General features: G+C 38.0%; 10 protein-coding genes, 1 long non-coding RNA gene and 2 pseudogenes across 21 annotated transcripts; 4 read left to right on the top strand and 9 right to left on the bottom strand.

Moving 5' to 3' along the window:
- Window positions 1–2,227: 2,227 nt before the first annotated feature.
- Window positions 2,228–2,399, bottom strand: LOC121988022 (annotated as a pseudogene).
- Window positions 2,400–3,385: 986 nt separating this feature from the next.
- LOC121987865 (calcium uniporter protein 2, mitochondrial-like) lies at window positions 3,386–4,833 on the top strand. Its single transcript, XM_042541579.1, has 2 exons — window positions 3,386–3,900; window positions 4,104–4,833. The coding sequence occupies exons 1-2, from the start codon at window positions 3,442–3,444 to the stop codon at window positions 4,521–4,523; spliced, it is 879 nt and encodes a 292-aa protein (XP_042397513.1). The 5' UTR covers window positions 3,386–3,441; the 3' UTR covers window positions 4,524–4,833.
- Window positions 4,834–11,388: 6,555 nt separating this feature from the next.
- Window positions 11,389–15,097, bottom strand: LOC121985963 (4-hydroxy-3-methylbut-2-enyl diphosphate reductase, chloroplastic-like). Its single transcript, XM_042539708.1, has 10 exons — window positions 14,793–15,097; window positions 14,513–14,709; window positions 13,917–14,096; window positions 13,688–13,819; window positions 13,530–13,604; window positions 13,353–13,458; window positions 13,183–13,277; window positions 11,967–12,152; window positions 11,780–11,866; window positions 11,389–11,646 (listed from the first exon to the last, which is right to left on the bottom strand). The coding sequence occupies exons 1-10, from the start codon at window positions 15,025–15,027 to the stop codon at window positions 11,581–11,583; spliced, it is 1,359 nt and encodes a 452-aa protein (XP_042395642.1). The 5' UTR covers window positions 15,028–15,097; the 3' UTR covers window positions 11,389–11,580.
- A 16,942-nt stretch (window positions 15,098–32,039) lies between these two features.
- LOC121985964 (serine/threonine receptor-like kinase NFP) lies at window positions 32,040–34,470 on the bottom strand. The gene has a single exon (XM_042539709.1). It carries the CDS (start codon window positions 34,217–34,219, stop codon window positions 32,351–32,353), a length of 1,869 nt encoding a protein of 622 aa, XP_042395643.1. The 5' UTR covers window positions 34,220–34,470; the 3' UTR covers window positions 32,040–32,350.
- An 11,812-nt stretch (window positions 34,471–46,282) lies between these two features.
- Window positions 46,283–46,960, bottom strand: LOC121985965. The gene is made up of 2 exons (XR_006113303.1): window positions 46,900–46,960; window positions 46,283–46,809 (listed from the first exon to the last, which is right to left on the bottom strand). It is a non-coding gene; the product is annotated as an uncharacterized LOC121985965 (long non-coding RNA).
- Window positions 46,961–48,572: 1,612 nt separating this feature from the next.
- Window positions 48,573–56,933, top strand: LOC121985967 (protein TIC 62, chloroplastic-like). 10 transcript variants are annotated; one of them, XR_006113309.1, is made up of 5 exons: window positions 48,573–48,832; window positions 51,939–52,889; window positions 53,639–53,936; window positions 54,088–54,126; window positions 56,150–56,933. XR_006113309.1 is itself a non-coding variant. In XM_042539712.1 (3 exons), exons 1-3 carry the CDS (start codon window positions 48,776–48,778, stop codon window positions 53,718–53,720), a joined length of 270 nt encoding a protein of 89 aa, XP_042395646.1. In that variant the 5' UTR covers window positions 48,573–48,775; the 3' UTR covers window positions 53,721–56,933. The 10 variants fall into 10 exon arrangements, 2 of the variants coding, with proteins under 2 accessions (XP_042395646.1, XP_042395645.1); XR_006113308.1 differs by adding an exon at window positions 49,176–49,425 and having other exon boundaries at window positions 53,639–56,933; XR_006113307.1 differs by having other exon boundaries at window positions 53,639–54,126; window positions 54,273–56,933.
- A 4,107-nt stretch (window positions 56,934–61,040) lies between these two features.
- On the bottom strand, window positions 61,041–61,843 carry LOC121985966 (STS14 protein-like). Its single transcript, XM_042539710.1, has one exon. It carries the CDS (start codon window positions 61,782–61,784, stop codon window positions 61,200–61,202), a length of 585 nt encoding a protein of 194 aa, XP_042395644.1. The 5' UTR covers window positions 61,785–61,843; the 3' UTR covers window positions 61,041–61,199.
- A 3,351-nt stretch (window positions 61,844–65,194) lies between these two features.
- On the bottom strand, window positions 65,195–68,121 carry LOC121985968 (BTB/POZ domain-containing protein At5g66560-like). Its single transcript, XM_042539714.1, has 4 exons — window positions 67,605–68,121; window positions 67,439–67,511; window positions 65,976–67,355; window positions 65,195–65,900 (listed from the first exon to the last, which is right to left on the bottom strand). The coding sequence occupies exons 1-4, from the start codon at window positions 67,685–67,687 to the stop codon at window positions 65,352–65,354; spliced, it is 2,085 nt and encodes a 694-aa protein (XP_042395648.1). The 5' UTR covers window positions 67,688–68,121; the 3' UTR covers window positions 65,195–65,351.
- Window positions 68,122–73,702: 5,581 nt separating this feature from the next.
- On the bottom strand, window positions 73,703–74,314 carry LOC121987866. Its single transcript, XM_042541580.1, has one exon. It carries the CDS (start codon window positions 74,302–74,304, stop codon window positions 73,756–73,758), a length of 549 nt encoding a protein of 182 aa, XP_042397514.1. The 5' UTR covers window positions 74,305–74,314; the 3' UTR covers window positions 73,703–73,755.
- Window positions 74,315–78,716: 4,402 nt separating this feature from the next.
- On the bottom strand, window positions 78,717–81,952 carry LOC121985969 (myosin-binding protein 7-like). The gene is made up of 3 exons (XM_042539715.1): window positions 80,580–81,952; window positions 79,210–79,247; window positions 78,717–79,118 (listed from the first exon to the last, which is right to left on the bottom strand). Exons 1-3 carry the CDS (start codon window positions 81,795–81,797, stop codon window positions 79,004–79,006), a joined length of 1,371 nt encoding a protein of 456 aa, XP_042395649.1. The 5' UTR covers window positions 81,798–81,952; the 3' UTR covers window positions 78,717–79,003.
- A 32,278-nt stretch (window positions 81,953–114,230) lies between these two features.
- Window positions 114,231–117,121, top strand: LOC121987042 (annotated as a pseudogene).
- A 5,874-nt stretch (window positions 117,122–122,995) lies between these two features.
- Window positions 122,996–125,667, bottom strand: LOC121985970 (protein SINE1-like). 2 transcript variants are annotated; one of them, XM_042539716.1, is made up of 3 exons: window positions 125,501–125,667; window positions 123,770–125,098; window positions 122,996–123,636 (listed from the first exon to the last, which is right to left on the bottom strand). In XM_042539716.1, exons 2-3 carry the CDS (start codon window positions 125,093–125,095, stop codon window positions 123,103–123,105), a joined length of 1,860 nt encoding a protein of 619 aa, XP_042395650.1. In that variant the 5' UTR covers window positions 125,096–125,098; window positions 125,501–125,667; the 3' UTR covers window positions 122,996–123,102. The 2 variants fall into 2 exon arrangements, with proteins under 2 accessions (XP_042395650.1, XP_042395651.1); XM_042539717.1 differs by lacking the exon at window positions 125,501–125,667 and having other exon boundaries at window positions 123,770–125,287.
- Window positions 125,668–133,014: 7,347 nt separating this feature from the next.
- On the top strand, window positions 133,015–134,018 carry LOC121987043 (late embryogenesis abundant protein D-34-like). The gene is made up of 3 exons (XM_042540952.1): window positions 133,015–133,353; window positions 133,453–133,776; window positions 133,857–134,018. Exons 1-3 carry the CDS (start codon window positions 133,015–133,017, stop codon window positions 134,016–134,018), a joined length of 825 nt encoding a protein of 274 aa, XP_042396886.1.
- The last annotated feature ends 10,161 nt before the right edge of the window (window positions 134,019–144,179 follow it).

Below are 144,179 nucleotides of genomic sequence, written 5' to 3' on the forward strand. Positions count from 1 at the left end.
AGATCCTCTTTTAATGTTGCATTTAGTGTTGATTGGTTCGGTCGACCGTTCCACGGTTCGGTCGACCGATCTGGCCTTTTTCTATTTCCTTCTGATCGATGCTGATGAACTGTCTTGTGCTGAGTCACTCCGGTTCGGTCAACCGATCCTCCAATTCGGTCGACCGATCATGGCTTATCAGACTCGGTCTGTTCTGGTATGATCTAAACACTGCTTTGATCTCTTCTTGTTCGGTCGACCGATTCTCCGGTTCTGTCGATCGACCCAGCCAAACCTGCAAAACAGTGTTAGACACTAAACCTGCAAAACAGATGTTAGCACAACAATATAATAATGCATGAGTAATATAGGACAGTAGAATTGTCTTGATCTCAACTTGGAAACCTTTCCGGCTTCTTCAGTTGGATCAGCAACCTTAGGTTGTTCCCTTCAGGAACCCGACCTCACTGTCGCTCCTCCAGTTGTTACCTCAACTTACCTGCCAAACATGGTCCTCTAGACATGTTTGGACTTTGCCTGCTCAGTGTCTGATCACCTGATCCACTAAGACCTTTCCTGCAATATTATATTAGCCAACAGCAATAATAGTAATAAATAATATAATGGTAAACTTAATCCTAGATTTACCGAGATCCACTGATTCGTTCGACCGCGTGCAGTCGACCGGAAACCATCCGATCAACCTTGCTTGGAGTTCACTCATCCAAGATTTCTCGTTACCTAAGGTTATCTCCCCTTAGAATTTTCTCCACCTGGCTTCACTCACCAAGACTCAATATTCGGTACTCAGGGATCAGGTCTTCCAAACCTATCCACCTGCCTTTCACGATATATCGAGATTTCCCTTGCCTCAGTATTCGGCTACCTGGGGATCAGGTCCTCCAGACCTATCAACCTGGCTTTCACGATGTATCGAGATTTCTCTTGCCTAGCCTCCAACTAGGACTTCCCTTGCCTAGCCTACAACTAGGACTCCCTAGATCAAGCTTCATACTTAAGCATAATTAAACATATTTGTCTAACATTAAAACCTTGGAGGTCGATTGCACCAACATTACGTGCCTTCAAAGCTTCCATGATGTAAGAGAATGTCGGGTGTCAGGGTTTGTTGGGTGAGAGAGGATGTACGATGACCTCCTATTAGTGGAAGGAAGGTTCCATTCGCGGGTGATAGTAGACCACTGGAATATTCTCTAATACATGACAGTTATTCTTTGACAGGAGGTTACGATTCCCTGATATTGTTTATCGCTTAGCGCTTTCTGCTCCACCCGGGTTTAGCTATGGACAGTTCGGGATGACCTCTCGGGGTGTACCACCTGACTTGAGTTTGGATAAGGGGGACGAGCTGTGGCGAGGGACCCATTTTTCACGCTTTGATTGATAAAGGACTGCCCAGGAGTTGTTTTAGTGGAAGTACCCGACCTGCTCACATAGCCAAAGCTGAGGAAGTGCAATCAGTCGAGGGTAGGTTAGGAACTAATCCAAGACGCCTCTTATGTCTCAAATCTGGGGGCATACTATGTTTGTGCCCGACCTAAAATTATGCGACTGATGACATTAGATAATCTAGCTCCCTCTTTTTCCTAATTAATTATTGACAGTCATATCCACTTAACTTTTAATTACTATGTCTTCTTAACTTTTAACTACATGATGTTATTAGGTCCTACCTCTGTATACTATCAATTTTACTTATATTAGATTAGCACCTCTCCAACTAGAGAATTCGTTAGGCTCATTTTATTTTATATAATTTATTTCTATTTATTAATAAGTATATTTTAATTATAATTTATTTCTATTTATTAATAAGTATATTTTAATTAAAGTCGAAAGAACGAAGAAAAAGGGTATAATTATAATTTTAAGGCTACTCATTTGTTTCTCTTGCCGGACGTACCTGGACAACACCAGTGAGATACTTCTTTTATAATTCTACCATTTTAAAAATGTGAAGAAAATAAAAAAAAAATTGAATGGTAAGAAATAATTGTTATAAAGAAGGTGGTGCATTCCATAGTTATTTAAGATTCTAGAATGATTTTTTAGAATTATATATAAACTAGTTTGGTATTAGACGTAAAAATTACATTTTTTTTAAGGTAAGCTTTATGATTATTCGGGGCTTTAATATGATTTTTAATAATTACTGGCCATAGCTCACACTTTGTGTATGTAATATAATTTATAAATCTACTTAATTTAGTATACTAATCAATAAATTGGAGGGTAAGTTACGCTAATAGTACAACGCAAGAATAAAATTTGAGAACCCTAGCAACAAACTACTATAATATAATCTCCCTTCTAAAAATTAATTTAATTTTTTATATCAGATATTAAACTGATAAAGGTAAATACAACACTTGATCTTAATAAAAAAATTGAGAAATTAAAAATATGCTTTCTAATATCGTTGCCCAAGATATTTATAGAAACTTCTTCATTTGTGGTGTTATCAATCCTAAGATGTAAGACTAAATATAATCATTGCAGTACATTTTTTTATAAAAAATAATAATAAATAATTAGAAAAAAATTACTAATAAAATTTAAAATTATTTGTAAGACTGACTAAAATTTAATTAGGTGTTGAAATAAAAATACTAACATATATTTTTAAAAGCGGTCACATATGATTATATAATATATTAAAATATTTAATGCGGCTCTAATATTATATACTTTAAACGAATTTATAGGACATAATATTAATTTAAAGTTTGATAAATATTTAATGTCCAAAAATGATTAAACGCTTATAACACTTCCATAAACATAGGAATATGATATTTGACTCTTTAGTAAAGTTCTATTTTAGCACTTCGTTAACTTCTAACCAAAATTTAATTAACTGTTAAAACATATTATATGTTTCTAAAAAAATCATATGGTTTTTCCTTTATTCTTTTACATTCAACTGATACCAAAATAACTATATAATTTTTGGAAAAAAATATATCAAAAGTCATAAATAATCGTGCACCGTATTTGTTTTAATATTGTTTTCACACTTTTTTTATTTATTTTTCTTTACTTTTAAATAGGGAATCTTAGTGTAGTGTATTAACTTGTTAAGGCAATAATTAATTTTAAAGGCTTTTTTAATAAAATAATTATTCTAAATTATAATAAAATGTTAATAAATTGATTGCGCTAATAAAAGGAAGTAAATTACAGGATACTTATAAACCGTCCATCAAATAATAGAGGGAGGGTGAGAATGACTTCTTTTTTTTTTTCCATATATTGATGACTCGATAAAATATGCGCAATTAATTTCCGTCTGAAATTTTTATCTAAATAAAAAGGAATTCTAATTTCTTTCTCATCGGCTGCCACGGCTATAAATTAAATGGTTCGTCTGCCGAATCTCAACCGGGTACCGAAGCCCGAGAAGAGAAGCAGCAGAGCCTCCACAAAGTTAGAAGGTTAACCATGGCGTTCCGCATAGCCCTCGCCCGCCGCCTCCTTAACCTTTCCAAGACTGTCTCCTCCTTCTCCTCTTCCCTCGCCCCGCCTCCCACCTCCTCCTCGGCCGCCGCCGTGCCCAAATTAGGCCTTCTCCACCAATCCCACGCGCGGTTCCCCTTCGCCGTCACCGGCGACTTGCCCCATCGTGTCGGAGATCGGATCCGTTTGGAGTATCTATCCCTGCCGGATGAGGAACAGAGGGTGACGGTGTCGCAGGCGAGGAAGGTGCTGAGGGCGGCTCAGATGGAGGCGGTTCGGGAGAAGCTGAAGGGGCTCGGCCGGAGCTGTATCTCCTACGCGGAGTTCGTCCAGATCTGCGGAAACGTCCCCGGGATCGAGACATCGACGGGTCTCGCGAAGGCACTGGATGAGTCCGGCGCTGTCGTCGTCTTCGGCGATGTTGTCTTCCTCCGCCCCGAAATGGTAAGATTCGACGAGATTTCTCCCAAATCAGAATCTATTTCGACTCCAAATAATTCGACAAGAAACTGAAACTGCATTTGCCAACAATTTCGTCGTCAACTACAGACGAATCCCTCAGAAAAGAAGTTACATCTACTCCAGTCCAAAATAAGAATAAGAATAAGAATAATAAACTATAATTTCGATCTTCTTCTTCTGGGCAGGTAGCGAAGGCAATCGAGAGGATGATTCCGTCTCCAGCACAAGATGAGAGCGAGACGGAGGAGCTGAGGGCGATGGAGGCGAAGAAAGCGTGGATCGAGAAGGCAGCGGCGGCGGCGGTGCGGAGGGAGATGTGGGCGGGGCTGGGGTTCATCGCGCTGCAGACGGCGGGCTTCATGCGCCTGACCTTTTGGGAGCTGTCGTGGGACGTGATGGAGCCGATCTGCTTCTACGTGACGTCGGCCTACTTTATGCTGGGCTACGCCTTCTTCCTCCGCACTTCGCGGGACCCCTCCTTCGAGGGCTTCTTCCAGACCCGGTTCGATGCCAAGCAAGCCGGCCTCCTGAAGGCCCATGGCTTCGACGTCGACCGGTTCCACCGGCTCAGGAAAAGGAGACGAGCTATGGCGATCGATGCCTGATCGAGGCTAATTCTCCTCCATCGATCGGCCTTTCTCTCATTGGTGCCATTAGAGTAGAGGACACACCACCTCCTTCGTGGAGGCTGTAAATTAAGTTTTTCGTTTCTTTTATTGCAGTAATGAATAATTACTGAACATATTGAGAGAGAATTGTTCGTGATCGCCGTGATCGCGAAAGCAGAGCTAAAGAAGGGACGTGAATTGAAGTGCATCTTGCTCTGCTGAGCGAGAGCCTATCGTATGTGACTCGGCCCACGTGCTAGAACGGCCGAATTATTCTTCAAGCCCTAAAATATAACTTTATTTTACATGGATACTTTTCAATAAAATAAATAATAGTGGAATTCCATAAAAGTAGCTAAAGTATAAGAGTAAGATGATATTTTATGACTAAAATCATAACAACTATGCATTTTTATGACCGGAGATCATTAGTCACATAATTTTTAGTCGGTCACAGATAGAACAGGTCTTCAGAGCTAAGACATAAGATGGATCTTAGACTACTATTGACCTACCCTTGATTGATCAGACTTTCCCAACTCAGGCTGTGTAGACAGGCTTAGTATTTTTACTAAGACAACTCTTGGCCGGTTCTTTAGCGATCAAGGTGCGAAAGATGAGCCTCTCGTCACAGTCTCAGATAAAACTCGATTGGTTCTCCATAGCTCATCATCTTTGTAACGACTCGGCCCATTTGGCGGCCCAGGATTTATAAACTCTAGTACTTAAGTCTGGAGGTCTAGAGTTCAAATCCTGGGAAAGACAAAAATACATTGCTAGGGGTGGAAAGTCCTAGTGAGTAACGGCACGGCCAAAGGGTCGTCGGTCGATGACATGAGAGGTCACCAAATGGGCCACCACAAGGACTGCTCAAGAGGCCAAAGGGTCGGGTCGGGTCGTTACACTCTTCATCAAGGCTCAAGCCTGGTGATACACCTAAGCGGTCATCCCAATCTGAAAAGCACTAAACGACAATAATGTCAGGAAATCATAACATCATGTGAGAGAATAATTGTCTCTGAGAGAATAATTGTCATACGTCAGGGAATATTTCAGTGGTCTGCAGTCATCTGTGAATGAAACCTTCCCTCCACCAATAGAAGGCTATTGTACATCCTCTCTCACCTGACATGTCCTGACATCCAACATTCTTTGACAATAGGCAGGTTCTGAAGGCATGCAACGTCATATAAAAAGGGAGGTCTTCTTCCTTAGCCAGGTACACACACATATGCACTCGTCTTCAACAATTTTTTTTCCCATCGTACACTGTTCTTTTGGAGAAAAATGACTTAACTTGAGCGTTGGAGGGCCTGCGCGGGGGATTTTTCCATGGTTTCTGGTCTCTAACGCTCCGGGTGCTTGTCTGAGTATGTGCAGAGTTCATGTACTACCAGTCCTCGTATTATAGATCAGTTCCACGTGGGGGTTTGCTTTTTGGACGTGTATACATTGGGTGCGTCAAAATCGCCTCTCCGTCAATACCAACATTATTTTTATCGATCTTCATTTGACTCAAATTCTGGACAAGATCATCTAACACCAATTTTTCGTTCTAACTTAGTTCAGTGCATTTCTCTTTCTTGTTCGGTTGCTCCAATTTCTATATCCTCGTTCATATTTTCCAGATGAATTGAAGTGGGTCATAAATTTTAAAACCCTTACTGAGTTTATGATAGAATCACACTACGTACGTTCATACATGTGGAATTCTATTCCATGCGTATCGACCATTAGCCAGATGAGTACTGCATTAATGAATAACGTAACTTTATGCACGTTGAAGACATAAAGGAAAGCATGATTTCGAAAAGTCTCATTAGCAATATTAATACGAGAGTGAAAGAGGAAATGGCCATATATGATCTTTGGTTCTAAGTGGATGGATGATCTGCTGACTCTCAATTATGGTGGCAGATGAGGAGGACAAGGCTCGGGCGAGGTTCGATTTGCATTGGTCGTAGGTGACACATTCCTTATCGTACCCCCAGAAAAAGTGCAAATCACATCCAACAATTCTTCCATGAACATCAACAGGGATAAATCATAAATCAATTTGCACAATTATAACCGCACAAAATGGCTCCACTAGCTTCTCAAGTTTCGAAACACGACGCTAATTAAGGATTAAGGAATCAGTTCCAGAATAGATGCTGATACATTATTTTACCAGGATCACGCTTTACCATCTCTGCATGAAAGAACACGAAACAATTGTCAGAGATTGGCATGAGAACTAATGACCTGTTCTGTCTTCAGAACGACAAATGACAAATGACAAATGACAAATGACAAATGACAAATGACAAATGAAAACACATCAATTTGGTAATAATAATAACAATAAAAATAGCATTTCGATGGTCCTCTGGCTTCCTAGAACTTATTCTCTGCATCTGACTTGGATCACGAGAAGGTAGTGCTACTTGCTCTCGGCCATCACGTATGTCGAAATGATTTTATCCGAATAAATTCTTGGAGTGGTTGTGAGAATTCGAACACGGAAATAATATAAATATATATCGTACCACAAAATGAAGGCCACAAATAAAGTGTAGCAGATAAAGGGGAATTCGAGTATTTCTTTTTGTTTGTTTTTTCTCGTGGCAGAAGTAGAATGAGCACATTAATTAACGTAGAAGTCAAAGCCGTACTTATTGTCTCCATTTTGGACAGATGTTGAATCAATAACATAAAAAACGTTGATTATCACGCCTATCTGACACATTTGAGGACTTTGGTTTGAACGCGAGCTCAGACAATTTTGTTTACATTCGATTTATTATATTTTGTTTCATACAAGAAATCTCTTAGTGGTGGATTTTGAAAGGAGCACGATTCCAATACTTTCCACGTTCTTGGATTAGATGATGAGCAGACGATGATCTTGCAGGACATGTTTCCCAATACAATCGAACGATCACTTTGATACGAAGCTCAAATGTAAGTTCTGGCGAAGGATGACTAACAAATTCTACTTCGATTTAATAGAACTCTCAAAATAGTTTACTTCACGATTTTTTTTTCTTTCCTTTAGCCCAAATTACATATTCATGAACAGGAATATGGTTATTTCGGAGGAAGTTATGAATTCAAAAGGTAAAGACAACTATTATGGCAGAGGTTTGTGATTCTCAAAACATAAAACCCACATAATATAAAATTCTTATGTGCATACTACTTCCAAATAGTGAAATCAACATGATTAAAATGAAGGTGAGGTTACTTCCAAATACTGAATGTAATAGTTAAAGTCAACATGATTAAAATGAAGGTGAGATGACGGTTAGAGCATATGCAGCTAAACAAGTCACCCTCGTCTCGGCTTAGCTTCTCATCCCTTAGCACTAAGGCGTTCAGCATATGACCGGTTGACTCAATAATCGATCGAATTTAAAGGGCTTAGTGTTTCGCTCAGTGCCAAGATACATATAATACAGTCGAACGGACCTAGATTTGGTAAGGTATATAAGATCTAGTTTCCCACTTCTATAGTATATCTCATTATATAGCTGGTCGGTATAAGAGTCGGTCGGACTCCCGATACATAAGTCTCTTAGTCTATGGTTGGTTTGTCATAAAATCGATCGTGTTTATTGGGCTCAACATCCCCACCTTTTATATATACAAGGTAAATATAGAAAGTAATTCTTACTACAAACCCGATTAAATATAGAGTCAGCCTCGGTCCTTCGACTCATGAGGCTCAGGGCGAGAAAATAAAATGAGATTCAAAATAAATTTTTAATAATATACAATTCATCTATACGATTTCTTCTAGTATTTCTATTTGTAAAATTGTCTATAATATTATCAGTTTCAAAATTTTTCAAAATGTCTTCTCAATACATAAAATTGTCAATTCATTTAATTTTTCTTACGACATTGACGATTTTATATATGTTTTCAATAATTTAAAAAAACTCTTTTCAGCCGATGCTACCGTAACAAGCATAGTCAACAAGATTCTCTAAGTAATTACAATATTTGGATAACAATTTATACTTTGAACAAATTCAAGAATATCAATGGTAGACATTACTACATTTGGTAAAGTCATTTGTAATATTTTTTAATTCGGTAAATAAATCATTTAACTTAACATCTGATGAGTTGTTATGAGTTATAATAGATTTTAGATTGACACAACATTTTCATAATTCATCATCGTCCAAAGTTCTTAACATTTTTGAATCAAATAAAAAACTAAATATATTTTCAAAAGTTTTCATTTGCTCAAATCTATATTTTAAAGAAGCAATCGTCATGTCCACATAACAATAACAAAATAATCAATTTTAAAGGACTCTGATAGTGAAACTTCATCGTCTTCTCTTTCATTAAATTATTTTTTCCTAAAAATATGACGCTTTGTTGTAAATATTGGCTCTATGTTCATATATGATGCAAGCCTTTTAGTAATAGTCAAACTTTCAACAAAACCATCATGCCTATACTTTTCAAAAAATAAGATTATACCTTTCAATAGTTTCATGGCAGCCCCAAATCCCTAATTTTTTTATTTGTTTACCACTTTGCAAATTGCAACCTAAAAGGATAAAAGGAAAAGGCAATATCAAAAGATTCTGAAATATGAATTTGGACGTAATTACCCAAGGCCCCAACTACATATCTATAATACATAATACTAAAAAAAAAATTTGGCCCTTCCAAATTCTAGGCCCAGGGCCATCGTCCAATATGACCCTCCTCCTGGGACGAACCCTGCATAGAGTCAGTCGGACCTCCAGATCCTAGGTTAGCATTTCAGGGACAAATTTCATAACATAAGGTTGATCAATCCAAAGTGTCGATCGGATATTTCAGGACTTGGCTCCCCACTCCTCAAAGAAGGGCATTAAATGTACCATCGGTCAGTTAAAGATTAGATCGGGCAACCTCCAGGGGACAACATTGGTAGAGAGTCGTAACAATCAATCAGAAAATAACAACTACTTGTTAGAGAATATTTTGCTACTATAACACATGTGTAATGAAACTTTCCTCGAAAGGTGGCTATGCACCTTCTATCTCTTGACACCTTCTGATAGTATATTCTCTTAACCGTCTCATTGATGACGAAGGTTATAAAAAGCAATTCATACATCTGTAACGGAATCTTCCTCGGAGGATGACCGCACATCTTCCCGGCTATACATCTATTATCCAACATATTTTGACACCGAATATTCCTTGCCGCCTTATTATAACGGACATTATGAAAGGCAGCATAAAAGCGAGTGGTTCTCTCCGTTGACGATGTACGCAATACATTTTTTACAGACTTTATATCATGCTCTTGTATCTACTGTTCATCTTCTCCACTTTTCACTCAGACACTATACTGACTTGAGCGTCGAAGTGCCTATGTCGAAGTGTCGGCCAGGGATCCCTCAGTTCTCACTCGAACATTTCGTTGGCTCTTTTGGGTGTGTGCAGAAAGGAGTATAGGGTTTCATCCTTCTTTCCAGCTTAAAGTCTTCTTCCAGTCAACAACAAAGTCATCTACCTAACGAACCATCTCCACCGCCTTCAGACATTGTGGCAAAAGACGAATACGCTCGCCCCCAGCACCCCCGCCAACCTGTCCCAAGATCAACACGGAGGAGGTAAATCAACTTAGTAGAATTCATTCTATTCATCGTCATTTCCTTTAGAATGCTTATATTATATCTTTGACACAGGGCTACGGTGCACCAGAAAGGCATCATATTGTTATTCAGGTATCTGCGGTTTAATCTCAATTATGACACAGTTATTTGGATTTTTCTTCTAAATAGAATATGTAATAATAGGATGTTAGGATTCTGAACTATCTATCGTGAGCACTTTCTGCTTCATCCTTGTGATCGGTGGAAAATTTATATGGGATATAGCCAATTACCCCAAATTTGATATTACCTGATTCAATATTTTTTATATTATATCCTTAAATTATCTATAAACATTGAGATTAAATCAAATGGAAATTAATCAGTCATTTTATTTCCTTGTCCTATCATATGACTAATTGAGAAGTCACGAATGAGATTTCTGTGAATAAATTCTTTTTCTTTATAAAAAAAAATTCCTTTAGTTGCACAATAAATAATGTTACTAGGCAGGAGATTTTAAGTTTTCATTTTGTGATTTTTTTTTTTAATTACGAGATGTATTTATATCATATTGAATGCCAAATTATTTTATAATGAAAGTGATAAAATTAAATTTCTTTCAAGAGTATCCTTATGGAGTCTTAACACAATGATCAAATTGCTGTCAAGTGATCTTGAGATCACAGAACCTGATATCATCTAACCCTTCCTCAGGATCCTGTACTCACGCAGGCTTCGTGCCTCTAAATTTAATTTGCGGAGGCATGAAATCTCCACATTTTTTCCATTATAGCATTTGCTTTGCCAATCTCACCATTTATAAAGACCACTAAGGAGAACACTGCATATGAATATATTTGGCTTTGAGCCTTTACAAACCATTTCAAAACAAACATTAAAAGCTCTATCAAACATTACTCCTTTGCACCAGCAAACAATCAGAAATCCCATCAGTTACTATCTTGCCGATCCATTTTTGCTCATATTAATTAGAAGGTCCAGAGCCCTATCAGAAATCTGAGCACTGAATGATCAATTATAAGAGAATATAAACAATTCAATTGAGAGAGAAAAAAAAAACTGAAGTGCCCATCCATAACTTCAGAGCTGATTCCATATCTCCAAGTTTACAGTAACCATCGACATTGTCCGTTAAGTAATGCTGTCAACAAGGACATCACTAGTTCTTCATCTTTTGAAAGATCTTATCTTCAGTTATTATCCTTGAATTAAAAAAAATAAAAAAATGATGTAAACCACCAACCATGTGTTGAAGCCCTAGCTAGGATTTCATTCCAAATTTCAGGCATGTTAGATGAAATAGAATCATAAATTGTGGATTACAATATTTCCGGTATATACTGGAAGAACAAAGCCAGATACGTATTGTTGTTGCTGGGACTGTACAAGTAGGCGCTTCATCTCAAAACGTACTCCTCCAGTCCAGATCCCCTCTAAAATTATGCTACTTGCAATGATTCTTGACGTTTAATCGCAAAAACCTTCTTCAATGCTTGCTCCACAACCTGCATTATAAGCCACATGAATATAACAAACTACCAGAAACAAATATACAATGGTGTAAGATTCAGAAGCAGGAATTCTCCATGTAACTAACTTGTCAACAGTTAACTCATAAATAGATCCAATATTAATTACCTTATCAGGAGTAGAAGCACCTGAAGTGACACCAATTGTAATTGGTCCAGAAGGTAGCCAATTCTCTTTCTCAAGAAGCTCTCCATGCTGCTTGTAAAAACAGATAAAATGATAATTGCCACTATGAAATTTCATAATGAAAAGTCACATAAACCGATTAAAAAAGATTTTTTCTTGAGTAACTTACATTTAGCTTATAGGTGATCTTGTTTCCTGGGCCAATTCTTTGTTCATTGTCAATCCAATAAGAAGGAATACCCCTGAGCTCAGCAATCTCTTGGAGATGTGAAGTATTACTAGAGTTCCATCCACCAACAACTAAGATGAGATCAAGTTTCTCTTCCACCAACTTGAACATAGCATCCTGCCTTTCCTGAAAGAGCGCAAGAGAAGGGTAAGGACAAAATAACATCAGTCATCCAATAGAATACAATGAATTATATATATATATATCCTTTCCCTATAAAAAAAATTCCACCAACATCAATCCCAAATCAGATAAAAAATGTTGAGGGTTTCATTAGGGCCTAGACAAACAGAATAAAAACTCGTTTCCTATTTTCCTTTTTTTTTTGTGCAGACTAGGTTGACAAGTGATATAGCTTTCTATAAAGCTTATTATAGGAAGAAGACCTCAAATAGTTGGGACAAATACGGCTTGATGATGATGACGACTACAAAAACAATTCCTTATATACACAAAATGTGGTTTGTGAAAAGCTCAAGAGTGATGCAGGCGGAGAAATGGGGAAGTCAAAAAAAGAATAATTTACTATGCAACAGAAAAAAAAATTCAACCTTAATAATTGATAATAAATCTGGATAAATAAAAAACTTGTAACAGAATATACAACCAAGAACTAATTAGTATGGCTAAATTGTAACCAACCATGATAGCTCAACACCTTAAAAGAACAATCTAAAAGGACATAAAACATGGAACATTTTCGAGTAAAAATTAACTACAGAGCTCTTGTCATTCTATTTCATTGAACTTGTCCACCAAGTATAGGAGTTCCACAGAAAAAAAATGGTTTTCTAGCTATTATACTCACAGGGCATGAAAGTCACGCGCCTATCTGAACAATTGTTTATACTTGATGGCAAGCAATTAACTCTAGCCACCCAGATTATTGCAAAAAACTTATATAAATTCTTCAGTTACCTTGGAAGAAATTAACCAATTATATTCAGGACAATTTGAAAAAAAAAAAAATTGACTTTCATAGTAAAATTTTAATAGGAAAGAGTGAAGTGAAATGGATGTAAACTAGACATCAAGGAGAGAAAACATACTGCTAGTTTGACTGTTTGTATTAAAGTTTTCAATCACAATAATAACAGGGGAAAAGGAATGCAAAATGCAAATAGTAAAAAAGAAAGGAAACTATCAGTAAATTCACCTGGGTGGCATCACAAATGGTGTTGAAGCTGACAAAGTGATCATTGATGTTCTCAACCCCATATCTTCGCATCATGGTCTTCTCAGCCAATTTACCTGAAATCTAGTGTTATATTTGGTTGTAAACTATAGATGGAAAGATGCAGGAAGTATCAGGGGCAATGAACTTACCTATTTCCTCTGTTTCGCCCTTGAGCATTGTGGTTTGATTTGCAATGCCTACTTTAGCTAAGTCGACATCTGGATCAAACCCAACAGAAACGGCATATTTGAATTTCTGTATCACATGAATGCACGGTTAATACCTTTCTTCTGTGCAGATAATATGAAATAAAACAGTCAATATACCTCAAGAAATGCTTCTTTTGTGGAGCTAGACCCATCCAATTGCCCACCGAGAATGTAGTCGCACACATACATTGCCTGTTTTTTGCAATTGTTATATCCAATGTTTGGTTTCAGAATATAATTCATAACCAAATGGTATTGGGTCAACAATCTAGTACCTCAGTCATGTTCTTCACAACAATATATCTTCCTGCAAACGAGGCTGTGGCAATAGTCTCCTCATGTGAATATTTACCGTGAATGATTGAAGTATAATCACCCTTCTTATGTTTCTCAACAGTGTTCCAGACCTTCGAGGACGGCATAACATTAATTATGATGAAGATATGAGAGGAGAAATACACCTACAAGACCCTCTGATATAAAAAAAAAAAAAAAAAAAAATACCTTTGAAACCCATGGACAAGTAGTATCAACTATCTGAACCTGCTTTTCGCTCAAGGTAAACATCTCATCTACAGCGGCTCCAAATGCTGGCAAAATTACAACATCACCCTTGTCAACAACGTCGAATTGTTTCTTCCCCTCCTCAACAGGAATGTTTTTCACGTCCATCTCTTCCAATCTCTGTAGCATTAAAACAATATAATCAATCTCAATATATTGAATATTTCATACTAGTAGGAACAAATGGTAATCACCAAATATTGTTATGTAGAAAAATAGCCGTTCTCTGTCAAAATTATATTGCACGAATAACATCCTGAAATGAATCAAATTTCTATTTACAACTAGATTTAAATTAGGTCATGATGAAAATTATACTGGGATGAAAACCAACCTAGTTTATTTGAGTATACAAGTATAGCTGGATGCTTCAAATTAGAGAACCTTCTATAAGAATCCACAAACCGATTTCATAGTTTATTACTTATATTTCTTGCATGAACAAGAAATTACGAAGTTAAACGAATAGAAAGTCTAACAATAAAACATTATATTTTTAAACAGGACACAATTAGTAGCTAGGATCCATCCCAAACCTTGTTGACCGTCGGGTTATGGATGATTTCGTTGGTAATCCAGATGTTCTCTTCAGGAAATTGTTTCCTCGCCTCGTAAGCGATCTGGACCGCTCTCTCAACTCCCCAGCAGAACCCATAGGACTCCGCGAGCTTCACAGTCACGTCGCCCCAAGTGTACACGTAGTTGTTATCTTTCAGCGTCTTGATCACATCACCTGAAATCCCACAACCCCAACCAAGTTTAAGAAACCCCCCAATTCTCACAGCGACCAAAACGACCAAAACTCCCTCCACTTACTCGTGTACTCCTGATTCATGAGCTCGAGGGTCTCCTTCTTGTGCCCGAACCCACGGCGGTTGTAGTTATCGCTGCGAGTAAGATTATGGCGGAAGGCCTTCTTGTCGAAGTCCGGTTCGAGCCCGGCGCCACCGCTGCAACGGACGGTGAGCGTGGGCTTCGATAAGGGGGCAGATCGGACGCGGGAGTGTGCGAGGCTGGGGGAGAAGCGAGCGAGCTGCATCGAGATCGCCATCGAGGGAGGAGAAGGCGACGAGAGGAAGCCGGTGCGGTGCTTCGGGTAACAACAAGGGGAATCCCACGGCAGTGGTCTATTTATCCACTCGCCTGCCAACCTCCAAATTTTCTCTGCATTTTCCATAAAAAAAAAAAAACTTTTTTCTCTGGCTACCGGTTTTCGATCGGATCCGTTTCGTCGAACAGCGCTGCGCGTGGTACATTCGAGAGTGAGAGTTAACGGACTGTCGGATCTTAGCCCGATCCGATTTCTCCGCCCGTTTGAAAAGAGGAGGAGGGCAGCGGGTTTTCAACGCCGTTGACAAGAGCTTGGGCGCATTACAAATTTTTAAATGCACAAAATTTTTATTTTTGTATTTTATTTGGGTAGCGTGTTTGGAATGATTTTTATGATTGATTCCACGATTGACCCGGCGTCTAAAATTAAGAACGGGGTAATTTGATTCGATCTAATTTTAAAACATTAATCACGAGTTTCTCTTGTAACGAAAATGCCAAATAATTGAATTTTGACGCAGTACCCATGGAACACGTTTGTTCAGCAGGTTTCCGCTAAAATGAGCAGAGATTGATTTGTCAAATTATATATAAATTATTTTTATTATTATTATTATTATTATTGCTTTTCTCTTTTCTTTTGGTCTATTCTTGGAAGCTAACTTTTTATGAAAAACGTCGACTTTTTCTTATTGCTTTTACTAAAATTATATATATGGAAACAAGTTTGCGTTCTCCTCGCTCGATTGATCGAGTTCCATCTTTCGTTTCGTTACTTTCCACGTTTGTTTATGTATTTAGCTTCCAGATTTTCCATTTAGGAAATCTGTTTGTGTTCTTATCAATAATGTCGAGTTCTTCAGAGATTTTTGTCGTTGTTGTTCAGGAATTCTTCAAATTTTCTTTGTCGCCTTCGTCTTCCATTTCTTGAAGCATATGCAAATGGGAAACACTTGGCTTCCAAATCTCCGTCTTCTACGTCAAATTTGCTAGCTGCAAATTAAAGGAGCAGTACACCTTCAATTCTGCCATTGATATATCAGTAAAGATTTCTTATGTGGCGAGCCACGTAAGGTAAGTTATGCCAGTCTGTGTTATCTTTGGGTCATGGGGTAATTTCATTGGTTATGCTACATAAATTACTAGAATGAACATGATAATTAGATTCAGCAACCTTTTCTCTCCCTCTTTCTCTTATTTTCAGATTTAAGAACCTTTGAAGACATGTAGCATCTTTCTTTCCTCCCTTACGTTAACATCTCATCCATGTACAGCATACAGCAGCCAATCCACTCAGTTGCTGCTTGAACAAAACACTTACATATTTATATTCATTGGAGCAAACAATTACAGTGTTGAAAGTTGAATGGACAAGTTTTATTAATGATAACGTGTCATATATAAATATTGATGCGGTGATAAGGAGGGACCTATCTGGTACGAGTCAATTGTCACGGTGTAAGTCAAAGTTAAGACGGTCAATACCACATCTTAAGTAAGGCTCGGCTGTACCCGAGCGAGAAACGGTTCATCAGCCGATCGGAGGGATCATTGTCCAATCAGCCAACTGAGTAAACTAATGGCTGGTCAACTCGGTCGACAAGAGAGCAAGCTGAGCAGACCAGGAGCCCAAGCCGAGCGGACCACCCGTCCGGCTCGAGGTATGGTATTGGCATTGTACACATAATGAACCGATAAAATAATAAAGGAGAAGAAGACAGATAATTAATAACGGAAAGAGAAAATAAAAGAGAACACTTCATCTGTCATTAAATGAGAAGAAGTCAAGACAAAGATATTTTCTATCGGTTATTAATATCATTAAAATAGGGGAAGATGGAAGGTCGCTAAGAAACGTATAGAGTATGTTAGGTATAAAGAAAGACAAGATTCACCTCTGTCCTTAGTACTCTCACTTTTTTTCTCCTGCTTCTAACTTGAGCGTCGGAAGGTCAACATCAGAGATCCCTTTCCTGATTTGGTTTTGTTTTGCAGATAGGAGCGAGGCCTTTATCCAGTCAACGAGACTGTCATATCCCCGTCTTTCTAGCTTTACGACTTCGGACAGGATCAAATATTATTATAAATGTAAAATAGAAAAACATCTAGGAAACAAATAAATAAATTAAGTAAATATTTTCTATTATACCCTCTCAAGATAGTGTCCTAGAGTTGACACTAATCTTATTATAAAAAGAAAATAGCTAAGGTCGAGAAAGTGACTTGGTGAGTGCATCAATCAACTGATTATCAATAAGAATCTGAGAAACTCACAGTTTGGATGACTACACCAGATCACGAACAAAGTGATAATCAATAATCAGATGCTTCATTCAATAATAAAAAATAGGATTAGCCGAAAGATAGGTGACACCTAAATTACTGGTGAAGAGCATGACAAGTGTGACAACCAGAAGAAATTAAACAATTCTGTCAGAAGTGACTTAATATATTGAAGCTTCGATGCACATAGGCAATGACACGATATTCGGCCTTAGTTGAAGAGCAGGTAATCATGCGATGCTTGATAGATTTCCAGGAAACCATATTAGCACCCTAAAAATAACAAGCACACACTTGTAGAACACCGATCATCCAGATCTCCAAAGAAACCATGAAGAGTAAGAGGTGTATCCGCAAGAAGATAAATGTCAAGATCTCTAGTACCATCGAGATATCGAAGCAGACATATCACAGCTCCCAAGTGCGTCTCTGGAGGGACATGCATAAACTGTGAGAGAAGATGTTGCAAACCCCCCCAACCCCCCCCCCCCAACTATCTGTCAGAACTTTAGTCGCATCAAAAGATGGAGACCCATCATGCAAAGTGGAGACTGACTTGGAGTCAAGCATGTTGTGTTTGGAGAGATCAAGGTTAGTGACATACTTTTGCTGGGACAAAAGAAGACCATTTGAGATTAGACGAATCTCAATCTCATAGAAGAAGGAAAGAGCTCTTAGATCCTTAGTCATAAATTTTGAATTAAGTTTACAGACTATGACGTCAATAAAAGAAGCATCACTATCTATAATGATTAAATCATTAACATATATAAAGAAATAGATAACAGTATTATCTTGACGATAAACAAATAAAGAGGTGTCAGCTCAAGAGGTGATAAAATCAAGAGAGATCAAAAAGACGTGAAACTCCAAATGCTAGGCGCGCGAAGCTTGCTTCGCATATTACCATAAAAGGGCAATATTGCCATATTTTCTAATATCTAATAAACTTAAAAATGATCGGCATTATTTTTTTAAAAAACTATGAAAATAAAAAAGGCTCATTTGTTTCTCCTAAAAGAAATACCCATGAACCACCTGTCCTATTTTAGACTCCCGCTTTCTATTTTACATTCCTGCCTATTATAAAGTTAATATACCTCACGATCGATTTTCCCTCTATCTTGTGCAATCATCGCTCTACCCTTAAGCTGCAATCTATTATGGTTTCTGGAGATAAATTCTCTGCCTATTATGTTTTAAATAAATTTGGTGTTTAGATATTTGTGTGCGAAGGGAGTCTTGGCACAATGATAAAGTTATTACCATATTCGAATCCTAGAAATAATCTCTTGCAAAAAAAAAAGATAAAATTACATATAATGGATTATCTCCCGGGACCCTGTATGAAGGGAACTTTGTACATCGGACTTCCTTTTTTTTTTTTAGATATTTGTGTGAACCTGTCGTAAATTTATGGGTTATTTGCTACAAATTGATCGTAGATCTTTCTGAGTTTTGGATTTTATTAAGTGTTCCAAAGTTCAAGTTTGTTTCTTTCAGTGTTATGTTAAAAATTTGTGTCAACCTCGTTCTTGTTGTTAAAATATTAGCGATCCGATCCATAACTTTACCACATCAGAAATCAGCTATTAATTAGTGTCTTCTTTCTCTTTACATTCGTCCATTTGTTTATTTATTCTTTATCTATCTTTACCATCTTCTTCACTATTGTAATTTTGTATTATTATTCTCAGATATATATACAAAATAACAAACAAACAAAAATTCAAAAGTTGATTCAGAATATAGACGTCAAGATGAAGATGAATCACAAGACACAACGTCACATTCACCGTCGGAAACACAATAATGTATTGGAATCACAACAAGAAGAGTTCAACGAGGAAGGTTGGAAATATGTTTTCTAGATATATATATATATATTCTTAAATATTATATATTTTTAATATTATTAAAGCACCAAATTAAAAACATATTTTGAATATATTTACCAGGCGACAATGAGGTGCTGCGCGTCTTCTATGGTATTGTAAATATAGATTAACAATGATATAAAATGCAGTTATTGTTAAATATTGGTTGTAGTTTTTCTTTTCATTTATTTTGTAGTTTGGAATGTGTGAATTAGCAATTTAAGTTTTGTTTTTTCATTCAATTTAAATTTTGTTTGTTAGAATTTGTTGGATGAGACTGTGCAGCGTCGCCTACAAGACATGCCTAAGGGAACACAAGCAATGAAAGTGCACGAGGATGCATTTAGGTTATATTTTCTTTAAAATTTCATATCATTTTTGTTAAAGCTACAATAAAGTGTATATGTGTTAATTATAAGTTGTATGTAGTGATGTTTTCGGACCTGAGTATTCTAGTCGAGTTCGATGTCTAGGAGTAGATGCACTGCCTAGTCAAGTCTTCCCTGATTAATGTAGAAAAATTCAAAGAAATAGAAGAACTAATGAAGAAAGATACGGAGATTTATGAATCATAGTGGCGGGCAGAAATGGAGGCACAAAAAGCACAACTTTAGATAAAAATGGAGCAAATGAGACAAATGCAAGATCAATTCTAAGGTTTGGCACATGTTATACAAAGTATGATACCTGGAATTGTTGGAGGGTCTAGTGGACTTAAATTGTTACCAACACAAGTATTTTCATATTGTATTATATCAAATGAACAAGTCAATTACTTTTACAAGTGTATGATGTTAATTTTGATTTTTTTTTTTTTTTTTTTTTGTTAGGGATGACATCTAGAATGACAAATATCATGCATCAGCACATGAATACCGCATCAAATTCAAAGTAAAATGATCGTAGAACTTCTTCATCCAGAAGAATCAGATGGTAATTAGATAAAATTTTAAAGGGGAAACATATTTTAGTTTGAGCCATCTTTTGTAATTATTAGCATTTTTTTTTTCTGTTTAGAATTTCATGTTTCTTTAAGCTTAGATATTGATTTTGTGGATTATAAAGTGGAGTTTTTTTAGTTTGAGCCGCTTCAATAATGAAGCAACAACAACGCTTAAACCCCGCTTCAAAAGAGAACAAATAATACATGAAAACAATATATGCGTTCAGGGAAACCACTCATACATCTTTATTTTGAAGCGGTTGATAACCGCTGCAATGGTAAAGCAACAATGTAAACCGCTTGCTACGAGGACATTTCCAATCGGTTAAAAACCGCTGCTAGAGTCAAACAACATGAGCGGTTAATAAAACGCTCCAACTACTTACATTTTGATGCGATTTATAACCGTTTCAAAAAGAATTATTTGGACCGGTTATTGTTTTGTTTCAACATCGGTGGGTAATACGATATAGTAGAGCGGTAGAAATTGAACCGTAAATAAAACCGATTCTAATATCTTGGAAGCGGGCAGAAAATGCTTCTAAAGATTAAATCAACCTGTTCTAAAACCCTTATTTTTTATTATAGCGTAAATAAGAAGAATGAAAATATGATGAAAAAAATAAGAAGATAAAAATTGATATGAAAAAAAAAATTGAACAAATCTATTAAGGATATTTTTATCTAAAACTTAATTCTCATTCTTATTTCCATCAAAACCTAAGAGAGTGAAAGTGAGTTTTATCAAAATCTAAATTTTTTGGTTTCATTCTAAAATTTAATTTCATTCTCATCAACCAAATACAAAAGTTGTGAATGAATCCATTCCCTCATTCTCAAACCCTTAAACCAAATGTCACCCCAGTGCGAATAATAGATAATCCAGAATAATCAACAATAATAATGCTATCGTTCCTTAAGTAAGACTCATGCAACGAAAAAGTAGTCAGATTAATAGAGCCAGCCCTAGGGTAGTCAAGGTGGGGCTGGGGCACGGGGCCCCACCTCCAACGAGGCTCACTTTTTTTTTTGTAATTTTAAAATATTTTTGATGAAGTAAATATAATAAAACATGTTCATTAAAAAAAATTAAATTAAAACGGTGGAGTCCATTTATATATATATATATATATATATATATATATATATATATATTAAAAAGTAAATGCTAACAAAATCAATGTCCGAGTTTAAAAAAAATAAATTAAAAATGATTTTAATATAAATTCTAAAACATTATGATTTTTTTTTTTTTATGAAAGTGTCCAATAAAAAAGAAAAATATGTATAGAGTAGTCGAGCATACCTTTTGTTCCTCCTTCACCGATCTCTTTCTATTTCTATCTCCCTAAATCTTAAAATCCCTAAACATAAATTTGATTTATATGTTCTGTTAATGAAATTAGTTTTATAGCATTGATTTTATTATTTGTTATATGAATATAAATAACCTTTTATTTTTTTCATCATATCCTTCAAAATCTAGGGTTGGGCCTGAGATCAGTAGTGATATGATGAGAGACGTTAGAGTTAACCACTCATTCCCGAGGATCAGATGAATGTGTAAAATGAACAATAGTGTGAACAAATGGTGCATTGTACACAAGACGCAGAGCATGCGGTGGAGCCAACGGAAGCAAGGCTAGCATCGAGATAGTCATATGATCGAACTAGCAAACAGAGTAACCTGTGACATCATAGATCTAGCAACGCCCAAGATAGTGTTTGGGATCGAACATGGCTTGCTACATAGGCAGGTACACAAGCAACATCGAGGCAAGCGGACGTGAATGATAAGACATCGTCGAAACTTGCCATGCTTGCAGCTGCGCAAAAGTTGAATTAGAAGTCTACTAGTGATCACCACGAGAGTTTGAATACTAGTTATGTGAATTTCCTGTTAGAGCCACAAGAGTAGTCACTGACGCCAAAGATAGAGATAGTGCCAAGATTTTTAACTAGGCCTCATAGCTGAGGAGTCACTCAAAGAACTCGTTAAAGGTAACAAGAATGTTACAAACTTACAGGGCATGTGAGATATTATAGTAGTCTTGGCTAAGACCATTCAGGACACGAATGGAGAACTCATTAAAGTCAACTTTGACATTCATAAACGCAAGTATAATCAGTGATAGATCTGTTATCTTGGTGAGGGCTAGAAAGGTTTTGACGATAAGTCATAATCATGCACGTGAAGGAGTAGCGCAAGTTCTCTCCAGTGTTTGTCACACGTCTCTAGATGAAGTGGATGTAGAAATAAACTGCGCAAGAGTATGTAACATCTATTCAACAATAGCGTTGAAGAGAAGTTGATCCTAATAGAACCAGAGAATATGATCAGGATTCGCCTAAGAGAGTGTGGTGCCTGTAAGCGTTATCTGCCCAGAGGGGTTGGGACGTGAGCCATTAGCAAATCCCAATAAGTCATACTCGAATAGAAAAAACGTGAACTACAAGCACCAGATAAAATGATTGGAGGTGGTGAGTTTCAACGGTAACTGAGTATTGATGTTGAAAACTACAAGACCGAAAGGTGAATCAGGAGCATTCGTGGGAGGCAGCTAGTGTGTGATATTGTTAGCGGACAACCATTGTGGGTGGCAGCTACAGTGGGCGTGGCCAGGATTTGTGGAGAAGAAAGAGAAAAAAAGATTTTGTTATTAAACTTAGTGCTTTCATACTATGTTGAAAGTTAATACACAAACTTTATTAATAATAATGTACCATATATAAATACTGATGTGGATATGGGTTGAGGGGTAGAGAAGAAATTAGGGGGAAGAAAGAGGGTATTTTAGTCTTTTCGCTGGTTAGGGCTTGAGGAGAGAAAAGGAACAACCTCTTCTCCTCCCCTTCTCCCCCTCGTGCTCAACTCCTCGCTGAAGCCTGCCCACCTTTCTTCCTCCTCCTCCTCGCAACGCCGCCGTTGGAGAGACCGTCCCCCTTCCTCCTCCTCGCAACGTCGCCGCCGGAGAGACCAGCCCCTTCCTCTTCCTCCTCCTAGCGACTCCGCCGCCGGACAGACCAGCCCCTTCCTCTTCCTCCTCCTAGCGACTCCGCCGCCGGACAGACCTCGCGACGCCGTCATCAGTGCTCGCCACTGCTCCTCTTCTCCTCCTCCTTGCAACGCCGCTCTTCTACTTCTCCTCTCCTCGTCGGAGCTGCCTCCAAGCCACCCTTCTCCTCTCCCATGGTCACCTACAGCATTTCACAGCATGAGTCACCCTCTCCCGCCGAGGTGGAGGGTGTCTCCTCCGTTCATCGCTGTCTCCGATGTCGTCTGCCTATAGTTGCTTACGGTCGACCTTCATCGTGGTGGTCAGTTCCTAATCCACCTCGTGGTGTGCATCTAAAATTGAGCGGACATTCGATATACACTATCATGCACGCCCAATCTCGATCTGGTGTCTGATCTGCTACTGTCGTATGAATCTGATGTGGATCGGGTCTTCGAGCCCGTGTTGTCGTTATATTCTGTCATTACTTGTATGATATTTTTATCCCGGCCTGCGTGCCGATATTTGTATCCCAGCCCGTGTGCCGCTAGTACCACCCGACCTGCGTGCCGGTGTTTTATCCCGACCTGCAGTTCATCTTCCGGTTCCGTGCCACGTCCGGCTCCGCGTCGTCAGATCTAGCTCCTCGTCTGACACAGTCATCCACTCTTACAGGTCCCGACCACTTGAGCAGCGTCCCATCCGAGGGCGCCCCCTGAGCCAGAGTACGTTTTCTGTACTCGTCCCTCATTTATTTCATTATTGTATTATTAACCTATTATTTAGATATTCGTTGAATCCGCCTCGAGCCTCGGGGTACCAGGGACCGGGGGGATCCGGTCGCTGGCTGTAGGTAGCGTTGACCAGAGGACTTTTGAAGACTTGGTCAACATAGAAGTCATCTCAGCACACCCCCCTTCGGGACGTCGCGATTCGATCGGTCAATATTCCATCCACTTCGCCCGACGATCCGTCTGACTCAACTTCCGGACGGGATCAAATACCATTAATGTATAAAATTTTAAAAATACCTAAAATATTAGGAAACAAATAATAAATAAACTAAATAAATATTCAGTTATTGCCTCATCAGCTAAACTGCTCCAGTTGATTGAATAATTATTATCTAGTCGATTAAATCTATCTAATTAATGATATCATTTTCACTTGGCTTATGTCTAATAAATTTATGCCAAGTTTCATAATTGACTCAAGTTGCAAACTATGAATTCGGACAATAAATCCCAAAGTCAAAAGCTTTAGACTAAGCTATTAGATGATTTACCCTTATCTAATTAAATACATTATATCCGATGATACTAACAGAAAATAAAAGACCAGCATTACAAATCATTCTCGTACCTCTCATAGTTTTCATATCTAGCTCGTGGTCTTCAGCTTCACTGATGTTAATTCTTGCCCTTGAGTTCACCTTAATTATGTCAGGTCTCCAAACTATATTATGCACCAAGTTCTTCGAACTTGCTCCGTACCATATTCTGATCCTTCATGTTTATAAGTTCACTTTGTTTGGAACACCCTAGAATACATCTCACATCAGGCCATTAGACCTCTAGTCACTAAGTTTTAAAGTTTGCTCCAAGTCATGTGATCCTTTTAGCCTTTCAAGTCCACCTCACACAAGGCCTCCGAGCCATCACTATCACATCCACAACTATTCAACGCTTCTCACCTTAGAATGCCCTCCCTACTCCTTTTAGGTCTACATTTTCTTTTTACATATATCAGATATCAGATCTTATAATCAAATTAATCCTAAATAGATAGTCTTGTCCCATATTCTCCCCACCAAATAAATTTAGAAAACGCATCAATTCCATGATGTGTGGCACCCATGCTCAATGAAAATTGCTGAGGCGCTTGCAAACACACCACACCCTGGGGACCTTCAAAGGTCCAATACTAATTTTAGGGCTCCGAGTCATTAAACACACAATTCAACTCAATTATGTAAAAATCGCTAAGCTCTTCCAACTACATATGCATTATCTAAATTATTGTACACTTAATGCAAATATTAATAAATTTAATTGAATCACATATCAAAGGCTTCTAACAATATAATCTAATCCAATCAGTTGTAAGCATCATTTCTCCAATAATTCTCTTATATAGATTAGTAAAGGAGATCCATCAAAGAATTTACCAATCATTCATGCATAATAATGGAGCTTCAATAGTTAAAAAGAGTTAAAGGGTGCAAAGTATGGGAGAAATCCCTACTATTAGTTGAGCCCAAGGGTGCAAACTTCATGTCTTTTATTGGCGAGAAAAATAAGTCATTGTCATCCTAACATTTTATGAAAGATCCACTCGTATTTTTCACAGGATCTCTAGATTTTAGATAGATGTTGTGATAATACTTTCGTTGTAATCTGTTTAATATATTGTACCGTCATTCTTTCTTATGTTTATTTCTATATATATATAAAATACTATAAAATTAGATCTATAGTATGAATCTACCGGCAATTTACCAAAAGGCGTACTACAGTTAATGTATTTATCAAAAAGCGCATCACGGTTTTGTATTTACCAAAAGACGCAGGTAAGTGATGTATATTACCGAATATAACCCTACCGCCAACCAACACCTCTGATCAGTCATCATTTCCCAGACATCTGAACCACATTTTTAAAAAACTTAGATATTAAAAAAAAAACGATCATTAGGATACCTCCCTCCTTCGTGACATGCGAGTGCAGCTCGGTCTTGTGAAACCCTAGTTTAGTGTTCGTGAGCCATCAGTTCGAGTTTTTCTCAAGCGCCATCTAGCTAGCATTTCAGTTTAATTAAAAACCAGGAGTGTTCGTGAGCCATCAGTGAAGGATTCTAGGGTTTACATTACATTAATCAGCTAGTATCATAATGGCGCAAAGACGTCGATCGGGTGAATCATCATCCTCTCCACATCAATTAGCTGTAAAGGTTATCATTTTACAAACTCTGTGATATTGAGAAGCTGAACTAGTATGATTTAAATTTTTTTATTTTTATAAAGTATAGGGTTCAGTTGATGTTGGACAGAAACTGCATTGGAACAGTGTCCTCGGTCACTTTAAAAGTTTTTTTCAACCATCCACGAAGAAAGGAACGCATGGAGGCGGTGTTATTTTACATGACCGACACATAGTGCTGATCAAACAGTCACCCTTTCGTATTTTTTTGGACATAGAAGATATGCAGCACATCCGTGGGATTTTGGTAAATATATTTGAAAATTGGGATTCAAGTAGTCAAACCTTTAGATTCTCAGGTACAATTTATAAATTTGTATTTTAATTACAAAGTAGTTGTATGGTAAAATTTAAGCTTTTGCTAAACGTGGGGCTGATACGATGCCGTATCAGGCCCAACGTGGGCCTGATACGGCATCTTATCAGGCCCAACGTGGGCCTGATACGATGGAGTATCAGTTCTTGATATGACATTGTATCATGTCCACGGTGTTCCTAATACTTTTGTATGTGTTGGTAGAAGTCTAATAATAATTTAACTTGGTCAGGTGTTCCGGTTTGCTTCACAAGAGGAGACGTTTCATTGCTGCTCGGTATTGCAGACCGAGGAGCTTCAATTCCGATTGATTCAGCTAAAGCATCCAGTGACCTTTTTCTAACTTACTTCTCAAACAAAAAAGAAGCTACTAGATCAAGAATTGAGGAGTTGCTTAAATTTTATGGCAATCGCGTTGAAGGCGAAGATGATGTTTTATTATTTTGCAAATTCTATATTTTGTATATATTTGTTTGTGTCTTATTTTCTTCTAGTACATATAAGGTCCCGTTAAGTCTTATAGATATAGTAGATGATTTTGAGAATCTTGATAGATTCAACTGGGTTGAAGCAATCCATGAATTTATGGCTCCACACTTACCTAAGATTGGGAACATATTTTCATCAACTGAGACAAAACATGCTAACACCAACCTCCCTTACCTAAAGGGATTTGCTGGTCTTTTGGCAGTAAGTGTTTAATTTGTGTGAAAATTTTTAATATTTTGCGAACAATTATAAAATAGTTAACCCTTGTCATGGTGAATCAGGCATGGTTTTTGGAGCATGTTCCAATCCAAAAACCATACAAAATAAAAGGAGCCAGAATAAATAAGTGGAGGAATATTCCTTCACATATTAGTAAGGTGAGAGAAATGATTAACCAAGTTTCATCTGAAGAGGTAAATTTAGAATACTCTGACTATAGTTTGGTTAAAAAGTATGGTTTTAACATGTGGTTTAATATTCTTACAGGTTGTGATTGACCTAATCCCTAACCAAGATGAAAGATCATTGGTTGAGAACCTTGCTGGCGTTGATGATAGTCCACATGCAATGGAGGCATCACAAATTGAAGTGAGTGTAGGAGGAAGGCAGATTAATAAGGATTGTTGTAATTGCATTATTCAAGCAAACATAAATAAAGAGCTAACAATGGAGAAAATGCAATTGAAGGAGAGGGTGAAAGAGCTACTTAAAATAGTTGAAAAAAAAAGCATGGAATCTCAATATAGCGAGCCTGTAGACGATCCTCAAATTGAACCTGTAGGTGTTACAACAAGAAGTAGGAGAGGACGTGACAGAAGTCGCTATGATTACAGGGATACTCCAATTGATAGTCCATTGTGGCTCAAAACTTTACCTAAGAGGCAGCGTAGAAATATACATATAAGTGAGCTTGCGGAAAAAGTTACAAGTATAGGAGAAGGAAAAAAATTTGTCAAAGAATATGTTGTTGTGGGCAAGGGGAAAGGAAAAATAGGTTTGGATGAAATGGAAGAAGAAATTAATATTGTACAAATGATGGAAGACAAATCTGATGAAGAGGCAGACAAGGATGTAGAAATGTTTGCCAAATATGACAAAATGAGGAAACAAGCAATTGCTGTAAGACGATATATGCAAATTTCTTTGCAATTTGTTAGATATAATGGATTATCTAATTGCCTTTTTTGTTTGTATGCATAGTATGTGAAGAAGCAATTTAAGTCTTCCAAGAAAAAAAAACAAGACGAAGAGGTGGCGTACTTGTTAAAAGCCTTGGAGGAAATAAAGTATGTAAATTAAATAGTTGAATAGTAAAGTATAATATATGCTTATCTGATTACATATTTGGGCTAAGGTTATCAAAAAGAAATTTGTAAAAATAATCTGTGATTTGTTTACTTTGTAGATTTACAAATGATATAGTTTGGGAGGAACCACCCTTTTGTTTAAATTTGTATTCCCTTTTATCTGGTGTGAATGGAGAAATGTTGACAAGAGGGGATGTAATCGACACGTATTGTAAAATTTTATTTAGGGGGGCATTCCCGTCTGGAAGCACATACAACAAGTCAATATATTGTTCAACATTCTTCACAATAAGGAATTGATTTGATTATAGTAAAAAATAGAATTCTTTTTATTAGTTGGTTATGTATGTATGACTTTGCATATTTGTAGTCATTAATGAAATCGTCAAGTAAGTTTGCCTTCCAACATATGATAAAGACGGATAGACAAGATGAAGAGGTAAGGTATATATTTATACCTTTGTGCAGTGATAATGCACACTTCCACTTGCTGGTGGTGGACATCAAATCAATGACGTTCAATCAGTACAATTCTCTTGCAAGTGGAAGTAAATACAAATATGAATTTGAAGCAGCGGTGAGCATCTAATAATAATGTGTAGGTTTGTATTTTAATATAAATGGTAGTTGATGGAAAATGGAAATTTCCTCTTCAATTTTCAGGTATCAGATTTTAAATTATATAGTCGTGAGCACGTTGTTGTTATTCATCCAAACTTGGAAATGCATTATCCGTTTGATAGATGGGTCTCTCGCACAATTGAATGTCCACAACAACAAGCAAGGTAAATCGAGCACAACGTGTGAATATAAATAATTGATAAAAAAATATTGACAATTAAAATGCTGTTGTTCTTTACAGCGTTGACTGTGGCTTCTTTGTGATGCAATACATTCGATGTCTCCTATATGATATGAAGATGGACTTCAAACAAGGAGACATGAAAAAGATTAGAATTGATGTAATTGTAGCAATTTTGAGGGATAAATATTTTCAATCATTGGATTAAATATCCAGTCTTGTAAGGCAAAAACTTGTATAGAATGTAAATGCACTTATTACGTAGTGTAGGACTTTTAATATCTTTGTATGTAGTATTTGTTGTATAATACGGTGGTATGTAGTGTATGAGAAGATTAGAAACTGTCACTGGAATATTAATAATATTGCATAGTGATTAGTCAAATATAAATCACAATATACAAAATGCAATGCTGGTGCTTAACAGTGGAAAGAGACAATGTATATAAGTTGTAATGCACACCATTTCTATCTTCTCAAAACTGAAAACATGGTAACGGTTGGGATTGTTTAAAAAATCAAATAGGCTCGGACCAACAGTCGGTTTCAAGAGCACGTCACTAGGTTCCGTGCAACTCCCACGGAGCAATACCTTATTAGAAATGGGGTATAAATACGTTTTGACACCAGATATACCATCTTCCCAGTTAGAACTTCACAGGGAACATGATTTCAGGTAGAACCAAGTAGGGGAGGGCCATCAGTGGGTTTTGGTCAAAACCCACTGATGGACCTTGACACCTCTGATTGGACCCATTTCAACTCTAGTGGTATTCTGGAGTTGCAAGGACTCAGAAGATGGTGGCAAATCATTATATATATATATATATATATATATATATATATATATATATATATATATATATATATATATATATATATATATATATATATATATATATATATATATATATATATATATATATATATATATATATATATATATATATATATATATGGGAAAAAACAATATAGCCCGCTTTCCGTATTAGGCCCAACGTGGGCCTGATATGAGTATCAATTAATAAAGCATTATTCTTTCTCCCCCTAATATAAACTCCAAGCATGCTAACAGGGGCCTGATCAAAATAATAAAATAACATCAATTTTAAACGTCACTTTCCATACGGTAGAAAAGAAAAGCTGTGCATACCAAGGCCACTTCTAATCCTGTATAAATTATGTTTTACACCATATATACCATATCCCCACCAAGACCTTCACAGGGGAATTGATTTCAATGATATCCAAGTATGGGAGGGGCATCAGTGGGTTTTGGTCAAAATCCACTGATGGACCTAGACACCTCGGATTGGACCGATTTTAGTTCTAGTGGTATTCTGGAGTTTCACGGACTCCATATCTGGTGGCAAATCATTATTTAAATTTCTAAAGGTGCTGGGAGAAAATTAAAATACAATCAGCCTCCGTTGTGCCTGATATGCTTCTAAAGGTGCTGGGAGAAAATTATGTTTGACACCATAAATACCATCTTCCCACCAAGACCTTCACAGGGGACTTGATTTCATGAAAATCCAAGTAGGGGAGGGCCATCAGTGGGCTTTGGTCAAAACCCACTGATGGACCTAGACACATCAGATTGGACCCATTTCAGCTCTAGTGGTATTCTGGAGTTGCAAGGACTCAGAATCTGGTGGCAAATAATTATTTAAATATTTATAGGTGCTGGGAAAAATTTAAAATACAATCAGCCTCCGTTGGGCCTGATATGCTTGGATATCAGGCCCAACGTGGGCTTGATATGAGTGCATATCAGGCCCAACGTGGGCCTGATATCCAAGCATATCAGGCCCAACGTGGCCTTGGTATGGTATCCTTTCTTATAAATTTATACTATCTCCCCTTTTCTATAAACTCAAAATGTGCTACCATGCTCCTTATGAAAAAATAAATGGCAACTGGCACGGAGTCATACTTCGTAATCCATGGTATATAAATTATGTTTGACACCATAAATACCATCTCCCCACCAAGACCTTCACAGGGGACTTGATTTCGTGAAAATCCAAGTAGGGGAGGACCATCAATGGGTTTTGGTCAAAACCCACTGATGGACCAGACACATCGGATTGGACCCATTTCAGCTCTAGTGGTATTCTGGAGTTGCAAGGATTCAGAATCTGGTGGCAAATAATTATTTAAATATTTATAGGTGCTGGGAAAAATTTAAAATACAATCAGCCTCCGTTGGGCCTGATATGAGTGCATATCAGGCCCAAAGTGGCCTTGGCACTGTTCCGTGCCAACTGGCACGAAGCCATACTTCGTAATCCATGGTGTATAAATTATGTTTGACACCATAAATACCATCTCCCCACCAAGACCTTCACAGGGGACTTGATTTCATGAAAATCCAAGTAGGGGAGGGCCATCAGTGGGTCCATGATCGACCTAGACACCTCTGATACACATCGGATTGGACTCATTTCAGCTCTAGTGGTATTCTGGAGTTACAAGAACTCAGAATCTGGTGGCAAATAATTATTTAAATATTTATATGTGCTGGGAAAAATTTAAAATACAATCAGCCTCCGTTGGGTCTGATATGCTTGGATATCAGGCTCACGTTGGGCCTGATATCCAAGCATATCAGGCCCAAAGTGGCCTTGGCACTGTTCCGTGCCAACTGGCACGGAGCCATACTTCGTAATCCATGGTGTATAAATTATGTTTGACACCATAAATACCATCTCCCCACCAAGACCTTCACAAGGGACTTGATTTCATGAAAATCCAAGTAGGGGAGGGCCATCAGTGGGCTTTGGTCAAAACCCACTGATGGACCTAGACACATCGGGTTGGACCCATTTCAGCTCTAGTGGTATTCTGGAGTTGCAAGGACTCAGAATCTGGTGGGAAAAATTTTAAAATACAATCAGCCGCCGTTGGGCCTGATATGCTTGGATATCAGGCCCAACGTGGGCCTGATACCTAAGCATATCAGGCCCAAAGTGACCTTGGTATGGTATCCTTTCTTATAAATTTATACTATCTCCCCTTTTCTATAAACTCAAAATGTACTACCATGCTCCTTATGAAAAAATAAATGGCAACTGACACGGAGCCATATTTCATAATCAATTGTGTATAAATTATGTCCCCGATAATAATAAAGAACAGATCCTAACCTTAAAAATTCAATCTTTCCCTGATAATTTTTCAAAAAACCATGCGATCTTTATCATATGCCACCCACATGGACCAGGAAAGCCCTTTTTTCTATATTGACCACGAAAAATATGAAACTTTGACTAATTCCTGGTCTATCCAAATTACACGTTGACCAAATCTGCTGCCTCGAAATCAAGAAATCAACGCGCCACAACGTCCGTAATGGCCATCGTCTCCTCCGAGCTGGCCGCCCACGCCCTGTCGAAAGCGTCGCTGCACGACTGCGCCAGCACCGTCAGCCCGAACACAATCTCACTGATCCTTGACCTCTCCGCCGGATCCTCCCGTGTGCACGCCCTCGCCATGCCCGCTACCGTCACCGCGCCATCTGCTGGATACAGCCCCTTCAACTTCGGATCCATCCACCTCCTCAGCCTCTCCCCCTTCTCCTCCACCCCCAGCACCGCCCTCATCTCCCTCCACATCGTTCCCCCCGCCTCCCTTTCCTCCACGCAGTCCCTCCTCCCCGACAGCAACTCCATCAGCAGCACTCCGAAGTCGAACACGTCCGCTGACGGCCGCAGCCCCACTGTCGCCGGCTTCGCCTTGGAGAAGTTAGATATCTTAGCCTTGTAGTGCGCGTCCAGCATCACATTGCTGGATTTGATGCCGCCGTGGACGATGCTCGGCCTCGTGTGCTCGTGCAAGTACTGGAGGCCGCTGGCCACGTCCAGCGCGATGTTGAGCCTCTGCCTCCACGACAGGCAGCTGACGGAGTCCGAGGAGGAGGCCTTCGCGAAGAGCCACTTGTCCAACGATCCGTTCTCCGCGAACTCATACACCAAGAAGCAGACCCCATCTTCGTGAACGGCGAATCCGGCCATCTTGATTAGATTCGTGTGGTTGACCATTTGGAAAATGTTTAACTCCTCTGCTACGTCGATGCCTTTCGCTCTCTTGATCGCGTAGACTTCGCCGTTGAGAGTGGCTTGGTAAACGGAGCCCTCGATCCAGTAAGCCGAGCTGAGATTCATTGTGGCTTCCATGATGGATTTGAAGTCGAACATGGCCGGCTTCTCGATGAACTGCGAGACGCCAGCCAAAACCTTGTTTCCCTTCGCTCTGGGGCTCAAAGCTTGGTTCTTGCTGGGAGCTAACTTCCTAGGCGACAGAAGCTCCCTGACGCCTTCCAAGTTTGACGTGGTTCGTGCTACGATTTTATTGGGAGAAACCTTGCAGCAAGCGAGCACGAGTAAGGTACAAATCACCACCGCCGAAGCAGCACTGATCATGCTTGATAAAATGATGTCTTTCTTATGAAATTTTCCCCGGCGACCCCCGTCGGAGCTGCTGGTGGCGTTGTAGAATAGCACTGCGAGGCGCGGCTTTTCTGCCACCGGAACTAGAATTGGCTTATAGACGGCGGCGCTGAAATCTCTGTTGTTGTTGGCAGCTCTTATCTCCTCTGCTGAAGAATTCAGCTCCTTGCTCAGCTTCGAAAGGTCGTCCCCGGCGGCCCACGTATAAGTCATGAGATAGTTGATGCCTCGCTCCGCCATGGCCTCATCGTGGCACTTGCAGAACAGCGGCACCAGCACGGCCTGCCCTGGCTTCAGCTCGTTCGGTTTTGCCCCTGGGTTCAAGGCCTCCACGGTCAGGTAATCCGTGAGGTTTTCGAACTGGCGGGTGGAGACCAAGTAGAAGTTGTCGCCGGATGCGATCCAGTACGTGACGTTCGCGAACGACCGGTTACCGGTGCATCCGCAGTTGATTGGGATGGCGATGAGCTGGCCGGGGAGGAAAGTGATGGACTCGGACGGCAGACCGTTGGCTTCCTGTATGATCTGGCTGCTGGTGCCGAAGAGGTCGGAGATGTGGGCGAGATCGGTGTAGCCAGGCTGCGTCCGGTACAGCACGAAGGTAGCGCAGGGAGGTACCGGCGAGGTATCCGACGAGCAAGAAAATAGCGTAGTGTTGGTGCTGTTGGCCTGCGCGGCGGTCCGGTGGGTGAAAACGTCGGGAATTAGGATCAAAAGCAGAGCGGGGAGGAACAGGGGAGAGAGCTCCATTGAAGCAGAGACCGATGCTTTGTTTTCTGAGATGAGATTAATGAGCTGAAGAGATCAATCGAGTAGTCGTTGTAAAGGTAATAAGCTCCATTCCATTTTGTTAATATGGAGCTTTCTTTCAAATGTTTTCTTTTAAAAACAAAAAATAAAAAATAAAATTTTGTCCTGATGCTTCTTTACGAGATGCTCTTTGTCTCGCTTGTTATATCACTAAAGCTTGTTTGATGCTCTTCCATCGCTGACTTGGTAAAATTAAGTGGATTAGGATTGCTAGAACAGATGGGAATAATTTAAGTGTGGGAGAGGCAGCTTTGTTCATTGTTTCAGTTTCTTTCGTGCTTTCGTAAGGGGAATAGCTCCATAATTATTGAATAAGCAATTGGCAGAAGTTAGAATTTTTTTTTGTTTTAAAGAAAATGGTTGTCACTTGTCACCTCTAACACGGCTTAGTAGTATATTGATGCTGCGGCAAAATGAGGAGAAAAATTAGATGGAGACAGAAAACTGAAAAGCCACTAAAATCCAGCAATTCCTGAGAGAAGGATTTGGAAACCATTCAAATGGAGGATAGATTATTTTATTTTATTAATAAGATAAGCATCATTAAGATACAAGCTTGATGCTAAATGGACCAAGCCTTTCGTTCTTTGATCCTTCTCCCCGGTCACCCCGGCATTGTGAAGCCAATGAGGTGATAAAGAATTTAGGAGGAAAAAAAAGGAAGCAGTGAGTATAATAAGTGTTTCTGTCGGGAAGCTGAAAAGACGGACCTGTCGAAATGACGTGTCTAGAAAGTTGACTACATCCTATGATCCGGCTGAAGAGTTGTCTCCTGTGTTAACCGAGTCGTTAGAAATCTTTCGGTCAACCGTACCTGCAGCCAGCGACCAGGTTGCCCCGGTCTCTGGAACCTCGGTGCTCGAGGCAGATTCCACGAATACATAAGCAGTCGAATAAATAGTGGCACAATGAAGTAAGTAACGAGTACGAGAACGTACCCTGGCCCCGGGGGGGCGCCCTCAGATGGATGGATAAACTGATCGAGATACTGACCGAGTCGTCGCGACCCTGAATAGTAGGTGAATGTCCGCCTGGTGAGTAGCTAGCTCCAGTGGCTCGGAGTTGGACGCGATATGGATCCATAGGATGATGCACTGTCCGACTACAACCTCGGCTCGCAGGCCGGAATGCAACAACGACACGAAGACCGAACACTCTACCGGCTCGCAGACCGGGATACAACAACGACACGAAGGCCGCGCCCTCTCTCGGCTCGCAGGCCGGAATATAAGCATAATACGATACCTGAGCCCTCGGACGGTGGCTGCACGTAGGGAGACTACGACGTCCGATCGGGACGGCTGTGGTAGTTGCTGGAGGTGTCGTCGACGGCTGGAGGTGGCATCAGACTCTGGAGTCGGTGGAGGCGGCGACCACAGTCGCTGTCGGCGACAATGATAGCCCCTGGAGTTGGCTGCGATGGGGGTGGGGGTGGCCTTAAGAGGCTGCGGCAGTGCTTGTCGGGGGCGGCGGCGCGTGCTGGTGGCAACGGCGCTCGCTGGTAGCAGCGGTGCGCGCTGCCGGCAGCGGCGCATGCTGATGGCGGCCGCGGGAATCGGCAGCTGTAGTCGTCGGAGGCGGAAGCAGTGCCTGTCGCCGTCCACCGGGTCTGTCGGGCAGTGCCGTGAGGAGAAAGAAGAACGAGGGTTGCGGTCGGAGTCGCAAGGAGGAGAGGAAAGCAGTGGTAGCCGCCGCCGACGAGGAGCGAGAAGGGGAGAAACTGCTGCTCAGGTTGGCGGCGGCTGCCACCACGAACCCTGCCACCCTCTCAAAGTGAACAGTGTTCTCCTTTAAAACCAAGACCTAATTAGTCTCAAATGTCCAAAATACCCTCCTCTTTCCTCAAAATCTCTCCTCTGCCCCTTAGAGAGTGTTTGGCTGAGCTTATAAGTTCTCGAAAACAACTTATAAGCTGTTTTGGAGCTTATAAGCTCTTCAAATTTGTTTGATAATTTTTTTTTCAAACAGCTTATAAGCTGTCAAAATAAGCTGTTTTGGAGTTTATAAGCTATTTTTAAAAAAGTATGGAAGACCCTACTTTTTTTAAAAAAGATCTTATTTTAATAATTTGTTTCTCTAAAATATCCTTATATAATTTCATAAATTTCCATCTAATCCTCCATAAATTTTTATAACACTAATATCTTTTTATCTCCGTCGACTTTTCTTCCAACGTTGTGTCATCTTCTCCGTCAACGCCTCTTTCTATTTTTCTCTCCCCCGGTGCATAAATTCACCCAAAACCCTCTATTAATAAAAATCTCAAAACCCTCTATTAATAGTATTATACCCTTTTTGATAATTTTATTAATAAAAAGATCTTATAATACCAAACACATCAATATCTTTAAGTTGATTGTAATAAGTTCACCCAAACACTTTAACAACTTATTTTTAAAATAAGACCTAACAACTTATAAGCTCCTAAAACAACTTATAAGTTGTATAAGTTTATAAGTTGTTTTTAATAAGTTTAGCCAAATACCCTCTTAATCACATCCGCATCAATAAGTTTAGCTTTTGTGTTTGGATGTTGGTGGGTGTTTGTTTAGGTTTGTGCTGGATGGAGTTCTAACAGTTTAAATAAGCACAGATATTGTGAGATTAGTTAGTTAATTCTGAGTTTAATAAAATTGATCCTAGTTACCCAACAATGTTTTCAGTTAATTCAATGGATTTCCATGGAAATAATCAATAATGATCATATCTGAAAGTCGAAGAGACGGAAAGTTGGGGATGTGACGCTACGCTGATCTCTTGTGGACTCCGTTCGAACCTGCAACACAGTCTAAATCTATGTCGAGCCAGGGAAGGGGTCCCGATATTGGCCCCCGACGCTAAGTCAGTCACCGACGATGAAGAATAAAGTAGAGCAACAAGAAGACTGTAGCACAAACAGTGAATATCGCATACCTCTGTCGATGCTTGGACCCCTCTTTATATAGAGCGCCTGTAACATGCTTCCCAAGGCGATCACACTTCTCAAAGTTTTTCCTGAAAAGACTTATCAATAAAGTGGTCATGACACAGTACCTTAACAGGTCGAACATATCTCTGAAGCGACAGTGGAAGCTTCCACCATACGATCTTTTGGTTGTCCATACCTGGTGTCAGCGGCACCGACTCCCCAAAGGATGTTGATGGATATCAAAAAGAGAGTGTGCTGCTAGGCCGAGCGGGTTAGCCGCTCGACCGAATTCCGCGGCTCTGGTGCCTCGTCCGGTCGGCCAAAACCTCGGTATTCCTCCATGTGTGTCTGCTCGACCGAAGGTCCACTTTGTCACTACTGAGACCTGCTACCAGGCCGAGCGGGGTAGCCACTCGGCCGAGTTTGAACTCTGCGTATATCAAGTTTTGCTGTCTGGCAGAGCGGAGTAGCCGCTCGCCTCGGCTTCTGCACATCGTCTCCCTTGAACGTCGGTTGTTTGACTTCTCTTCGTAGCGAAGTCGACAGCGGGTCGGAGCCCTCTCACCGGTCGGGGCATGCTTCGCCCGACCGACCGATGCCATTTATACATTGACCGCTTGACTTTGACCTCCTTTGACCTCCACCGTAATAGCGGGATATGACCCCGCATTATCACCGCATCAAATAACAATGAAATGAAGCAATGGAAGTAAATATGCTCATCCCAGTAGAGATCAAAAAGGAATATCTACCAACCTTCATTGAGAAAAAGTCAAGTTGAGAGTTCTCCTTTTGGTAATCCATGGATCCCTAAGCAAATCTATTTACAAACTATATCCTAAGCAATACAGTTTTAGGAGGGAAAGATATCGTAATTCTTTAATATCATCATAGTTTGTCAAATTTATTGATGGCTCAAGAAAAAATTAGATACGCTTTACAAATAATAGAAGATTACAAGCAAAAGAGCATCGTTCATTAAGGTGCACTAACTCTCTAGAGAAAGAAACATATGTTGTTAAGTATACAAGTGATGGAAGACCTAATATAGGAGATATAACAAATTAAATGACTAATAGTAAACGATTTAAGAGAGGAGTTAAGTTATTTTTGCAGGGTAAAAATCAAAAGGGCGTTAAATAGTCAGATTGACATCTCTTTTTTATAAAGAAAATATGAGAACACTATTAGACGTTGGCAATGCTTGGATCATTGGTGATGTTTGGTTGTCCCAGTGACCATGCCCATTTACGTTTTCTGGATTTATCCGATGTTAATAGAAGGGCGATACTGGGCTATATATAGGCCAGCCCTTTATTTTAATTAATCTATATAAATTTAATTAAGTATTGTTTTTTAATAAAATAAATAAACTAATCGGATACTAAGTGAATGTGCTGAATTAAAATCAGATTGGATTGAACAATACCACCGAGTAAGTATGGAGATAAGAAGTATGTTGGTCTAAATCGAAATTGATTTGGACTTATTTGGTGATTAAACTAAGTTTAATTGAGTTAAATTAGTTAAATCTCTTTAGAATATTTAAAAAAATCTATTCTCATTTTTTAATTCCATTCCACGTGGACAATCTTACTCCCACCGTTCCATTATATTGTTGCTAGCAAATATCACTATTTTTCCGTTTTAGATCTTCCAAATCATTCATGCAATAGATCCGGGTCATGATTCAAGATTTTTTTTTATCTAACCCATAAGAATCAATAGAAAAAGATAAATCTCCTATAATACACCAGATCCAGCTACATACAAATCTCCATGTACTAACTACTTCTTCTTTTTTTTTTTTATGTTTTTTTTCCAATCATAGCTTAGTTTTTTTTTTGTTTTTTTGGTTTTTTTGGCTTTCACAACATCACTGTTTTCTTTGTTTCTCTTATAACAATTCTAGTCCTTCCTCTTCAACTAGAAGAGTCATATTTATTATATTTTTTATTATCAAGAAAGCTGGTAAATGGTGGTAAAAAATAAATATATTCATCCCTAACATCCCTATCAATCCATTTTAGGATTAACATGAAGGAGATAATTACGGACGGCTACTAACATTTGGAATAATGACTAATACATAAAGGAGGTATTTATCTCAACTTTGTCGAGATTCGAACCCCAAACCTCATAGTGACAACATTTCATGTGCTAGCTACTAGACCGTCTCGAAAGGACATCATGAAAACTAGTCAAGATCAATAGAAAAGAAGATAAAACTTTTATTTTTCTTTCTTTTCATCTCTATAGTTGAGCCAAAATTGATTAACCATCACTTGTTTATTGATTTTGATAGTTATTTTTTTACTAGTTGTAACTTGAACTATTTCAAAATAAAACATCAATATATTACAACATCATAAAACATCAATCCGTTACAAACAAAAAAAAAAGACATAGGCAACATTTCAATTTCTAGGACTCTATAATGCAATATTAATTTAGCGAAAATATTTTTTTTTTTTAAATTTCTTTAATTTCCTCTCTTTATTATGACCATTAATCTTCCTCTATTTACAGTGAAGGAGATTTGTAAAAATAAATAAATATGTGAATATTATGTTTATGTGAGATGAGATAAAACATTATGAGACTTTATCAATTAACTATATTAAAGTATTAAGATATAAAATTTATTATATTAACTTCAAACTCAAACTTTAATTCTTACATGGACCAACCATCTTAATAAAATTACCAATCACTTATTTGAATTGAATATGTAAATTATATAAGAACACCCCAAATTAAATATTTCTTCTAAATATTTATAATCTTCGTATCTATATTGATCCGGTGGTAAGGACGGGGGACCCTCATGGGCGGAGGGTCAAAGGCACGTGAAGTTCAACCCCAAGTTCGCGCCGAACAGAAGCATGCTGAGCCGAACGGAAGCATGCCGGGCCGGCTGAGCCGAACGGAAGCATGCTGAGCCGAACGGAAGCATGCTGAGCCGAACGGCCGAACGGAAGCATGCCGAGCCGAACGGAAGCATGCCGAGCCGAACGGAAGCATGCCGAGCCGAACGGAAGCATGCAGGGCCGAATGGAAGCTTGTTGAGCCGAACGAAAGCATGCCGGGCCGAACGGAAGCATGCTGAGCCGAATGGAAGCATGCCGGGCCGAACGGAAGCATGCCGAGCCGAACGGAAGCATGCCGAGCCGAACGGAAGCATGCCGGGCCGAATGGAAGCTTGCTGAGCCGAACGGAAGCATGCCGAGCCGAACGGAAGCATGCCGAGCCGAATGGAAGCTTGCTGAGCCGAACGGAAGCATGCTGAGCAGTTTGCCCGCTCGGCCAGGATGTCAGGCTATGAGAGCCAAGCACGCGACGACCCTGAACCTTCCCGGATGGGCGAACACCTACGCCAGATGAAAGGCGAATGTTCTGGCTGAGCGGCTTGATGGTTGATCCGGGAAGAGGAAGTCAAAAGACATGGGACAGTAGGGACGTCATCTTAGTAACTCCTGTTGCTGACAATAGGCATGTTCGAGGACTAGGCCATACTCCGTATCGTACGACAAAGGATTCGGCTGTCCCATCAAAGAGACGCTCAGACTGTAACAGTATGGCGTTAGACATGCTCTTCTGAAAAGCCCATGCTGCGGTATGGTATAGGACACGTGTGCACCTCGGTTTGTATGCACCAAGCTCCCGTAGCCCTATATAAGGGTCCTCACACTTCGCCGGAGGTACGCCTTCTCTGATATTGGGAGCCACTTCTTTGCTGTCCGCTTGCCTGACTTGAGCGTCGGAGGGTCGCCGCGGGGAACCCCTTCCCGGCCCGACTTCTGTGCAGGTTCGTCGGAGCTTTGGAGGCCTACGCCATCGATTAGGAGAGCGACACGTTCCCAGCGTCCTTTGGTTCGGCGATTCGGACAGGATCAATTTGGCGCCGTCTGTGGGAACGCACCTGCATCCGAGCGGAAGCAATGGACGAGGCTGGACGACCGCCCACGGTGATGCTCTCCACGAAGGAACTCGACGCTCTAATCAAGGCAAGAGCAGCTAAGCTCGTGGAGCAACAGAGAGAGAATGCGCAAGCCGAGCGGCTAAAGCAACAAACAACGTTAGCATCAGGTGGCCGAGCGGATGCCTCCCCTGAGACAATGATCCAACCGGCATTCAAGGGGGAGCACCGCCGAGCGGATGAAGATGGATTGGGACTTGGATCAACCATGAAGCGCAAAGCATCTCCAGCCGTACCGAGCTGGATGAGAGGTGCGCTGATGCAATTTTATATATGTTTTGGTCGCCTATGTTCTTGTAATGCAGGAAGCAGAAATGAATTAAGGATGGCAAGTGTGTGGGCCGAGCGGCTGTATTGAAGTTAGCCTAAAAAGGCCGTCGAGCTCCGACGTTAAATATCGAGAGACGAGCCGGCGTCTATAAACTGCCGAGCGGAAGACCGACGAGCTCGGCGTTAAATATCGAGAGGCGGGCGATAAAAACCGAGCGGAAGACCGCCGAGCTCGGCGTTAAATATCGAGACGAGCCGGCGTCTATAAGCGTCCGGCAGGAAGACCGTCGAGCTCCGACGTTAAATATCGAGAGACGAGCCGGCGTCTATAAACTGCCGAGCGGAAGACCGTCGAGCTCCGACGTTAAATATCGAGAGACGAGCCGGCGTCTATAAACTGCCGAGCGGAAGACCGTCGAGCTCCGACGATAAATATCGAGACGAGCCGGCGTCTATAAACGCCGAGCGGAAGACCGCCGAGCTCCGACGTTAAATATCGAGACGAGCCGGGTAAACGGCCGAGCGGAAGACCGTCGAGCTCCGGCGTTAAATATCGAGACGAGCCGGCGTCTATAAACGTCCGGCGGAAGACCGTCGAGCTCCGGCGTTAAATATCGAGAGACGAGCGGCGTCTATAAGGGCGAGAGACGAGCCGAGCTCGACGTTAAATATCGAGAGACGAGCCGACGCCTATAAATTGCCGAAGCGGAAGACCGTCGAGCTCGGCCGTTAAAATCGAGACGAGCCGGCGTCTATAAACCGCCGAAGCGGAAGACCGCCGAGCTCCGGCGTTAAAAATCGAGAGACGAGGCGATCGCTCAAAGCGGAAGACCGCCGAGCTCCGGCGTTAAATATCTAGAGACGAGCCGGCGTCTATAAACCGCCGGCGGAAGACCGCCGAGCTCCGGCGTTAAAAATCGAGAGCGAGCCGGCGTCATAAACCGCCGAGCGGAAGACCGCCGAGCTCCGGCGTTAAAATCGAGACGAGCCGGCGTCTATAAACCGCCGGCGGAAGACCGCCGAGCTCCGGCGTTAAATATCGAGACGAGCCGGCGTCTATAAACCGCCGCGAGGAAGACCGCCGAGCTCCGACGTTAAAATCGAGAGACGAGCTATAAGCCGAAGCGGAAGACCGTCGAGCTCCGGACGTTAAATATCGAGACGAGCCGGCGTCTATAAACGTCCAAGCGGAAGACCGCCGAGCTCCGGCGTTAAATATCGAGACGAGCCGGCGTCTATAAAAGGCCGAGCGGAAGACCGTCGAGCTTCGGCGTTAAATATCGAGAGACGAGCCGGCCTCTATATCGCCGAGCGGAAGACCGTCGAGCTCCGGCGTTAAATATCGAGACGAGCCGGCGTCTATAAAGCTGCAGCGGAATACCGCCGAGCTCCGGCGTTAAAAATCGAGAGACCGGCGTCTATAAACCGCCGAGCGGAAGACCGCCGAGCTCCGACGTTAAAAATCGAGAGACGAGCGGCGTCTATAAACCCTGCAGACCGCCGAGCTCGGCGTTAAATATCTAGAGACGAGCCGGCGTCTATAAACCGCTGAGCGGAAGACCGCCGAGCTCGGCGTTAAAATCGAGACGAGCGGCGTCATAAACCGCCGAAGCGGAAGACCGCCGAGCTCCGGCGTTAAAATCGAGACGAGCCGGCGTCTATAAATCGCCGGCGGAAGACCGCCGAGCTCCGGCGTTAAATATCGAGACGAGCGGCGTCTATAAATCGCCGAGCGGACGTCGAGCTCCGACGTTAAATATCGAGACGAGCGGCGTCTATAAACCGCTGAGCGGAAGACCGTCGAGCTCCGGCGTTAAATATCGAGACGAGCCGGCGTCTATAAGCGTCCGGCGGAAGACCGCCGAGCTCCGACGTTAAATATCGAGACGAGCCGGCGTCTATAAAAGGCGGAAGACCGTCGAGCTCCGACGTTAAATATCGAGAGACGAGCCGGCGTCTATAAACGGCCGAGCGGAAGACCGTCGAGCTCCGACGTTAAATATCGAGAGACGAGCCGGCGTCTATAAACGTCCGAGCGGAAGACCGTCGAGCTCCGACGTTAAATATCGAGAGACGAGCCGGCGTCTATAAACGGCCGAGCGGAAGACCGTCGAGCTCCGACGTTAAATATCGAGAGACGAGCCGACGTCTATAAACTGCCGAGCGGAAGACCGTCGAGCTCCGACGTTAAAAATCGAGAGACGAGCCGGCGTCTATAAACTGCCGAGCGGAAGACCGTCGAGCTCCGACGTTAAAAATCGAGTCGCGTCGGCGACTATAAACCCTCCGCCCGGAAGAAGACCCGAGCGGACCAGATATTCAAAACACTTGTAGAAATCCCTTGCAAAACGCAAGAGAGGTGGGATGAGTGGTGATTAACGAGGAGAAGCGGAGGATGATTTCTTGGATGCGCCGCTAGGCACTACGGGCGTCCAGTCAGTCGGACTATGCGCCTCCTTCGACTAGACTTGAAGGGGAGGCATGTGATCCGGTGGTAAGGACGGGGGACCCTCATGGGCGGAGGGTCAAAGGCACGTGAAGTTCAACCCCAAGTTCGCGCCGAACAGAAGCATGCTGAGCCGAACGGAAGCATGCCGGGCCGAACGGAAGCATGCCGAGCCGAATGGAAGCATGCCGGGCCGAACAGAAGCATGCTGAGCCGAACGGAAGCATGCCGAGCCGAACGGAAGCATGCCGAGCCGAACGGAAGCATGCCGAGCCGAACGGAAGCATGCAGGGCCGAATGGAAGCTTGTTGAGCCGAACGAAAGCATGGGCGGAGGGTCAAGGCACGTGAAGTTCAACGGAAGTTCGGGCCGAACGGAAGCATGCTGAGCCGAACGGAAGCATGCCGGGCCGGCTGAGCCGAACGGAAGCATGCAGGGCCGAATGGAAGCTTGCTGAGCAGAACGGAAGCATGCCGAGCCGGACGGAAGCATGCCGAGCCGAACGGAAGCATGCTGAGCCGAACGGCAGCATGCCGAGCAGTTTGCCCGCTCGGCCAGGATGTCAGGCTATGAGAGCCAAGCACGCGACGACCCTGAACCTTCCCGGATGGGCGAACACCTACGCCAGATGAAAGGCGAATGTTCTGGCTGAGCGGCTTGATGGTTGATCCGGGAAGAGGAAGTCAAAAGACATGGGACAGTAGGGACGTCATCTTAGTAACTCCTGTTGCTGACAATAGGCATGTTCGAGGACTAGGCCATACTCCGTATCGTACGACAAAGGATTCGGCTGTCCCATCAAAGAGACGCTCAGACTGTAACAGTATGGCGTTAGACATGCTCTTCTGAAAAGCCCATGCTGCGGTATGGTATAGGGCACGTGTGCACCTCGGTTTGTATGCACCAAGCTCCCGTAGCCCTATATAAGGGTCCTCACACTTCGCCGGAGGTACGCCTTCTCTGATATTGGGAGCCACTTCTTTGCTGTCCGCTTGCCTGACTTGAGCGTCGGAGGGTCGCCGCGGGGAACCCCTTCCCGGCCCGACTTCTGTGCAGGTTCGTCGGAGCTTTGGAGGCCTACGCCATCGATTAGGAGAGCGACACGTTCCCAGCGTCCTTTGGTTCGGCGATTCGGACAGGATCATATATCATCCATTAAATATCTCATTACTTAAATATTTTAAATTTCACAATCAAATATTTCATAAACTAAATATTTATAAGTCTACCTATTAAATATCCGACTATCAAATATTCCAAATTTCATCATTAAATATATTATTTTTAATTTTTTTTGTTAAAAAAAATAAAAAGAGAGAAATCATCAGGCATAATTCTATGTCAGGTGATTTTCAAATCTCCTCAACAATATCCTCTTTTAGGGATATTTAAGATTAAAAATATTTAGAAAAATATCATCTTTAACTATGCCACTGTATGCTCTAAGTAAAAATAAAATAGATTAGACGTATTAAATGGACTAAATGGCAAAATAATTTATATTGATTAAACTTAACAAGTTAAAATCATTCCATTAATAATATTATTCAAACATTACAACTAAATAAATAATAATAATAATTTTCTTTCTACCTTATCTCATTTCATTTATAATTTAATTCCCATGCTTGGTCCCTCTATCCTTACACATCCCACGAATCTAAAAACCTTAGATCTCCGTGTTTGTGCTCAATGAATCCAACATGCCTTGTCAAATCCCTAGGCCCCTTCGCATGCATGTAGCTCACGTGAATTTTGGTTCTCCAGGCCTAGGGGTGTAAACGAATCGAATCGAGCCGAATATGCTGAAAAATTTAAGGTTCGAATTCGGCTCGAAATAGGTATATTCGAGTTCGAGCTCGATTCGAAGCTCGAAGATTTTAAAATGTTTGGTTCGAGTTCGGTTCGAATTAGGGTTCGGGTTCGAATTCGGCTCGAAATATTCGAACATGTTCGCGAACTATTCGAATTATTACTCGAAAATAGGTTCGAAAGGCTCGAAATTTATTTATTTAATATATATTTAACTTATATTAATAAATATTAAGGCTCGTGAGCGGCTCGAACAATATAATTTGGGTTCGAGTTCGGCTCGAGAAAAAGTTCGAACATGTTCGAGTTCGGCTCGAATTCGATAAATTCGAATACGAATCGAATATTTTTCGAGCCGGCTCGAAAAGCTCGCGAGCCGGCTCGATTCGTTTGCAGCCCTATCCAGGCCTAACGTTCAGAAGAGATTCCCAACGCCACATGTCCTTTGGCCTCTCGTCGTCCCTGTACCTGCATCTCTGTAATTTTAATCTCTCACCTCTGCTCATGCGATTCCTCAACATCACCCAACCACAAAGAAGACACCACCATCTCATTCTCTCTTCCGTCTTCTTCGGACCAGTCCAACCATGAAAAGAATCGTGAAGGAACTTAATTAATCAGAAAGAGCCGCGCGCAGAGGAGAAGAGAAAGGTGAGATCGCAAGATGAGATACGAGAAGCTTAGCGAGCGCGGAGCAGAGGCGGACGCGGAGTCGATGAAGCAGCTGGTGCCAGATAATGGGAGCTTCGTTTCATCTTCGACGTGGTGGCATGAGGATTTCAGTGGCCGCAGGTACAAGCACTACCACAGGATTTGCAGTGCATCCGCCAAGGAGAGGAAGAGGAAACAGAGGAGCAGCAGGAAGAAGAAGAAGATGACGAGCAAAAGCTCTTCCTGCTTTGGATTCAGAACGATGCTGGATTGCCTGCTTTCTTGTGTGGTGAAGGTTGATGTCATAGAACATTAGGACGCATATGACTTTTTGACTGAAAAGTTTGGGAGTGAGTACTGTTCTTGATGCAGATCATGCTATGGCACCAGGATCTTGAGCTTTGTTTTTGCCATGGACGTGAAGTATGCGATTGAATTTGATGAAAATGTAGTAATTGTATGATCTATTAAGCAATATATCTATTGTTAGATATTGTCTAACAATATCTAATTCGTATAGTATTTGTTCTTGTCTGGAAGCTGAGAAGACGAACCTGCCGGTATGACGTGTCTGGAAGGTTGACCGCATCCTCTTAACCCGGTGGTGAGCTGTCCTCTACGTTGACCAGATCGTCTGAAGTCCTCCTCCGGTCAACTGTACCTGTATCCAGCGACCGGGTCGCCCCGGCCTCTGGTACCTCGGTGCTCGAGGCGAATCCCACAGATATATGAGCAATCGAATACTAATGACAAAATAGTTAACTAAATGCAGAAAAGGTACAAGAACGTACCCTGGCCCAGGGGGGCGCCCTCGGATGGATGGATGAGCTGGTCGTGGTGCTGATCAAGTCGTCGCGGTCGTGACAAGTAGATGGGTGTGAACCCGCTGAGAAGTCAAATCTAATGGTGATGGCACGGAATCCGATGCAGCCTGGATCCGGAATGCGGCATGTAAGCTGAGACATAACGGCTCGCAGGCCGATACGCGACACGCAGGCCGGATAGCACAAATAGCTCATAATCATAATAAAGATGCACAAAGTAAAACCCAACGGCTTGATGACCGGAACCCCCTCGGCTCGCTGGTCGAGCACTATCCCGACTCGAAGGCTAACGCAGGCAAACCTAAGCGTTCGGACAGCGGCTAGTCGGACGGGAACGGCGGCTGCTATGCTGTGCTATCAACAGTGGCTATGGCGTGAGGCGTGGACGCCCGCTTGAGGCATAGGCGACAACCTCCACCGTCGTCAGGGGCGGAGGGAGGCATCGAGGTCGGAGGATAAGGGAGGAGGGGATCCCCTCGTCCCCGGCGGATCTATCCGGCGGCAGTAGTGAAGGATCAAGAAGCTTTGCTTCCCCCCGGATGTAGCTGCAGGCAGCAAAAGCACCCCTTGGGTGCGAGGCGGCGAAGGAGATCAGTGAAGAGAGATGCAGCGGCGACCTCGGCAGTGTGCGGTCATGGCCTTCAGCGAGGAAGGAGAAAGTGTGCGGCGGCTTGAAGAAAAGGAGGCGTCCATAGCTCGGCGGGAAGGAGAGTCAGGGGCATGCCTCACCGGCGGTGATGGTCGGCCGCTGCGACGAGGAGACAAATAAGAGCGTGGTCGGAGCACAGCTGTGGATGCTGGTGTCGATCCCTCATGCCGGCGGCGTTGGTGAGGAATGCTAGGACGAAGAAGATGAACTTCCTCTGGGTCCTGTGGGCGGCGGAGAGAAAGAGAGAGAGAGAGAGGAAGGGAGGAGGCCAACGGCGCCGGCGAGGGTGTCGCAAGAGCATGAGGAAGAAATCGGCTTCCCTCCGCGGTGGTGGCGGCGTCCCACAAGCCCGAAGCAGCCTCCCCCCTCCTTCTTTTTGCCCTGTGAACAATGCTTAAAAGCACTCAAACCCCTAAATGCGCCCAAAGAAAATGCCCTCCCTCATCTCCTTATTTCCTTTCATGTCCCAAATTACATCCGGATCAGTATTGATTTTAAATAAGAAATTTTTCATAATTTCATGACTTAAACTTTAAATAATATTTTTGAGAACAGTTTGTTAGATTAATATATTGAAGCAGTAGAATTCAAACTGGAATTTTATTTAAAAAGTTAAAATTTTCAAAAAAATATACAAATTCGGATTTTATAATAAAGCAACGAATCGGTCAGAGAGAACGTTCAATTAATTAATAAATAAAAAGTGGGACCGCGAAATAAGCCTATGCAGAACTTCATCTGCTACAAGGGTTGCATTGTAATTTGCATCGCATCGCCCGCCGCTGGAACTCTACTCGTTCCCAAATCCCAATCCATCGAACACACGGAGAGAGTCGCGTCGGAGGATAATGAAGATGGTCTCCTCGTGCTCGCAGCCGTGCGCAGCTCGACTCCTCTCGAAGACGGACTTCTGTGGATACATCGGTCTCCGGCCGGTTCCTTCGTTTTCCGAGAACGATGAACCTTCGCGATGGAGATCCTCTTTGCCATATCGGTTTCCGCCTCGGCGTTCAGGTATCGCCAGATTCCCTTCGTTTCTTTGGCTTTTCGTCCTTGCGTGAAGGGTCGTAGCTGCTGCACTTAATCACTTTCGTATTCGGTTAAGCTTTGATTGCTTTCCGGTCCTACGGCGTGCCCGATTTCAGGGCTTTAGGTAATCTATAGGCAGATGAGTCGGCATTGGCGTAGAACATGCGTCAAAATCATCTCTTTTTAGTATCGAGGCTACTGCCCATGGAATTCATTTCATGTGGAGATGAGTACAAGTAGAAGTACATGAAGGAGATCGGACATTAAGGCTCAGAGTCGGTCCTTTGAGTCTTATTCTGAAATAGTTTTGCAAAATGGAATTTTACAGGGAATCTGCCTAGTGGTGTAGTGCTGCAAAATCCGAGAAGTGGAACAAGCTTAGATGCTTAGCTTTTACCCCAGTTAGACCTACATTTTCCTTCTGCGGTGCAGGGAGTGTTCTTACCTAGGTGGTGTTGAATTCTATTACCACGATGGGATGAGTGCCCTTACCTTGGTGGAGGTGAATTCTCTTATCCCGGCATGTTCTTAGCTCAGTGGAGGTTAATTTGATGGAGGTGATTACTCTACAGGCAGAGGTAAATGCTATTATTAAGGATCAAATTATATTGTAAATAAAATATGACTCAAAGTAGAGGGGACTACCTAAGGTAACAACCGTAATAGTTTTTCTATTTTAACAATCTCAACATGGTATTAGAGTTAGAATTATATCTAGTGATGATTTGTTCTTTCATGTTATTCTCAACCATAATCTCTTCTAGTAACCGTGTGATTCTCATCTTCGACTACCTTTCTTTATCTTTTTATTACGTCGACAACAATATTTCTGTGATTGCTACATAGTTAGACATAAAAAATGATTTCTTTCATCATAATATAGATGAGGAAATATTCATGAAGCAACCTAGTAGGGATTATGAGGAAATGTTAGTCACCACTTAAAAATTTGGCTAGGCCCTAAACTTGCCAAACTAAATCTAAATTGAACTCGTTTGAACCCATGTACCCTAATCATCACCACGTCTACCCTATAGATTCCATCTAAATGTAATTCAATTCAATGCCCAAAATTTATCGGTCTATTCAACTTCTTTTGTCTAATATTTTTGAAAAAAAAATAATTTACAATGTGGGAAAAGTTAAATAGATAGAAATTAATATCTAATAGCCACACCTAATCTTCTACGTTGGTTGCTCAAAAAGCATGTTGTCTTACGTGACCAAGCTTATAAACTCTTTCCCACCCAGTCTAATTATCATCCATAGTCGTCAATTGGTTTGATATCAATTAAAAAAGAAGTGAATGTTACAACATAATTTAAATTATCCGTTGGTTATGCAATGGATATTAAGTTATATTATAGATCAAGAACATGAAGGGGAGTATTAGTACAATGATAAAGTTGCTGTGACCTAGAGGTCACGGGTTCGAGTATCGGAAATAGCCTCTTGCAAAACCAGATAAGGTGGTGTATAATAAACCCTTCCCTGGGACTCCGTGTTAGATGGAACTTGGTGCATAGGCTGCTCTTTTATAGATCAATAACATAAAGCACATTTCTGTGTAGATGATTTCTGTATCTATCTTTGCATAGGTGCTGTGTAGAGTAACTATACATGTAGTTTGAAATTAATTTGAGAGACTAATTACTGTAGGCTTGCGTGATGGCCTCTTCTGACATCTTTTAAATCCATGAGAGCCCTAGTAGAATAAACTCAAAACTTGAATTAGGGTGGCAAAATTTAGAAACTAAAGATTTTAAGTGAATTGAAAGCCAATATATGAAATGTATTTTCTACAAGAAATGAATTTAGAATAGTTAAGATAATGGATATGAAATCAATATAAGACGTTTAATTATTTTAATCTATTATTTAACAAAAAGGATATATTTAGAAGGATATTATTAAGAATGTAAAAGATAAGTGTCTAAATTAGAGAGGAATTAAGGAGTTGTGTCTTAAGCTAAAAATGTTTACAAGATTGCGGTGTAATAAATCATACTTTATGGTCCAAATGTGAACAATTAGGAAAAAACACATGCAAAAGCTACTATAATAGAGACAATAAAGCTAAAATGAATAGGAGAGGACAAAGTTAAGATGAATGTGCACTCTTATGGTGAAATTAGGATATTTGCTGCTGAGTATTCCTTGTTGCTTCATGGCCCGACAGTCAGGTTCTTGCTCAAAGTCAACACTTGATCAAAGGGCGCTAGTCTATCCTGACGTGACTCCTCCGATGCCTAAATGAGACAACTCCAAAGAGAAAAATATATATATAAGCGATGGAATGAAAGAGATTATTAGAGAATAATCATACCCTGTCCTCAAATTACCAATCTCCTTTTATCCCCTTTATTGAGTAACGACTTCCATTATGATATTCCTTCTGCAACGGCCGCTGACCCTATTAATGGCCACCCCTTGTAATGACGACCGCCAATCTCCATTAATGACTATATCTTGTAATGATCCTAAAATTAATTCTTTCCCAACGGCCGCCGACTTCAAACCCCTTCTCCCTTCAACCGCCTCACCTCCATGTCAAACCTTCCTTCGTGAACCCTCTCAAGCCCCTTCCTACAGGAGACCAAAACCCCCTTTGCACCAAACACCTGAGCACCAAACCATTTTCTTCGTATTGGGATTGACCCTTAAGATCAAATCATTCTACAACAAGGCCCGCATTCCTCTACCGCTCGGACTGCCTGCCTTCCTGAGCATGTATTCTTTTGGGGGTATCATGCACGGTTACTAGAAAAAATAAACTAGGAAAGATAAGATAAATGTGTAGGAGATGAGAAAGCTAAGATGAATGTGCATGGTTACTAGAAAAATAAAATAAGAAAGATGAGAAAGTTAAGATGAATAATAGGAAATAATGTTATTGGTGAAATTAGCTAAGAGATTGGCACTTCTTTGATCAAATAAGAATGTTAACAGTCTATAATAGCATCTAAATACTTCAAAATGTAATCATATTGCATGTTCATTTATTATCCTTGAGAAAGGACAAGATGGTCATCATAATTTAGGTTATTTTCTTTTATTTTGTGTTATAAAATTGAATAATTACCTAATGCAGGTTGCAGAACTCATGCCATGCATGGAAGAAAATAAGAATCTCAGTTATTGTAAGGTTGTAGAGGTGATTGCTGAAACAACTACACCATTGCTGCCTATGGAGGAGCTTCTTGCCAAGATAAAGTCTGACAGGTTGACACTGAATTTTACAGTTATTCTACTTTTGCTACTAATCCACAAACAAATCAACCTATAGTTCTATACAGCATGCTTGATCTCTCACTCATTCTCTCTCTTTGTATATTTCTTCAAACAATTTCCAATTCCTTCACTGATGATTTTTCTTTGCTAAATAATTTGAATGCAGCAAGCCATATCCTATCTACCAATGAAACTTAATTATGAGTTAGCCATGCTCCATCTCTTTCAGAGCTTGCTCCTTCTGGTACTGAACCTAAACCTACCAAGCCAATAGTGAAGGATGAACCTGCAAACGTGCAAGAGCAAATGATCGCTCCACTTTCTCCTTATGCTATGCGAGCCACTTTTTACTATCACATATGATGCTGGAAACATAACCCGTGAACTTGAAGTGTTTTATATAAATAGGTATAATGACTTGAAACCATCAAGTTCCTGATTCCTGTGCAAAGTATTACCAAGCCATCAGCTGCTGTTAGTCCATCCAAAATGGCTGGAGATGATTGTGACCCCAGGAAAATCTCTCCTTATGTAGCATAAGCAAGTTTTCCTTGCACTTGTCTGATTTTGCTCTTGTTGACTGAGCTGAATGCCTAATGTGCTATTCTGGCAGGTATGAAGATTTGAAACCACCTTCCTCTTCCTCTGCCACCCAAATCACTGCTTCTGCCAAGACAAGTGCAATGGATGTATTACTAGGGGAATCCATAACAGAAAATGGTCCAACTACGATAAATCCAGTCCTTTCAGCCGCAACATAACCTCATGCAGTTGCAAATACTAACTTGAATCACCGATCGCCATTTCCTATGTATGGCTTCTTTTGCTACCATCTTTATGAAATCAACTTGTAGAATCTGAAATTGGTATAATTGTTCTTGAAAAATAGAAGTGGCATTTTGCCATTTAACTATTTGGTGTTGTTTTGACAACACATTAATATTAGAGAAAAATTTCACATTCCCCTTAGAGTTTACCGATATTCTCATTGCACCTCCAGCAAATTTGATAAATTACATCTTACCCCTAACCTGTGCAAAATCATCATATTGTTAGGTTAAGATGATTGCCAACACTGAATCATAGGAGAGTTTTTACGCGGTCTCTATTTGCTTGCTTGCTTTCTTTCTTTCTTTCTTTTAAGTTCCCACTAGAATTTCAAAATTAGTGACAAGTCAGGTATTTTTATATGAACTAGGCAAAAACGTCTACCAGTCTGCTTGCTAGTCAATTGTAAGCTGCTTGACATGGATGAGATTGAATTTCCCCTTCATTTGTGATTGCTCATGCTTTCATTTATTTCACGTTAGCTATTTTTGCTTATCCTCTCGGAGAAATTTCGTAGTACGTTGTGCAACAATATCTCAACCAAAAAGTCAAAAACAAAATATAGTATATCATCAACAGACTCATTTGTTTGGCACCGGCAAATCAGAATCTTGACCACACTACAGCTTGAAGTTGATTCATGGATGGAAAGATCCAAGGGGTTTGGTTGCCGGCCATAGCTAACTCTGTGATATAACCGGCTTTAACTCCACGTTACGTTTATGTTGGCAGGCAAGAGAAACAAAAGAACCGGGTCAAACAAGAAGACGTGCGGCAAGTTGAAACAAGTTCAAGTACATCACTTATCTTTTAAATATATGTATATTATGTCATTGAACTATCCTTTTGGTCCAACATCTCCAACAGAGACATCGACGCCTCAACCATTTCATTTTTCTCCACATATTAATTAAATCCGTTCACTGTAACCCTTTTTCCTCGATTTCAGTTCAATTTCTCCATGTTCTATAAATAATCTCGTCTCTCTGCAATGAACATGAACTTGAGGATGATAAGGAGGAGAGGCTAGGTGAGAGCATGATGTTGGTACGGCTCAATCAAATCATCCTGATTTATTCTGAGTATTATAAATTTGTAGTTCGATCCGATTGAGCCGTGCCAATATCAAACTTTGCCCGGTCTATTTCAGAAAAGAGAAGTTTAATGCTATTGTGCTGCAGGTTTGCATATGAGTGGCTCCTGGAGTATATCAGTCCAAGGTATGTATTTTTGATATCCTGAAAAAATTATAAGCATGGATCCTGGTAATCCATTTATTCTGATGGCCAATTTGTCGGTGTTATTAAAATCAGATAATTGATCATTTAGATTCTTTTGAACTGGCGTAGTATATTTGTTCGATCAGGGAACCCCCAAAACTCCGGCCGATCTGATTTTAAGAACACTGCAAGCTGCAACAGAAGAGTACGCACGCATGCAACAATGGATGTTCGGAGGAACTTACTATTCGATCCGTTTAAATGGATATAGATTTTAAAAATTTGGATAAAATAGCAAAATTCTTATGGGTATTGATGAGTTTAGATGAAAAGACTCGCTAGCTAGTGAATAGTTGAGAAAAGTTAAGCTATTTGAAGATTATATAGGATTCTATCTAAAATAAGGAAAGATGATGTGCTGGGTAGATATATTTAATGTTGACCGTGCTCGAAGAGGATGACATCGAGCGATCTTTTCTATGTACACCATAGAGAGAGCAAATGAAAATGTTAGAGTGAGAACTAAGGAGGGGTCCCTGGTACAGACATTCCAACGTTCAAGTTAGAACCGTGACAAAAATGGAGAAGACGATGAACAATAGAATAATAATGTTGATGTGTGTGTGCGCGCATAGCATAATGTATTTGGCTAACAGAGAGGATCTTTTTTTTACTGACCCTCATAACCTATGCAATAATTAGGCGTTAGAGAATGTTTGGTGTCAGAATATGTCGAGTAAAAGAAGAGGTACGACCACCCTCAGAGGAAGGTTCTATTGTGTGTATATGTCAGGATAGTGAAATATTCCCTGACGAGCAACTGTTATTATCTGATAGGTTGTTATAATTTTCTAACATAGCTATATCTTGGAGGAAATTTGACCGGTTCTGGGGCCGATCGGTTATATGCTGGGAGACATGCCCTTGAAGAGGAGCGTAGATCCTCTGGTCCGCAAAACGCAGACTAGAGGATGGACCACTCTCCACTATTGGTGGAGAGTGATAGCCCCACGTGTAAAATAAGTGGGGGTAATCACTCTCTACCAATGGTGGAGAGCGACCCATCCTCTGGTCCGCGTTTTGCGGACTAGAGGATCTGAGCTGCTTGAAGAACGGGTAGCTAAGTCTCAAAAGGTCCGATCAACTTTAAAATTGACCAACTGTATGTTGGAAGACTTGCCCTTGAAGAGTAGGATCCCGAAGGTCCGACCGACTCAGCTGGGGTCGACTAGCTGCATACTGGGAGTTGAGCCCATGAAGTAGGGAGCTGAGTCTCGAAGGTCTGACCGATGTTGGTACCGATCAGCTATATGCTGAGAGACTTGCACAGGTGAAGTGAATAGTTAAGTCTCGAAGGTCCAACCGGCATTGGTGTCGATTGGCTATATGTCGAGAGATTTGTATAGGAGAAGTGGAGAGTTGAGTCTCAAAGGTTCGACCGGTGGTAATGTCGACCGGTTATATGCTGAGAGATTTGCATATGCGAAGTAGGGAGCTGAGCCTCGTAAGTCTTACCGACACTGGGACCAATCAATTGTGTACTTGGAGCTGAGCCCATGAAGTGGGGGGTTGCGCCCCGAAGGTCTGATCGGTGTTGGAGCCGATCGGTTATATGCTGAGACACTTGCACATAGGAAGAGGGGAGCTGGGCCTCAAAAGTTTGACCGATGTTGGGGCTGGCCGAGTATATGCTGAGACATTTGCACATAGAAGTGGGGAGTTGGACCCCGAAGGTCCAATCGACTGTGTACTGGGAGTTGAGCCCAGGAGAAGTGGGTGGCTGAGCATCAAATATGAGTGGTCTGTCCGACTACATACACCCTGACTATCTCCTTGACTTTGACTGTCACCTCTCTTTGACTTTGACTATTATATCAACTTGACTTTAATTGTCACCTCCTCTTAACTTCAACTACCATATTATTTTAGGTATCGATCTCATATTATTTTCGGGAGCATCCACGACACGTCGTATTAATATACATACTTGACATTCTTGTTTTTATTTAATTTTCTTTACCAGGTGATATTTGTTCAACATTAGATAGACGGACATCTATTTGAGAGTATACGGGGAGGAACATATATCCTAGACGACTGGGTATGAGATGAGCAACACTCTTAGCGAGAGTTTGACTGAGGCGAATAGAGCAAGTTCAATTCAGTTCAACTACAAAAGTTTGTTCAAGGTAAATGAGTATAGGGATAGAGATGAAATTAGGTGCAGACTGCGGAGTTATTTGTTTGCATGTATTTGTGGTGAAGGGAATTTGGTGAGAGTGACAATTATGTATTAAAGGTGTCGATTAATTGTGGCTCAGAGCATTGGGGTACACTAGCAAGTCTCCAATGCTGCCAAAAAGCCTCTTTCCCCTTTTATGTGAGTCTTCTCACTAATGATACATGATACACCATGTGAAAACGGTGCATAGGTGGATCCAACCTCGGCTTAAATTTGTTTGCAACTGTCAGCTAAATATTCCGGCACGTGTAACTTTTTTTCATTGGTTAAATTCTGAGCACATGCATTAAATCTTGTTCGCAATGGTGTTACCATCTCAAAGAGCATGTCTCATCGAGGACCTAAGTTCACCCCCATCAGTTATTCCTCTTAAACCAAGTTGTAGAAAGATCAGTTCAAATCTCCCATTCTGCTGCCTCCGAGAGTTCTCATTGCCACTTTGGTAAAACGTCTAGTTTTTCTATTTCTTTTGTGTAATTATTTTTTTTAATGATACCATATGCATATCTTGATATACTTGATTACATTTTATGTACAAATAGCCTCCATTTTAATTGCATTCAATTCGATCAGATTGCTCTTTTAAACCAACTTGGATCTTCAATTTGGTGGATTTGAACCCAATTCAATGAAATCATTATGCTGACAAGTTCATTTGTTCTGTCTCGATGGACTAATTAAGTTGAAACTAAGGTAATGTTCATTCTAACCCTTCCAACATCCTGGTGGCTAAATTTAAGAATATGATCAAGTATTACTTATTGAGCTCCTTCCTTTTTGATGTTAATTATTCGCAAATAGAGAAAAGTTATATTTCTCTTACTAATTGTATAATTATATTTCAATCTGGCTTTAACTTTCACTTCACTTATTCATTCAGTTGGAGATTAATCATTAGCGGATTCTCCCCAAAATTTAAGGTTATGTCCTAAGTATTAAAGTGGTTAATAATATCTAATTTGCTTCCCTTATGGTGTTACAACATCTCACCTTGAATTGGATGGAAATCTAAATGTATTTCAACTTTTCATAAACATTGTTTTTTAATGTCTTTCGTTCCTCAATTGGCCAATCCCCACTCTAATTCGGGGTGGCCTCTTTTATGTGACCTTGACTTTTCTCGGTTGGAAAAGATTGTGAATCAATTGCTCACCCCTTTTCCAACCCTTAGGCAAAAGCTTCAAAAAAAACTAGAGTTGAGACTTCATCTAAGATAAATCCAATCGTTTCCAATGGTCTAGCATTGAGTTTTTTTAAGTTGCTCACGACTCTCTTATAAGTAATATGTAAACTCACTTCCTTCACCCAGAAGTGATCTCCTAAACCCTTTGAGATTGCTATAAGATCATGACAGTGATGAGTCTTAGAAAGATGTAAGCTACAGTCTCATGTTTCTCAAACTCTTAGTGAAAATTTCACATCGTGAATAAATTGAAATTAATCACTCTACACGGACAATGTTTGGTTCTTCCATGAGACTGAAGTTCACATAAATTTCCTCCCTAGTGAGGTTGGATAGGATTTTAACGCATCCAAGATTGGGATCTAAAACTCTAGATAGGAGAAGATTGGAAAAAAATGTACACCTTTCACTTCTTTCAAATCGGTCAAAGAGGATCACACGTTGATAAAGGGAAGTCTTAACTACAGTTAGACAAAGGAAAGTCCAAGTGAGTCAAGAAGGGCGGCATGTTGACAAAAGGAAGTTCTAATTGTGGTTAGACAAAGGAAAGTCTAATTGGGTCAAGGAAAATCGCACGTTGGCAAAGGGAAATTCTAACTGAGGTTAGGTAGAAGAAAATTCAAGTGGGTAAAGAGAATTGCACTTGATGATCAAAAGTCTAACAAAAAATTGGCACTAGGTTAAAGGTTGACCAAACACATGGTGAAGGAATCCAATAGTTCACAGTTGACCGAATGTTGGGCAAGAGAACCTATTGCGTCCATAAGATATTTATATATCTCCACAATGACATGATATTATCCACTTTGGGCCTAGACCCTCATGATTTTGCTCTTGGGCTCTACCCAAAAGATCTCATACCAATAAAAATATCATACATCTTTTTAAACCCATGATTTTTTTCAAATCTTTTCAATGTGGAACTTTGACTGAATCCCAACAATTCTTCCCTCAAACGAAGGACCATCATTATTCTCATGGTCTGGGCCTCCCCGTGAGCATCCGACCACTCTTGATCTGTTCTGGGTCTCCTCATAAGCACCTAGTCATCTTGATATACTTCGGACCTCCCTGTAAGCATCTAGATTCGATCACTCTTGACCTGCTTGGGGTCTCCCTGTGAGCATACGGTCACCCTGACATGCTCTGGGCTTCCCTCAACTTCGTTCAAGGTCACCCCACATGGTATCTGGTATGGACCATGACTTTGATACCGTTTGATGTGTCCAAAAGGAATGCACATATTTTCACAATGGTATGATATTGTTCACTTTGAGTTTAGACTCTCATGACTTTACTCTTGAGCTCTATCCAAAAGGTCTCATACTAATGGAGATATTATACATCGTTTTAAACTCATGATTTTTTTCAAATCTTTCCAATGTGAGACTTTGATTGAATCGCAAAAGAACCCTAGACTTGGATTAAGTAAGTTAGGGTTGGATAATCAATTGACCCTAAGCTAATCGATTAGACAATCAATTAGGGCTTAATTCGCGAGAGCACAGAAGGTGCCAGAATTGATTGGGTAATCGATTCTGACATCTCTCTAATCTATTGATTTAATTGATTGGGTAGTGTTGAATTGATTGGGAAGAATGCTCAATCAATTAGGCAGTAGTTTATCGCAAAGTGGTGGAATCGATTGGGGCAATTGATTCTGTCATCCCTAGTCGATTAGGGCAATTAATTAAGGACTAGTTTGTGAAAACACAAAGAGTTGGGGAATCGATTGGTCAATCGATTCGATCCAAGCCAATTGATTTGGAGAAGAAGAAAAGAGTCGTTGCGTGGTTTGGACAACTAGATTATTCTGATTTAATGTGACAATCGATTGGGAGTAAAACTAATTGATTAAGAGCCTTAAATTAGCACGATATAAAGGATTTTGCGAAGATTCAAATCACTTCTTTTCTGTCCTTCTCCGTCAATTCTTGAGCTTTTGGAAGAGAAGTGTTGTTGTACTTTCCAAACATCATGAGGTAGTCCAGAGAAACAAGAGATCAAGAGCAAGGTTTTTCATTGTTGTATTTACTTTTCTTGTTCTTATTGTATCCTTGTTGTATTTCTCTTGTTGAGATTGTACGAAGCTTCTCTTTCTTCTGAAAGGAGGTTTTCATAGTGTATGCATGAGTGAAAAGAGTTGACCCTTAAATTAATCACCTCAAAGAGGTGAATACTATCTAACGAGTTAGTATTGCTTTGAGTTATCCACTGCAACCTCCTCTAGCTCTCGAAATGTTCTAACATAACATTCCCCCAACAAAACTACTAATTGCCTCAAGGTTTGGTGTAATGTTGAAAAGCAAGATACATTTCTCAAACAATTATAATTCAATTCCAAGGACGTACATATGACAATTAAACTAGTAGTAAAATTAGAGATTATGATAAGAGCCATTACATTTTTTGGATTTACTTGGTAGATAAAATATTAGGTCGGATTGTCTATCTCAAAATTATTTGGGCCGTAAGATCGAATACCTGGTATATATAAATTATGTAGTTTAGCAAACTTTGTATTGTTCGTTGGGAATCAAAATTTGATGGGAATTTGACCAAACTAACCAATTCTGCTTTAAACGTGATCGAACTCAATTCACATGGTCTCTTTCACTTAATCTTAAAATATATACTTAAAAATTTACTTATGAGATAAGACTGGTGTGATATTTTCCTCCGTAATCATATAAAGATAGATTTTTCTCTTCGTACACAAATGTTTAGATACTAAATGATATTATCAAATTATATAATAAGTACCTTTAAATTAAAATCTAAATGTCACTAAGTTATATTATACAGGTTATCAAATTGTATTATAAGACCTATTAATTAGTTGTATGATAATTTCTATAAAATTAAGTATATATGCCATTAAATTTAATATATAGATTTATATTTTTTATATAATTATGCTAAGAGACTCAAACAAGACTTTTCCTTAGCTCTGATTTTTTTTTCCTTTAATTGTTTTTTTTTTTACCAAAATAGATACTCTACCTATTCGTAGTATTAATGGGGTAATTAAAGCATTAATGGGGTAATTAAAGCATTGGACGAGAAGTCAAACATCGTAATCAGTTATCATTATTAATTTATTGCTCGCATTAAAAAAAAGTAATATCAATTACTAAGGGTACGAAATAATAACATTTAATGCCCTAATTGTGATATAGTAGTAAAATATTTAAGAAAATAAATAAAAAGATTTATCTTTACCCTCCGCAAGCACTTGATTCAGTAAATTTTGTTGATGAATCTAGCCAGCTAGAAATTTATATCCCTTAATTATAATACATGCATCTGATATTACTAAAATGTCATGTCTCTGTATATATATGCATGTATACATTTTAGCTGGTTAGATTCTAGCCATTTGACACTACCCCACTTGATTTTGGAAGAATCGGGTTTACAATTTACTACGGGCTTAATTTTATATGCAAGTTTATTAAAAGCTATTCGGTTAATTAATTTCACAATCAATTTGCGAATAATAAAAAAAAAAAGATTGATTGAAAGAAATTGAGACGAAGAACAAAAAAGTAAAATGCGACATGATTTGAACATTTAGAAAAGTAAAAAGCAGTCCGGTTCATAAAATTGAAAATAGGAGCCTGATAGTTTGATAAATTGGTCATGAATTTAGTAAGGCTTCTCTCCCACCACGTTCCCAGGGGGGTCGTAAAGGCACAGCGTGAGCGTCGCCGTCGCTGTTCCTCTGCCGCCGCCGCACACCGCTTGCGCGCACCCGACGCTCGTCGTCCTTCGCCACACCACTTGCGTGTAGGTGCCGCAGTCCTCGTGCCCCGCCGCGCACGTGTTGTTCGCGTAGTCGTAGTACTTCCCCTCCGCCACCCACGACCGCACTGCCTCCGCAGGGCCCATCGGGTAGCTCGCCCACGCCTGGTTCGCCCCGTACTGGCTCGACCCCAAGTCCGCGAACCCGCACGCGCTACGCTCCCGCTGGTCCCGCGTCACCCCGCTCGCTGTGGACGCCAGCTGCGGGCTCCATCGGAGCGGCGGCACCCGGACCGCCGCCCGAGCTTGCTTGTGCGGGTCCAGGTATTGATCCGCCAGGGTGGTCGCGGGCGGCGACGGAGACGGCACGGCAAATGGAGCTCCCTGGAGCAGCCTCCCGCCAGTGATCACTTGGAAACTAGTAGTGATGGATAGGACACACAGGAGGTGGTGGAAGTGGAGAGTCCTTGAATCCATTGGGGACTCCATTTCTGCAACTGGAGATGGTGTTGATGGTGTGCATATATAAACTATAAATTATATGATTAATTAGTCAAACTTTAACTGTTTACTAACATTTAAAAAGTAAGTATCCATTAATTAAGGTTAATATGGAGATATTTTGAGTTGGCTCTCTGGGCACCCGTACAGAATCGAGTATCGAACTGTGCATGCACGGCCAAACTGCCCCTGGAAGTGTCTACACAACACGTGCGTCCCTGGCAGATGCCCGAGAAGGTGAGGGAAAGGGATCGAAGCGACCGGAGAGAAGGGCCACGTGGGATTGCTGGGATCTGAGGGTGCACTGCCTCGTGCAATGTGTTAAATTCTTTAGATATATAAGTCATTGTGCCTCGGTATATATAAATTATATAAAATAAATATAAATTGAGTCAAATGGATGAGATAGATGGAATATTAATCGAATTGTGATATCTTATATAGAGGTATGCTAAGATGATTTCTATATTGATCAAGTTATTAGAAGTTCTTTGGTCAACATTATCTGTAGCCAGCGATCGGGTTGCCCCGGTCCCTAGTATCCCGAGGTAAATGATAAATCTAACGAATATATAAGTAACCGATTAATACTAGAATAATAAAATGAATGCGGAGTAAGTATGAGAATGTACCCTGGTCCAGGGGGTACTTTTGGATGGGACGCTGCTCGAGTTGTTGTGACACGGAAGAGTAGATGGATAAGCCGGATGAAGAGATGGATCTAATAAAGCGGAGTCGGACGCGTCACGGAGCCGGAAGCGACGGCACGAAACCAGATGCGACCTTGACACGCACGTCGTGATAAAATATCGGTACACAGGTCGGGATAAGGCATCGGCACGTAGGCCGGGATAAGACATCGACACGCAGACTGGGATAAGACAACAACACGAAGGCTAAGACATAAAACATCACACAAGTCTGGTCAGAACATAATAACAACGAGAGTTTGGGGGCCGATCGACATCGGATGCATACGACACTGCGGGTTGAGCGCCGGAGAATCGGACCGACGTATCTGAGGTGTCGGTAGCGGCGCCGACGATGACGTTGGAAAATGCAGGGATGGTCAGTGGCATGCTTAACAGATGATAAGGATTGCGGCGACTGAGAAGAAATGGATGAGGCGTGCAAAAAATAGGGAAAAGTGGCTACGGTGCAAATATGGATATAAGTTAATGATAGAGGTGGAATTAGAGGAGAGAGAAGTGCCAATTTCATCATTTCACTGGGTAGAGCATTAAAGGGAAAGATTGCACTGCTTAAAACTGAGGACTTTGGGATAAGAAATTAAAATTATTTATAAGTCTTGAAGTTATTTTCAGTATAGAAAAAAGTCACATAACTTAATTTTAAGATTTAGTTATTAAAGATCATATTCTTAATTAGCGAATTTTGGACTTTCAACGTGCATATCAAGGGAAATGCCCAGGGCACCTATATATACAATTTTACTATGCTACGGGCTCATTATCCTGCGACCCTACGAACTCTACCTGCCTAGATTGAATTGAGGTGCCCGGATTGAATCAAGGCATCTAGATGAATTCAATCAAAATATTTTTTTTATTATTTATTTGTTTAGATATATTATATATATTTAGGGTTCAAAAATTTAAAATTTCAAAGCTGACTTATAATGAATTTGAGTCATAAAATTTTTTCCTTTAGAGTTCATATTTATCTGTTACAATGTTCAAAATAAATATATTATATGTACTTAGGGTTCAAGATTTTAAAATTTAGGAATTATGTTATAATAAATTTAAGCCAATAAATTTTTTTTTAAGATTCAGACTTTCCCCTTAATTTATAATGTTTAAAATTTAAAATTTTAGATACACACATAGTAATAGTAATCATAGTTTACAAAATCGCGATCCGGATCGTAGGATCGTACGATCCTACGATCCGGAAGCTCAAAATCGATCCAAGATCGTGCAGAATCATTTTTGCAGTAGGATCGCAGCAGGATTGATAGGATCGGAACAGAATCGGTAGGATCGGAACAGGATCAGAGCAGAATCGGAGCATGATCGGTGGAAGTTTTGAGAGGTCATAACTTTTGATTCGGATTGAACCACGGGGCCTATAATATATCAAATCAAAGCTTGTTCAGAGATCTTTAGTAAATTTCAAAGTTTATCCTTAACTACTATATTTCAAACCAAAAAAATATCATTTAAATCTTTTTCGGATGTTTAAAAATTTTATGTTTTTTTATTATCTTTTTTTTCATCTTATTAGAGTTTTAAATTATTTTAACATATGTTTAATTATTTTTGAGTTAGTTTTTTATCAATAATATTCCGTCATTTCTTTTCTCCAAAATAATGAATTTTTGGATATCTATTGTTAGATTTCTTTTCTCCAAAATAATGAGTTTTTGGATATATATTGTTTAGTATTTTGTGACATCAACCAGTCTTTATAAGATTATTTCCAGCATTCAAATTTGAATCAAAGGATTCAATAGTTTCTGTTATATACTTTAGGTGCTTTGTTGACCTTTAAATTGAATTATCTTATAAATCAATGAAATATTTTTGACATTGAATGTGTTATTATTATTGTATTAATAGAAATTTTATATTCTTTTATTTTATAATATGAAAAAATAAATATTATTATTATATGAGAATGACAGTTGAATTACAAGTTAATTTAAATTTATATATGTAGTAATGTAATTTGAGGTGTTAGTATAAATGATTGCATATATATACAAAATTAGTTATTTATTTATATGTAAATGAGTTTTTAGGTATTTTTTTTCTAATTATTAATCATGTATGATAAGATTTTAAGGGTTTTGATAGGATCGTACGATTTTACAATCCGATCCTAATCCTAAATCGATTCTGCATAGGATCGTGATTCGACAATCTATGATAGTAGTAGTATAGTGTATCTTTAAAATAATATTGATTTAAAAAACAAAATTGAATCATGTACTTCGATACTACTATAACATAGCATGACTAGATATATAATAAGGTCACTGAGCCGCTCCATTACCTAAAGAAAAATGATATGTTCAAGGAAAAAAATTTAAGGAAAAGCTCAAGAATAGACATATAAAGTGATGGAGCTCATAAAAAAATGAAATAATGGACCATGACTTTATATATCTATCCTTAAATTTTTTTTAAATTTTTTTCCTTGAACATAGCTGTTATCTAAATAAACCTTACTGCACTGGGCTATTGCCTTGATATCCACGTTGAAAGCCCAAAATCCTCTACTTCCACAAGGCCTCTCCTTGCATGCTCCGTTTGGAATTGCTTTTTGCCGGGACAAGAAGGCTAATGGTGTACTGTTATTGAGGATTTAGACGGGGCATTGATGCATATACTGCTATTAAAAACGGAAGTGAAAGCCCGTCAAGACATTTCAAATTGTTTATGTTAAGAAATTGCTGCCTTCCATAAATTAAATTCAGTGGGTGATCAGATTCAAGTTTCTTTCCGGCTGTTTTTAGAAGATGGTGGCGCTTTTAGTCCACTTCCCTAACACAAAGAAAAGCAGCCAGCGCGAAAGCAAAAGCAACGCAAGCTACGGGCTCAGCTCGCGCCTGGCCGCCTGCCTGGACTCCACCACGTTGCCCTCGCGAGAATCGCACACCTGCGTGCTAAACCGGAAACGGAATCGGCTTCTGTCCGGCCGATGCCGTCGGCGCTCACGTTCCTCCCCTTCATCAACGGCCGCCAAGCCCTCGCCGCCTTCCTCCAGCTTCGCCAACGCCTTCTTCATGCTCGAGCACTCGCGCTCCAGCTCCTGCACTCTGTTCCGCATGCTGTCCATGTCCAGCCGGAGCACCTGGTTCTCCCGCATCGCCGCCCGCCATGCACCGCCTTCTTCGCCGGTCCCCCTGTTCCCAGCCACCGCTGCTGACGGCTCTGTCGTCTCTTCCTCGGCCACCAACAGCGTCCCCGCAATCACCCGACGGAGCTGCAGCTGCTCGAAGAAGAGAACCTGCACCACTGCCCGCAGCGGCAGCCGCTCGTTCTGCGCCGCGTGCGTGCATGCCTCCAGCGTCAGCTTCCGGCAGTCCATCACGCCGCACAGCCTCTCCTTCTCTTCCTCGTTCATCCGCGGGTGCGTCTGCCCAAGTTTTTAAAACACAATTTAACAGATAGAAGAACAACAACTACGATTACGTACACTTGATCTCCTTACCTTGAGATAGATGTCGACGGCGCGATAAAGGCCGTCATGGTAAACTCGAGCTTCGTCCGGAAGCACCACCGCAAGGCCGTAAAATTTGTCCACCTTAAGATTGGCGTCGGATGCTATCTCCGCCAGGTACGCATCCACCAGCTTCCCGACAGACTGAAGCGAACCGGTCGAGGATGCCGTTCCCGCCGCCGCCCTTTCCACCTCTTGCCCTTCCTCTCTGAAAGGTAGTGCTTGTTCGGCCTCTGTGCCAGCAAGGTAGTAACCGAGGATCCGCTCGACGCAGTCCACGTCGTATAGCGTCTCGGCATGGTAGGAATAGCTCGGGATCAGGAGATTATCCAATGTCGCCCGCTCCAGCTGCAAGGCAATTTTGCGTTCGAGAGCAGTTCGCGCGGCCTCTGAGGCCCGGAGGATGTGGGCGGTCCGGAGCAGGCCGAAGAGGAACTTGGTGGCGGTGGAGGAGGAGGCTACCACCGCCGAGTTCTTCCCTGCAGGAAGGTTTGCGATCACTGTCTCTAGTAACTCCCGTTGCTCAGTCTCCGATGCTACAGGCGCGGAGGCGTGCTTCCGCCTGGAGCGGGAAAGGCCCGGAATGGACTGCTGAGCATAGGAGATTAGAGATCCTTCGATGGCATCGGAGTTCAGTTCGCGCGCCTTCATTGCGGCGATCACGCGCTTGTACATCGGGAGGCTTAGAATCGCGAGATCCTCCAACCAAGAACCGGCTCCGGCAGCGAACGAGGATGACCGGACGCCGTTCCTGCGACGGAGCAGCCCTGTCTCGATACCGTTCCAGAGGATCTGCTCGCCGCTGCCACTGCCCCCGCGGTGCCCTTCGTTGGCCAGCCATCCGAAGAGGGAGTTCGGGTCCGCCGCAGATGCACAGGCGGCGATGGCGTCTATGCATCTCTGGGTGATGGTGAGGTTGTCGGCGAGCGGCAGTAGGTCCTCGCACGACTTGAGGGTCTGGATTGACTGTCGGATGCTGGGAAGTACGGTTTGGGCGAGGAACCTCTCCGTGCGAGCGACGAGGTTATCCTCGAACAAATCTTCGGTCATCTCGAGGTACTCCGCAGCGCAGCGAACCGGCGCCACGTTCCAAGGGCTGAGGTCGATCTTGACGCCATAACAGAACTTGGCGGCCGTCTCGAATGCCTCGCAGTTGGCCGGGAAATCCGCGAGCGCGATGTGTCGATAAGCCGCCTCCTCCATCTCCTCTTCCTCCTTTTCTATCTCCTCGATATCTGCTCCGTCATCACCCTCCTGTGGCTCCCCTGCTTCAACCCTTTCCTTCCGCCTTCTTCTCAGGGCAGTTTTAGGGTTTTCCTCCATCTCCGTGATCAGCCGCTGAATCCTCCCACTCCTCGCCATTAAAGGAAACTGCTCACAGGAATCAAAAATAGCAGCAAGTTTTTCTTGCGAATTTCACATCCAATTCGACGAAGAACCGAGTTGAGGATCACCTTATGGAGATGGAAACTCATCCCATCTACTTCGATCGCGATATCACTCGGCAATCCCGTGGTGAAACAAAACCTACAAAGATCAAAACTTTCTTATTCCCAAATTACGAACCAAAACAAGAAAAAAAAAATGTAAGAGAAAACCGCAATGGAGCGCAAAATTCACCAAGCCTGGCCCTTGGAACAGGGCTCCTCCTTCGCCATCGCCGGTTCCTTCCGCCTAACGAGTCCCCTACTCCGAGAGCTCATGGAATCAGACCACCCCCACAGCGAGCTATGAAATCCCTAATTCCCCCCAACCAGGTGAAGCAGACCACGGCCAGCAACACAAATAGCGGTTTCGGAGACCTTCAGAAGCAAAGTGTTGCCTCCGGAAGAAGCATCTCTTTCAACCTTTGTTTCCATTCCGCCACCATTGCCTTGTCCACAGACAAGACAGGCTGGTTCGACAAGGGCTGATCGAAAAGGATGGATTCTAAAGATAAAGGCGAGAATGAGCAGCGGACGCCCATCAAAAGCCTGCTTTGCTTGGCCATTAAAGCACGGTAGGCGAACCATTCGACCTGAAACTCCATAATTAATTTGCCACAACCACAATAATAGCGAAGTAGGTAGAGCAATGAAGCTCATTTCAACCAAATCTCCCACGCAACTCATCAGACTTTTGAGGCCTCGTCGTGCAGGCCATTCAGACTCATCGATGCCCATCTACCTCCCGCTTCACAGTGCATGCTGCAGTTAATGCAGCGACCTCCGCCATCGCATTCGAACTCTACAACGACCATGTGTTTGCGTGAATGCGCAAATGATGGATCGGTTCTACCCTACCCTACCAAATGGCCTTGGCCCAATTCTTGAATCTATGATTGCGATCAGTTCTGGTCACTAAATGCTCGTCGTTAAAATTAGCATTGCTGTAATGACTCATGTGAGATTATAAAATGAGAGAAACATGAATTATACTTGTTCAATTGTGTGAATTCCCAGGTAAGGCTGTTTTCTCCATGCGTGACAATGAAATCGGCATGGGCTCTGCAGTAAGATAAGCCATCACTCGAAACAATGAAGGTGGGGGACTAGGACAGAGTGTTGCAATAATGCAACTGCTCCCACTTGTTGTTCCATTGAGTTGGTTGTGCATGAGAATCGAGTGACCACGTAACCACAAAAGAGATGACCCTTCTGTGGCGCCCACATGCCTCTGGCTCTTCTGCGCGAAGAGAGCTTCGTAGAGAATTCAAGTGTTGGTGACTCGTGTTGCTTTTCACCGACTCTTTAATCAATTATCCGACAGATGACTTCACTCTCGAAGATACAATATGATCGACAAAAGTGGTTAAATAGGTTACTGTCAAGAAGTTGAAATGGCCACAAAATCACAATTAGGCAACTAAATTAGTTGCAAAATCACTTGAAGAGGTAGCTGCAATTTCATAGTCAACTCGACCGCTCACAATTTCACCCTTTGGTGTTAATTTCAGAGTCAGACGATCACTCAACCAAACAACCACAACCTTATTATCTCTTGGCTACAATTTTGTAGCCACCAAGCCTCTACAATCTTGCAGCTAGCTTAGCCACTTGCCCATAATTTCACGACTAGCTTGGTTAGGGTTGTAAATAAGTCGAGCCGAATCAAGCTTTGAGGTGATTAAGTTTATTTGATAAGGTAACCAAGTCGAACCGAGCCGAGTTTAAAATAAACTAAATTTTTGAAATGAATGTTCAAGTTTGGCTTGATTTATTTTTTATGAGCTTGAGTTTGTTTGAAACTTGGCTTGAGTTTGGTTCGTTTAGATGCTATCAAGCTCTTAATTCAAGCTTGACTTGAGTTTGGTTCGAGCTTGATTCTTTTATATGTTATTATAGGATCGAAAAGAATTTAGATATCTCTATAATGGTATGATATTGCCCACTTTGGGTCTAATCCCTCATGATTTTGTTCTTGGACTCTCCTCAAAAGGTCTCATACTAATGAAAATATCTTTTCTTTTATAAACCCATGATCTTTCTCATGTGTTTTCAATGTGGGACTATGTTTGCAACCTTGCAACCCTAATAGTTATCAAGTTCTCAATTCAAACTTGTTTGATTGTTTGAAACTTTTAGTTGTTTGATTGGTTATTGAGTTTGATAATTTAAATTTATTTATTTATTTTATTTATTGTTTATTTAGCATGTTGAAAAGAGTTTTATTAATGAATATGGTTTGTGAATATTGTTCACGAACGTTGTTTACGAACGTTAACGATCTGATCACATATATGTTCAAACTTGTTTATTTAACTTAACGAGCTATTCAAGCTTGTTTATTTAATTAATCTTATGTATATTGAACAAACATAAACAAACTCTTACCAAGCTGAATACCAAACTTGTTTGATTTGAATGTTTGATTTGAATATTTGGGAAGATTTTACCCAAATAAATAAAACTAAAAGTGATACACTAGCATCCCAAATATAAAATATGAGCGAATTCTTTACGGATTAAGTAGTCTTACCCAACTAATTGTCCAGTAGAACTAACTTTTATTTTATTCAAATTTATTTATTAAGGTAACAAAATAGAGTGGAGTTGAGGTTAAAATTATTCAAGTTGTTGAAATAGTAGTTATTTCTTTCTTTCTCCTTTTTTTTTCCCTTTTAATTTGAGCTTGATTTTAATTTGTTTGATTCGTTTAAATATTTCTACGCTTTTAACTGAAGCTTATTTGATTTTCTTTTAAAATTTTATATTTATATATTTTTTAATTATTTAATGAGAATAAATTTATTTATTCATTTTGATTTTTTGATTTAAATATTTTTCATAATATCTGTTGATGAACATTTTAATCTGAACGCATACGTTTAAGATAGTTTATTTAATTTAATAAATTGTCTAAAATTATTAATTTAATTAGCACACGTAAATTAAACATTAAACTTACATTTAGTTCATGTACAGCCCCACCTAAAATTATTCCTTCAATGCATCAGCTACACACTTCCTCGCACAAACACAAAAGGTAAATCATACAAAGGATTTTAAGATTCTTGGATCTAAATGGATTTAAATTGAATTAATCATGGCAATTAAAAAAATATGATAAGTCTAATGGGATTAAAAAAAACTAAAATACCAATTAACTTTAAGTATCAATAAAAATTTGATCAAAATAAATATCTTTGTACTCCCTATCTCAATGTCATTGAGTTGAGATTAAAAATAAAAAATCCATAACAAATTTAAGGTACCTCAAAGGAGGTTAAAATTACCTAAATAATTTTTTTCTTTTATGATCCTTTTTAAAAAAAAATTAAAATCAAATTTACAAATCTAAAATTACATCAAATCTCTAAATCCAAATTTAATTTCATATTGTGAACATTTGAACACATATTATATTTAAATTTACTTAATTTTTTAAGGACTAACAATTTTTTTTAAAAAAAAAAATAATTGAAGCTTGTCTAATTACCTCTACTTATGTTCATTTTAACATTGTGCATATAAATATATTTTGATAATATATCTTCATTTAATCATGTGCTTTTAAGTGTACGCTAGACATAATGGTTATAGTCTGATTGAGAGGTATTTTCAAATTAAATTATTTATTATTGAAAGCTTAGATCTCGGATCTTAGGGCATCTTGTGAGGATCGTAAATTGATAAAGAGGGATTTCTAAGATAGTGTTGATAAACTGAATTGAACTATCAGACAATTGAACAAGAGGAATTATGTTGAAAGATTTTTGGTGTAATCGTTTTTGGGTTAAGGTTGATCAATTTGATCAAGTTTGAGTGAATTCGAGCTTGAATTTCGATGTTTAGAGAATATATTTTGGACAATATGTGAGAAGAGGTCAAGTAAATTAAGGTTGACCAAATACTTGACTAGAAAAGTCCAAGTGAATTTGGAAAGACCGTACGTTGGTAAAAGCAAAGATCTAACTATAGTTAGGCAAAAGAAAGTTCAAATGGATATGAGAGGACCGCAAGTTGGCAAAGGAAAGTTTAAGTGGATTAAAGAGGATCGCACGTTGGCAAAAGCAAAAACCTAACTACGGTTAGGCAAAGAAAAGTCCAAGTGGGTATGAGAAGACCATATATTGGTAAAAGGTAAGTCATAACTACGGTTAGGCAAAGAAAATTCCAAGTGAGTCTGAGAGAAAAGCACGTTGGTAAGAGGAAAGTCCTAACTACGGTTAAACAAAAGAAAAATTCAAATGAGTTAAGGAGGACCGCACTTGGTGATCGGAAGTCCAACAAGAAGTTGACAAAGTCCAAGTGAATCAAAAGTTGACCAGACATTTGGTGGGGAAGTCCCAACAGGTTACAATTGAATGGATATTGGGCAAGGAAACCCTAAACTTGGATTAAGCAAGTTAGAATTAGGCAATCGATTGACCTTAAGCTAATCGATTAGGTAATCAATTAGGAGGTTCTTACGAGAACACAAAAGAGCTCAAATCGATTGATAATTTGATTGGGACAATCGATTAAGGCTGCTCCAATTGATTATGATGGATTCCTAATCGATTGGGAGCTTCGCGAAGAGAAATCACGAAAACAATGACTGAATCGATTGGTCCATTCGATTCAGCCACTTCTAATCGATTGGGTCAATCGATTAGGCAGTATTTTTATCGCAAGAGAAGAAATCGATTAAGGACTCAATTAAGACCATGCTAATCGATTGGGATAATCGATCCCAATCGATTAAGGCCTTTCGTGAGAAAATAGAGTGTTTGGGAATCGATTGGAAAATTGATTAATTTAAGACTTTTTGAATTGATTAGGATTGCTCATCAACAATTAGGGTTCAAAAAAAAGAGTCGTTCTGTAAATTGTTGGATGGTCGGATGACATGATAATTGATTAGAGAATAACCTAATCGATTAGAGACATCAAGTGAACCCTAGAAAAGGATTTTCGTGAAGGTTTGAAGGTAGAATCTCTCTGACACACTCTACGCTAGTTCTTGAGCCATTGGAATTCAAATGTTGCTGTACTTTCTAATGATTAAGAGGTATCTACAAGCTACAAAAAATCAAGGAAGTTGTTTATTGTATTGTATATTTATTTCCTTATTGTACTTTCTTGTTGTGAGTTTGTACAAGGTTTCTCCACCTCCGGATTATTTCTGAGAAGTGTTTGTCATAGTAGAGTATGTGCTTTGTATGAATCATTAGATTAGTTATCTCAAGGAGATAGATATTAAGTAAATTCAAATATTAACATTACTTTAAATTTCTCTACTATAATAAATTAATTAAATAAAGGTATTAGAACTAATCTTCTTCTTTGATTTTCGGAGTGTCCTACCAAATTAGATAAATTAGATAAGTATCAATCAATTAGAAGGCTTGATCGAATTAACTAGATCATGATGCCAATATATATTAAAAAAAGGGTCATCTCATCTCAGTTAACTAGTTGTATTATTAGATCAAACATTTAAATTTTAATCAATCGAAAAATATTTTGAATAATAACTTTTTACTTTTCTGAAAATGAACACTAGACCCAATAAAATCGTTAAACTCGTCAGTTCGATTTATCTATTAGATGAATATTTATTAAAAAGAATGATTTTGTCAAACCATCTCTTGAGAACAAATCTAAAAAAATCTATTATCTTGACCAACTATAACAAATTGATATTTTTATATGTTACTTAACTATTTAATAACTAATCAATAATTTTTTTTATCATATCATCCTTTTTAATAGTGGAAATAGTTTAAACTATAAGTAAAAAAAATTAAATGTAATAGTTTGTTTATATTAGTGTGATTTAAATTTTAGATGGAAGAAGTAAAATTAATTCTGACGGATAGAGTTATGGTTTTAATGGTTGTGGGGAAGGGTAGAGTTTTTATTTTTTTAAATAGTTTTTACGGATGATGATTCATGATATTTTTATAAAATCACAAGAGATTAAAAGTGACTTAAGAACCTTCTTTATTATTTTTTTTTATAAATTTATAAAATTTTTAAAATAATAATAATATCTTCAAGATGAAGTGTTGATTCGGTGGTTTGGAACCATGATCGGATCTAAATGGAAGACCTTATTCGGTTAATGAAAATTTTATATTTTTAATTCACAATTTCTAGAAAAGTAAAAATATTAAAGAATAAAATAAATAAATAAATATTTACTATCCCCGTAATTAAAAAAAATGTACCAAGAAATTAATAATAAATATTGATTTATCAATTTTTTTAAAAAATTAAAAAATCTCATAATTTTAATCTCTCCTCGACCTGCGAATCTCTCACATCGTCGCCATTTCCCCTCTTCCTTCGCAGGCGAATCCCAGCCATTACTCCTTCCGCGAAGGGCTTCTCCAAAATCCGGTTCCATAGAACCTCGACGACAGCTCCTTCTCCAACGCCGCCAGCTCCGGCGAGGCCATCTTCGTAGGGCACGCCGCATCATCCCTCAACCTCACCAACGACCTGGTAGCGTGGAAGTTGATGCCGTCGTCGTCGCCATCGCCATCAAATGGAAGGACTCTGTTATTCATCAGAAGTCCGGGCCTCTTCCTCACAAACCCGACGCCACGGCGAGTCATTCCGCCGGCTCCGCATAGCGCCCGCCGCACGATCCCCGCCGGCAGCTTCACGGCCGCCAGATAGACGAGGTTCGCTAGGCCGCACGGGCAGCAACAGACGACGGCGGTGCACTCCGCCGCGGTTTGCCCGGTCGACTCCGCGATCCGTGCGCCCAGATTCGGCTTATGGTTTTCCTTCAAGAGGAGCGGTACCTGCCGCTGGCACCGGAAGGACCGATAGGCAACGAAGACTGGGGCAGCTCCTCCTCCGGCTTGGTAAGGAATGGGCGCAGGAGGATAAGATGACTCCTTCGCCATCCTCTCCTCCCCCTTCGTTCAGATTTCCCCCAGCTCGATCGACTCCGGTAGTCGATAGAGAATTTATATAGAAGGGAACACCAATTTATATATATAAAAGATGGATATATATCACGCTTCGAGTCAAAACGATCTGCGTGGACATCGGACGGATATCGACAGATCGATGGAGATGTTATTTGCTGCATCTTCCTGAGGTGTCAATTGGTGGCTAGCTAGTTAATTTTGGGCGCTCAGCTGGATGACCAGTCTACGCGCGATCTAAATTCCGATCGATCGATCGATCTATCGAGCGAGGTGTCGACATGTCAAATTCAGAACCAATTAAGGGACTTTTCATCAGGTTGCTTTCCTACGATCATTACCCGAACGTTGACCAGATGCCAACTTCTTCGCATTCTTCCAAACACGAATGACGTCGTCGCGTCCTAAAATTCCCCCGAGTTAAATTCCGTTGCGTCTTCGAATGGTGGCGCCGGCGGCTGTGGCTAGCTGCAGGTTCCTTTGGTCAACGTTCTGGGAGAGGTGGTTGTTGGGCAACGACATATATATATATCTCTGCCGTGACCGGGTGAGGATCGGAGGAGCGACGGTCGCCGGCACAGGATTAACGGGCGCGAGTCGTTGCTGCATCCGAGAGACGACGATGGCGGCTGTGTATCTCGTGGGAGCATGAAGTGGAAGAGGGCTTCAATCTAATCTCATGATAATTTATATCCTCTCCTTCCATGTCTTCCTTCTACGTTCCATTCTTTAACTTGTGTGGTGGTTGGGCAAATTGATTCCCTCTTCTTCTTCTATATGTGTCACAAGATTGAGATCCTTCGTGCTGCCAATAACACCTCAATCGTATGTGCCATCAGGAGTGGATTAAGAAAATAATTATTAAACGTATAATAATAATAATAATAATAATAATAACCTCTCTAAATTTTCATAAATAATGTATATTAGTCGTCCGAGGATTTAAACTTAGAGGTGTGTTTAAAGAAAAACCAAACTTGAGACCAACTATATATATATGCTTATTTTTAAAGGGCCAAATCATATATATACTAAAACAATAAAAAAATATATATTATTTAAAAATTTTGGGGCCCATGTAAATCCGCCTGTGTGCCGCAACTCATGCGAGGATAGGATAAGAGCTTGACCATACTTGAGTTCATGGACAAGTGCCTTAGTGAAAGCCATTTATCTGTCATCGTAAGCAATGCCTTGAATCCAAAATAAAAATGTGCCCCTAGGAGGGTGCAGTGGCATAAGATATTATTATATGAGGATTTGGAATTAAAATTTGACATGTTTAAATATACTTTTTCTTATACTTTGGTCATCAACACTAATAACTAATATAGCTATTAGTTTACCTTTTACATGTTGACTTGAGGATAAATTGACGAAGCACTGGAGATAAACGAATCATTTCTCTATAAAGTCATACAACATTAGACTACAAATTAATAGAGCGTTTGTTTTAAGATTCATCAACATCATATCATATGTTGATTTATTATAAAAAGATAAAATGATACAATTATCCCATACTATAAAGTAAAAATTTATTCCTATTATTATTTCTCTTTTATTTTTTCCATCTAAATCGGCGCATTATAGTAATTACGAACTCATAGTTACTATACAATTATAATATTGGTGGCAAAAGGCGAATACGTTCGCCCCGCCCTCAGTTCCCCCGCCAACCCGTCCCAGGGCCAACACGGAAGAGGTAAATCACGAGCGGCTACTAGCCTTTGGAATAGTGACTAGTACATAAGGGAGACATTTACCTCGACTTTGCCGAGATTCGAACCCCAGACCTCATTGGTGGCAACACCTACAATTATAACATCTACAATATAATAGTTGTTATGACTGAGCTATCGCACAATTATAGTTTCTACAACATGGAAAAAATATTTAAGACTAAAATTGTTTAGAACTTCTGAAAATGATTTAAACGATATTTTTTAACCTGGAACCTAGTCATTACAGGTTCCACGCCATAACAAGTTGTAGATATATGAACAAGTTTCAATTTGATATATTTTACATCTCATAGTTCACTTTAAGTCAAAAGTTATAACATTTCAAAATTTAAGATTTAACATTCACGTTATAGCAACTACGGTTTTGTATTTGCTACAATGTGAATGTTAAACCTAAATTTTGAGCGACCATAACTTTTTACTTGGATTGAATTATGTGATACATAATATATCAAAATGAAACTCATTCAAAAATCTTCGATTTGATATATTGTGTGTCTTGTGGTTCAACCTAAATTAAAAATTAGTATATCTTAAAATTTACCCATTATACATAGTAACTACTGTTTCATATTTACTACAATTATGTAGCAACTCAATTGTAGCAGTTATGAAATCATAACTGCTATAACTACATGTTTAACTTTAAAAGGTTATAACTTTTGATTCAGATTTAACTACAATATATAATATAAAGTAAAAGTTTATTCCCATTATTATTTCTCTTTTATTTTTTTTCCCGTCTAAATTGGCTCATTGGCAGTTATGAATCTGTAACTGCTATATAGTTATAGCAGCTACGATATCGTAGATGCTACAACTGAGCTGCCACATAGTTGTAGTAACTAGGTTATGTAGCTTCTAAAACATGGAAAAATAATTTTAAGACTAAAATTGTTTGGATCTTCTAAAAAGGATTTAAAAAATATTTTTTGAGCCTGAAATCTAGTCGTTATGATTTCTATGCCATAACAAGTTGTAGATATATGAACGAGCTTGGATTTGATATATTATGCGTCTCATGTGTTAAGTTCGAGTCAAAGTTATAATATCTCAAAGTTTAAGGTTTAACATTCACATTGTAGCAGTTATAATTCCATAACTGTTACAATGTAAATGTTAAACCCTAAATTTGGATAAATCATAAATTTGACCCAGGTTGAACAATGAGATGCACAATATATTAAAGCGAATTTTATTCAGAGATCTTCGATTTAATGTATTATGCGTCCTATGGTTTAACCATAGTTAAAAATTATGATCTCTCAAAATTTATCGAGCATAACATTGTAGTAACTATGATTTCGTATCTACTACAACTGTGTGACAACTTAGTTGTAGTAACTACAAAATTGTAGCTGTTATAACTACAAGTTTAATTTTTAAAGGTCGTAACTTTTAATTCGGATTGAATCACGAAATGCATAATATATCAAATCGAAACTCATTCCATAATTTAATTCAATTCAAAATTTATGGCCTCTCAAAATTATAACTTATAATTGTAGCAGCTATGATTTCGTATCTTCTATAACGTGCATATTGGATAAAGTTCGCGATATCATAACTTTTGACTCGGATTGAACCACGAGACACACAATATATCAAATCGAAGATCTCTAAACGAGCTTCGATTTGATATATTGTGCATCTTGTGATTCAATTTGAATCAAAAGTTATGACCTTTTAAAGTTGAACTTATAATTGTAGCAGTTACAATTTTATAGCTTCTACAACTGAGTTGTCACGCAGTTGTAGCTAACTATGATTTTGTAATTACTACAATGTGCATCTTGGGTAAATTTTGAGTGTATATAACTTTTGATTCAAGTTTAACCACTGGATGCATAATATATCAAATCGAAAATCTCTGAACGAGCTTTGATTTGATATATTGTGTGTTTTATTATTTAACCTGAATAAAAAATTATAAACCTTTTAAAGTTGAACTTATAATTGTAGCGATTACGGTATCGTAGCTACTATAACTGAGTTGTCACACAGTTATAACAGTTACCGTTAATAGTTGCTATAATATATATGTTAGGTAAATTTTAAGAGGCCATAATTTTTTAACTCAGGTTGAGTCACAGGACGTATAATATATCAAATTGAATATTGTTCAAATATATATAACTTGTTTTGGGGTAACGGCTAGGTTTCAGGCTAAAAAAATATTATTTAAATTATTTTTTAAGATTTCGAATAATTTTAGTCTCGAATTTTTTTTTCAATGTTATAGAAATAATAAAATTATAACTACTATAATTATATGACAATTCAGTTATAATAAATATGAGTTCATAACTATTATAATTTAATAAAAAAAATTAAAGAGAATAATAATAATAAATTTTGAAAGGATAATTAGACATCTTTTTAATAATAAATTAATATAGGACGTCGTTTGATTGATTGATTTGACAAAAAGGATGATCTTTTAATCCTTTTTTATTTGTACCGAAAGTCTAATACTGAACAAGGTTCGCCTCCACTAACATTCGGTACCGGTAAACAAGAGAACTTGCTGAATATAGCTCAATTTGTATATTAGCAAAAGACATCTCTCTGTTGTGAGCAGGAGGTTAAATTCCACCATTATAGCGAACAACACTCAGAAAAGCAGTCAAGAGAATGTCAAAATATACACAAAATAATCACACTAAAGTAGAGAGTAAAAGTCAAACCAGTGTCCACACATTTAAGGTACATGAAAGAATACATTCGCTGCTAAGACATATTATCAAAAGCAGCTTGACAATCAAGATAAAATCCCCACCGGCCACCGGAATGGTCCCCCTATAGACAAAAAAGAAAAAAGAATACATTTGCCAATGGACAATTAACATCAATACATACCCCTAGTCGATTTACATATCTGATCTTGTTTTGAGTGTTGGTGCAGTAGGAACTAAAAGTCAACCTTGTGGCTATGCTCTTCCAAGGAGATGCTTTCCATGCCTTGTGTTGATAGATTTCTCTAAGATAGATTTTTCTAAGAGCATCAACAAGCCAACAATACCAACGGAGAGCCCAAAGGTGTATCTGGAAAGGTAACAATCAACAGAGATCTCAATTTTCATCTGATTGAAACAATGAAAGATTTATATGTTTCAAGTGAAATTTGTAAACATACCGTAATTGAGATGGTCTCCAGAAAAATGAGAAGAAACTCTGCATAAATTATTAAAAAAATGCCGTTAGACTTCATATAACAACCATTCCCTTTGAGATTGCCTCAAATTTTGATGAATGAGACAAGATTGTCAATACATAATTAATAATCATTACTCATTAACTGGCTTCACACTTACACTAGCAAGGTCGTGCACCATATGTGAGAGCTACAAGTAGGGGTTCCTAAGCAAAGATTAAAGTTTAACTTTTTTAAGATTTGAGCACAAATGCTTATCATGGCACATTCCCATGGACTTCCAAATGGTCAACAGATTCCAACACTGGAGACAAATGTTGCTACAAGATGTATGTAGGAGAACATTCAATGCGAAGAAAAGACAATCAATTTCTAGCTTGGAGCTTGTAAAATATGCATAGTCGTAACAAGCATCAAAAAACTATTTTGATTAATAAGATCCACAATAATGCTCGCTTGTCGTTACTAATCAAGCCCACAAAACCAACTAATATGAACAAGTCCAAAAAAGATAGCATGACTAATAAGATATATTCAGTGAAAAAAAACCCTAAAATTGTGGAAACTCAATAAGAAAACTACCACTGTTGCATTCAGCACATACCTTTCAATGATCTAATCAAACAAAACACTAACTCATTAGGGGTTTCGAATCACTCATACTTCAAGCCAATTACTATTAAAAAATTGATACCCCAAATAATTGCACAAAAAAATTCATGAATAGTGAATAAAATTTTGGAATTTCAGAGGATTATCATAGGATCAGGCAAAAAAAAAAAAAAAAAAAAGTACTCACTTTCATGTCTTCTTACTGTATTACAAGTTAATGCAAGGACAATCCGATGCAAAAAGAAATTGACACTGGAAGATAACATAGTACTATAAAGTGAATACCCAAGATTTCTTGTATAATATTGCATCGGAACTACTACAATAAACTGTTTTGATTTCTGTGTAACTGTATTCTTGCCTTCTTGGATACGTCAAATTTGCATCTTCTGAATTGAATTACTGAAGTCACATGACTTCTTAAGTGTTTCTCAGCAATCATAAACAGACAGATGTTAAGCTTTTGATCAGACTAACAGTGGAACATTTATGCATAGTTTTTCTCTATTATAATTAAGGTAACAACCCTTCAGCAGTCTATTTTTCATTTGTGAAACCAAAATGTCTTTGAAAGATTATCTCCAAATTTGACATGTTATACGGATGCAAACACCCATCGAGATTCCGAACATTTTCATGTTCAGCATGTTTCATTTTGGTGTCTGTAGAAACATTTAAATTGAGTCTAGATAACAAAAAAATAGCGCATTGAAAATATATAAAAAAAAATTGATATTTACCTTAATCATCGAAATGAAAGAAAACCTCTTGACAGTAGGTGGTTTCTTCACAATCCTTCTCTCTGTATCACCTTCCTTGAACATTTGTTGAGCAATTTCTTTCAACAACACTAGCTCGGCCTTATCTATGTTTAAGGAAAGTAAGGACTGCCTCATGGATTCTCGATCAGCCTCAAGTGCCTGGAGCCGCGTAAAAAGCTTCCTTATTTCGTCTTCGTCAACGCCGCCACTTACACCCATACTGTTTTGGAGATCCCTTGGTTTGCTGATATAGTCTTCACTCACCATGCGCACAGCATCCACCGTATGCACTTGGTCATTCGTATCATCTTTTCCACCACAATCTGACGCACAGTCAACTGTGGAGGGGCAATCCTCTCCCTTATTGTACTCGAGGCCTGAAGCTAGGTGGCTTGGTGACTGCCCCACTATAACCGTCTTGTCCATTACTTCACAAAAATCGTTGCTTGACTTCCGTTCGAGCTGGCTGATTTGGCGGTTCAGATTCTGGAATTGCTCAGAAGGACTCAAACCTAAGGCGTGCTGATCAAATTGGGGATAATCGCGAAGAAGCAGGTCGAAATGGGGGAATGAACAGGAAGCCGTGTCGAGGGAACTCTTTTCGTGCGAAGGAGGCGCATCGCCATCGATATAGATGCCATGGCTGTGAAGGCGCTGGCGGTATGCCTGGAGCGCACGGCTTAGGGCTTCGATGGCCTGGTCTCGCTTGAATAGCAGATCCTCTAGAGCCGCGATCTCTTGCTGGTTGTGCGCCATCTTCCCCTCGGCAAAACGCTTGAACTGGCGTGCCTCCATCAAACTCTCAGCCTTCTCTCGCTGCAGGCGGAGGATCATTGACATAGCCTCAGTGGCAGAGGAAGCGGCAGCATTTCGCTCCTCCTCAAGCTCCACCTGTAGTTTCTGGACCGCCTGGTGGTGGTTGATTAGGGCCTGACGTAGGGCCTCCACTTCAATCTCCATCGCCACCTTGGCCACGCCTGCGCCGGCTTCGTCGTCGCCTGGGGCATCGTCGTCCATCCCCTCCAGCTTCCGCTTCATGCTCAGGCTCCATGAAAATGAGGGAGAAGAAGCAGAGCGGCAGCAAAGGCAGGCGTAGGCACACGTCCCGCTCCCTGCCTCTGCGCCTCCTTCTCCTCTTTCCAAGGGTAAGGGTGCAGGTTCCTGGGACTCCATGGTTTCGGGGAGAACATGGAGCATGATCCAAAATCAAGCTAGGGCTCCGAATCGAATTGGGCGCGCGCAGGACAGGAAGAGAAATTGGCCATAAAAAGCGTCGTCTCCCCTCTTTTCCCAGTCGCTTTCTACTCTCCCACTCCTCTACGCTTCTCCATATCCTCCCTTCCCATCCCTTCCCTTCCCTTAATTATAATTATAAAAGAATTAATTCGCAATTAGTTAGATTAATAAAGTCGATACAAGTCGTCGTTCCAAACCAATGATATCCACCTTCTCGCGATCGCCCAATCGACACAGTGACGTAACCGTCGAGGTTAACGAATAGCAGCGTTAATGCCCTATTTACTCTGCATGATAAATTGAAAAATTGAATCTGAAATTCATTTACAGCAAGCCAGCCACCCTATCGACACCATCGCCCTTCGCCTTGTCCGTTCCCGTAGTGCCCGGTCAACGCCGGCACCTGGTGAGTAATTAATCCAATTGCGATGCCGCACTACATGGTTGACTAGTTCATCCGTATACAAGTCAGATGTTTAGCTTTGTCATTAAGAAATCACCCCTAGTTGATGTTGCTCGAATTATTGAAGCATGATGAACATTAATTAATGATGGGTGACACGCAGATTCGATCCGAATCGATTTATTTGCAACGCCAAATACGAGACAGCCAACAAATAACCGTGAGAAGGAGTATAAATAAAGTAGCACATTCTGCAGCTCCACAGACTGGCCTCATCGCCCCTTCTGAGCAAAAGACCCAAAAGGCCAAAACTAACTAGCTGACTGACTGACTGACTGAAGTTGCCGAGTAGCAACCCTTCTCCTGGATCGCGAGGGAAAACGAAAGGTCGAGTGTGTGTGATTGCGCCTGCATGGATGCCACCAAATTAATGATTCATAGAAAGCAACAAAAGGTAGCAACTTTAAACAAAACGTAACATTACAAGCATCATGTAGCAATCAAACACCAGAAACTGTACAGGCAGCAACATAAGAAGCAGACGTTTCTACGTAGAGTAAATCTTGTTGGCCAAATTTGATCAGTTAGAATTCTCTATCTTTCAATCATAATATATGCATGTAATTAATATATGTATGTGATATTACTAAAATACCCTTATACATGTATACATACATGAATTCTAGCTGGCCAGATTCTGGCCAATTAGTATTACCCTTCTACGTAACAATATAATCAACATAAGTGAATATATGTCAAATGCGTTGGAAAATATTGTCTTGGCGATACACCCTTTTGATATCTTGGGCATCCACGGTGGATGGACACCTCTCGCATGTGGAGGCGTCTTTAATCGGTGGTCATCCGTTGTGAGCGCCTAGGCTAAAAAGTCTCTCTTTATATATATAAAAAGAGAAATGATATCTTATCCGACAGCTCATGTGCGACCTTGAGTAACATCTGACGTGGGTGAAATTAAAATAAAATTCTCTTTTCTCTCTTCTCTCTTCTATGATTGCATGCAACAAATCACTATGGTATTGATTTTTAAAGGTAGTATAGTCGCTACAACATTGTAACAATTATTGTATAGTAGTTACTACAACGTGTTATAGTAGCTGCTATAACGTTGTAGTAGTTATCTTATAGTAATTACTACAACTACACAGTAGCTGCTACTAACGTTATAGTAGTTATTATGTAGTAACTGTTATAACGTAATAGTTGCTACACCGTTGTAGCAGTTATTGTGTGTAGGACCGTTGACACGTGAGAGAAAGGTGAATTACGCGTATTTTAAAATTCATTCTTTTTCAACTTTTTAAAATTGAGTGCGTGGTGGAATACAATTAAGTAAAAAAGAATAAAAATAAAAATAAAAACAAAAACAAAAACAAAACATGATGATTTACTTGGTTCAGAACCTTCGACGGCGGCTCATAATTCAAGACTTAGGTCTCTTGGACCTATCGATGGGCAATCCACTAAATTCTCTACCGGTAAACAATCAGTAGAGTAATCGAATACAAAGAGAATATAAAGTAAGTGTAAGACCACTCACATCAATTTTCCTATCATTATATCTAAAATTTAGAGTAAATAATTCATTTTATTAAATTTAGACAATCATTTTTCACTGCCCACTACATCAACTACCCTAAAATTTTCATTTTCTTCCATTTTTTATTATTTTCTTCTTTTTCTTTTATTTTTTTATTATTATATTTATGGAATGAGTGGAAAAGAGAGATTGAAAAGAATGAGTGGAAGGAGAGAGATGGAAAATAAATATTATTTTACTTTTAAGATAGATGTTTCATTCCTTAAATTTAGAGAATCACTATTTATCAAATCTAAATTTAGGGAATAGATAGGATAGCTAATGTAAATGTTTTTTACCTACTCTATCTAAAATTTACGATAAAATCTTTAGATAGGGTAGCTGATGTGGATGCTCTGACAACTTACACTTCCTTTAAGCAATAAAGTAAATGATTGAAATTAAGTTACCCAACACGATGATGTAGAAGTTGAATCGCCCGTGTGTTGGTGTCGGTCTACCGGCAATGGTCAGATGTAGTAGAGTAGTCGTGCAGCAGCAACACAACAATATGCACGTAATCAAAATAGTCGAATAATGAAAGAATCGTGTAGAAGTGTTGTATCTTGACTACTGGCCAAACTCTCTTATAAACAGTGTCGAAGGCGCCTCCAACAGCTTCAAGGCTAACTCCTCTGACACCTCTTATTCATGTGTAAACTTTGTAGTTTATCTGCGAAGAGGGTGCCTCCAATAGCTCGAGGGCGCTTCCGTGCCACGAAAGTTTATCCGCAAACTTTATCTCTGCGAGGATGCCTTTACCCTATCCGAGGCGCCTCACGCAACTTTGAGGTATCTTTGTGCAACTCCGAGGCATCTCAGCGTAACTCTGAGATGTCTTGGACACTGTTCATCTGAGCTGATTTTTGAAATTTAATCATACAAGTTCATGTTAGCCCAATAACAAAAAATAATCTGTAAAATAGAGTTAACACATTTATAAAATAACATTATTAATTAGATTCTGTCTCACTAAGATCAGGATCTAGTCATGTTTTTAGTTTGAACTTTCAAAATTGCTCTTAGTTGGACCAACATCTGCAGTTCCACTAGGACTCATCCTCACTGGATCATTTTTCTCTAGTGCTTACTTTACTTACCACTGCAAACTTATTGACTATTAACCCACCAAGTCTTCCGGCCAGATGCACCATCTGGACTTCTACTAGTTGTCATGTCCAACATGTTGGTGCAACATCCCTCAGGTCAAGGTTGACCAAGCTTGAGTCTTGGTTTGAGTTTCGATGTTTGACAATACAAGGTTGATTGAAGAAGAGTCAAGTAGGTCAAGGATGACCGGATACTTGACTGAGAAGTCCTAACTAGGATGTTAGGCAGAAGGAAAATCTTGGTGAGTGAAGCCAGGTGAAAGACCTAGTGAGTGAAGCTAGGCAGTGAGGAAATCCTAGTGAGTGAAGCTATGTGAAAGTCCTGGTGAGTGAAGCCAGGCAAAGGAAAATCCTGGTGAGTGAAGCCAGGTGAAAATCCTAATGAGTGAAGCTAGGTGAAAGACCTGGTGAGTGAAGTCAGGCAGAAGAGAAGTCCTAGTGAGTGAAGCTAGGCAGAAGGGAAGTCCTGGTGAGTGAAGCCAGGCACGGGGAAATCCAGATGGGTCAAGGTTGACCAGACATCTGGTGAAAGTCCAAGTAGGTCAAAGGGATTGACCGGATACTTGGCACGAGGAAGAAAAGTCCAAGTAGGTCAAAGGGATTGACCGGATGCTTGGCAAGAGGAGAAAAGTCCAAGTGGGTCAAAGGGATTGACCGGACACTTGGTGAGAGAGTCCTAGATGGTCAAGGGTGACCGGATGCTAGGTTTTATGTACCAACAAGTCATGGTTGACTGGATGTTGGTTTAGGGGGCTTTGGACTTGGTTTTGGGCAAAAACAAAGATCTGGATTGATCAACCGATTGATTCAGCAGATTTGGATTGATCAGCCGATTGATCCAGCAGATCTGGATCGATCAGTGGATCGATCCAAAAGATCTGGATCGATCGACCGATCGATCCGGTGAGTCCCCGCGAACAGAACCCCTCTGGATCGATCAGTGGATCGATCCAGAGGTCCCAATCGATCAGTAGATCGATTGGGAGCTGCTGTTTATGCGCGATAAGCCCTGGATTGATCCACCGATCGATCCAGGCTATTCCAGAGAGCACAGAGGCACTCTGGATCGATCCAAAGCCTCCCCGATCGATTGGGAGCAATTCAATCGATCGGGATCCGACCGTTGGCGTCGATTTAAGCCGCAGGCGTTCATTTCCTTCGCGACAACTTCACCGATTCATCGAAGATACTCTCCAGCACCTCCATAGCTCTCTCCAAGCTCCAGATCGCCAGTTCTTGAAGATTTTTGGAGGCTTTTCCAAGTCAAGAGACGGATCAAAAACAAGAAGAAGAAGTTAAGGTTAGGGTTTTTATTGCACATCTTGTAAGCTTTTGCTTATCTTGTATTTCCCTTTCTTCTTCTTGTATTGAGAGTGTTGTAGGGCTTCTCCGCCTTTGGTAGTTACCCCATAAAGGAGTGTTATTCATAGTGGAGGGGTGCGTGAGTAGGTGTGGATCCTTGGACTAGTCACCTCTTGTGAGGTGGATACCAAGTAAACCAACCTTGTTAGCGTTGTGTGGTTTGTTTCTTGTATTTCCGCTGCGCATCTTTGAAGAAACAAGCAACGATGAGCATCTAACACACGACTAGCTATTCACCCCCCCCTCTAGCTACTTTTCGGTCCCAACACAACATACCCAACTAGACTTCCTGCTAGATATCAACCTATCCGATCTTTCAGTGCCAGTTATCAACCCAATTGGACTTTAGCTTGGCGTCAAGTCCCAATGAGTCTTTCAGTCCTACACATTTGGTAAGAGGTTAGACAATACAACATTTAACTTTAAACAATTTGTTATATATTAAAGCCTAAGTTTAACCGTTGGTGATTAATTGCACTAACACTGTGTAGTAGCTGCTACAATATAGTACTTGCTACAACGTTATAACAGTTATATGCATTGGCTGCTATAGCTACACAGTAGCTACTATAAAATAGTAGTTGATACAACGTTGTAGTATTTACTGTATACCAGCTGCTACAATGTATTAACTACTATAATGTTGTAGTAGCTAATACACAGTAATTGTTACACATAGCAGACGTGTAGCAACAATTATACCTTTAAAAATTAATATTATAGTGATGGTTGCATATAATTATAATTATAATTATAAGAGAAAGAAAAGATAGTTTTATTTTAATTTAAGAAAAAAAAGAAAAAAAATTATTATATACAAATAAGAAAAATTAAAAGATCATCCATGTCAGATTTTGCTCGCGAGCACACATATCGAATTTTGCTCGCGAGCACACATATCGAATTTTGCTCACGAGCACACATGTAATGAGCAAAGCATGCAAATAAAGGATCATATTATATTGCTCCCCGTATACATCATGCTATTGCTACCTCTCTCTCTCTCTATATATATATATATATATATATATATATATATATATATATTTTGATGTGACTGATCAAAGATACCAAAATTAATTATCTTATCAGAAAAACTTAAATTAAGTTAAATATGAATTGGATCCGGCCCATATTTTTCTTTTCTAAGACATGGATTTAGCTCTAGTCAAATATCTTCATCCCATTCATCCTTCCAAAGCTACATGAGAGGAAAGCTCCATATAATCACTTCTTCTTCATTTTCTATCTTTGAAAATTATTTTCAAAGCTTTTCATTTTAAACCAACATCAATCTGCTTCAAGACAAGTTTTCTTAAAGAACTCAATTAAGTTCAGACATCTTTCCTAGCTAAATCAATCGACTGATCTTAAATGTCAACTGATTGTTTTAATTTACTTGACGACAATCAATTTCATTGGCTTCGACCTAAAACAGATCAGTTTATACATAACTAGTAATCGTGTCTGAAATCGGAGAAGTTGATGTATTGAACAGGTGGCTTTGAGGTTGATCATGAGGAGATTCCGAGCTAGAGGGAATTGACACTGTGAGTGAGCTTATGCGGCAAACAAGAATGAAGGAAGAAGAAAAAGTTAGCGACCGAGCTAGGGAGAGGTCCTTAGTATAGACATTCCGACGCTCAAATCAGACGAGAAGATAAGGAAGAGAGCAAAGAACAATGGAGATGAACAGTCGATTCTGAGAGTGTAGTGAACCTGCGTCTATAGGTAGAGATAGGGCCGTCTCAAGATTTCACGAGGCCTAGGCAAAAAATTAAAAAAATAAAGTTCTTTAATATATTTTTAAATTTTCCTTAACATTTTTCATTTAGATTTGAGACCGAAAATAATTTTTTTTTTAAAAATAATTTTTAAATTAGTTTTTAAAAAGAATTAAATATTATTTTTTTAAAAAACTAATTTTTGATATAAAATTTAGTTTTTTAGCGGGCATTTTGATAATAATTTTTTTATTAATAAAATTATTAAATTATTTAATTTTTTTAGTTAGAATGTAAATAAGAGTTTATTAATTTTAATTTTAAGAAATTTATTTTTGTTAAAGCATTTCACTTTGTATTTTATGAATAAAAAAATCTCTAATTTATATTATTATCGAGAAAGGAAAAGAAAGAGCGAGGAAGAAATATTATCGGCAAGAAAAGAAAAGGACGTTCTCTGTGAGTATCATCAGTGAGAAAGGAGAAACAATAGAATCACTGATGAGAAAAGAAAAGGGCACAATGCACTAATGAGAGAATAATTAGAATTTTTAAAAAATATTGAGGAGAAAAGAATTCATTAGATTTTATAAGAATAGTGTTGCTAATTACAAAATAAGATGAGAATCAGAGTAATAATAAAAAAAAAGAAATATGTTAACTTAAAAATGAATTATATTTAAAGTTTAAAAATATGGTAGGCAATTAATGAGGAAATAAAGATATGTGCTAATTAATTAATTGATAAGGTATCATTAATGAATTAGCAAGACATTTATAATTAATTAATATTAATGATGCTAATTTAATTTTTTCAATATCTTCAATTAATTAATCAATGAGCCCCAATAAAACTGGGGCCCTAGGCATAAATCTTAATGGCCTATGCCTTGAGCTGGCCTGGGTAGAGGTCCCTTATATAATGTTATTTTTTTCTCTACATGACTATAATGTATTTCTAAAATAGAACCAATCAATTTGACACGCAGCAGTCTTTTCTGAATTGAACCCACCATCTTTGAGCTTGCAGAGTAGAAACTTTCACCGTACGAACATCATAGTATGAACGTCATATAGAATATTCTGAGAGCGGTTATGCAAAATGCCAAAAAAGAAATATCAGGCCTTTTGGGATGACAAGTTATACTTTAATGGTGAGCCGGCAAATTCTCCTCTATTCTCCGGTTGGACATTGCTTTTGGACAAGTTAAGTCGGTTGTAGAAGGTTGACCATATCGGAGACTCGGCATCCGATTAGACAAGAGTCTGGTCGGGCCGTATGTCTAGAAGCTCCGATCAGGTCAAAGAGGACTTGGTTCTTCATTGAGCCAGAAGAACTAGCTATCCAATTAGACAAAAGAACCGATCGACTAGGGTACTAGGCCATCCATGCGGTCATGCTACCCCCAAATGCTGACCCCTCCTTAACTTTAACCACCACATCAATTAATTAGCTTTCTTAACTTCGGCCCCAACTTCAGGAGCACTACCGTATTCGTCATATCAACTAGAAAACTTTTATCCAAATCCAAAATACAATTCTCTCTAATTCTCATCTTACATGTTTTCAAGGTGATCTTGTTCCATTCCTTGAGATCTTGATGATATGCCTCCAGCCTTCTCCTGATTAATCTAGGTCAACTAAGTTAACATCTTTTCAAATATGTAGATGTTCTTTGACATTTGTTGAACTTGCTAGGAGATCTAATCTCTTAGACTTCCAATTGTCAAGACGTTACGTTCCACCTTTAGGACTTCTTCCAAAGTACTAAATCCTAGTCGACCTGTCGAAATTTCACCTTCCAAGAGCTCACTGACTTCGTGTTAGGTATTTGGTCTTTCTTTACACGCCAAAACTTCACTTACCAGGCATATAGTCCTTAGATCAAGCAAAACTTCATCTTTCGAACATTCAATTCTTCTTAACTTGGTCTAATTTTTATTTTATTTTTTCTCCTTTTACCCTAGGGCAATGATATAGTGATAAGATATCTTTTTAATTTCTTAATTATCATGTGTCTAAGGATTGAATCCCACATAAATTAATAGATGAATTTTACTTAATATGTAGTTGATCTAAAAATGCTGGATTGATGGATTGTCCACTATAAGAGTTTCACGATTTACTCTGATAGTCAATAGAAATTTTCATGAAACCAAGTTGATCATCCTTAGAATTAGTCAGCATAAGTTGAATATCTAGTACCGACTAAAAAAAATAATCCACATGAGTTCATCAATTAGGTTTAATTAACGACCTACATCATCGAGTCAATTAAGCGGTAGGCTTAAGCTTACATTTTTATTTTCTATGGCATGACAGTGTGAATTAAAATTGATGCCTAAATTATTCAAGGCGGCTTGACCCGGACTTTGTTCAATTTTTATCATGAGCCTACTGGACTCCTTCAACGCACCAATCCATCATCAGTTGTCTATATTAACAATAAACAAAATCAACTTGATGTAGTCAAAGTATGAAATATGTTATAATGTAATTATTCAACTAAAAAAAGGCAAGATAGGAAATTAGTGGTCTTTTGAAATGAAAGAACTTGCAAGATAGAATTGAGATTGGTCTGAGATGATCAGTAGGCTTTGTATTTTTTGGTAATATATTTTGAGTTATTTGGATGACATTGAGGGCTTTTTACATGGGGATGGAATGAATGCTCTTTAGATAGTAACAAATGTGATATATAAAAACGAAGTGTGGAAGGAAAAAAAAATACAGAAAGGCACACTGAAGAGACATTTCATCAATCACCGCACTAGCGTCTTGCTTGCACGAGTTTAGAGAGTTAATGGGGCTATGGGCAAATCCCCTTAAATTTAACATTCATGATCATGTAAGAAAGTCCGAAAATAAGAAGATGGAAAATTAAAGATGTGATAACTTTATTGATCGGTTGAAGACCTCGTACTTTTCTATAAAATAAGTAACCTCAGTATCGAGTCAAAGAGAAATGTCTCCGTTGTTGGTCCACCGACGATCAAGTCAGTCACTGGAATGTGGAGAAAAGTGGAGCAATTGTAGAACTGTACGCAAACAGTAGATAATGTGTACTTTCGTCGGTGATGGACCCCCTTTATATAGAGTCCGGGTGGACGACGTGCGCACTTCTCGAGGTATGTACACGCTTTCCGATATGCCCTATGAAAAGACCTGTCAGAAAAATACCTCTGACAACATACCTTAACAGAGCATGCATATCCTTGACGAGACAGTAGAAACTTTCACCGTACGATCTGCCTGTCAACTATGCCTCGTGTCAGCGTCACTACCTCCTAAAAAGATATAGAGAGATACTACAGTGGTCTTGTTGTTTGGCTGAGCGGGGTAGCTGCTCGGCCAGGACTCCGCTCCGTCCATGGCTAGGTCCCGTTGCTTGGCCGAGCAGGGTAGCCGCTTGGCCAAGATCCCTCCGCTCTGTCAACCGCAGTCGCTCTCCCGTGTGATGACTGTGTAGTAATCTGTTCTTCCCCGTTCGGACCAGCTATCCGGTCCTCGCTGGTGTCCTGCTACTCCATCTTGAGCGTTGGCTATCTTACGTATCATCTCGAGCTGGACGGATGGTCTGCTCAGACATGTCTCCCGTCGGTCGGGCCTGACTGCCCGATCGACCATTGTAATTATCCTCCGTTCGACCCTTTGACACCCAGACATTGACCATCTTGACTTTAATCTCGACCCTGACAATTGACCTGTGCCAGATAGACCTCCCTCTATCGCCGCATCAATTTATATGGAGAGAGTGACTGAATCTACCAAATGACAACTATTTGTCGTTATTGATCTTCATGAGGGAGTAATGCCCTCCGAGTACTCAAGGATACACCTTTGGGTGCTTATGGATGTCTATTTTACTACTGCTGGAGGGTATAATTGATGGTATTTGCATCTGCAAGGTCTTCATTTACACATTCAAGCATACGTCAATAGCATGGGCAGAGATGTGTAAATCAAAGAAGGAAGGATGACTGAGATTTAGGGATTTGAAAGTATGGAACCTTATATTACTGGCTAAAGTACTTTGAAGAATACAGGACAATCGATAAACTCTCTGGATCGAGTGGATTCATTGTGGTAGGCAAAGGATACGGACTTCCGATTGATAAAGAAGCTACTACAAATTCAATATGATATCTTGACCTCAATTATATTGGGGACACATAAGACGCTACTTGTCAACATGGTTTAGGCAAGGGCACGCCGGAGTGATAGAAGCAAACACCTTTTTCAGGACCGAACATTATGAAGTCTTAGGCGAGTACACTCTACAAGATGTATTTGCAGCCTAACTTGTTATTCCTTTACGCTTTGGATGCTAGTGCATAGACGACTGCCTGCATAGGATAGTTGGAATATATAAAGTATTAGGGTTGCACACTCTATGGTTTAGAGGAGGAGACATAGAAGCGCATTCCTTTGGATGCTAGCCTATTGTGGATTTATAGAGGATGATTCAACGGTGATTGTGTATGCAGTAAAAAAAATATAGAAAATGAAACCTGTAAATTAAACTAAGAAAATTGGAAGAGAAAGAAGTTGGCGTAAGAAGAGCGATCATTAATCGAATCATCCTTCACAATTTCACGAATCAAATCCTGCACGAGCGATCCTCTTGATCTCTTGATGTTCTCTTCTTTTTCTCTCTCACCCCTCTTTTCGATTGGCTTGGGATATATAAGAGCGGAAGATGAATGGGTTGGAAGAGGAAGGGGCACCCTTTCCTCTTCTTAATGTCAACACTCTTTCATCTTCTTAATGCCAACATTTCTCACCTGTCCAAGTCAATCCATAAAGGTTATTTAGTCATAAAGACTATATAAAAACATTTAATTCATAATTCAGGAAAAACAGTTTATGCGATAGCAAGCATACTGAGCAATTACTGTAAGAAAATTGAATGAATCTGAGACATCAATATCTTGCCTTTACCCAGATTAAATTATTTATATCAATATAAATATCTAGAATCCATTATAATAACTATTATGTTGAGAGCATGTTCAATATCTCCAATCAATACAATTATTCACAATCATATTTTAAGTATAACAAAATATGTAACTAGTCGACCAATGAATAAATATTAAAGATGTAAATCAATATTAATCTTCCTTTTTTAGCTAGAATCTATTCATTCTAATCAGTCACTTTCCTAGTTATGCTTCATAGACCGAATCATCCATAGTCAATAGGAAACATGCTAAAGTAGCAGACACTAATTAAAACTTCAAGTAGATATCTAAATAGTCATTTAGGATAAGATTGAAATTAACTTATAATCTCATGGTCTCACAAAGTAGAGAAGCAGAGATTCATTCTTCTACTACCCTTATTGTCGTCATAATACATGTGGTATGAATCACATGTTATGATATTTTTCTCTTTATAAAAAAAAAGAGTGCATATTTTTCTCAAAATTTAATATTGTATAGATTTTGATCTAGACATACCTAATGTCTAATCTTGAATTCAATATATAAATTCTAATATGACTTTAAGTAGATTCAATAAATGGTGGATTCATTTACTTTGATCATTATTAATATATAAATGATCTCATCTTGGCACAATTATCAAGACGACTTTAACTAATGGATGTGTCAATATTCATAGTACATAAGTTGTCTCATAAGTAACGGTATTACCTTTATTTATACTTAACAAATAGACATAATTGTTCATGCGGGTGGACTAATCTTAACCTGCTAACATGCTCATCGAGACTTTTTATCTAAATGTAACAAAGATGTTTATATTGAATAAATCATGACATTTCATATATCTAATTGTCTTTACAAAATATTATATTTTATGAAGTCCCAAAGACTTCACATGTCCTTAAAATGACTCTTTAGTCATTAACTTAGTAAAAAAATTTACAAACATAACATGTGTAGGGATATACTAAAGAATTATCTTTTTCTTATCAATAATATCCCTTAAAAATTATACTTAATTTCTATGTACTTGTCATTGCTGTGATATTTGGGATCCTTGGAAAAAGTTATAGCAGCTTGATTATCATAGTAAATTGTAATAGAACTCCTACTATCCTTAATAATCTTCAGATACTTTAGGAACCTTCTCAACCAGGCAGTTTCTTGCACAGCTATTGTCCAAGACACATACTCAATTTCCATTGCCAATAGGCTACACAAGCCTGTTTCTTGTTGTTCCATGAGTTGACCCCACCATTCAGTAAGAAAGCATAGCCAGATGTGAATTTTCTGTCATCAAGATCTTCTGCCCAATCTATATCTGTATAGCTCTTCAGGCTTAGCTTAGATTCTTAGAAACAGATATAATAAGTTGTTGTCCTTTTGAGTTATCTGAATATCCTTTTCACCACTTTCTAGTATCTCAATGGGTTTGATTAGAAATAGCTAACTAAGAGAACAACATAACTTATCAGGGTGAGTACACAACATAGTATACATAAAACTACCAATGACACTGTCATATGATTTTTTTCTTTATTTTGGCTATTTTTTAAAAAGTTTTGGGATACATACTTTTGCTCAGAACAGTATCTCTTGCTGCAAGTATTTGTTTTGCAATCTGACATTTGAACTGTTGCAGCATCTTAGTGATTTAAGTCTCTGGAGATAAACCCAAAAGTCTTTTTGATTGATCTTTAATGATCTTTACTCCTAAGATGTACTCAGCTTCTCCCATATCTATTATATTAAATTATGATGAAAACCATAATTTGACTTATATCACACATTTTCTATTACTTCCAGCTATTAGCATATCATATCTATTATATCAAATTATGATTAAAACCACGTTTTGACTTCTATCACACATTTTCTGTTACTTCCAGCTATTAGCATATCATCAATATATAATGATAAGATGATAAATTTTCCTTTTTTTCATTCTTAGGTAAAACACAATGATCCTCATTGATCATTTCGAAATCATAAGATAAAATTGTTGGTGCAGCAGGACCTAGCAAAAGGGGGTGAATTGCCTGTAGTATTTAAAATAACCTTTCTCGATCTTTAGATTTGATTAGTAGCACAATTAAATCTAATAATAATAAAACTGAACTAAACTTAAAAAGGAAGATTGAGAGGCCAGAATTTTACTTGGTTACAACCTACGTCATTGTTAATCCAAGGTAGTGAAAGACGCTAAAAGATTTCCTTCGTTGCAGGCAAAGAAGCCTCTTACAATCGTTGAAAAGCCCAAAGAAATGCTAGGAAAGTATTACAAGAGTTGTAGTTCAAGTTCTTAATGATTTTCTAGCTCCAGGGATATTTTTATAGCTCTTAGAAAACTCTATCCAAGGCTAGAAGGCGTCTTCAAGATGATCCAAGGCGTCTTCCATCAGATAAGTCTTATCCGTCGAAGATAAAACCTTATCTCCGCTAACGGTCATTGGATGACATCTTCTATGGGTTGGAGGCGCCTTCGTACTGTTCATCGAAAGTGTCTTCTAAGCTTTTGAAGGCGTCATTCGTACTATTCATCTAAAAATGGTTTACTTCCCATGTTAACCATTTTTCACTCCGCTCGCTTGGGTGATGCTCCTGCCGTTCGGAATTGAGCTCACTTGAACCCAACTCCGGTCTTTTTCTCGAGTAGCCTTCCTCCCCAGCTTCTCGTCCCTCAGACCACCTCGCGCGTCCTTTTCATCCGCCAGTGTTCTTTTTCATAGCACCTCATTCTTCGGATGCACCGAGCCCGTCGACTCCCTTCTTGTGTCATTTTTCTTACTAGCCGTGTCTTCTGCTCGACTTCTTGTGTTGCTAAGTTCCCGCTCACTTAGACACAAAGATCAAATATATACAGGACCTAACTGAACTTGGTTCACCATATCAAAACTATCACAGAACACTTACAATCTCCCCCTTTTTGATATGCATCAACCCAAGTTCAAGTTAGGGGGAAAAAAATACAATAACATAACTAAAGTAAATAAGTTGCAATTCTATGAATTACCAAGTTTACAAAAAAATAACCAAGTTTGCAAAAAATAATCCTAACTTCCCCTTATCTTGTACCTATTTCTCCTCCTTTGATCACATCAAAAAATTTAGGGGAAAAAATACAACAAATAGTTAAGAAGAATAAGTTAGACCAGTAAAAAAAAGTTTCCTAAAAATATTATTTAATATAACAAAAATGTTTTATTTAAGTAAAACAATTATTTTTTGAAGATATTTTTTTTAAATCTAACTCTAAAATTTTTGCTAAGTTTCTTGGATATAAAAATCACTTTCTTTAACGGTAAAAAAATAAAAATATCCAAATTTCTATTTTTTAAAATTTTTAATATTAAAAATTTATTTTCCATAAAATAATTCGTAACAATTCAGATAATATTCAAAAAAATTTGAAAATTTTTATAAAGATTAAGAATGTTATATTCTTTAATATAAAATTAAAAGTTTTAAAAAATAAGTCTGTGTAATAATTTTAAATTTTAAAATATAACCTTTGATCATTTCATAGAAAATAACCAAAAAAATACATTTCAAATTTTTTTTTTTAATAGAAATACTTATTGTTCTATAAATGTAAAAATTTTGAATAAGAAATTTGAAAAAAAATTACTTGAAAATTTTTTTCTAATTAAAATAATTTCTATCCTAATAATTCAGAAACCTAGAAATTTAATCTTAAAAAGATTTTGAAACCAAAAATAGATTCCTACCTATTGAATTTACTAAAAATTTTGGAGTACATAATTCCTAGGGATTTTCTGTACCAGTTAATTTTACTATAATCTTTAAATTTTTATTTTTTTAAAAAATTATTTGAACATGCATGGTCATTTTCTAATTTTTCTATTTGTATTTTTAAATTATCAAACATATCTAATGTGCATGAATTTATTAAGTTTAATTTTAACCTAGCATTATCTTTTTCTAGTTGTACTATATTCTTAGATAATATTTTGATAAATTCAAAAGATTGCTTGGGAGATAGTGTACGTACCTTACTTACCTCATGTTCTGATGCTCTCCCTTCATCGCAACTTTCTTCTGAGGATCCTCCTCTTTCATCGATGCTCATTTTAAAGCTGCTTTCATCTTCTCCTTGGTGGTCCGCCAATAGGGTTAGTTTGACGTATTCTTCAATTTTTGACTCTGATGATGACTCGTCCCATATAGCTTTTAAATTTTTGTGTCTCGATTTGGTTGGCTCTTTCTTCTTCTTCTTCTTCTTCTTCTTCTTCTTCTTCTTCGTCTTTAGCTTTAGGCAATCATCCTTGATGTATCCTTCTTCATTGCAGTTATAGTATCGGACCATACTTTTACTCCGAAAGTGCTTTTTCATCTGCAACTTAAATTTATTAGATTTAATAAACTTATTAAATTTTATTTCCAATAATGCTGCTTCATCTTCGTCGATGGATGCTTCAGAGTCTTGATCATTTGTTCTTGCCTTTTGGATAATGTTTTAACTGGGCTCCTTTAATTTTGCACATCTAGGTTCGTGAAGTTCTAAAGTAAAAAATAAACTCTCTAAAGTACTTACCTCTAGATCTTTTGAAATATAATAAGAGTCTATAGACGTCCAGTCTTGTGTCCTAGGGAAAGCATTTAAGACATACCTTAAAGAATCTCGGTTTGTTACCTGTTCTCCAAGATTCGTAAGTCTGGTTGTTAACTCTTTCAGCTTGGCATGTAGTTGTGCTACTGACTCTCCTTCTTTCATCCGGAGGTTGGTCAATTTGTTCTAGAGTAGATCTCGTTTTACAAGCTTGGTTTCAGACATACTTTCGTGTAGCTCCAAGAACTTCTCCTAAAATTTTTTTGTTGAGTTGTAGGCGCCGATTCTACTGACTTCTTGCGAAGGTAGCACACTCAGCAAATGGAATTCGGCTCGTCCATTTGCTACGAAATCTGGTTGTTCCTTTTTGGTTCATTGGTATTCCTCTCTTTCACATCCTTGTGGGTCATTAGGAGCTATAAAGTCATATTTAATTATTAAAAGCAATTCAAAGTCTGTTTTAAAAAATACATCCATGCATTTTTTCCATGTCACGAGTTCTCCCTCGAACATCAGTGGGTAGTTGCTCGGTTCAGCCATCGTCTCGGTGCTTCAGTCAGTAGTAAGTCATTCTGAGGTGTTCTAGCCCTGACACCAATTGTTGGTGTGGTGGGGCCCGACAAGAGGGGAGTGAATTACCTGTAATATTTAAAATAACCTTTCTTGATCTTTGTATTTGATTAATAGCACAATTAAATCTAATAATAATAAAACTGAACTAAACAACTTAAAAAGGAAGATTAAGAGGCCAGAATTTTACTTGGTTACAATCTAAGTGATTGTTAATCCAAGGCAGTAAAAGACACTAAAAGATTTCCTTCGTTGCAGGCAAAGAAACCTCTTACAATCATTGCAAAGCTCAAAGAAATGCTAGAAAAGTGTTACAACATTGTAGTTCAAGTTCTTGATGATTTCCTAACTCCAGGGATCTTTCTATAGCCCCTGGAAAACTTTATCCAAGGCTGGAAGGAGCCTCCAAGATAGTCCAAGGTGCCTTCCATTAGATAAGTCTTATCCGTAGAAGATACAACCTTATCTTCGCTAATGGTCACTGGAAGGCGCATTCTATGGAAGATAAAATTTTCACACTGTTCATCAAAGGCGCCTTCCAAGCCTTTGAAGGCACCTTTGGTACTGCTCATCTGAAAATGGTTAACTTCCCTTGTTAACTATTTTCCGCTCTGTTCGCTTGGGTGATGCTCCGGCCATTCGGAATTGAGCTCACCTGAACTCAACTCCGGCCTTCTCTCGAACAACCTTCCTCTCTGGCTTCTCGTCCCTCAGACCGCCGTGAACGTCTTTCTCATCCTCCAGTGCACTCTTCTGCAGCACCTCGTCCTTCGGATGCACCGAGCCCGTCGACTCCCTTCTCGTGCCATCTTTCTCGCTAGCTGCATCTTCTGCTCGACTTCTTATGTTCCTAAATTCCTGCACACTTGGACACAATGATCAAATACACACATGACCTAACTGAACTTAGTTGACCACATCAAAATTATCCCAGGGTACTTATAAAAATGACTTCATTAAATCTTATGTTCCATTGTTTTGACACTTGTTTTAGCCTATATATAGACTTTTTAATTTTACATACTCTATTCTCTTGGCCTTCAGCAATATATCTTTCTGGTCGTGCCATATAGATTTTCTTGTCAAGATTACCATTAAGGAAAGTCATTTTTATATCCATCTAATGTAATTTCATGTCAAAATATGCTACTGTAGTTAGAATGACACGTATTGACATAAACTTTACAATTGGGGAGAATGTCTCTTCAAAATCAATACCTTCATTTGGGTATATCCTTCTGTAAATAGTCAAGTTTTGTATTGATTAATCGATCCATCTACCTTTCTCTTGATTTTGAGAATGCACTTATTCCCAATAGCCCATTGGTCCAGAGGAAGATCAACTAAATTTCAAATTTGATTCTTTCTCATAGACTTCATTTCCTCATTCATTATAACTTTTAATTCTTCTCTAACTGAGCATCTCAAAGCTTCCTCAACCATTCAAGGATCCTCATCGTCAACTGGGAGAATCATTAATCTCTCATTCTCAATATCAAAACTTCTTCGAGAAATAATATGATGACTAATTCTTCGAATGTTAGATTATTGAGAAACTAAATCAGTCAATGATAAATCACTTCCACTAGGTTGACTAGATTCAGACATCTCTTGTGATATCTGATTTGTTGATAAAGAAACATTATTCTTTTCATCTATTACAAATAAAGAAATTATCTTATCAATTTCACCTCTTGTTGGGAACTCAGTTTCGAGAAAAGTAGTATCTCTAGACTCTATTTTAGAGACAATTCATCTTGTTGTTCACTAATGAAAATATAACCCTCAGAAGTATCATAATACCTTACAAAGATACTCTTCTTATCTCTGAGTCATAATTTTCTATATTTGTGAGTCTTATCATGAACGTAGACAGCTGACTTTCAAGGTCTTAGATTACTCAAATCTAATTTTTTGCATGCCCAACATTCATATAGAGTAAATGAAATAGATTTAGAAGACACTAGGTTAAGTATATAGGTTACAGCTAATAATGCATTTCACTAATAAGAAATTGATAAATTAGCTTGAGCTATTATAGATCTAATTAATTATATCTAGAAAAGTTTGATTTATTCTTTCAGCAACTCCATTTTACTGTGGACTTCCAGGGATAGTTAGTGGTTTAATAATCTCTTTCTCGTTACATATTGTCTTAAACTGATCAGACAAATATTCACCTTCAAGGTTAGTGTGTAATGTTTTTACTTTATATTCCAATTAATTCTCTACTTCATTCAAATAACGATTGAAGCAATCTAATGCCTTAGATTTATGATAAATCAAATGCACATGACCAAAAACGTATAAAATCATCAATAAATGTAATGAAATAAGAACTTCCATGTCTAACATTCACATTCATTAGACCATAATATCCGAATAAAATAATTACAATGATGATACAACCCTAATAGCTTTACCAAATAGTTTCCTAGTTACTTTTTTAACAAGATAATATTCACATATAGACAAGTTAACTTTAGCATGAGTATCTAGCAAATCCTTTTTAGCTAATCTATTCATTCGTTCTTATCCTATATATCTTCATCATTTACATCAGCATCGCTAATAAGAGCAATGCTTTAAAAACAACTATTATTGCCATAATTAATATATGACTTTACATCAAGAACCATGAAATCATTCGATATATAACTATATCCTATTAACACAGAGTTAATTCTTAGTTCCACACAACGACTATAAAATTTTATACAATAACCCAAATCAAGAAGACTATTAACAGAAATCAGATTCCGTTGAATCTCAGGAGCATACAGGACATCATGCAAAAAAAAAAAAAAGATATGTCCACCACATAGGTTGAGTTTATATGTGTCAACTCCTTTGACTTCAATTCTTACATTGTATCCCATATATATCCATTTGTTAATAGCTGGTACCCAACAATACTCCACATATGTAGATCGATCACGAGATGCATGGATCGTTGCTCCTGAATTTATAATCCACAAAAGATAAAAATCAACTAACAACACTAAACTAGCAACATAATACTCATGAAAAGAGGATAAACACGGATCTATCTTTTTTGGCTCAGTATATTCTTGAGCAAAGTGACCCTTCTTGTCATAGTTATAGTAAGTCAACTTATTTTGAAATTTCTTTCTATACTTCTTTCCTTTCTTCTTAATTGGGCCTTGCTCAACAGCAACACTAGCTTCTTTTCCCTTTCCCATTCCTTGCTTAAACCATCTTTTTTCATTCTTGGAAATAGATGCTCCAATAGAACCTTCAGCTACAAAAGATTGTCCAAAAATCCTTATAGATTCTATTCTCTCCACCTGCAGTTCAACATGACATGAGACACTGGTGAAAGTCGTGATACCTTCCCTATGAGTCAGATTCTATTTTATCATTTTCCAAGAGTCAAGAAGGGAACATATAACTACTTGAACCTGTTGTCCATCAGTCAATTCATGACCGACAACTTTTAAATCTCAAATTATATTTGTCATGTTCCTCAAATATTGGGCCATGGTAACATTCGAGCACTTTTGGTAGCTGTCAAACTTGATTATTAGCTTACGAATCTGGCTTAAACTAACTCCACTGTACTTTTCTCTCAGGGCAACACAGACAGCATAAGCTGATAGTAACGTCTCATATTCAGATATTAGGTAGTCTACCATTAAATTAATCATTATTCCCTTAGCAGTGGAGTCTTTTTTCTTCCATGACTTATAAGTATTGATAATCAACATTTGGACACTTTATTTTATTATTATAACCCGATGGTTCTACCCTCTTTTGTATCTAATTATATATTTTTAGTGTGCTTCATATGGTTTGATCTTTGTAAGTCTCCAATTTAATTTTTGTACATTTTATAGATATTTTAGATATTATTTGATTATATTGTATTTTGCAGAAAGTGAGAGAGACAACAATTGAGAAGAGGAATATGAATTTGATATATCAAGTCATGGTGTGGGTAAATTACCAAATGGATAGAATGAATCAAGCGAAGAAGAAGCTAATTTAAAAGCTCAATTTCAAAGTCCAAATAAAAAAAAATCCTAAAGCCTTCATCATGTGATTTGATTCAGTTGGTTCTAACCGGTTCAAGTGAATCGGTTGGTTCAAGTGAACCGGCTGGTTCAAGTGGAGCTTTAAAGCATGAATGCGCTTCAAGGAGAAACTTGGCTCAGAACTACGCGTGTTCCTCTTCTGCTCGTGCTTTTTTCCCTCTCACGCACGCTGACGCCCCCACTCTTCTCTTCTGCGATTTCTTCAAGCCGGCGACGGACGAGCAACGAGTGCTGGAGGCTACAAGCAACTCCGACGATGTTCCCTGGTCAAGCTCAACTCACTGGTGAGTTTCTCCGGCGTTTTCCCTCGAACCTAGAGGCCGGCCAGAATGGTTGCAAAAGTTAGGTCTTCGTGGTTCGGCGGCGGCAAAGAGCTTCGATCATTTCCAACTTGGAGTGGTTCTCCAGCGTGACCTTCATCTCCCGGTGTTCTTCTTGTACCCCTACCTCCTGTGGCTCGGTCGGGCAGAGGAAGAAAGGGCGGCGACAGTTCATCACCCTTCTCCGGTGAAGCCACCTTCTGAGATCCAGCACCGAGCACTACTGAGAATCCTTGTGGACGTGGGTTGCGAAGGAAGGAGTCTTCCCAATGAGCTGCGATGGTTGTTCAACATTCTTCTCTGGCAGCAAGTTCCTGGTTATTGTTTCTTTTCCGAGTTCATCCAACCTGTTCAATTTAGTGTGGTTTTGCGCTGGTGAGAGCATTGTTAACGAGATTGGACAGTATCTCCGCATCTCTTTAAACTTCCATTGAGCGGATTCAGGTTACATGAGGCCCCAGGTAAAAAAAAAAAAAAAAATTTAGGCCTTTAATATTTTTTTTTTAAAAAAGAATTTCATCCTTTTTCATTCGGACTTGGACCGATAATAGTGAATTTAATTTTTTTTAAAAATAAAATATTAATTTAAAATAAATTTTTATGTAAAATAAATTCTTTTATTTTTGAGATTGAATAAATTCTTCTATTTTTTTTTTCATACGATCCATATATCTAGAATCATATTATTTTTATAGACATATTTATATTAAAATAATAATAAAAAAGAAAATATAAGTCCCTAATATTTTTATCAAAATAAAATTACTTAAAATTAAATGAAAAATAAAACTTGATTTATAAGTCCCTAATATTTTATCAAAATAAAATTACTTAAAATTAAATGAACATTAAAACTTGATTTATGCCATGTAGGTTTAATTTAATGATATTTCAAACTGATTGTTGAGTATTATTATACAAATATAACAAAAAAATATAAAATATGAAATATAAAATATTAATTTAATTTGATTTGAATCCATTAATTTAAGTAGTTTATATTTTATAATAAATAGTACTTAACAAATATATAATAAATCAGATATTTGTACTTAAAAGATTATTAAAAAAATATGATTTTTTAAGTGCATATATGTAATTTGTTTACGTCGAGAGAAAAATGAGAAAAAAAATTATACAATTGCTAATAATATGTTTTTCCAATGATATTTGAGTCCCTTTCATCTATAATTTATTATTTATATAGAACAATAAAGAACATTTCAAAAATTAAGAAAAGATTGAAAAAAATATTATCCGACGATTGTGGAATGTTAAGGGTGTCTTGCCGTATTCTGAAACTAAAAGAATCATCGATGAGACAATGAGGGACAAAAAAAATACAGATTATAAAGAATCAAAGATGAGACCAAATCAAATTATGTAGTGGTAGTTTTATATAGGATTCTAGGAGAATATAATGATTATAATTAATAGTTGAAGTTTTTTTTTTTTGTCAGAATAAATGGTTGTACACTGTGCACTATTATGCACGAAAATCGAAGTGAGTTCATGGAATAAATAGCTGTGGAGTGTGCACCATTGCATAGAATCGAAGCACATTCTTAGACTCGAAACGTCAATATTGAATAGGGTTCTAATTAAAATTAACTGTCAATTATTAAATATATTTTAAATTTTTTTAATACTAATGGACCCCAATAAAATTGGACCCTAGGCATAGACGACCTATGCCTTCAGCCGGGCCTAGTTAGGATTTAGCTTAATTGGTTCCATTGAATCGGACCAGATTGGCTGGTTCAGTCTGATTCTAATAAAACTACTTACCTGAAAAAGAGTGAAATAAATAAAGGACATGGCAGCCAAAAGCTAGTTTCCTAACAATTTAATATTTTGGAATAAATACTCTCCGGTTGCTAATATAAAAACAAAGAGAACTCAAAAGGAAAATGAACCGTTCTTTGAAATTACTTAAACCACTTTCTTTATCTTAATGTGAAATAAAATCAAGTATGTTTTTATGGATTATTTGAATAGGTATAGATTTTGTCTCCTTTTTTTTATTTAAAAAATTTCCGGATATTCATGCACTTTTGTAATACAAGTTAGTCATGACATAACAAAGCTTAAGTACCTTCAGTCAAGCATTTCATATGGGAACTTTTAAAAAGTGTTGTTTTTTTACCTAAGTATTATGGAAAAGAAAGTTTTGCATACTATTGTTGTAAAATAAATTATTTACCGAACAAGAGAGCTGAGTGAATTCTTATCATAGACATCTTCCACTATATATTTTTCCACTAACTCTGTTCACGACGTATAACTTTCCATCTATTTTGACAAATTTCAACTTTTTGAGTGTTGGGCATGAGATAACAGATATGCTCCAAGTAGGGGTTAGCAGTGAGCAAAGGTTAGATGAAATCGAATAAACCAACCTAATTGGCTGAATTCAAAAATTCAGTTTGGTTAATTCAAATTTTTTTTGATTTTTTTTTTAAAAAGGTTATATTGGTTAATTTGGTTCAATTTTGATTTAAATTCTCTTATTCGCTTAAGCTGAATAAATCGAAATAAAAATTATTCGGTAAATCCCAAAGTATATAAACTGATAAATCCTTAACTAATCTATAAATCTCCCCTGGTACTATAAAATTTTGGTAAATTTGATTTTTGATTGAATTATCTGATATTTTATCGATTAACTTTGTTCGATATCTATTGAAAAATGAGGTCGGTTTAGTTAATTCGAAAAAATTTGATTTATTCAATTTTGGTTAATTCAGATCGATTTGATTCGATTTTAATTAACCGAATATTATGAAAGACAATTCAAATCAGCCAATTTATTCAAAAAGAGTTAGTGTAAGCCGAGTTGGCGGAACTTCCAACAAAACTTATCAATTCTTCCATATAACAGAAATGATACTCTGAAGATACTGAGGTTTGATAGTTGAAGAACCTATATGATATTTCTTAACTTTTTGCATTCATCAATGTTCAATTTGTGAAGATTAAGAAATATTATTTAAGGTTGTACTTCTTTTCAAGTGATTTCCTAAAAATCTTTGACAGCCATGACCATTATATTGCTCAAACATTCAAGGTTTTTTTTCACGATCCGCATTTATCTAAGCAATTGTTAATTTACGACTGTCATGACATTTACAATCTTTAGTAGTTTAAAAGTGTGTCTTGTGTTGTGGCTAATTCATGATGCTCGTAACTAGTTGATTTCAATTAGTCAAGTCTCTTATATTTTCTAGTTGGAGTTTCCATCTAGATAATTGTGGTAGAGAATTCAACCATTCAAAATTTGTCATTGAGTATAGGATAATTCCAATGTATCTGTGGCATTGAGTACAAGATAATTGCAATGTTTGTTACTGAGTACAGGGTAATTGCAATATATCTTTGGCATCCTTTAAATCCCTCTAGCTCATCCAAGTTAGTGCACTTGCTCTCATATAAATATAACAATTTAATCAAGGTAAGCTGGATATTGTTCCCTTGGGTACTTGGGCAAAACTCATAGTCCCTTCCAAATACTTGAGTTTAGCAAGGTTAGTCAACTCTGCTATCAACACTTTGACTAGGGTGAAGTCAAGCCTGCCACTTTTTGCCTCACATCAGCCCCCATTTCAATGCATATATACTTGCTCGCTAAGTGTCATGAAAATTACCACCTTGCGCTTCAGATGCTCGCAATACTTATTCCATCCTCAACTTAAAAAGATCATAAAAATCCCAAAAGTCATCAAGAAATAATAAACAATTATTTTCCTTGAGTAAGTTGAAAAGGTTAAAAGTGATACCATATACAGCACTGAATTCTAAATCATATATTTTATATAATACAAAAAGTTAAGTTAAAAAAATTAAATCGGTATCATACTAAAATTTTGATATATCAAATTTTTTATATACCAAATTTTTGGTATTGTATATATTTTATATCGTTTAATTAAAACTTTGGTATCGGTACGGTATATATACCATATCGAAATATTAAATTCCATACCGATACTAAAAATTTCAGTAATATATTTTATTGTACCAAAATTTTTTGTATACCGATAATATCGATATGATTAGTATACTTCTATATGGTATATATGGTATATAAAAAATTTGATATTTTTTTCCCATCTAAAGCCAATGCTAGAGTTGGCGGTACTTATATCATTTATCAATTCTTCCATATCACAAAATGATATTTTCAAGATATTGAGTTTTGGTAGTTGAAAAATCCATATGACATTTCTCAACTTTTTGCATTCATCAATGTTCCATTTGTGGATATTAGGAAATATTATTTGAGGATGAACTCCTTTCTTAAGTGATTTCTTGTAAATCTTCGACAACCAATAAATGTTATATCTCTTGAATATTCAAGGCCTTCTTCATGATCCTCATTGCTTCGAGTAACTATTAATTTACCACCAATAATGACATCTATAATTTCTAGTATTTCAAGATCTTGCCTTGTGTTGTGGCTACTCATGGTGCTCTCAAATAGTTGATTTGGATTAGTCAAGCCTTTTATGTTTTCTAGTTGGAGTTTCCATGTAGATAACTGTGATAGAGCTCAACCGTTCAATTGAGTATATGGTAATTGCAATGTATTTCCAAGATCCTTTAAATTCCTCAATCCGATCCCTGTCAATGTACTTGCTCTCATAACAATTTCAACAAAGGTAAGTTGTATATTGTTCTCTTGGGTACTTGGGTAAGATTCCGAGTCTCTTTCAGAAGCAAGTACTTGAGTTTAGCAAGGTTATTCAACTCTACTGGTAGTGCTTTGATTGGGGTGAAGTTCAAGTTTAGATATTGGAGCTCGGATAACATGTTGATTTCCTTATGAAGCATTGTGATGATTTTACCCAAGAGATCCAAGAATGTCAAAATATGAAAAGATGGGACAAGTGGCCCGGAATTAAGTTTTTTAGCTTACGAATCCATTGGAACATGAGCATGGAAAGTTTAGGAAATATGGGAGTCCACAAGTTGAAGATGTTAAAAGTGATACCGTACAGATTTTAAATCATATACTGTATATCGTACTAAAAAGTTTGGCATAAAAAAAATCATATTGATAACATATCAAAATTTTAGTATACTGAATTTTTGGTATTGTATAAAATCCATATTAATTAATTAAAATTTCGGTATTGATGTGGTATACAAATTTTATATCAATATCGAAAATTTTAATAATATATTATAACATATTGAAACTTTTGGTATTTCGATAATATTAATATGGTTCAATATATTCTCGTATGATATATGTGATAAATCAAAATTTTAATATTTTTTTCCGCTTATAAAGTCAATATTAATATTGACGGAAATTTCAATAGGACTTATTGATTCTTACATATCACAAAATAATATTGTTAAGACATTTAGTAGCTGATAATCCATGTCACATTTCTAACTTTATGCATTTATCAATATTGAAGTTTAGAAATCTAAGAATCTTGTGAGCATGATTAAAAAAAAATAGACAGAGCTATTTTACTATCCTGATTAACTGGATTTACCATTTAAGTTGGTTTTAGAAAAAAATTATTATAATAAGATAAGAATTCGAATCTCGATAAAATCGAAGAAAAAAAATCTTTCCCGTACTAATCAACTATAGCTTCTTGATTTATTTCCTCACATATAATCGTGAGTTTGACCATGTAAAACGCTGGGATGATGGATTCACCTTGTGTTATAGTGTTCGAGCATTCGAAATCAAAAGCTGTTTCATGACATTCAATCACAATTCAACATTTGGAAATGTAAAAATAGATATATAATACAAAATCTATATTATTTCTCCAAAGAATAATTAGAATGAACCAATAAATCAATTGCAGAGGGGAATATACATTTAAAAGCTCTCACAGGGTTGGATTCAAACAGGAGCATTTTTGAAGCTACATCATAAATTATGTGCATATTTTGTTGTTGGTAGTTGCCGATGAGGGTCAATTTGTCTCCATTTTGCCCGGGTCGCATAACTAAGCAATAAGCTCTCGTTCTTTTATCGGCGAACATATAGTTCATCTGCGGCATCCTCATGTCGGCGCCGTTGTTGAAGTGGAACACCATGTCCGGCAACGACGGCAGTGGCCATGATGACAAACCAAAGCAGAGGTCAAGGCCAACAGTCTTAGGCATATTTTTCACCCGAAGTCCTACCAGAGACTCCAGCTCCTTCTTGATAACCCGTCTCAAGCTTCCATGAGACCCTAGGCAAAAAAAAAAAAAAAAAAATAGGCCTTTAATATTTTTTTTAAAAAAATTCTTTCATCCTTTTTCATTCGGACTTGGGACCGACAATAGTGGATTTAAATTTTTTTTAAAAAGTAAAATATTAATTTAAAATAAATTTATCATATTATTTTCATAGACATATTTATATTAAAATAATAATAAAAAAAGAAAATATAAGTCCCTAATATTTTATCAAAATAAAATTACTTAAAATTAAATGAACAATAAAACTTGATTTACCTCATGTAGTTTTAATTTGATGATATTCCAAAATGATTGCTGAGTATTACCTATACAAATATAACAAAAAAATATAAAATATTAAATTTGATTTGAATCCATTAATTTAAGTAGTTTATATTTTATAATAAATAGTACTTAACAAATATATAATAAATCAGATATATGTACTTAAAGATTAATAAAAATATATGTTTTTTAAGTGCATATATGTAATTTGTTTACATAGAGAGAAAAAATGAGAAAAAAAAAATTTATACAATTGCTAATAATATATTTTTCCAATTATATTTGAGTCCATTTCATCTATAATTTAATATTTATAGAGAACAATAAAGAACATTTCAAAAATTAAGAAAAGATTGAAAAAAATATTATCCGACGATTGAGGAATGCTAAGGGTATTTTACCGTATTTTGAGACTGAAAGAATCACCGATGAGACAATGAGGGACAAAAAATACAGATTATAAAGGATCAAAGATGAGACCAAATCAAATTATGTAGTGGTAGTTTTATATAGGATTCTAGGAGAATATAATGATTATAATTAATATATAATTAGTTGAAGTTTCTTTTTCGTCAGAATAAATAGTTGTACAGTGTGCACTACTATGCACGGAAATCGAAGTGAGTTCATGGAATAAATGGCTGTGGAGTGTGCACCACTGTGCACAGAAATCGAAGCACATTCTTAAACTCGAAGCGTGAATAGGGTTCTAATTAAAATTAACTATCAATTATTAAATATATTTTAAAATTTTTTAATACTAATGTGCCCCAATAAAATTGGGGCCCTATGCATAGGCCTTATTGGCCTATGCCTTCAGCTGGGCCTGAGCGGTTTTTCGGTGGAAGATTCATTCATTGTTGTTGTCGAAGTAAGCACTACCGGTATCTTTGCTACTGTCCACCAACTCTGGGGTTCTAGATCCAGGCCTTTTATGTGACGACGAAGGGTAGTTGATTAGAGTTGATCGTGGAACAGTGGTTTGGATAATTTAATTTACTTTTATGTTTGATGGTTTATGTTCAATTATAGTTTATGTTTGATTTATATATTATTTCCTTATTCATGTTCGATTGTTGTTATTACACTTTGTTTAGTTTTGTTCATGCTTTTACTAGATTTTGTTAATTGCTACTTAGGTTTGTTTAGTTCACTTGCTTAATTTAGTTGTATGTCTTGCAATTTCATTTGTTTTTGTATCATGCCTATTGATGATGACTATTGTGTCATAGTGTGATAATACAGTGTAGGGGTAATATTCGATAGTTAGATAGGATTTTAGTTTTATTTCTCGTATGTTATTTTTATTTATGGTGTTATTTATAGCGTAGAGTGACAATGCGCTATGGGTTTACCATTATTGGTTAGATAGGATTTCAATTGTTGCATTTGGTTTAGAAAACCCCAAAACAAACCTCATTATTCGATTCTATATAAAAACAAATGTCTTGTCATTGATTCCACGAGAAAGATGACTCAACCTTCTACTATGCTACCTTAGTGTAGGTTAAGGGGTTTCGATTTAGTAGAAATTAATTAATTTGATGTGAGCGAATGACAGTCACAAATACTTTTCAGGCATCAAGATCACGTCTATGCTATGTTATAGAACCATCAGTAGGTTCTTTCATAAACTGATTTATAGCCTCTAGAACTTCTTATTCTTCAAGAACATATTATATCTTGAGGTGTTATATTTTATAGTTATCTCTGTATAGTTTATTTCCCTTATTGAGTTAGCTAAGATGTTTTTAGTAGTCATGATCTAACATAAATAAACATATTATTTAATAATTCAGTGTATTTCACTTGCATATAATTTATGATTAATTCAGTTAATTTGAGTTAGTTTACAAAATCAAGTTGAAACTATGCTTCTATTCATCATTTATATTATTCAATTAAATCAACATTGATCAATTCTATTATACATATCTCATCAAATGAACTAATTATTAAGTGAACAAATTATGAAATGAACTCATCATTTAAATGAACTAATCATTCTTTTAAGGCGGTTAACACATAATATTTCTTTTTCTAGTTTATTAACATATAACATAATATTTCATAAAATATTTCTGTTTGTATATAACAACAGTTTCTATTATATGATTTTATAGTAATAACAACACCCTAATAAACTAGATAAATTGACACCACTGTCACAAAGACAAAACACTAGTGCAGTGGCCAACACTATCTCGTTCATTCTGGACTCGATTTGGGCAATATCAAGTAGATCAACTTCAGGATTCTTTCTATTGAATCTACATTTGTATCCTCTTTTGGATCCTCCTCAAACTCTTCAGGATCCTCTTAATTCACATGGTGAAGTAGCTCCACACACAACTATGCATATGATATACGCCCTTCAGAGAGCCCCCATAAATGGTGTGCTATTTCATTGAAGTGTCTCGGTACCGATCTGATCAAAACTTAGATCATGTAATTATCCAGCATTAGAAACTCTTCTTGTTCGAGTTTCCAAAACAGTCAATTGAGCCGTTTAATATGTTCTTGGAGTCTGTAAACCGGATCATACTCCACCTCAATCGCCTCTCTTAACTCATTCCATCACACATCGCGACGGGCCATTGTGTATATCATTCTTGACATTTGGAATTGAAAATAATAATGTCAGTACAAAATCGATAAACCAGTATCAAAATTGATTCATTTCAATTCTCACATGTGTATAGAACCAATACATAGAATAATTAAGTAAATAAGAAAAATAAAATTTCTTTATTTGAGGAGCTCCAGTTGATTAATACACTGGACCGTACTATTGGGAAACTATATCTTATGTATTAGGTTATTCCCTTATTTTCATTAGAACTAATATAATTGGAATGTTCAGTTGTTATTAATTCTGCTTCATTATATAATCTAGCCTAATTTAATTAAACCTAGCCAGTATGATTCCATCCAATCTAATTAATTGAAGTAGTTCAAATCATATCGGTTTTGATTTGGACCAAACTGATTGCGTTAAATCAACTAATGGCTTGAACCATATCTGGGTCTGATAGACTAAACTAGTCTGATTAAATTAATAAATCGTTTAAATTAGACCTGGATTTGATTAGACCCATTTAATTCAAACCAATTGCTTTGAACCAGATCGGTTCAAGAGAAAAAAAAATAACTTATGTTTTTTTCATGAGAAAGTTTTTACATGTGAAAATTTGTTTTCTTTTTTATTTATAAAAAAACAAACATTTTCATATTATTGTGCTCCATCTTTTCCACTGTAGCGATGCCTTCTATGTCGCGAAGGCTCGATCGCCGACCATGACAACCAATCGCCGGCCTTCTGACGCAGTCTATAGCTTGCAACATAGCCACCGGCATGAGACGTGGTCGCCAGTGCGCTTTGCAATCGTCAATTCCAACAACGATCGCGAGGCACTCGCCGACTTAGAAGGAAATCGCCGACACAAAGTCGTGATTTCTAGGCGACGAGCTTTACGCAATTTAGAATCTCACTATTCTAATACCATTATAGGTTCTAAAGCATGAAAAAATACAGAAAATGAAATATCTAAATTATAAAAACTTATAATGCTCAGAGAAAATGATTGGAAGAGAAATAAGTTGTCATCGGAAGAGCGATCATCAATCAATCGAATTGTCTTTCACAATTTCATAGACCAAATCCCGAATGAACGATTATATATATATATATATATATATATATATATATATATGATTGAAAGGGGAATGAGAAAGGGTGCCCTTTCCTCTTCTTAACATCAACACTCTTTCATCTACTTAATGCCAACAGGATCAGGAATATGGTGAAGCTTTGAGAGTGTTCGTTTTGATGTAGATTATGTTTTCAAGAGTATAGGTGCATATATACAAGTTCTCGAACATCTACACAAATCTATACTTCGTTAGACATGAGTAACTATCTAAGACCAACATTGTACATCTTTTTTTATCATATATAATATTTAGCTTTTATAAAAAATATTTCAAAATCAATTTAATCAACATTATTGTTGGAGCTTTAGCTAAGATAATATAAAAGAGTTAAAATTAATATTAAAATAATTATATTTTAAAATGTTTAAAGCAGTTTTAGTTAAAATCATTTTATGTTATTTTGATCAAAATTGCTAAAATTTATCGGATGAGAAAATTGATTTGGAAAAAAATTTAGGATGAAATGTTCTTTTAATATTTTCCAATATAGAAAGCGCTTTTGATAGTAAAAAAAAATAAAAAATTGATTTTTTTTAAAAATAGTATTAACCCATTCATCTTTCCTTTTATAAACCATTTAAAACAAATATTAAAAAAAATTAGAAAAAATCTTGCATTATAAGAAAAATAAATATATCATATTGAACTAAACTGTACATTAATTTGTTTTGTAATGTCTAAACTCATACGGGTAAAATTAAATGCAATTTTTTTTAAATATATTTAATTATTTGTATTTGCCCGACAATTAAAATATACCGCCTATTTTATTTTTATTACAGAATATCTTATATTAAAAAATAATAACACAATACCTCATCTATAATTCTATACTTGAATGTTTTTTGCTTGACCAATCACAAAATTTGAATGTCTAATTACCTTAAAAACAGTTCCAAATGAATAAATCACAAATGACAAAATTAATTGTTTTTTAATGCATTAATTATTAAGGAATCAATATCATGATTTGTGAAAATTTTGAATCGCCTTTCAAAATTTTAAAATTATCAACAGCACTACAATTATCAATAGTAAATAATACTAGTCTCCTCGGATAAGAGCATCCATAAGTATCCATATATTAATCATCAATCAAATATCTCATTCCTTAAATATCTTAAATTTTATAAATTAAATATACTAAAAATTTATCATTTATAGGTCCATTCGTAAATATTCTAAAATTTATTATTAAATATATATTTTTGATAAAAGAATTTCCAATAAGAATACGATGAGAAAAAATATCTCCTTCCAATACTGCGGATGCCCTTACCTGGGGTCACCTTCAAACCCATAAATCCTACGCCGGCATCCATATTTATTTTATCAAACTGCACGATCCCCTACACTGCTGCAATAAATGATCCTTCCGTTGTCGGTAGGTGTAACAGCATGTCACCAAAACCTTCTCGGGGAAGTTCAAGTCAGCACGACAGCGAAGGATGTGCAGCGCTCGACTCAGCTAATTTTCTTTATCCCCGTTCGAAGCGCGAAGAATGCCCGATTTGACCCGGATCTCGGATCGCGAGGAATGGCGAGCGGCTGCCCGCCCGGAGGAAAGTTAGGTAAGAACCGATATCGGGCGGTGCACGATCTCTTGTTGATTGAATTGTCGAGGTTAATTTTAGTCGATTTCGCTTTTAAATTTAAAGATCGATTGATTTCCATGCTTGTTCGTGCATTTCTTGCGGCCAAATTAGGGTTTCAGTTCCATCTTCATTATTCCAATGCAGGTTTGGTCTGTAGTGGTGAAGCTGATAACACGAGAAGGCGAAATTGGTAAGACATTTGCTCGCTCTTTTTCCCCTCTGTATTGTATAATCGAGTATTGAAGTGGTTGAGCGATTTAGGGTTTCTGCAAGAGGTGAAAGAGGGCTTTGAAGGATTTGTGTGTTGTTTTAGAGGTTAATGGGAAAGGGGAGGAGGATGCTTCCCGAGCAAGAATCGGAACACTGTCTCTAGTTCTGTCAAGGCTTTTCCGCAATTGATCGTAATGCCCCCATTCAAGAGTGAGGAGAACACTGAGGGCGTGCCGAGTCGTTCAGCCTGCATCTTCCACAGCAGCACCAATCGAGGAACAAGCTAAAAGATCTTCACGTGTTTTTACTATTCTATGTACGGCCACGTCGAGTCACTGCCAAGAAAGATGAAGGAGGGGTGGATAGCATAGAAGGGCAGGGTATTCTTTATCGTGTTGAAGAGACACTCCCGCAAGAGGTCTTGAAAGATGCGAGCGTCAATCGAAGGATCCAGCGATCCCGATATCGGCTGCTGAGCTGGACAGAGGCTGATGGCATACTATTTGGATTTCAACGAGGTATGGCATGGCACCAGATGAAAGTCTTTTGATTCTAATACGGGCAGCTATGGAGGGAGCAAAGCTAGCCGGCAAACCAGCTGGATTCTTTCAGAGTTAGGAGCCAAGGTGGAGGACAAGAAATCACAATGTAAGAAAAACTTTTACCAAACCGTTCTTATTTCTAGGCCCTAAACATTTTTTTTTCTTATTTAACTGGTTTTGTACTTGTCAGTCTTCTACTAGGGAAAGTTTTTTCTCCCCCACAATTGCATATGGTGACTTAGTACTAGCAACTGCATATTTGTGTATAATATTAATCTTTATGATTTATAACTGTTGATCTGATGTTTCCTTTCTTTAATGACAAATTGTTTTTCATGGCATCAAATGCCCATACAGAAAACATGTTATATAAAATTTTGGCACACTGAACTGGAAGAAATAATAAATAAATCTGAAATTATCTATACCTAAACATTGGTATTCTTCTTTGTTGTCTTGATGGCATACACTTATATTAAATGACTTATTGGAAGTACATGTTTCTTTTTCTATTCACCATACATCTTTGATCCTGTAACCATAATTATTTTCTTCTTTATCCATCCTTACAATCGTTTTGGTGAAAGCCTCATGATTTTTCTTTCTGCTTTTGACCTATGTGTCTGATGAAAGGATAGATGATATATTCTTGCTTTGTTCTGTCCTTGTATCCTGGATTCGCGCCCCGATTTGTCAATGGGTAATTATTTTATGGTTTAGATCTTTTCAATTCAGCTATGTTTAGGTTCTTCATACAAAGTGTAACCTGTGGCTTAATGGAGATGTTTTTGTTCAAGCCTGCAAGAAGCATTGCAGGACAAAAAATGTATAGTATATCATATGTATATAGAGAAAATTCTTATAAGTTCCAAGAGGTGAACTCTACTTGTTTTGTTAGTTTGCCCTATTTCATGGCCATTGGTCTTACCCTTTGATCTATCTATTATATTAGCATCATATCTGATTGTATATCCAATTTGCACCGCCAGATGAGATTTCTGTAGGTGCATTATAAATATTCTTATTATCTGATTCCTGAATGCCTGATTCCTCAGTCACGCATTTTAAACTACAACGATCCGACTGATAAAAATTCTGTGTGTATTTTAACTTAATAAATAGTTAATCTTAGAAATCAATTAGCATTATTGTTAGACTTGGTAAGATCTTTTTATGTACTTGCTGGATGCATGTTCTTTTTAAGATAATGTTGGTCTTTGATGTTGATTGGAATTTCATGTACAGTATAAGGAAATATATATTTTCTTTTATGTTTACGCACTGTTGTATTGTATAGTAAACATTTTAGAAGGTTTACCTAAGGTTACATGGAATTATTTTCATATTTATCCAATTTACACACCGCCTAATTCTTAGATGGATTACCATGCATTTTGTTATCTCAAATTTGTGAATCTTTTGCGCTAGATTAAGAACCATATGCAAATATTGTACATTTTGTTTGACCCAACAGACATATTGTCTAATTTATTTGGGATGCATGGTTTGAATTGGTAAACGTTTTATACCTGCAGAAAATATCAAAACGTCCAGTGGATTGAATAGCTTTTCTGTGTATTTAGAAAATTGTTTAAAGTGGATATTTGACCGAATTAATCTCTTAAAAGTCCACAGTGCAATAAATAGTAGTAAGTCTGGGTAGTTTGTTTACGAATATGACCACTTTTGCAATCTAATCTTTATATACCCTTTATGGTAGCGGTTTAGTTAATTTTCATCAGCAGTGCAGAAACTTGAATTTACACTTATTTTTACCTTCATTGACATTTTCAGTTCTCGTTTTTCAATGGGATGCTAAGAATATCGTATTTACTAAATTAATTTGGTGCACTTTCTTTTGCATGTGTAGTTGGACTGCCATAACTCAAATTAACCCCACCATGGATGCTCTTTGTCTCTCATTGGGTACACCTTGATCTGGTATGTTTGCCATAGATGAAATCAGAGGTGGTTCTCCATATGGTGCTGGTGTTTATGCTGGTGATGGGTTCAGGCAAGCAAGGAAGGGAGCTTGTTTGCTCAGCACCAAGGCAAAATACATGGCTTCTATAGTCAAGTGAAACTGGCGCATGCATGATGTATTTCCCTTTTTCAAATAATTATTCTCTCTATTTTAATAACTGTTAATTGCCTTATCAGTTGGATGTAATAAGTTTCTGCCTTTTCTGTTTTTGGGGTTTTTAGCTCAGCTCAAGGGCGTCATTTAAAGTGCAAGGCGTTTCAATCAATGTATTCTATCATCTCTTCATTTTAATTGTACTTCAAATTTGATTCAGTTTCGAAGGCAGCAATATGGGGAATCATCCTGTCAAAGATTATATTTAGTGGTGTGAATATATTGATTGATGTCTCGATCGCTTGAGCCTGTAGGTTTACCAATGATCACCCATTATAGCTCTTATATCATCAAACTCTTGCAACAACAGGCTGTTAGATCAACGATTACTTTCGGGACTTTCCTATCCAGTTGACTTAGCCACAACTAGAAAATAAGATTTTTCATTTCGCTTCTCTAATCAATTCAACAATTCTTAATTGACCCAGAAGCTCAGCAATTCCGTTCTACAATCAACTTCAGCCTCGATTGAAGCCCCTTAACTATGATTATCTTAATGATTGAGTTTGCTGAAATCTTCCTCTCCTACGGATTCATGTCTTCAATTCTCACACAACCACAGCAAAAGTTTAACTTTCACTATTTAACTTCGTCAAATAAGCTAAGGCCATTCTGCTAGGTCCTCAAGTCCTTGAGTCCATAACTAGTTCACACATTTCATCCTTCAACCTTTTCCCTACTTTTAGTTGTCTTCTTCCGGATGCTGTCAACGATGCGCCTGATGTTCCTTGTCCTATGGTCTATGGTCTCTTGAATGTTTCATACCATCATTTCTAATCAATAATGGACTTCAAGTTGAGCTAACTAACTCTGCTCACCCGTTATACTTTTATTAGTTGCTTTTAACACCTTCCTCACCTTAATGTTTTCTTTTCCTACCGTCCCTTAGGTGCCTCATATAATCTTTTTTCGAAACTCCATTTTGGCCTTTAACATACATTATGCGTTGCCTTGTTACTTAAATCATCATCAACAACACTTAACTTTATCGACTCATATGTTTCATAAGCTCCATTTGTATCTTGATAAGTCTTGTATAACTTAACGTACATATCAAATACAACAGTTAAGATATGCTTGTTTGAACAAACTTTATACAAAACATCAAAATTCAATATCAAATCGACCATTTGGGCTACGATTGCACCAACAAGACCACATTGATAAGCTTTCTTGTTTGAACAAACTGCCACAGTTTCTGTTTGTTCTTCTACCAGTAGAGAGGAGTTCTAACAATTATAAATTGTTGATTTGACCAAACCAAAGGTAGCCACAATGATTCTTTGAACCATCCAAATTTATGGGAGAACTACTGTGGTGCAGAACGTACGATTCTTCCCCATCTTATTTTGATCTAGTAAAAGCGAAAGTGGACACATGCATGTTAAAACAGGGGTACGTAGACCCGACTCTGACACAGGCCCAATCTAGACCCATAACCTGGATCAACAAGTCGGATACCCATTGACCCAATTCCCATTCAAAAACCCAGAATTAGTCCAAGTAGGGGTGTCTGGTCGAAGTTACTTATTCAACCCTAAAAAAATGTCAATCTGCATTAACCACTTGTTCGATTCGCGTTTTTTCCGTGTCGGACTCGATAGAAATCACCATTCTAACCGTTGAATAGTTAGCTCGCTAGGGATGGATGAGATCTATTTTTTCCTATTTTTCAACGATTGAAATCATTTAATTATTTTTTGATCAATGATCACGATTTAGTTTATTACCCAAACTATATACAACAAAGAGCTTATTTCATTATTTTCACACTATCTTCTACCTCTACCTCTCAATTCAATTTCACAACTGCACACCATTTCAACCTAATTCTACATATTTTCGACTTTCTTCCCGAGTTACGACTCACAATAGAAGGAAGTCGAGGACAAGAAGGTTCATCATATCAATTTTAGAGAGGGGCATGAAATAATGACCAACATCATCCAATCCATGCATAATGAGATCTAGCAATTTCCTCGACCGACAATGCATAATTCAAAATAAAATGCTATCGATGCAATTACTTTTTAAGGTTCAGAAGTCTTTAAAATCTTTAATTTTACTAAACATTTTTATAAGGTCACTTTTTCTCATAAAGAATTATGTAAAATGTGAGTTAATCAGAAAAGTTTCCTATAAATTCTGTCACCGATGTTATGGATAGTTGAAATGATATGTAGAAATGAAACACCATGAAGGGGTTTTGTTAGTCTGGGTAAAGTTGTTGTCGCGACCAAAAAGCGTCACTTGACTAACTCAAACAGCCTATTGCAAAAAGTGTGGTAAGGTCACAAGATAATGGACTGACCTCGTGACCCTCGTATGGCGGAGAGCTTGCATCGTCAAGCAATAATTTTGAATCATGGCAACCGTGTACCTAATCATGAACTACCGCTGAACTATAAACCATAATTCCGTTTTGGACGGTTATGTTGGGAAGATCAACCCCAAGAACCGTTGAACTGTTCGTTTCTCGAACTTAATCGTGGTCTGAAAACCCTAAGGCACAAACTCCTGTAACACGAAATTCCAAAAAGTATAAATTATATATTCTATCTCATGAGAAAAACTATTTCTAAGCACTCCACTTTAAGTCACACTATAATAATGTTATCATCATACTTCAGGTTGTGAATAGATACTATACTATATTCACTTTTTCGGGGGCTTCTATCAATCGAGAAATAAGTTTGATTGTACATTCTTTGATATATATGTAAGGTATACTCCTGATAATTCAAATCGAAGCAATTGATGTCCTAATTCCAAGCCTATATGACATGACCGATCGAGCAGAAATACTCCACCACCTTGTCATATATATTCCATATATCACATTAGATAGGACATCAATATTCAAGGAATACTTATTCACTTTCAAGATGCCTTGATGGTGAAACGGTAGACACGTGAGACTCAAAATCTCATGCTAAAGAGCCGCTCAATTTCTTTTTAAAAAACAAAAAACTACTCCTATCAGCCCAAATTTTATTGCCCTATTTGTTAGATCCAAACCAATCACCTACCAACATACCAAAAAATCGTCCTTAGATTGCCTCAAACTAATCCTAAGAGAAGCTCCCACTCAGTGACGCTGGAGGTTGACGAACCTCCTCCCAGTGGGAGGGAGGTTCGTTTAAATGACGGAGCAAGCCCATCGCTTATGTAGCCGCCTGGTTGCTTCTTCTTTTAAATTTTTTTAATATTTAAGTTTAAAAATAAACATTGAATATTAAAGTTAATGAACGCTGAATGTTGATTGATTACACAACGGCTAAATTTCAGCCGCTGATCAACGCTCATTTTTTAGTTTCTTAATTAAAAATCTATAAATACATGACTAACTTTTTTTTTTATTCATCTCTCTTCCTTATGTTTTGTTCATCATTTCTGCCCTCTATTTGTATTTAAGATGGACAAACACAATGCTTCTTTAAAATCTTTCAATTCTTCCAATGCGGAAGAAAATACATCTTCTTCATAATAATTCCTAAGATTCCTCCAAACCATGATGTCCAATAATATCCTTTAATTTTATCTCACGCACAATACCATCTAAAGTTTCAATGCATGTTCATTGTTGTTTTCCAAATTTCAAAATTCTCAAAATTTCTTGCTCCCTTACTAGTAATACCGCCCAATCTATATTTGGTATGTATTCATCTAGATTGGCCACCATGAGCAACCAATTTGGGATGCATTCTATGTTCGTGATTTTTACCTCCTCAACGACTAACCATGTTTTCGAATGAAGCAAGAAGGACTATTACCTAATCTATCTATCAACTAAGAAGAACCCCACGCCATCGCTCATTCCAACATCTCACGCCACCACAATTTTCATCACAAGAAGAGCGCGGAAATTCAACCATAGAGACAGATGATTCAAAATCTAAGAGGAAGGGAAAAGACAATGAAGAGGAAGGGAAATCCAAACCGAGAGTAGGATAATGGAACAAATTTCGACAAAGAACGACAAGATATTAAAAGAATATCAGCCTAAAACGATTATGAAAATTGAGATCTTTCATAAAGATTAAGTAGAAATTTTATGAAGGATACTAGTGATGACACTAGGACAATTTCGATGGCTGAGAAAACGACATCGTGAATATGTTTAAGTTTATTTTATATATATTTAAATATGTTTCTAAGTTTATTTTATATATTATTATAATGTATGTCTTTTATTTAATGTATGGTAATATTTATATTTTTAATTATTAATGTTATTCTAGATGTTAGTATTTATAGATTTAAATTTTATAAAAATTTAATTATATATATAGTAAGATATGTAGGAGACAATGAAAAATATAGATCCTCATGAAAAGTTATTAAGAAATAATTTTTGATAGTGGAAAGAAATGAAGAGATTTTTTATTTTTACGTGACGTTGACGTAGCGTTGAAGGAATTCTTTTGAAGGTATCCACCACGGTAGAGATGCTCCAACCCTATCACAATCACCATTCCCTTCTGAGACCATTGGTTTTGCTTTGAGCTAGAAAAGCAAGACCCCAGTCCACCTTAACTATGATCGTTACCTTCTACCGCTACCCTCACCATCCTTCCAGTTGTCTTCCATTGTCACCATCACCACACCACTCTCCTGACTCAATCTACCCTCCATCTTACCTTACTTTTAAACATTCTTTAACAGAACCACGCCGGGCACTTAACAGCGGGCCATCTGTGTTCCGAATTCTGTCAGCAGATAATATTTGGTATTTGTTGTGCAGTCAGCACTTTTAGCATTTTACGAGTTTATCCTTCCCGAGCACCTGACTCTTTTCACTGCCTGCCAGGTCACACGCAGCCAAAACACGGACACCGATACAGACTTCACCTTAGTCCACAGAACGACGGGCAACGGAAGCTTTCAAACACCGCCGGTCAAAACCCACCCGACGGACCAGAGAGCCCGATCGCGACTCATTTCAGTTTCATGGATTTCAAAATCGCAAGGAGTTCAAATATGGTGTCCATTATTTATTTTATAGATGTTAAGAAATCAAAGAACGGCAAAGTCTAAAAGCCCGACCAGGCCCACGTTGGGCCCGATATGGAATGATATCAGGCCCACGTTGGGCCTGATATGATTCCATATCAGGCCCAACGTGGGCTTTTATGCCGATTCTTTGATTTTACTTGTTAACATCTATAAAAAGCCAAAATAAATAATGTACACCATATTTGAACTCCTTGCAATTTTAGAAATCCATAGAAACTGAAATGAGTGCAATCGGAGCTCTCTAGGTCCATCAGTGGGTTTTGACCGAAACTCACTGATGGACCCATTTCAGTTCCGTAATTTCTAAAATTGCAAGGAGTCCAAATATGGTGTCCATTATTTTTTTGGTTTCTTCAAATGTATTAAAATGTGATTAAAGATTGACTAATGTTATTCCTATATTCTGCCGACAGAGAAAAGAGAGAAGAGAATTATCAGGAGGGTAAAATAGGAAATGTTTTTAAAAAAGTGCGCTCTTTGGTAAATACCAAAGTAGTGTACGCTTTTTGGTAAATTTAAATTTTCAAGTGTGCCCTTTGGTAAATTGCCGTAGAATCTTTACTGTTATCATCAATTTCCACATGAACCCTAAAGTTCACTTGTTGTCCAGTTTATAATTAAATTTGATTTCTCTACTAGCATAACCTAATCTTTATAAATCGTCTTTTTTGAATATTGGAAAAAAAATACAAATGGATCAAAATCCGGTTGAGGTTGTACGAAAGATCACAAAAGTAACTCACAAATATCATAACGTGAGTTCAAATATCCAATTTTATCTCAAGTCAAAGCACATGGACTGTTGAAATAACAAACTTAAGCAAGCAGTAATATTAGTCTACATTATATAATCGCTACTCTAAAACACAGCAAAATGGAAGTGCAGGTTCACGACCTACAAACCATATATCAAGTGGGAACCAAGCCATAAAGAGGCTCATCATTCTCAGTTATCAGCGATAAAAGGATCATTGCAATAAGTACCACAATTGCACCAGAAAGAAACCCTAGCACTGCAGTGCCATACTTCATTGTTCTTCTGTTCGTAGTTAATACATTCTGCTCTACATTCTGTTCTTCATGGTCATATCCATGTGACACTTCACAGAGGTTGCTTTCAAGGACATCAGTTGTAGATGAAACAGATTCAGTGCCATCTTGCACTTCTTTACTGTCTTTGATATTGTTCAACATGCCCAACTGACACCCATTCTCCATGCTTCTTCCACCACTCTTAGAGTTAACATTCTGAGATTGATCATCTCTGCTAACGTTTCCTATTTGTTTCCATTTGACTTCATTTGACTGCTTAACAAGCACACGATTGTTTAGACCATTGGCACACTCAGATTTGCTATCGGTAGAATCCTGAAGAGATCTAATCAGCTTTCTCGGTGTCGAGTACATTTTAATCTCATCCATTGTGAGCTGCTGCCTGGATCTCTGTAATACCATTACGATCATAAGATTATAAAGATAATGCAGGAAAGGTGCCTACCTTCATTAATTTCTCTCTTTTTCCTTTCGAAAATAATAATCATAATAATAATAATTTGGTTATCAACTGTTTGCATACCTGGGGATTTGGAATGGTATCTCGAGCTAAGTTGGATTCACTACCTTGCATAAATCCCGAGAAATCTCCTGAAACTTCATCACTTTGATCACTTGGCTTACCTTTAATGATCTGATCAAAATCTGTGACTTTGCTCCCAGTATGTGCACAAGGTTTAAAGAACAAGCCATCCTTCAATGAAACATCAACAGCACAGCCATCATGGCTCCACAGTCTCCGATTAGCACGTTTTCCGTTATGCACAATTTCACAAGGAGATTGAACGACTGAAGCAGGTGAATCAGCGAATGCATCCTTGTTGATAAAAGATTCAATGGTCTGAGACTCCGGAGAGCACAATCGAACAGGGGAGCAATTTCTAGATCTCAATGGGCTCCTGGAATTTCTCCTATGGAAGTTGGAACCTCCTAGGGGACTTGTATTTATGTCATGCCTGGATCCCTTCTGGGAACCCAGTGCCTTCGCGGTCTGCAGCGCCTCAAATGCTGCTCCTCTCACAAAGGGCATCTTATCATCAGCTTGGCATTTCTCCATGACATCAATTACCTGGAATACCTCCGAGGAAATGCTTCTTGGATCAATACATTTCATCAAGAAATGGATCATTTGAATCGCAGAGAGTCGCTTCTGGGAGTTGCTTTCAGAAGCACCAGTCGCCAATATCTGTAAGCCAGATCGGACGAGTGATCTAGCAAAAGCCTCAGCGATCAAGCCATTGTGCTTTGCCAAGGCCATGGCCAACCCCATATGAGCATTGGTTTGGGTCGCCTTTTCTTCCAAAGCCCCTGCGGCCTTCAAGCAGACATCATTCACCATCTCATCTGTTGCAAACCTCCAATTTCCTGATTCGACAAGGGCTTTCAAGCAGAGTGCAGCCCCAGATGCAGGACTCTCTTGCATGCCCATCAAAGCATCAGAAAGAGGCTTGCAGAGCGAGGAGATTATCCTCGTCTTCTCATTGTCCTGCATTGAAGGATCGATTCCGTAGCGGGCGATTGCAGGGACGACCTTGGAGCAGGCCTGCTGGAGGGCAAAAGATCCTCCGCTTGAGGATAGGGTGTGCATGATGGTGGTCATGATGTTATCTATCTGAGGAACGATGTTTCTGCCATGGACTCTAGCAAGGACTTCATAGAGGGAGATTGTGCAATCGACAGACGTTGCACCATTGGCGTCCGAGACTTCCGCAAGGAAGTGTGGGATAGCTTTGGAGTCCAAATCTTTCGCGTAGGTTTTAAGAGCTTTCATGGCGGAACGGCGGCAATCTGCGTCCTTGTCAAGGTTGGCAAGCTCCTGCCGGAGCAATGGGCTAACACTTCTTCCCATGAGCTGTGGATCCAATACAGATCAACAAAGAGCTCTTCGCAAAGCAATAGAGAGAAAAGAAGAATCTTTTCGCAGTTAGCATTAAATTATGGGAGAATGAAGATGTGCCAACGAAGCACGCACCGTATAAGGAAACAAGATTTCTCAAAATCGTCATCAAAATGGAAATACAAAGGAAACAAGGGCAAGTTTTTATAACACATTTCCATCCAAAATAAACCCTAACTTCCTCGAATAAGAAATGTAAAACTGGAAAGCATTTCATCAGAAATAGCTAGGAAAATGAGGAAAACCTGGAAATTCATCTACCTACTCAAATTTGAATTAAGGAAATTAAAGAAGAAGAAAAATACGAGTGTGAAAGAACAAGCTTGAAAAGCTCAAAATCAGGGCGACGATGCTGACCTGAGCTAAAATGCAATGCTCCCTTCTCCAAAAGCCAGGCTTCTATGCAGAAAGATCGACTACAGAACCAAAGAGGGTGAGTGGTAGTAGAGGAGAGACCCAAGTTTGGGTTTTGGATCTAGAAGTGGATGAGAGGAGCGTGAGTTATTCAGAAAACGAGGATAGAGAAAGACAGAATTTTTTAGGGTTATGGTGACTATTTATAGTTGGAGGATCGAAATTTGAAGATTTGCTAGATTTGAATTTGTAGACGAGTAATTTTCCCGCCGTTCCGGTTCGCTTTAGAACTCACAATCACCTTTATGCGGACTTCCCATGCTTCCGCTTTGTTCTTCTCTGGCTCCGATAAAGTTCGACGTTTGACCGCATATAATAAATAAGGGAATAAATAAATAGTAATCTCATTTCTAATCCGCGTCTTAAAATCGATTTAAATAAATTCTTAAAATATCCTAATGTTTTAATTCTTGCCTAAAACAAAATAGTTGCCGAATGATTATGAAAATTTTAAGTGCTACTCTAAGTTTACTTATTTAGCAAGTATTTAAAGTTTTTCAATTTAACAAAAATAGTACTGTTTGTTCAATATTTTACAAAATTTTCATATCAGATTAAATTAAACATAAGAGCATCCCAATAAGGTATTAAATGGACATTATAATACCTATTTGATACCACATCTTCATTATTAGATCATCCATATTAGTTTCTTTATTACTATATCTAAAATTTAGGGTAATGACCCACTTTATTAAATTTAGATAATCATTTTTCATTACATATTACATCAAATATCCTAAAATTTTCATTATCCTTAATTTTTTTATTATTTTATTCTCTTTCTTCTATTTTTTATTATTATATTTATGAAATAAGTGGAAGGAGAGAGATTGAGTGGAAAGAGAAAGATTAAAAAGAAATATTATTTTATTTTTAGGGTAGAGATTTCATTCCCTAAATTTAGAGAATTACTATTCATCAAATCCAAATTTAGGGAATGGATAGGGTAACTGATGTAGAGGATTTTTAGTTAACCTATCTAAAATTCAGGGTAAAATTTTTGAATACGGTAACTGATGTAGATGCTCTAAGTGAGTATTATAATGTCTACTCATAAGAGAGAGTGTTCAAAGGTGTTCATTTGAACACCTTTGAATGAACACCTTTGAACACTCTCTCTCAATTTTTTTATTTCCTTTTTTTTAATTGTTAATTTTTTAATATTATTTTAAAAAATAGTAAAATTATTTTTTTACAAGTAAGATTATTATTAAAAAAATAATAATAATTTAAATATTTTAAAATATATTTATTTAATATGATATAATTTTAAGATAAGTGAGTGGACGATAGGGCCCATAAATAATTAGTGTTAATATTAAAAGAGATGCGAGTGAAAGAGATATATTGTTATAATAAGTATGTGACAGTGGACCTCATGCTTTTTGATGAGATGATGAATATTATAATAACGATGCATTGTGGACTGTATGATATCATCCTAGTCGAGGAAACTTTCACGCAACAGATGGAGTATAATAAATTTGCAAGATGTTTATATATTTAAGGAGTTTAGGATTAGGATTTATTTTAAATGTATTTTCTTTTGTGCTAACTTTCTCCCTTTGTCATCATCCCAATGTAAAAAACACATCATCTCTATCTATCCTTATTGATACGTTCCTTGTTGATCCCACTAACTCCACTAACACCACAACATTAACCACTATCCTCCACTACTAACTCAACTTACCAACTCACCCACTAACACCACATTACATCCATTACCTTATTATTTCTCTCCACTAGCTCAATTAAAACATGTCCACTAACACACTAATTTTATCAACAATCCCTCCCTTAAACTGATATTCCAAATGTAATAATCAATTTAAAAAAAGTTCAACTTTTAAACTCCATGTAGAAATATCAAGTAGCTTTCTGAGCTTTTGAAATGTAGTAAATTTGAGAGGCTTGGTTAGTATATCAACAATTTGATCCTCACTTCTGCAGTAAACAAGATTAATGACTTCATCATTTGTGAGATTTCTCAGGAAATGATACCTCACATCTATGTGTTTACTTCGATCATGTAGCAATGGATTTTAAAAAGTTTTATTGTAGAACTGTTATCACAATAAATCCGAATAGCTGTAAGAATCTTCTTTAGCCAAATAGCTTGACAAGCACAAGATGTTGTAGCAACAAACTCAACTTCCGTGGATGATAATGTAACAATTGATTATTTTTTCGAAAAACATGAAATATCTTCTGTACCCAACATGAAAATGTACCCCAGATGTACTTTTTTGATCATCTAGATCTCCTGTATAATCATTGTCTATAAAACCAAATAGATCTGACTTTTCTCCCTTTTTATAAAACAACCCAAACTCTTTAGTACCTTACAAATATCGAAAAATTCTCTTTGTAGCTAAGAGATGCATTTCTGTAGCATAATCCATATATCTACTAATTATACTTACAACATGCATAATATCAGGTCTCGTCGCTGTCAAATACATTAAACACCCCATTATTTGTTTATAAAGTGTGGCATCAATCTTCTTTCCTCCAATATCTTTATATAACTTCACTCTAAACTCAGGAGTATTTACAGAATTGTAATCTTTCATTTGAAATCTGTCCAGAATTTCTTGCACATATCTTCTTTGAGAAATAAAAATTCCAACAAAAGTTTGCACCACTTCAATACCAAGGAAATAATACATCATACCAAGATCAGACATTTTAAATTCTTTCATCATAGATTTTAAAAAAATTTCAAATATAGATGTACTATTTCCAGTGTAGATTAAGTCATCTATATATAAACAAACTATCAATATTTTTCCTCCATCATCCATCTTAATAAAAATGGTATATTCATAAGAGCACTTTTGAAAGTCTTCCTTCAAAAAATAAGTTTCTATACGATTATACCAAGCCCGTAAGACTTGTTTTAATCCATATAAAGCTTTCCTTAATCTATAAACTTTATGCTCATTACCAAATTTCACATAACCTGGAGGTTAATCATAAATATCTCTTCTTTCAGATCTCCATGGAGGAATACAGATTTTACATCTAATTGAAAGATAGGCTATGAATTTTGTGCTACCATCGCTATCACCACTCTGATTGTATCATGCCTTGCTACAAGAGCAAAAACTTCTTTATAGTCAACACCAAACTCTTGTTTATAGCTCTTCACCATCAAGCGTGCTTTGTACTTATCAATCTCACCATGTTCATTTAGCTTTGTCTTATAAACCCACTTTACACAATTGTCTTTTGCCCTTTAGAGTGTGTTTGGTTCAAATTATCATGTATAACCTTGGTTATGTGATTACCAAGTAATCACATAACCAAGGTTATGGGGAATAAAACATAACTAAATCTTGTTTGGTTCAATCTAGGTAATGCAACAAAAATATGTTTGTTTGAAGGTTTTAATGAATAACCTAGTTTAGTATTTTACTAGATTACCCTTATTAATGAATAACTTAATTTAGTTACAAAACCAACTATACATAATTAATAATAATAATAATATTATTATTATTTAAACTCTATTATATTTTACTATATTTTCATGTTTATATATATATATATATATATATATATAATTTTGTTTTTTAGGTTTTTTAATTTTTAATTTTTTAGGGTTTTTTACATTTTTCTCATTTTTAATTTTTCTAATATTTTTTAACATTTTTTTTTATTTTTTAATTTTTAAATTTCTTTACATTTTTTTATATATTTTTGTTTTTTTAAAATTTTTTTAATGTTTTTTCTATTTTTTAAAAGTTTTTTTACCATTTTTTAATTTTTAATGATTTTTTATTTTTTTAATTTTTTATTTTATTTTTATATTTTTCATTTTTTTCTTTTCATTTTATTTTTTTTCACATTTTTCTCTTATGTGAGGGTATTTTGGGTAAAAAAAATTCGATAACCCCGGAATCAAGAAAAATCTCAATTTTTCGAGGTGTTCCAATTCCTGGTTGCATGCCCCCTTTTGCTGACGTGTCGGGCATGGAACATTACTCGGGAATCATCGATTACCTAAACCAAACAGGGTTTTTGTTGATAACTTTGGAAGGATAACCAAGGTTATCAAGGATAACCCCCAATCAAACGTACCCCCAATCACATAACTCCCATGTATTATTTTTATTCAATTGTTGTAATTTCATTATCCATAGCTTTTCTCCATTTTAATTCTTTAACAACCACTTAAAAATTAGTGGGGTCACAATCTGAAAACAAGGCAAAATGTGTAAGAAGATCATCAACTTGATCAATTCCAGTCATCTCATAATCAGACATCCATGTTGGTCTTCTTCGAACACATTGTGGCCTTTGTGATTCTATTTCAACCGAACTTTGATCCGCTATAGGAATATTTTGACAGACTTCCTCATGTTGCCCATCCTCCATAGGCTGTTGTACTTTCTCATCATCATCAAAATCAACAGGGATAATTTTTTTAACGTCATTTTGATTTCATGGCCAAGTGTCTTTTTCATCAAAAATAACATCACGACTTATGATGACTTTTTTAGTACAGGAATTATATAATCTACAAGCTTTTGATGTATTACTCATACAAGAAAAATGCATTTTTCACATTTGCTATCTAGCTTCTTTCTCATTTCATCTAGAATATGGGCATAAGTAATACATCCAAAAATCCGAAAATGATTAACAGTTGGTTTTTTTCCACTCCAGGCTTCCTCCGGTATCATGTTTTGAATAGATAATGTAGGATTTTTATTTAATATATGGATGCTCCAATTAACTACTTTTGGCCAAAAAATTTTAGGAATATCACTTGTCGTTAGAAGGCTTCGCACCATATTCATAATAGTGTGATTCTTCCTCTCACATACACTATTCTGTTGAGGTGTGTAAGTTGTCTCTTAATTCCATGATTCTCACAAAAATTTACAAATTCATGTGAGTTATATTCTCCACCACGATCTGTTCATGGAACTTTAATAGAGTTGCCAATTTCTTTCTCGACAAGTACTTTATAATTTTTGAAACCTGTAAAGGCTTCGGATTTTTCTTGCAACAAATAAATTCATATTTTACGGCTATAATCATCAATAAAGGTAATTATGTATCATTTACCTCCATTAGAATGCGGTGTTATTGGTCCGCAAATATCTGAATGAATGAGCTCCAATGCGCCTTTGCTCTCCAAGATTTTCCTTGTGGGAATTGATTACGGTGTTGTTTGCTAACAACACATTCTTCACAAACTTGAGAAAGAGTTGTAATTTGAGGAAAACTGATCACCATATTTTTCTGTTTTAGTGTTTTCAATCCACCAAAATTTAGATGCTCGTAGCGAAAGTGCCATAACCATGCCTCATCATCAAATTTTACTGAAAAATATGAATATGATGTAGTATGAAGATAAAGTGGAAACATACGATTTGTTGTCATATTAACTTGCACAATTAAGCCCAACTTTGCATCTTGAATCCGACAAACTCCTTCTTTAATAGTAATTTCATATCCTTTTTCTTGTAATTGACCCACACTAAGCAAATTAGTTTTTAAATCTGATACAAAAAGAACATTAGAGATAATGTGGGTAGAATCTTCTTTTGCTTGTATGGTTACCTTTCTTTTTCCCATAACAGAAATTGTAGAGTTGTCACCAAATTTGATAGAACTGCAAAAGGATTCATCTAAGTATGAAAATGTATCCTTTTCTCCACTCATGTGATTACTACAACCTGTATCTAAATACCATATATTCCGTTGAGTTTTTTCTTTCTCATGGCATACCATTAAAAGAGACACTTCTTCTTCTTCTGCAAAGTTAATTTGATCTCCATTTTATTTCTTCAAATTAGTATAACATTCTAATCTAAAATGGTCATACCTATAACATCGGTAACATTCAACATTAGACTTGTCTGCTGACTTTGTTCTATTAGTTGTAGAATAATGGCCTCCACGTCCTCTATCTCTTCTTTGAAAATAACTTTCTTGGTGTTGATTTTGTTGTTGGTTCCTATAATCATGGTTGTTTCTACCTCCTCTTCCTCTTCCTCGTCCTCTATCACTTCTACCATTTGTAAAGTGATTTTCTGATAAAGCCTTCAATGCTTGTTTCTCTTTTTCATATTGATTGATTTTCTGCTCATGTACTAATAATAAAATTTGTAATTCATCAATTGAAAGTAGACTTACATCATTTGCTTCTTCAATGTCACAAACAACAAAATTAAATTTTGGTGTCATAGATCGAAGAATTTTTTTCGATGATGAGAACATCCTCTGTCTTGTCGCCAAAAATCCGCATTTTGTTGACGAGTGCCATTGTTCTTGAAAAATAATTTGAAACTGATTCTTCTGATTTTCATTCGGAGCATTTCAAACTCCGAACAAAGTTCTTGAAGCTGCTGCCTCTTAGCTCTTGTTGTACCTTGGTACTTCTTTTTCATAGAATCCCAAATATCTTTGGCATTCCAAGATTGAGCGATCAATAGCTTGGAAGAGATAATTCTTTGCTTTAATGTCTTTCAATTGCACACCTTTTAGCACAACACCTTCTATCGGTTCTGCTACTCCAAAAATTACGACCGTCCAATATTCTTTGGATCTTAAAAAATTCTCTATGATTATGCTCCAATGGTCATAGTGACCATCAAATCGAGGAATGACAGGTTGTACAAAACTTTTGGAAGACACAACTCTCTTTGAAACCTCGCTCTAATACCACTGATAAGAAAAATAGACGAGTCGAGGATACAAGAAGGATAAAAAAAAAAAAGTTTTTCACATACTTTCATTGATTATTACATATCTTATTTATAGGCTAATATATCACATATTAAAAAACCAGTAACTCCACTAATACCACAACATTAACCACTATACTACACCACTAATTCAACTTACCAACTCATTGATCCACTAATACCACATTACAATTATTACCCTATTATTTCTCCCAGTAATTCAATTAAAATATATCTACTAATATATTAATTTTATCAACAAATATCATATAGGACTTTCAAGAACCGCAGAAAATATTTAATTTATCTTTCTAGAGAACAGTTATAATTGGGCCTGACTCGATCGGCATGAAGTGAGTCTATTATTCAACCACTTCAAGCACGATCCCTTGAGCTGAGTTCAACCATGTTTGACCGGACACAGGCGCAGGGTTCAATGAAAGAGAGATGCCCCTCTGAACGTACACTCTCGAGTCTCGACTCCTCCGCGGCACCGCCTCTCCGCCGACTAAATCGCCGCCGTGCCATTTCAGACCGCTCCACGCGCCAACAACATTTGCCCCACCTCTGCCTTCATTTAACAAATTATTCACACGTGCCCATGCTCACGCGCGCTTCCATGTTCGTGCCAGCGCCCCCCACCTCATCTCCACTCCCTCTGTATATAAAGCTACAGCACCTGCAGATGCCCACCACCATCGGAAACTCTCTGAAATCGGAAGTCTTGAGTACATCTCTCATCTCTGCACAATGAGCCAGGAACAACCACGAAGGCCCGGCCAAGGTGAGGGAGATGCGGCCATTAGGTACGGGGACGTGTTCCCGGTGGCCGGTGAGTTGGCGGACGAGCCCGTTGCGCCACGAGACGCCGCCATGATGCAGTCCGCTGAGTCCACGATTTTCGGCCAGGCGCTCAAGGGAGGCGCCGCTGCCGCAATGGAGTCGGCCGCCGCCCGCAACGAGCAGCGCCGCGCCGTGGACCACGACCAGTTCAGCGCGCTCCCACGAGATCAGGGGGTCACCGTCACCCAAACTGACGTCCCCGGCCAGTCCAACCTCCGACTCGTCACCGAGTTCGTCGCCGGTCAGGTAGGTGGACGGAACTTTCCGTAACAAATTAAACAGAGTTGAGTTGTTTGTGTTTCGTTGCTCTCGTTAGCGTTTCACCTAACAAGCCGAATGAAACAGGCCGTGCGCCAGTACGTCGTCGGCGTGGAAGGTCAGCGAGGCGGAAATAAAGAAGGAGAGAGGGATGCTGATGTCCGTGGCGGCGTGGCAACGTGGACTGACAAGGTAACAATTGGGGAGGCACTGGAGGCGACGGGAAGAACTGCAGGAAATAGGCCGGTCGAGCCCAGCGACGCCGCCGCCATCCAGGCCGCTGAGGCGTCCTCGACAGGCGTGCCGGGGGTCATTCCCGGCGGCGTCGCGGCAGCTGCCCAGGCGGCGGTTATCTCGAACGCCTGGATTGATAGAGAGGAGAACAAGACTAAATTGGGCGACGTGCTTGCGGTAGCTAGTAACCACTCGATTTTAAACTCAATACATATTACACAGACGAACTGTTTAATTACTGAATAAGTAGTTCGCAGAACGCGACGGAGAGGATTGCGGCGGACAAGGAGGCGACGAGGCAATACGCGGAGAGGGTGGTGAGGGCGGAGATAAGGAACAACCCTGACTTGGAGACACGCAACGGCGGAGTAGCCAACACGGTGGCGGCGGCGGCGAGATTAAATGAGCGTACAACTTAAATGGGTGTGAAGATGAGAACCACCTTGCTTGTAGAATAAGAGCGTGTTTGTATGATCACTGATCAGGTGGGTGAGCACTAGATCTGTTTGTTTGTTTCTCTTTTGTTCTCTCTTGGAGCGTTTATGCTAGTAGTGTTAATGAAAATGTTTGTGTGGCTTATTAGCTCCGGTTTCACATGCCTACCATTGCTGCTGTGAAATTTACATCTCGTTCCTGGTTCAGGGCGATTGGAAGCTCATTATCAACTTTGTACAAATTAAGCTTCCACACATGACTTACATATAAGGGTGTCAATTTAAAAATATCCAATCCGATTCTAACCCAAAAACCTATAAACCTGAACCGTTCCAATTTGGCCAACCCAATTTGATTTTTTTAAAAGTATTCTTTTACTTTTTAATAAAATAATTAAATATAAATTTAAAACACATAATAATATTATGATAATCATATTGTATTTAAATTTGAGAGTTTAAATGTTTAATTGTCGTCCAAACACTTGTGTGCTGTTGAGTGTTGATTGTTAATTGTGTAGGAATTTTAATTTCTTGATGTTACTGGAAATATTCACAGCAGTCACAGCAGTTTCTACTTCAAGCAAGCGTGACTGATCAGTATTGTTTAAAGCAGTTTAAACCTGGTTTTGCAGTTTCTGATCCATATAAGATGAATGATCTATATTTATACTATAGATGAATTATTATTCTGAAATACTTATGTAATACTGTACTACTTGAATAAACTTTTATATCACCTCTTTTCATATTTATGTTAATACATTTTCCAATGATATGTAAGTAAGTCAAGGATATTTGATAGAATCAAATATTTGCAGGAACGGTAAATAATAATATTTTATCACATATTCCTCAGTGTACTTGCTAAATCCGCACAATTCCCCTTGATGTATGATTACCTGATGTAATGGAAGAATCTATACACAGTGCTACCATGGTAGCGGCGATAATTTTTCTTGCTGCTCCACTTTTTTAATTTCTCTTTTCATATCCATACCTTACCTAATGAATATTATTTCTTTAACAGGTATAATAACAATACTATTAAGAGCTATCTTGGTTCTTACTTAAAGAGATATAAAAAGAAGTTTAGCTTATTTTACAATGTCTCAATTGGGCTTTTACACTCGAGGGCCAATTGGAAAAAATCTTTACACGTCTCTGTTATCTTTTGGGAGGTCTATGCCCTATAGAAACTGTCTACTTGAGACTGTCTCCTTTGGCTAATTGGATTCGATGGAGAGATAAGTCAGTGACTCTTTCCATTGTGCAAACAAGATTGGTTGGATTAGCCCACTTTTCCGTAGGTTATATATTTACTTTATGCAACTTTTTTTATTACCTCTACATCAAGAAAATTTGGTTAATTTAGTTTGATACAAATATAGTTTAAAGGCAAAGGGGGAATTAAGAGGAGAGAAAAGGATAATTTTGTCATTACACTGTTTAGGGCATTAAAAGGGAAGATGAGCTAGGCACTGTTGAGAGGGGCGTTTTTTCTACTTCGGGCTTCTTCTTCCACTGCTAACAGGAACCAAGGGGGGAGCTCGTGTTTTCCTTCTTCGCTGGCACCATAGCCGCGAAGGATGCTGCTGCCACCCCCATTCGGCGTTGCCTCGCCGGAGGGTCTCGTTGTCGTCGCCACGCGATCTCTCTCTCTCTCTCTCTCTCTCTCTCTCTCTCTCTCTCTCTCCGCTCGCAGCAAGATGCCCCGGCCACCACTTCTCCCTTCACGCGCCACCCCTTTCTTCCTTCTACGTTTGAGTCTCCGCTACTAGAGGGGGGCTTTTCTTCTGAGTAGGCGCCGCCACGGAGGGGAGGTCTTCTTCTTCGCCGCGACGATGAACCAAGCGGGAGAGAGTCTCTCCTGCGTTTTCACGCCGTCGTTGCAAAAGGCAAGGAGGCTTTTGGCTGCGTTGGTTTCCTTCTCCACCACCAAGCACGCACAAACCCTTTGCGTCGACTCCCTCGCAAGCAGCCATTTTCCCTCTTCTTCTCTCACGCTCACCTCTTCACCGATGCTAGCAGGCCTCTCTACCCCACGCGCGCCCCGTGACCCTCAACGCGAACACCGCCGCCTCGCTTGTCGGCAGCCGCCAGGCACCGCGACCATGCCTGTCGACGCCTCCTCCAAGTCCTCACTCCCCCGCTGTCGCACTGCCTCAACCGGACACTACTTGCGTTTCTCTATTCATTGGTACGACTGACCACACCCACGCAAGATCAGCCTCGGGCTGCATCTGATTCCCAACATCGCAGTCGGCCACCGAGTCGTTGCCATCCACCATTGTTTTAGACGACCTCCGAGCCGCAACCGTCTCCCCACCACCGCGCCTTCGATCCGTGCTGTCATACATTGCTTACGCTGATTCGGTATCCGATCCATGTTGACGTATGTTTTCAGCACTGATCCGACCCTCAGGCTACTGCTGTTCTGGCTCTATGTCATGGTTGTGTTCCAACCTTCAAACCGTGGCTATGTTCCGGTCTTTGTACCGTCCGACCTGTGTGTTAGATTTTGGGTTGTGTGTCATATCTCGACCTACGTGCTGATATCATGTTCAGGCATTCATGCTATCATTATATCCCGGCTTGCGTGCTGATGTCTTATCTCGGCCTGCATGCTGATATCATAGCCCAACCTCCGTGCCAAGGTCGCATTCGGTTTCGTGCCACCGCGTCCGATTTCACGTCGTCAGATCCAGCTCTTCATCTGGCTTGGCGTCATTTGCTCTTTCGGGTCACGATAACTCGACCAGCTTCCCATCCGAGGGAACCCCCGGGCTAGGGTATATTCTCCATTCATGTTTTATGTGCATTTCATTATTTTACGTCTTAGTCTGTTACTTATATACTCGTTGGATCTGCCTCAAGTATCGAGGTACCAGGGACCGGGGTGATCCAGTCACTGGTTGTAGGTAGCGTTGACCAGAGAACTTCTGAATACATGATCAATATAGAAGCCATCTCAGCGTACCCCTCTCCGGGACATCGCGACTCCGCCAACATTCTATCACCTCACCCGGCGGTCCGTCTGACTCAGATTCCAGATAGGATCAATTTGGTGTTGTCTGTGGGAATCTTCTCCACCTGTTCTGGAACGTGAAGACAGACGATGTTGGGAGGTTCTCCACCATTAGCATAGTCCTGGAGGATCCTGACGAACATATTATCTTCTACCCTCACTCCACGGGTATTCGGGAGTCGAGGGATTGAGTTGGAGCTTCAGCAAGCCAACAGGTTAGTTTTTCCATTATATTTTTTTCCTAACTCCACTGGTATTCGGGAGTTAAGGGATCGAGACAAAATCTTAGTCGGTTGGTATGACTCCTCGATCAGGTACGTTACGGGCTCTGCTCTCTGTTTACGGTTATAGGATTTGCTATATCTCCCTGATAAGAGAGTAAAACCCTAATTCCTTGATCAAAGACTAGGGCCTTCGATCTTTGATCGGACACCAGGGGTCCAACTCCTCGATCATACATTAGGGGCCCAGCTCCCTGATCAGACACTAGGGACACAACTTCCCGATCAGTGACTCACAGTATAACTTTCCGATCAGGATCTAGGGGCCTTGCTCTTTGATTACAGGCTAGGGGTCTTACTCTCTGATCAGGGACTAGGGGCCCAACTCCTCGGTCATGTGTGTTATAAGCTCTGCACTCTTCACCATGGGGCTTTGCATCCTCTTACTGCTATAGGCGATGCACTCTATTACTACTATATGCTCTGCATGTTGGTTAGTCCTAAGAAAATCGTACCGGTTCCACTGTATAAAAATTTTGTACAAGTGTCGAACCTTTCCTTAAATAACCTATTGTGTTCTTTAGAAGTTAAATTAGGAATCGCAGACGGAACTTAACATCATTGATTCCAAATTTAACTTATCTGTTCTTAATGGTTTAGATTTGAATCGTAAGCGAAACATAACACTATTGATTCAAATCTACCTATGTTATTAATTCTATTAAATTTTAATTTCCAAAATTGGCTTCCAAGACTGCATGGCGAGGCACATGACCTTCTTGAATAAGGGAGCAACCACCACCGCCTAGACAAAGCCTTTTAAGAAAAGCTAATATTTAATTTCCTTAAATAACTCTAGGTTAACCAAAAAGAATAATCGAATCACAAATTCGAAAACAAAGAAAACACAAATTCGAAAAACTAATTCGAAATACTAGATCTAATGCCTCTTGTGTTTGAAATTCTAACAAAAAGAAATAACTAGCATGATGCAGAAAATAATTACTAATTATACTTTTTCTTTGTAAACTAATGACCTCGAGATCTTCTGCCGTATTCCTCGCCTCGCCTTGGACGTCGTGTGGGCGACGATCCTCCAAGATAAACACCACCCAAAAGCTTTCTTCTTCCTCCTCTAAAATCCGACCACCACCACCAATTTAGGAACCAAAGAGAGCAAGGGAAAGGGAAGGGGAGAGATCCGACTATCATGAGAGAGCACAAGCAAGAGACTAGAATTAGATGTCTCCTTCTTCTTCTTCTTCTTCTTCTCCTTCTCCTCCTTCTTGTATCCGGCCACTTAAAGGAACCACAAGCAATATATGTGGCCGGCCCTAGCATGATAAAGAGCTAGGGGCCGACCCTAAGGAGGAGACTAGAGAGAAGAGAGAAAAAGAATTCATTAACCTATGAAGCCTCTCCTCCCCTCCTTTATAATACTTGCCCAAGGCAAATAAGGAAACACTTTTTACAAAAATTAAAATCTTCCTCATGTTTTTCCTTTTTCCTTTTTATTTTTTCTTTTTTTTTCCTCTTGATTGAATCAATCACCAATCATATATTAGTTTTAATTTGATTGGATGATGACTTAATCCTATTGGCCGGCCCCTTGCTTGAGCACCAAGCAAGGGTGGCCGACCCCTATAAGGAAGGAAATATATATTTTTTTTATAAAATTTTACAAGAAGAAATCCTCTTATAAAATTTTACAAGCTCTCTTTCAATTTCCTAAAGTAGGAGTTAAAAAAAGGAAAGTTTTAAAAATTAAAACCATGTTTTAAAATTTAAAACTTCTCTTATAAAATTTCCTTTTTTAACACGGTGATAGAAAATTTAAATTTTAAAACTTCTCTTCCTTTTTTCCTAAACCATGAGGATGGTTAAAAAATGAAAGTTTTAAAACTTTTAAACTTTCTTTTAAAACATATGGTCTAATTCAAATAAGGAAAATTTTTAAATTTAAAATCTCTCTTTTAAAACTTGTAGTTTTCTACAAAGAGAAGATTTTAAAAATTCAAAAACACTCCTCCTTGTTTGAATTATTGTGGCCGGCCCCCTCTTGCTTGGGCACCAAGTAAGGGGCCGGCCCCTTAAAAGGATAATGTGGCCGACCCTTGCTTGGTCACCAAGTATTGGGCCGACCCCCTTCTTGGACACCAAGATGGACTTATATTTGGATGGACTTGAGGCTTTAATGAGGCTACGACAGGGACCTGGAGGAGAAATTGGTTTTGTCCTTTCGATGAGCTCAAGTATCCCGTGTTCGCCCCGAACACACAACTCAAGTTCATCGATAATAACTCATTCCACTGAGAGTTATTATCGCACTACCGCACCAATCCCAAATTACATTATGAGCTCCTTCTTATCATGAGTGTGTTAGTCTCCCTGTGTTTAAGATAATGAATGTCCACTAATTAAGTAAATTACTGACAAATCACTTAATTAATATCTAGCTCCAAGAGTAGTACCACTCAACTTCATTGTCATGTCAGACTAAGTCCACCTGCAGGGTTTAACATGACAATTCTTATGAGCTCCTCTTGGGGACATTCTCAACCTAGATAATTAGGACACATATTCCTTCTATAATCAACAACACACACTATAAGTAATATCATTTCCCAACTTATCGGGCTTATTGACTTATTGAGTTAAATCTCACCCATTGATAAGTTAAAGAAATAAATACTAAATATATGTGTTTGTTATTATATTAGGATTAAGAGCACACACTTCCATAATAACTAAGGTCTAGTTCTTTTATAAAGTCAGTACAAAAAGAACTTATCTAAAATGGTCATACTCAATACACTTGGAGTGTATCAGTGAAATTTATTAGTTAAGATAAACTAATACTTAATTACACTACGACTACTTCGACGGTTTGTTCCTTTCCATTTTAATCGCGAGCAACTGTTTATAATTTATAAAGAACCGATAACATGATCTTCTGTGTGTGACACCACACACCATGTTGTCTACTATGTAACACCCCAAATTTCATGATTTGGAATCCTAAAAGACCTTATTAAAATCTAGAAATGCTATAGAAAAATTCTAGAGATTTTTAGAGTATTTTTATGTAATTTTTGGAGTTCGTTTGGTATTTTTACCAAGAGGAAGAAGTTTAAAAATAATAATAATAATAATATATGTTGAAGCCGGGTTTTGAACCCAAGATCACGGACCCGAACCTAAGTCTTAACGAACTCAGCCCAACCATCTGGTCTACGGGTATTTTGTTAATCATATATGGAGCGATATATATTTAAGTAGTAGTTAGGAACAGTAAAATAATAGGAAATAAAATGGTTGTAGCTGGGATTTGAACCCACGAGTTGGGCTTTAAGCAGAACGCAGCCCGCCAAGTGAACCAGCCGTCAGTTTTGTTTAGAAAAGGTAAGAAAATTTATTTAACGAGTTAACAGAATATGGAGATTATAAAAGAGGAGAACTTAGGGCTTGATTGATTACCCATGACCTAACCTTCCCCCCCATTTGAGCTTTGTAAGTTTCAGAATTTTACAGGTTCCGGATTAGTACGTCTTTATTGGTTCTACTTTTGTTTTTGGAATCCTTGTAATGGCGTTTTAGTTCCTTAGAATGGTATTTCTTTCAGTATCAGTTGCCATGCTATATTTCCTTGCATCTGTTTATGAATTGCTGTTCATATTAGAAGGAATTGCATAAATATTATCAGCCACGCTCTGTTAATTCTTACCTTAGTATTGAAGTGTTAGAAGTTTAAGAGAAATTCGAAGCTTTACATAGGTTTGAAAATCCCAGCAGGTTTTAGCTTGAGTTGGTTTTTGGAAAATTGAAAACTGCCAAGGAAATTGAGTTGTCTACTTTTTGGTTGATGACTGTTATGTGAATTGATTCCTTATCCTGTAAGCATACGGTTTGGTATTACAAGTTCTAGATGCTAATCATGCACCGAATCCTTTGAATTGAGACTAGAGATGATTTGAATTGATGTTCTGCCATTATAAAATTAGTAGACTGAATTTCATATCAGATTCTGTTTTATGTATTATGTTTCATATTTAGTTTGGGTGCATGTGTTATGAACAATTAGTCTCAATCTTTAGGTTCCTAAAGTATGAAATAGTTTCAGTTTTTAGGTTGTTTGTGACCTTATCTAGCTTTAGTTTTGTGTTGAATTACTAAGTGTGAACAACCTTTGGAGCTACTATACACTTTAGCTCACTGTTTAATTGCCGAGGCAATCTTAGAGCTTATAGAGCAGAATTCTGTTAGCTTAGCGTGCAGAATTTTAAGTGCAGATTTCTTTCATTAAATGCAGATTTCTGTTAAGTTAGTATGCAGATTTTTATTAAGCTAGTATGCAGATTTCTGTTAAGCAAGTGCAGATTTTGTTAAGCTAGTATGCAGATTTTCGCTAAGCTATTATGCAGATTTTTATTAAGCTAGTATGCAGATTTCTGTTAAGTCTTAGTGCAGATTTTTTATAACTATTGTATGTGCAGATTTCTTTTGTATTCTATGCATGATTATGTGTTACATAGTTAGTTTCATTCATAGATGCATACGAAAGATACCCTAACAGTATTTTGGGTTTAAGAAAAGTATAAGAAAGATAAAGATAAGTATAAGAAAGATAAAGAAAAGAAAGAAAAAGCCGAGGCCTTAAGTAGATCCCAAAGTCGAGACTTTAGGGATTTTTGGCACACAAGGTGTCTATTAAAATGCCAAGGCATTTAAAGAAGAAGTAGATAAGCTAATAAGTATTTTACTTTTAAGAAGAGGCTAGTACCCGACTTCCGAGGTTGTCGTTAAACAAATCCAGGTGTCCAATTCCGAGGTCTTGGCCCTGGTAGACCGAGGTCTGCTCTTTTAGGATTGGTGGCTCGCTACCCCAACCTATCAGGGAACGCGCATAAGATGGTACTAAGCCTGGGCCCAAGAAGAAGTTGATTACTATTTTGAAGTATTATAAGTATAAGTTTTTGAACAAGTAAAACGAGTTTTACATAAGTATAAAGTATTAAAGAATAAGTCTTTAAACAAGTTGAATAAGATTCAGAAGGTGTTTAGAATTCAGTAAGTTTAGTTCTTTATTCTACCATGTTTATTTAGTGGATAAGTAGTTTTCATGTTTACCTATTAGATAAGTAGCATGATTAGCGAGTAGAATTACATGAGTAGATTTCTTAGCTTTTCTTTGCTATTAGTTTGACATGAGCAGTTATGTTTATGCTTTATTTCTTTTTAGAGCATATAGTTCCTAGTTCTTTTCGTATACATGCACATTCGTGTTTTTGTGAGTTAGATAGCGCTTACTAAGCAAATTTTGCTTATAGACTACACTTCCTCTTATTGCAGATAAAGGAAAAGAAAAGATTTAGCAAGGAAGGCGACAAGGTGGCGCGGATGGTGTGTGATGCCAGGACTATGGAAGCCTTGAGACTTAGTTTAAGAATGTATTAAGATTGTCATTTATTAAGAATGTATTAGATGAGTCATTTAGTCTTCCACTGTTAGTTAATTGTATGTTTTTATTTTTTCCGCTATTCATTACTTGCATGATTTGATTTCATTAAACTGCGTGGTGATGTTATTCCTTTTGTGTGTTTTATATGTGTTCCAGCCGCATGTGGCTGAGTATATATATTGCATGTATTGTTGAATAAGGTCACCGGTACAGGGGAGATTCTGCCGAAATTTTTCGGTAGGGTTTCCATGTGGTTTTTAATCACACCGGTTAAGTAGAGTTAGTAGATAAGTAACGGTCATCCTTAGAGAGTAGTAGTAGTAAGAAGGGTGGTCGTTACATACTATATAAATTAATTGAGCAAATTATATTTAACAAATAAATGTAGATATTGTCCACTGTGATTCTTTATTTCTAAATAAATGTTTATACAAAAGCTAGGCTTTTAGTATACACTCTAACAATCTCCCACTTATACTAAAAGACTATACTGTCATATATCCTGCCATACATATGATTCTCAAACCTTCAACATGCCCATCAAAAACTCTTGCCTTAGTGGAAGGATCTTCCAGATTATCACTTGATGCAATCTAGGCGGCAACAACTTCTCCTTGTTTATACGATTTCTCGTATTGGTTGGTACTTGCGCTCTATTGTGTTTACTTGCCTTATGGACTTATGGTTTCTTCGAGTTTGCTACTGCACCACTATTATTACAATAAATTATAATAATTTTTGGACAAACCAAAAAACATGTCTAAGTCCATCATGAAGTATTTGAGCTATACAGCTTCTATGACTGCCTCAGAGATTGCCACTTACTCAGCTTCTATGGTGAAGTCCGAAAAAGCACCTTTGCTAATCACTCTTCTATAGTTATGACTTCACTTCCTAAAGTAAACACAAAACCCCGAGGTCGACTTACTATTGTCCCTATCCGATTGGAAGTCAAAATCTGTGCAACCCACAGGGACCAAATTATCTGCCTAGTAAGCTAGCATAAAATCTTTAGTGCATCTAAGGTACTTCAATATATACTTTACCGCAGTCCAATGTCTTTGTCCAGGGTTACTTTGATATCTGCTAACTATGCCCTCGGTAAAACAAATTTATGATCTCGTGCATAGCATACATTAGGCTTCCGACAACCGAAGCATAAGGAACTGCCTTCATTTCCTCTATCTCCTTTGATGTCTTCGGAGACATCTTTTTAGATAAAGCTACTCCATGCTGAAAAGGTAAGAAACCTTTCTTGGAGTTTTGCATGCTTAAAACGAGCAAGGATTGTTTCGATATATGAAGTTTGGGATAAGTAAAATATTTTTTTCTTGCGATCACTTATTACTTTGATCCCAAGAATATATGCATTCTCCCAAGTCCTTCGTATCGAATTGTTTGGACAACCATACCCTTACTTCTGACAACACTTTGATATT

The sequence above is a fragment of the Zingiber officinale genome, chromosome 5B (assembly GCF_018446385.1).
Source record: "Zingiber officinale cultivar Zhangliang chromosome 5B, Zo_v1.1, whole genome shotgun sequence".
Classification (NCBI taxonomy): domain Eukaryota; kingdom Viridiplantae; phylum Streptophyta; class Magnoliopsida; order Zingiberales; family Zingiberaceae; genus Zingiber; species Zingiber officinale.

Bases quoted from the DNA above. Each gene is read 5' to 3' on its own strand.
- LOC121987865 (XM_042541579.1), top strand. From the start codon at position 3,442: ATGGCGTTCCGCATAGCCCTCGCCCGCCGCCTCCTTAACCTTTCCAAG. The intron at 3,901-4,103 runs GTAAGATTCGAC...TCTTCTGGGCAG, and splicing joins TCTTCCTCCGCCCCGAAATG to GTAGCGAAGGCAATCGAGAG.
- LOC121987043 (XM_042540952.1), top strand. From the start codon at position 133,015: ATGAGCCAGGAACAACCACGAAGGCCCGGCCAAGGTGAGGGAGATGCG. The intron at 133,354-133,452 runs GTAGGTGGACGG...CGAATGAAACAG, and splicing joins CCGAGTTCGTCGCCGGTCAG to GCCGTGCGCCAGTACGTCGT. The intron at 133,777-133,856 runs GTAGCTAGTAAC...AGTAGTTCGCAG, and splicing joins AATTGGGCGACGTGCTTGCG to AACGCGACGGAGAGGATTGC.
- LOC121985966 (XM_042539710.1), bottom strand. From the start codon at position 61,784: ATGGAGTCCCCAATGGATTCAAGGACTCTCCACTTCCACCACCTCCTG.
- LOC121987866 (XM_042541580.1), bottom strand. From the start codon at position 74,304: ATGGCGAAGGAGTCATCTTATCCTCCTGCGCCCATTCCTTACCAAGCC.
- LOC121985970 (XM_042539716.1), bottom strand. From the start codon at position 125,095: ATGGGAAGAAGTGTTAGCCCATTGCTCCGGCAGGAGCTTGCCAACCTT. The intron at 123,637-123,769 runs GTATGCAAACAG...ATGGTATTACAG, and splicing joins ATACCATTCCAAATCCCCAG to AGATCCAGGCAGCAGCTCAC.
- LOC121985967 (XM_042539711.1), top strand. From the start codon at position 48,776: ATGAACCTTCGCGATGGAGATCCTCTTTGCCATATCGGTTTCCGCCTC. The intron at 48,833-51,938 runs GTATCGCCAGAT...TACCTAATGCAG, and splicing joins GTTTCCGCCTCGGCGTTCAG to GTTGCAGAACTCATGCCATG. The intron at 52,070-52,691 runs GTTGACACTGAA...CTATTCTGGCAG, and splicing joins GCCAAGATAAAGTCTGACAG to GTATGAAGATTTGAAACCAC.
- LOC121985968 (XM_042539714.1), bottom strand. From the start codon at position 67,687: ATGAGCTCTCGGAGTAGGGGACTCGTTAGGCGGAAGGAACCGGCGATG. The intron at 67,512-67,604 runs GTGAATTTTGCG...TGATCTTTGTAG, and splicing joins TGTTCCAAGGGCCAGGCTTG to GTTTTGTTTCACCACGGGAT. The intron at 65,901-65,975 runs GTAAGGAGATCA...AAACTTGGGCAG, and splicing joins CCGTCGACATCTATCTCAAG to ACGCACCCGCGGATGAACGA.
- LOC121985964 (XM_042539709.1), bottom strand. From the start codon at position 34,219: ATGGAGCTCTCTCCCCTGTTCCTCCCCGCTCTGCTTTTGATCCTAATT.
- LOC121985969 (XM_042539715.1), bottom strand. From the start codon at position 81,797: ATGCTCCATGTTCTCCCCGAAACCATGGAGTCCCAGGAACCTGCACCC. The intron at 79,248-80,579 runs GTAAATATCAAT...TAATTTATGCAG, and splicing joins CTTTCATTTCGATGATTAAG to AGTTTCTTCTCATTTTTCTG. The intron at 79,119-79,209 runs GTATGTTTACAA...TTACCTTTCCAG, and splicing joins TGGAGACCATCTCAATTACG to ATACACCTTTGGGCTCTCCG.
- LOC121985963 (XM_042539708.1), bottom strand. From the start codon at position 15,027: ATGGCGATCTCGATGCAGCTCGCTCGCTTCTCCCCCAGCCTCGCACAC. The intron at 13,820-13,916 runs GTATTTTTTTTT...CCGTCCTCGAAG, and splicing joins CTTGTCCATGGGTTTCAAAG to GTCTGGAACACTGTTGAGAA. The intron at 11,867-11,966 runs GTAAGTTACTCA...TTTTACAAGCAG, and splicing joins AGATCACCTATAAGCTAAAT to CATGGAGAGCTTCTTGAGAA.